Source organism: Wyeomyia smithii, chromosome 2, assembly GCF_029784165.1.
Source record: "Wyeomyia smithii strain HCP4-BCI-WySm-NY-G18 chromosome 2, ASM2978416v1, whole genome shotgun sequence".
Lineage (NCBI taxonomy): Eukaryota > Metazoa > Arthropoda > Insecta > Diptera > Culicidae > Wyeomyia > Wyeomyia smithii.
In genome coordinates this window covers 30,980,533-31,121,343 of record NC_073695.1, presented here as the reverse complement: position 1 = coordinate 31,121,343, position 140,811 = coordinate 30,980,533, and the positions used below count along the sequence as shown (strand labels likewise).

Genomic DNA, 140,811 nt, shown 5'->3' with positions numbered 1-140,811 from the left:
AGTTTACACTCTTTATGCCCGGGACAAATTGTATACGTCATTTCTTAATCAGTCACGATGTGTGTTTCAAAACACATGTTTCCAAGCAAATAACATATGTGTGTATCAATCTGTGTATTGAATGTATTTGATTTGAATGTTAATTATTACGTATGCTCAAAATGCAGCGCGTAGATTGTTTGAAAACTGATTAGGCACTACATGTGAATTTGAACATCGCACACCAAATTTAAATTATCGCATTGATACTCTTCAGAATTATAAGAAAAGTTCGTTAAAATGAAAAGTGCAGTTCTAAACCTAGCTTTTATTTTTAAAAGTTATCAAACAAATATTGGAATATAATTGTACCAAAAACATTTGAAATAAAATAAAACATAAACTTAAAACTACCTTACCAACTATGAGGTGAGCTCACCGTTGTGAGTGAGGATTATAAATATTTTTGTTGGAACTTACTGATAATTTGGTTTGATGAATTTTCCAATGTTTCCACATTAGTAAGCCTATGTAGTTCATCCGTGCTAAACCAGAGAGGACGCTATAAAATCATTTTACAAAATTTATTCCGAATCCTTTGTAGTTTCTTCTTCCTGATTGCACATTGACTTATTCAGATGGAGGCTGCGTATAAGATTGCTGGTCTGAATATTTGTTTATGAATTACAGTGTATTATTGAGACAATGTCTAGAATCCCTGTTGATAAGAGGATATCAACATTTTGTATACTTATTGCACTTTGATTGATTAATTAGATCAGGTCAATTTAAGACCCCACCGTTTATCTTAACACTTGCTTGTATCATCATCAAACAAAGATTTCTCACACTGGACAGTGGTTCGCCCATAGGCCAAAAATAAAAAATAAAGTTTTTTTGTTTTCTGCTTATTATCGATTTTATGAATCGGTTATGAACCTAAAAATGCAGAAAAGCTGTTTTTGTTGGCCTATTCTATGAACGGTTTACTTTTGAGCACGAGATAAGCAGTACGTGTTTTTTACATTGTGTATATATCCGCTTTGGAACAAATTCAATTGCTTCATCTGCTTATTTTCATCATTGCGGTGTTGTTTTGATGTGGTATGTGCTTAACTGTAATCAAAATTAGTCGTAAGAGGGAACGTAGTAATAAAGTCAAAGAGCACCACTCATGCTAGAATTCATGTAATCCTTTAAATGTGTTCCGCGCGAGATACTATCACCAAATTACCACTAAACGAAAGACTCAGGACTCAGGAAAGATTTGTTAAAGCATATATTTGCATCCATGTCGATGACAAGCGGTTTACTTTTTCGTTTGAATTTCATGTTTTCTGCATAGTTTCTTAGAAAGGGTTGTGGTACATTCAGCTCAAATTTACAAATTTGTACACAAACATTTGTCTATATTCGAAGTTTGATATCTACGGGAGGTTGCTGAAACGATATCAAATTTGTTTTAAGGTTTTTCCAATGATAGAAAAGTCAAACTTTGATCGCTTTGAGGGTTCACTTAACGAAACCCGATAGAGCTAAAATTTTGCATAGCGACTTTTTTCGAGAAGGCAAAACTTTTGAAAACTATTATGTATGTATGTTTGAAACTATTATGTATGCATGATAATGGGAATACCAGAAAATTGAAACAAGATGGATGATGTCAGTCCCAAAAAAGTTATAGTCAAAACACACTTAATTCTACTGATTTGAGAAGTTTCCAAAAACACTACTGTACAAAAATAATTTATGACCGCCCTTGCCATACAATTCGAACCACTGTGCACTGGTGATAAACCAGAAAGATCAGAAGTAAAAATTTTTAATACGGGTGGGCCTAAGATACTTCCTTGAGGTACACCAGCTCTAATAGTCAATCTATTAGATTAACCTGCACTATTCAAGTCGGTCAAATAACTTTGTATCACTTTTGTGATGCAAAAGGTAAACGAATATTGGACATTTTAGCTATTAAACCTTTATGCCAAACACTGTCGAATGCCATTTCTACGTCTAAAAGAACAGCTCTAGTGGAATAGCCTTCAAATTTTTTAGTTTAAATCATATTTGTTACTCTAAGTAACTGATGAGTAGTCGAATGCCCGTGGCGAAAACCAAACTGCTCATTTGCCAAAATTGGATTCTCATTAATATCAGAGGCGTCTCGTCCACCTGTTCAACCTGTTCATAGGACAGGTAGACAATCTCAGAAAAAAAGTGATTTTTTCACATTTGTAGAGTGGATGAAAAATCGTCGGAGTAACCTATTTGTTATTTCAATGTTATCCCGAACATACTTATTTCATTTTCTACATATTGGAAATGTATGCACCGTGAAGAATTTAACCTGATGGGCTACATTTCAGACTACGCCATACAACTCACACGCAACGCAACCCACACGCAATAATGACTACCGTTTGTTCATACCTTTCACCTGAACTAACCGTCGTTCAACACTTCTCTCCACCTTCAAGTGCGGCAGGGTAGACACAGACATTCATGCACACCACTACTAATGCGACGCCTCGCGTAAAAATGACATTTTTGGTTCAAACTTTCTGCTGAACAAAACCGATGTCAGCGAGAGAAAACATTCATTACACACCACCTCTCTTTATCTGTTTCGTTATGCCTTTCTGTTTCTTCTCGGTTATCTGTTTCGTTATGCCTTTCTGTTTCTTCTCTCGACGTCATTAAAATTTGAGAGAGACCACGTGGCCGCGAGAGTTCGCAGATCCATCTTCAGAGCTTTCGTAATGCAAATGAAAAACGAGCAAATTCATTCATTATTTCTGTCAATGTGGTGGAATTCCTCCGTCGATGTATAGTTTCATTCAAACCTCTACACCCATTTTGTTCATTCGAAAACTTGAACCTCGCATAGTCCGCATAGTATACGATTGTCTTCTTACGCGCTGCTTTCTTTTTAGTTTAAAATTTCAACATCGTCAAAAGAAACGCTTTAGCATTGAACAAAGATAGGTTTTTTACTCATGCGAAAAGTTTAGAGGCAAATAGAGCATAAACATGATTTCAATTATCGTTGGAAAAAACCTGAATGATACTGACATTGCATATCACAACGCCATACGTCGAGCGAACTTTTCTAGTTCTTCGACGGATCCAGAGTTATTTATGACTAAAACCGATCATTGAGAATCATGATGTGATAAATGTGATAAAGATTTCCTTATGAAATGATGCAGATATCATTATTCCACGAGAAAATTAACGGAAAACTCGCGGTCATAATAGATCGTAGAATTTCTTTGCCATATAGATAAATGAAGAGAGATAAGAGTTTTCGAAACTGTTATCACGATACTGTTGTTTTAGTGTTGCAAATGTTGATTGAACAGGAAGCCCACTTGGTCACGCGTCGCCTCTGATTAATATACGTATCATTTTATTAAGAATTATTCTTTCAAAAAGTTTTCTTTCAGAAGAGTAATCTAAATAATCGATAACATGAAGCTTCAGCTGTTTTCTTTCCAAGTTTAAAAATTGGAGTGACTTTAGGATTTTCACCTCCCATCACCTCATGTGCTTTCATGTTTTTGAAGTTCTTGGTAATAAATCGTACTTCATTCAAATTTGTTTCCAGAACCTCTTCAAAAAGATATTCTTGAGTGGTGGATCATACTTTTGTGATACATAGGGTATCGAACGTCTTCGTCAGTGGTTTTCTTCGGTACCCTTTTGCATAAGATTGCTGCAGAAAAACTGCCGAAGAAAACCACTGGCGAAGACGTTCGATACCCTACTTAATATTCAATAAGACTCATATTTTAGAATTAAAATTATGAACACTATCAAAAAAAAAATTTCGTCGTTTTCATTTATTCGTCAGAAAAATGTAATCGCCATCTCTGAAGAATGGTATGGGCTTTCAAGGTTTCTTGAGAATCTTCGAAATCTTCCGAAAGAGGTTTGAACATGGTTTTAGTTATGCAACTTCTCTCATGAAATTTTCAGTGCGCAAGAGAATGAATCTATGTTTGACTTGCATTCGTTATCCTTTAAAAATAGCTTTCAAAGCACGATCACGAGATATTTAATATTGATGCCTCTTTATTCAAATGTATAATAAGATGAAATTTATAGATAATAATAAATGTATTAAATTTCCCTCGAGCCTTTTTTCCAAGGTGGCGGGGAACTTGGAAGATAACTCAGGGAGTGGGGTTAAATTTAACCGAACCAACTGAAACCCCTTCCGGCCCTCAGCCTTATATACTTGGAAAGACGATTAAGTATTACGTTGGGAAGTGGCTTTTTGTGCTTCATGCGACATCTTTACTCTTATACCTCATAGCTGACCACCAGAAGAGACTAGCAATTAGCTACCAGCCACACACGATGTAGCTCCGGGACTATCTGAGAGGCCGCTGCACAGACCGCTCTGCAGATGTTCGGGGCTACACACATCTTCCGAACTAAGTTGTCTGGAGTATTGTCTGGTCCGGTCACTATCGTCATGTCACTCCTCGCACGCCCAAAACGGGGACGTACGAAGGAGACATGCTCAGTGGTCTCCTCCACATCCACGTTCTCGGGACACATGGGGGTTCACTTTTCCGTAGCGCCTCCCAACCCAATAAAATTTTCAATTAGACTGGAAGAATGCTGAAGAAAAAACTGAAAAAAATGAATTTCAAATGAATTTACAAAATAGCAAATATATATATATATATATATATATATATATATATATATATATATATATATATATATATATATATATATATATATATATATATATATATATATATATATATATATATATATATATATATATATATATATATATATATTCTCTGATTACTTGATCCAGTGTAACGAGAGGGAATATGAAATTCTCACACCACCATCGATTCCAGCTGAAGGTATTCCAGAGCTTCGGCAGACAGTTTTGATTAGCTTGGAAGTTTCGAGAATGAAAATTTTTGATAGAATCAGCAGATTCTCAATTATTCAACGAGCCATGGCGTACGTCGTGCGATTTGCGCATTATATCAAGAGCGGCAGAAGGCACATTACTAAAGGACTTGCCACAGTCGACGAAATGAGAAGCGGCTTGTTGTTGGCTGTACGATTGGTACAACAAGAATGTTTTTCAACCGAGATGAGGGTGATAAGGGAAGAAAAAGACTTTAAGCATTCATTACGATGCTTGAATCCATTTTTCGATGAAAGCGACGAAGTTTTTCGTGTTGGCGGGAGAATTAGGAATGCTCATCTTCCTTTCGAGGCTAAGCATCAACTTCTTTTACCGCATGGGCATCCGTTTACACTGGCTATTATTCGACATGTGCATCGCAGCAACTTACATGTTGGTCAACGTACTTCACGACAACAGTTTTGGCCTCTCAGAGCTAAAAGTATAGTCCGGAAAGTTGTTCATAGTTGCATTCCTTGTTATCGACAGAAGCCAAAACGAGCTACACAATTGATGGGAGATTTACCCAAGTATCGAGTACAGGAAAGCCACATTTTTTCAACAGTTGGAGTTGATTACGCGGGACCATTTTCATTTAGATCTTCAACTTCCATTAAGAAATCATTAATAACTAAAGGATATGTGTGCATTTTCGTCTGTATGGCCACAAGAGGCATTCATTTAGAGCCTGTTTCGAGTCTGACTACTGATGCATTCCTAGGAGTATTACAACGGTTTGTTAGTAGAAGAGGATTACCCCAGAAGATAATATCTGACAATGCTACAAATTTTGTGGGTGCTAATAACGAGCTCAAAAAATTGGCGGACCTATTTGAATCAGAAGTACACCAGAAGCGATTGAATGAGTTTTGTGTGCAGAGACTGGTCATTCATCCCTCCTCGCAGCCCCCATTTCGGAGGGATTTGGGAAGCAGGTGTGAAATCAGTCAAATTTCATTTGCGACCCATATTAGCAGAACACAAACTATCATACGAAGAATCTAATACTGTGCTTTGTCAGATTGAAGCGATATTAAATTCAAGACCGTTGACTCCATCATCAGACGATCCGAATGATTTTGCTGCTATTACACCAGGACACTTCATGATTGGTAGAGAATTTCAATCGATTGCGGAGCCTTCATACGGAAGTGTAAAATATGGCAGGCTTACTCGCTGGCAAATTCTATGTCCCTTAAGCTGGAAGTACAAAGTCAGCAGAACAAAGAGTTAATAGCATGAAAATTTAGTGCTCATTCGATGCTCATTTAATGCCATATCGCCGAATTTAATGCTCCATCATTTCTTTGAAAAATGCATTTGTTTGCTAGCTTAAGAAAATAGCTAGCAGACAATATACAAAAATTGCATTTTTAGCCACAAAACAGTTCTATAACGGTCAAAAACATTTAATGCTCAATTAATGCTCTTGAAAAAACCTGATTTTCATGATAATTTTATTGATTTTGTATAAATTTTTAAATAATATTATAATAATAAGATAATACATAAATAGCTTCAATTTTTTCAAACATTTTCCTCTGAAAACAATCAGAATCCTTTTGATACGATTAGATACCAATTAAATGCTCCCATATGCGAGCAGTTTCAATAACTTAGGTGCAGTTTTCATTAAATACGTTTTTTTTTTTTTCAAAAATATTGTTCTGCTAGCTTAAGAAAAAAGTTAGTAGAACATTCGCCAGAAACAGCATTTTCAAGCAATAAACTGTTGTAGAATGGTCATTATAATTCAATGCTCATTAAATGCTCTTGAAAAAACCTGATTTTCATGATAAATTTATTGATTTTGTATAAATTTTTCAAAAATATGATATATAAATAGCTTTAATTTTTACAAACATTTTCCTCTGAAAACAATCAGAATCCTTTTGATACGATTAGATACCAATTAAATGCTTCCGTATGCGAGCAGTTTCAATAACTTAGGTGCATTTTTCATTAAATGATAATTTTATTGATTTTTTCTAAATTTTCGAAAACATGATAAAAATATGATTTCCATCCTGTTTTTTGATTTTCAGATCAATTCTTTTGTTCTGAAAAAGTCGGAAAGATCGTTTATTTTTTTTTTTTTTCGATTTTTCAAAAAAATTATTTTTCAGCGTGCAGAACTTTTTTTTATGCAATTTTGAGTGATTGTCAGGTATCGTGTATCATTTCTAATGTTGTCTTATCGGCTTTTGAATGGTTGCGTGTGATTATGACATCATCATGCCTCCATATAGTCCATTCCATTCCTGCCCATAATGCAACTGGTAATGCACTAGCAGTAATGAAATAATCGGAGTACAACCAGATCGAACCAATCTCCAAAAACAAGATTTCGAGTCATCGGTGTTCAATGTTCTAGGGATTTTTTTATAATTGGGGCTAATTACAGAAAACGAGGCGAGCGGCGAGTTACTCGCCTGACCAATTTTGATATTGCAGATGGCTGGATTTTGGACATGTAGCTGGTCTGCGAAACTGTTCGACTCAACTGTCACCAAACATGTTTCACTCGCATTCTCTAATACAACATTTTGCTCGTCCGTCAGTGACTGGAGGTGAGGCGCTTATCATTATGAACTATTTAAATGATTTCTATTCTTCATGAATGATAGATTATTCATTCTCACGTACACCGGTGTTAATACCCAACTCAATTAAAAAAATGGCGCTTGGTTCAGTGAATTTCACAGCGCCTCAAAAAAAAATGCTTTGAAAGATCGATTCAACAGAGATAGATCCTGCAACTCCGATTTTTTAGGTGAATCGATCCTGGGACCGCTCTGCTGAATCGATCCTGAAGATTGATTTTTCCCTGTAGATCGCCCTATCCCTTATTCCGTATCCTTTTCATAACAATAACTTCTCTGGCTATTTTCTTACAACTGTTGGTCTCTTTTTTCGATTTTTTTTTTTTTTTTCTTCACATAACATTTATTTGACACGGCACAAATACAATTTAATGTTTAACGGCGCCAATTATATCTGATGACTTAAAAACTAAAGCAAATTTTTTATCCTCGCTGCCGACTACGAGCTGAAATTAAGTCTAACTTAAAACTAGCATGGGATTTCCAATCAGTGTTTTGTTGTTCAATGGTCGTCTGATAATCGTCGAATGGCATGTATGGATTCGTTCTGCTGAGCCACGATGTCGTGAGTTGGGACAGAGGCTCGTAGTCCTTGGGTCCTGGTTCTGTTGTGCGGGGTCTGGTTGCTGGTTTTGTGCTTAAGGTTCAAACGTGTTCTTGTCGTTTTGTTGGGTGTAGACGGAGGGGAACGGGACTAGACTGGGGCGTGGATGGATTTCAGGAAAACGTATATAAGGGACATGTAGGATAGGTCACGGCTCGCCAAGACATCACGAACAGGAACAGCCGGCTGTCTACCCTCGGCCTGCAGGGAAGCTATTAATTTAGACCTGGCGTCACGGTGTACAGGGCATGACCAAACCACATGCTCTATGTCGTGATAACCTTCACCACAGGCACAGATACCACCTTCCCCGAGCCCAACACGACGGAGGAGCGCGTCAAATCTATAGTGATTGGACATAAGCCGGGACATCACGCAAATGAAATCCCGACCTACATCCAACCCCTTGAACCACGGGTTCGTCGATACTTTGGGGATTATGGAATGTAACCACCTTCCCAATTCCCCTCTGGTCCAAGCATTTTGCCAACTGATGATCGTATTCTGACGTACAAGTGCGAAAAATTCATTAAAGGCAATTGGTCTTTCATAAATATCACCGTTTGTTGCGCCCACCTTAGCCAAAGAGTCCGCTTTCTCATTACCCGGTATCGAGCAGTGAGAAGGGACCCACGCTAAGGTAATCTGAGTAGATTTTTCGGATAAAGCACTCAGATGTTCCCGTATTTTCCCCAGGAAATACGGAGAGTGCTTAACATCTTTCATCGATCGGAGAGCCTCAATGGAACTGAGACTGTCCGTAAAGATGAAATAATGGTCCGTGGGCATTTTTTCGATAATCCCTAGGGTGTACTGAATTGCAGCTAATTCTGCGACGTAAACAGAAGCAGGATTATCGAGCTTATGGGAGACGGTTAAATTGTTATTGAAGATACCGAAGCCAGTGGACCCATCAAGAAGTGATCCGTCAGTGTAGTACATATTGTCGCAGTTGATGTTTCGATATTTATTGGAAAAAATTTTAGGGATCTGCTGCACGCGTAAATGATCCGGGATTCCACGAGTTTCTTCTATCATGGATGTATCGAAAAACACAGTAGAATCAGAAGTATTTGATAAGTCGACACGATTTGGAATATTCGAAGAAGGGTTAATATTTTGGGACATGTGATTGAAATACAATGTCATAAAACGGGTTTGAGAATTAAGTTCGATTAACCTTTCAAAATTTTCAATCACGGGACGGTTCAAGACCTCACATTTGATTAGAATACGAGAAGACAGGCTCCAGAAGCGGTTTTTCAATGGTAGTACTCCAGCTAAAACCTCCAAACTCATCGTATGGGTCGACTGCATGCAACCTAAGGCGATACGCAAACAACGATATTGTATTCGCTCCAGTTTGATCAAATGTGTGTTTGCTGCGGAGCGGAAGCAGAAACACCCGTATTCAATAACAGACAATATCGTTGTTTGGTAAAGCCTTATAAGGTCTCCTGGATGGGCTCCCCACCATTGTCCGGTTATTGTACGAAGAAAATTCACTCTTTGTTGACATTTTTTCATCAGATACCTCACGTGACAACCCCAGGTGCCTTTAGAGTCGAACCAGACACCAAGATATTTGTGTACCAAAACCTGAGAAATCGTTTTACCCATTAATTGTGTTTGAAGCTGAGCAGGTTCATGCTTCCTAGAAAAAACTACTATCTCAGTCTTCTCCGGAGAGAATTCGATACCTAGCTGTAAAGCCCAAGCAGACAAATTGTCCAAGGTATCTTGCAATGGTCCTTGCAAATCGGCAGCTTTGGCTCCTGTAACAGAGATTACACTGTCGTCTGCAAGTTGTCTTATCGTGCATGAATTTGCCAGACATTCGTCGATGTCATTTACATAAAAGTTGTAAAGAAGGGGGCTTAAACATGAGCCCTGGGGAAGACCCATGTAGCTCATGCGAAAAGTTGCCAAATCGCCATGCGTAAAATGCATGTGCTTTTCGGACAACAAGTTGTGCAAAAAATTGTTCAAAATTGGAGAAAATCCTTGTCGGTGAAGTTTACCCGAAAGAATGTCAATAGAAACGGAATCAAAAGCCCCCTTAATGTCCAAGAACGCAGACGCCATTTGTTCTTTACGAGCATACGCCAGCTGAATATCTGTTGAAAGCAACGCAAGACAATCATTCGTCCCTTTGGCACGGCGGAAGCCAAATTGAGTTTCTGATAGTAGACCATTTGATTCGACCCAGTGGTCTAAACGACGGAGTATCATTTTTTCCATCAATTTCCGGATACAGGATAGCATTGCAATCGGCCTATAAGAGTTGTGATTAGAAGCTGGTTTCCCTGGTTTTTGGATGGCGATCACCTTCACTTGCCTCCAATCCTGCGGTACAATGTTTTGCTCCAGGAACTTATTGAACAAGTTCAACAAGCGCCTCTTGGCATTGCCGGGTAGATTCTTCAACAAGTTGAATTTGATTCTATCTAATCCAGGCGCGTTATTGTTACAGGACAGGAGGGCAACTGAAAGTTCTGCCATCGTAAAAGGTGATTCTATCGCGTCGTGGCCCGGAGACGCATCGCGAACAATATTTTGCTCAGGAACAGAGTCCGGACATACTTTCCTGGCAAAATCAAATATCCACCTACTTGAAGACTCCTCGCTTTCGTTGACCGTTACGCGATTCCGCATTCTTCGGGCTGTGTTCCAAAGAGTGCTCATCGATGTCTCCCTCGACGTCTCGTTCACGAACCGACGCCAATATCCACGTTTCTTTGCTTTAGCCAAGCTTTTAAGCTTGGTATCAAGCTCCGAATACCGTAAATAGTCGCCAGGTATACCTCCCGTCTGGTAGGCCTTAAACGCGTCGGATCTTTGCGTGTAGACATCGGAGCACTCTTGGTCCCACCACGGAGTGGGAGGCCGTTCTTTGATCGTTACGCCGGGATATTTCTTCGTTTGGGCTTGCAACGCGGCGTCGAGAATCAAGCCCGCGAGGAGGTTGTATTCTTCAAGTGGTGAATGATGTTGAATCGACTCGACCGCTTTTGAAATCATTTCCTCGTATAGCTTCCAATCGACATTTCGTGTGAGGTCATACGGAATGTCAATTGGTCGCATGCGAGTTGACCCGTTAGTAATTGAAATAAGAATAGGCAGATGGTCGCTACCGTGAGGATCGAGGATTACCTTCCATGTGCAATCCAACCGTAGCGACGTCGAACATAAGGATAGATCCAAAGCGCTTGGGCGCGCTGGAGGTTTCGGGATACGTGTCATTTCACCGTTGTTTAAAATAGTCATGTCGAAGTCATCGCAAAGGTTATAGATTAAAGAGGAGCGGTTATCATTGTATGGGGAACCCCAAGCCACGCCATGAGAGTTGAAGTCTCCCAAAATCAAACGTGGCGAGGGAAGAAGTTCTATTAAATCAAAGAGCAGCCGTTGCCCAACCTGTGCTCTGGGGGGAATATATATTGAGGCAATACAAAGCTCTTTACCTTGTATTGTCATTTGACATGCGACAACTTCGATGCCTGGAATCGAGGGGAGGTTAATACGATAGAAAGAATAGCACTTTTTAATCCCTAAAAGTACTCCTCCATATGGGGTGTCTCGATCAAGGCGAATAATATTAAAATCATGGAAGTTGAGATCAATATTTGAAGTAAGCCAAGTTTCACAAAGGGAAAATGCATCGCATTTGTTTTTATTTATCAAAACTTTAAACGAATCAATTTTTGGTAAAATACTTCTACAATTCCACTGTAAGACAGAGATAGAATCCTTCATATACGCAGTTGAATTAGGCATCGAAGGATACAATCGCTGCAAGGAGAGGCCATTGGGCAGTCAACTGCTTCAAAAATGATCTAACTGTTGGGAGGAATGCTGTAAGAAAAATTTTAATTGGATCGGGTACATTGAAAGTTTCAAAAATCCAGTCCACAATGTCAGAAAATTTCACTAATCCAGAGTTTGTTTCATCAACTGGGAGTGTAAAAGGAGCAACTGGGGTTTTAGATGTTCCTGGCAGTGCTGGGAACTCCTTCTGGGACTTTAAATTTGCCAGCCCAGGAGGAGTTTGCTTCGGTTTTTCCGCAGCACTGTTTGGTTTGTTTGTAACCTTCATTTCACTTTGAGAAATCTTAGGACCTTTTCTGGGAAGTTTAGGAGAGGAAACACTTTTCCTCTTTCTAGACTCCCCAGGATTGGCGTAAGATGCTCCCGCTGGTGAATCGTCAGAATCGGTTTCCTCAGAGGGCAACAGATCGAAGGGGTTCGAAGTAACGGGAGAAGTGGTAACGGTCTTCTTCAGCATGTCAGCGTAGGAACGCTTTGAACGCTCTTTGAGAGACCGTTTTATTTTATCCCTGCGCTGCATGTACACCGCACATGTCGAGAGCTCATGCAGATTTTCTCCGCAGTGAATACACTTTTCAGCGTTAACACTGCAAGAATCTTCCGCATGAGACTCCCCACACTTGCCACAACGTGCCTTATTGCAGCAGTAGGCGGCTGTATGGCCTAACTGCTTGCAATTCAGGCAGTTCATGACGCGGGGCACGTAGAGCCTCACAGGGAGACGAACCCGGTGGATCGAGACGTGGCTTGGTAGTGCAGACCCGGCGAACGTACCTCGAAACGAGTCTGACGGAGTGTATACTGTTTTGCCACCGATGATCGATGCTGACCGCAATTGCTTGCAGTCGAGCACCTTTACTTCGGGACACGTTTTGTTCTTAAAGCACCCTTTGGCACTTTGCAGTATACACTCGACGGACAGACTCGAATCGGTTATGACACCGTCGATCTCCACGTCTCGTGCGGGTATGTAAACGCGATACTCGCGTGTGAAGAGCTCAGAGCAAGCTATATCGTTGGCCTCTTTCAGGTTACCGACCACGACACGGAGCTTGTTAGGCCGGACCTTGGAAATTTCGGTCACGCCCTTGTACTCCTTCGTCAGGTCTTTAGAAATCTGCAAGAGGTTCAACTTTTTCGATTTCGGTCCTGCCTTTGGCCGAAAATAAACAGTATAGCTGCCCTGGGCTCCGTCTGGGTAAAGCCTGGGGCGAGGGGGGACTGAAGAATGAACAGGGGAGGGGGTAACAGAAGGGTCAGGGTCAGAGGGGTTCGGGGATGGTGGCGCGGGAGGCGAGGGATCTACATCCATCGCGCTATGTTTAGCGCACTAGCGCTGACAAGAACACGTACCTTTTTATTTCTCCCTTCCAGTAAGGTTGGTTGTCCGATCGTTCGAAGTAGCAGCCGTTACAGCCAGCAGCACCAATACAGCAGCACCAAACAGCCACCAGCAGCGAGCCAGGTGTGAGATCACTCCACACAGCGATACGACTCGCTGACACTGATGGCTTCTTCTTTTTCCTCGTTTGTGTCTCGTCCACTGCTGTAGCACAATCCAGCCAGCAGCCAAATCGGCTTACGCACCAGCTGGCAGTCACGATGCGAAACAGTTGCACAAAGGAACGACCTTGAACCCGGATTTATTTCACTCGACCAGGCAAACAATGCCAACACTTGTTCACACGTCTTTTGTTTTATACTCTATCGGACCGATCACCAAACACGTCCAGTACTGATGCGTGTTCGGCACAGAATGTTTTTTTCGATTTGTTATGTACTATTTGGTCACTTGTTCCATCAACTGCTTATGCTTATTAGCGGCGAATGCTTATAAGCTGAGTCAATTAAAGGCCATAATCGTCTTTATTCAGTATTAAACTGATAAGATATACAAATTTTTAACCTATGACATCAAGAACGCCAAGCCGGACTTATCTCCCAGATGGTCTCGTCGTATGATGCTGACCTAACAAGTCAGTCATCGAAAGTTTGAGTCTCGGTTTGGGAGAGACTGTTAGTGGCTGTAGGATCGTAGCGCTAGCCCCACAACACTAGAACAGTCGGCTGCGAAGTCTTTGTTTAGTAAACAGAATGTCAAGTTCCGAATCGGAATGTAGCACCCAGGCTTTGCTTTGCTAACCGCACTGAGGTTAACAATTTGAAATTTTTTGACAAACTACATGCCATCCATAATGTTCAGGTAAAGTGGGAGTTATATAGTAAGTTTGGGGGAGGAGAAAAGCCCAATTGCGAATTTGCCAACTTTATTGCCATGGTTCAAAAATCTGTAACTTGGACCAAAAATGCCTCATTTGTGGAGACTCTTCTCACAAAAAGGCTATAGGTATGTTCTGTGAAAGAGAGTACAAATTTACGCTGTGCGAATTGTAACGGCAACCATATGGCAAATTTTTATTAATGCCCAGTCCGTCTAGCAATTGTTAAGGCAAGGAAAGGTAAACAAAATTCAATTTCCCAATCAAAACAAAATTCTCCAAGCAGTACCGCTATACCGACCATTTTTTTACTCTTTTGCACAGATAACAGGTTCGGAATAAAATTCTGAAAATGATTTTGAAGCGTCTTGGTTTGGTACACTCGAATAACATAGACCTACTGGTGTTGAAACATGAAGCTATGTCAAATAAAATTATCAACAATTTTCGACAAAAATCGTTGCAATCCTCAATTGCTACGATGAGCTCTCTTTTTAGTCAATAAGTTTTGAATTGAGTAAGTTGTAAGTTTATATTCTTTTTTTGATAAGTAGGTTTAACTCCCTACGAATGATAAGTCCTAATTGAGACAGCAAACAAATCTCAATAAATTAAATTACATTTTTTAAATTCAATTTTAATTTTAATTTTAATTTAATTTAATTTTTTTAGTTATTGAAACTGCTCGTATATAGGAGCATTTAATTGGTATCTAATCGTATCAAAAGGATTCTGATTGTTTTCAGAGAAAAATGTTTGTAAAAATTAAAGCTATTCATATATTATCATAAGCCGGCTGTTCCTGTTCGTGATGTCTTGGCGAGCCGTGACCTATCCTACATGTCCCTTATATACGTTTTCCTGAAATCCATCCACGCCCCAGTCTAGTCCCGTTCCCCTCCGTCTACACCCAACAAAACGACAAGAACACGTTTGAACCTTAAGCACAAAACCAGCAACCAGACCCCGCACAACAGAACCAGGACCCAAGGACTACGAGCCTCTGTCCCAACTCACGACATCGTGGCTCAGCAGAACGAATCCATACATGCCATTCGACGATTATCAGACGACCATTGAACAACAAAACACTGATTGGAAATCCCATGCTAGTTTTAAGTTAGACTTAATTTCAGCTCGTAGTCGGCAGCGAGGATAAAAAATTTGCTTTAGTTTTTAAGTCATCAGATATAATTGGCGCCGTTAAACATTAAATTGTATTTGTGCCGTGTCAAATAAATGTTATGTGAAGAAAAAAAAAAAAAATATATTATCATAGTTTTGAAAAATTTATACAAAATCTATAAAATTATCATGGAAATCAGGTTTTTTCAAGAACATTTAATGAGCATTGAATTATTATGACCATTCTACAACAGTTAATTGCTTGAAAATGCTGTTTCTGGCCAATGTTCTGCTAAATTTTTTCTTAAGCTAGCGGAACAATATTTTTGAAAAAAATATATTTGATGAAAAATGCACCTAAGTTATTGAAACTGCTCGCATATGGAAGCATTTAATTGGTATCTGATCCTATTAAAAGGATTCTGATTGTTTTCAGAGGAAAATGTTTGGAAAAATTGAAGCTATTTATGTATTATCATATTATTATAATATTATTGAAAAATCTATACAAAATCAATAAAATTATCATGAAAATCAGGTTTTTTCAAGAGCATTAAATGAGCATTAAATGTTTTTGACCGTTATAGAACTGTTTTGTGGCTAAAAATGCTATTTCCGTATATTGTCTGCTAGCTATTTTCTTAAGCTAGCAAACAAATGCATTTTTCAAAGAAATGATGGAGCATTAAATTCAGCGATACGGCATTAAATGAGCATCGAATGAGCACTAAATTTTCATGCTATTAACTCTTTGTTCTGCTGACTTTGTACTTCCAGCTTAAGGGACATGCAAATTCTTCAGGATTTGAAACAGAAATTTTGGCGTGTCTGGTCGAACGATTTTCTACAAGAGCTTCAGCAGCGACAGCGAGATTACAAGATTACAAAATTCAAGATTGGAGCACTGGTACTGGTGGTTGATGATAATCTTCCTCCATTACAATGGAGTCTGGCGAAAATAACTGACCTACATCCTGGAAAAGACGGCCATGTTCGTGTTGTAACACTACGGACCAAGGATTCGACCATTAAGCGGGCTATTAAAAATATATGCTTGCTTCCAGCGCCTATGTTTACAAATCTGAAGGCCAAACACGTACATTGTATAATTTCGCAAGCTATCTTAACCCTCTAATGCCCAGTGCCGCCTTTAGACGGTCTTCAGTGAAACTTCCAAAAAGCTTCAATTAATAATTAAAAAAATGTTGATAAATTGGTCGGTGTTAAGTCAGACCGGACCAAGTCGCAAAATTGAAAAAACGAGTTAACGATAGTATTGGATGAAGATTTTCTGAAGCTACATCACACAACAATCAGATTTTATTTATCTCTCAAACAGCAGAAATAACAGCATGATTTTTGGCTGCATGACCAAAGAAAAGCGATTACAGTGTTCAGTCAGAATGGACAAAGTGTTTATTTTCAAGGAAACTGCCTTCGGTCAGCTATTGATAAAAGCGAACGAACGGAAGAATTTTCAAGCGTTTTTCCAGATTTCTTTGTATCAGAGAACTCTTCCACTCACCCCCCATCGGAATCTGTAAAGTTTCACGCACTGCCGTGGTTTTGGATGTGTTTTTGGACCGTTTATTGCTGTCACTAACATGACCTGATATCATGCCTTATAGTGTGCAGACAAAGTGAACCATGTGTTAGGCAGAAAAAAGTTGAAATTATCGGAATTTACAGCATCGGTTTGAAGTCAACATAAATGAATTTCAACACTATCAGGCAACTTTTCGGAATGCTTCATTGCCCGTTAGTCAAAAAAGTATACTTTACCAGTAAATGAGGAAAATGTACATGGTCGACTCTGATTGAACACGTAAATGAGAAACGTTGGTCATTTGTGTGAGTGACACAACATTGCACAATTTCCAAACGTGACAGAAATTCCAGAACCAAAACACGAGGAAACCATCCAGTCCATCATCAATTCTACGGCAATTTTGGCCAAAGTTGCAGAGAAAGTGGATGATTACGAATAACTTAATTGAGTAAATTAACCATATTTTTGTTCCATTAAAACATTCCGCTTCTAGCATTGATTTGTTGAAACAAACACAGTTTCAAGTTTATTCAAACTATTCTCAATAATTGTTGATGTCACAGAAGCTAACCATGTAGATTAAAAACTTTTTGACTGTTCGACGATCAATGGACTAAAATTATTTGTTCAATTGTTCAGTCATAATGGACCAAGTCATTAATGATTCTTCTTTGATTCAATCAGAGTGGACCAAGTACAATTAATCAGTTACAAACCTGTGCTTTTTGAGCTCACGGCACTCCCTTTCTTCATTTGTCACATTGCATGATACAGTTAGAAGGTTACTCCAACTTATAACATCAAAACTGCGCAAAAATATTTAAAAAATTCAAAATTCCCAGAGCAACAAACTTCAAACTCGTTTTTCTCGAAATGATCAAAATGTCACTTGGTCCGGTCCGACTTAACACCGACCAATTGATAGTGATTTTTGCGAAGCCCGACTTGGTGGAATGACGCATTTTACAATTTTATATGACACGTTAAATTGCTTCATACATAACCTAAAATGCGTTTTATAGGATTTAAATTTTATACGACATAAACAAAATTAATCTTGCATGTTATATAATTTCAACTTGATATGCACAATTGAGCGAGTTAGAATTAACATCCTTACACGACCTCTAACCAGTTCGGCTTCCGGAAGTGCAGGTAAACTCTGGATGCTATTCTCTCCGTCACCAAGATGGCTAAGGCTATTGCGTAATCGTCAGGCTTCACGTGAAAAATGTGTTCAGTAGCGCTAGCTGGGACTCCATAGTACTGGCGCTCAGGAGCATCCATGTAACGGTGTCGCTGTACATGATTCTGTAAAACTATTTCCAGAATCGAGTACCAGTTTACAACACGGAGGAGGGTCAGAAGTGCGTCCCAATTACCACAAGGTTCCATCCTGTGTCCGGTGTTGTGAAATGTCATTCACGACGGAGTGTTGAAGCTAAAGTTCCATGCCGGGGTTTGTGCTTTGCGAATGACATAACGCTAGAAGTCTACGGTGAGTCACAAAGGTCACAAATCAGAGCAACATGCGGTGGTCAGAGTTGGAGTTTGCACCATTTCTCCAATGCAATTTTTCAAACTTTTGGGGGTTATGTTTGACGACAAGCTTACGTTCAAGAGCCATGTCAACTATGTCTGTAAGAGGTCCTCAACGGCCAGCACTATCTTGAATGATGTCGAATAGTTCAGCGGTGTACGGTAGCAAGCGGAAACTTTTTGCCAGCATGGTTTCGTCCATACTGAGGTGTGATGGGTTAGTGATGGTACTAGGTACTAATATTTAGTTATCGTGGTAAACTGGTAAGTACCTACAGGCTAATGTGCCTGAGGGTTGCGAATGCATATCGCACAATATCGTATGACGCAATCTGCATCTTGTCCGGCATGATGCCGATCAGCATCGTCATTGAGGAGGATGTAGAGTTTTCTAATCAACAAGGGGCAGATAGCAGCGGGAATGGTCCAATTTCGCGAAGGGTAAATCCCCGGATCAGAGTTACCAATGTTCTAGTTTAAACTGGATTTTTCCAGTTTTTTTCAGTAACCTAGTCAAACAGTTTGATCCCAACCTCTTCCAGCTTTATATATATCCAGCGGGGGCGAAATCCTAATCAAATTCCCTGGTTTTGCCTGATATTCCCTGAAATAGCACATTAATTTTCCAGATATTTTTTAGCATTCGGTACGAAAAAGTGCAACGTAAATGAACGCAACTTTTGAATCCCAGTGAAAAAAATATTCAATCGAATAAGAAAACGGACTGTAGAGGTATTAATCTTTTATGCTACAAAAATCAGTTTTTGTGCTAAACAGTCGTTAAAAAAAATCACGTTTCGGTTAAATTTTCTTCCTGAATATTTTCCAGTTTTCCCTTATATTCCCTAATATCTCTGATCGAAAAATAAAATCCCTGACGTCCCCTGATTCTCCAGGTTTACGCCACCCTGATATTTGCCAGTTTTATCCAGATTTTTTTTCTCACTCAAGCTCCGATAGGTTTTTAGAGTGTATTTTTTCAGATTAATAAATCATTATACAAAATTTGAACAGCATTTTTAGTATTCCAAATATTAAGATAAGTTGATTGCGCAGTTTAAAGTTTTTAGAAATTTGTTAGTCTATAATTTTAACAAAATGTAAGCCCGAAACAGAACGGTTCTGATAAAAATGAGTGTTTTTTTGCGAGTGGATATCTCCTAAGTTGCTGTATATAAAACTGACACACATATATATATATATATATATATATATATATATATATATATATATATATATATATATATATATATATATATATATATATATATATATATATATATATATATATATATATATATATATATATATATATATATATATATATATATATATATATATATATATATATATATATATATATATATATATATATATATATATATATATATATATATATATATATATATATATATATATATATATATATATATATATATATATATATATATATATATATATATATATATATATATATATATATATATATATAGATATCCACTCGCAAAAAAACACTCATTTTTATCAGAACCGTTCTGTTTCGGGCTTACATTTTGTTAAAATTATAGACTAACAAATTTCTGAAAACTTTGAACTGCGCAATCAACTTATCTTAATATTTGGAATACTAAAAATGCTGTTCAAATTTTGTATAATGATTCATTAATCTGAAAAAATACACTCTAAAAACCTATCGGAGCTTGAGTGGGAAAAAAACTGGATAAAACTGGCAAATATCAGGGTGGCGGTAACCTGGAGAATCAGGGGACGTCAGGGATTTTATTTTTCGATCAGGGATATTAGGGAATATAAGGGAAAACTGGAAAATATTCAGGAAAAAAATTTAACCGAAACGTGATTTTTTTTACGACTGTTTAGCACAAAAACTGATTTTTGTAGCATAAAAGATTAATACCTCTACAGTCCGTTTTCTTATTCGATCGAATATTTTTTTCACTGGGATTCAAAAGTTGCGTTCATTTACGTTGCACTTTTTCGTACCGAATGCTAAAAAATATCTGGAAAATTAATGTGCTATTTCAGGGAATATCAGGCAAAACCAGGGAATTTGATTAGGATTTCGCCCCCGCTGGATATATATAAAGCTGGAAGAGGTTGGGATCAAACTGTTTGACTAGGTTACTGAAAAAAACTGGAAAAATCCAGTTTAAACTAGAACATTGGTAACTCTGATCCGGGGATTTACCCTTCGCGAAATTGGACCATTCCCGCTGCTATCTGCCCCTTGTTGATTAGAAAACTCTACATCCTCCTCAATGACGATGCTGATCGGCATCATGCCGGACAAGATGCAGATTGCGTCATACGATATTGTGCGGTATGCATTCGCAACCCTCAGGCACATTAGCCTGTAGGTACTTACCAGTTTACCACGATAACTAAATATTAGTACCTAGTACCATCACTAACCCATCACACCTCAGTATGGACGAAACCATGCTGGCAAAAAGTTTCCGCTTGCTACCGTACACCGCTGAACTATTCGACATCATTCAAGATAGTGCTGGCCGTTGAGGACCTCTTACAGACATAGTTGACATGGCTCTTGAACGTAAGCTTGTCGTCAAACATAACCACCAAATGTTTGAAAAATTGCATTGGAGAAATGGTGCAAACTCCAACTCTGACCACCGCATGTTGCTCTGATTTGTGGCCTTTGTGACTCACCGTAGACTTCTAGCGTTATGTCGTTCGCAAAGCACAAACCCCGGCATGGAACTTTAGCTTCAACACTCCGTCGTGAATGACATTTCACAACACCGGACACAGGATGGAATCTTGTGGTGATTGGGACGCACTTCTGACCCTCCTCCGTGTTGTAAACTGGTACTCGATTCTGGAAATAGTTTTACAGAATCATGTACAGCGACACCGTTACATGGATGCTCCTGAGCGCCAGTACTATGGAGTCCCAGCTGGCGCTACTAAACACATTTTTCACGTGAAGCCTGACGATTACGCAATAGCCTTAGCCATCTTGGTGACGGAGAAAATCGCATCCAGAGTTTACCTGCACTTCCGGAAGCCGAACTGGTTAGAGGTCGTGTAAGGATGTTAATTCTAACTCGCTCAATTGTGCATATCAAGTTGAAATTATATAACATGCAAGATTAAATTTGTTTATGTCGTATAAAATTTAAAACCTATAAAACGCATTTTAGGTTATGTATGAAGCAATTTAACGTGTCATATAAAATTGTAAAATGCGTCATTCCACCAAGTCGTATAGAATGCAATTTATAGTTTTAAATGAGGCCATTTAACCCTCTAGTGCCCAAGTTAATTTTCAGACGGGCTCCGAAAAAATCACTATGAATTGGTCGGTGTTAAGTCAGACCGGACCAAGTGACATTTTGATCATTTCGAGAAAAACGAGTTTGAAGTTTGTTGCTCTGGGAATTTTGAAATTTTTTAATATTTTTGCGCAGTTTTGATGTTATAAGTTGGAGTAACCTTCTAACTGTATCATGCAATGTGACAAATGAAGAAAAGGAGTGCCGTGAGCTCAAAAAGCACAGGTTTTTTTTTTTTTTTTTTTTTTAAAGGTGGCGGGGAAATCTGCAAACAGACACCTGAGAAGAGAACTCAGGGTGTGGGGATGAGACTAGGGGAGAGATGCTGGGGTAGTTACACTCCCCCAGACACCTACTTATCCCTGTCCCGACCCACTAAAACCCCTCCAGTCTCCAGCCCTGGTCTTCCCGGAACGACGGTTAAGTATTACGTCGGGAAGTGGCTTTTGTGCGTGATGCACCCTCTTTACTCTTATAACCTCCTAGCTAACTACCTGGAGACTGGTAATTAGCTACCACTGGCGTGTTGGTGGTTGACCCGCCACACACGTTGCAGCTCCAGAACAATCTGAGAGGCGGCCGCACAGACCGCGTTCCAGATGTCCGGGTCGTCGCACATCCTCCGGACTAAATTGTCCGGAGTAGTGCCAGGCCCGCTCACAGCCATCATGTTGCTCCTCGCTCTTACGAAACGGGGGCATACGAAGAAGACGTGCTCAGCAGTCTCCTCCTCCTCCACGCACTCGGGACACATGGGGGACACCGCGTGTCCGAACCTGTGCAGATATTGCCTGAAACAACCATGGCCTGACAGGATTTGTGTCAGGTGGAAGTTCACTTCGCCATGTCGTCTCCCGACCCAGCCGGATATCTCCGGTATGAGTCGGTGCGTCCATCTGCCCTTTGTGGAATTAGACCATTCCCTCTGCCAACGGAGCATCGAGAATGACCTTCTGGTACCTCGTATGCCCCTTGTGTCACGTTGGTCGAAACACTCTCTGTCCTCCTTGATGGCGATGCTGATAGGCATCATGCCGGACAAGACACATATTGCATCGTATGACACCGTACGATACGCACTCGCAACTCTCAGGCACATGAGCCTGTAGGTACTTTCCAGTTTGCCACGGTAACTGTTAGTACCTAGCGCTCTGGACCACACTGGCCCACCATACCTAAGTATGGACGAAACCACGCTGGCAAGAAGTCTTCGCTTGCTGCCATAAACCGCTGAGCTATTGGACATCAAACGAGATAGTGCTGCAATAGCCGATGAGGCCCTCTTACAGGCATAGTCGACGTGACTCCCGAACGTGAGCTTGTCGTCCACCATAACCCCCAAGAGCTTCAGGGATCGCTTCGAGGTGATGGTGCAGTCTCCGACTCTGACCACCGCCTGTTGCTCCGATTTACGGTTGTTCACAACCATGACCTCCGTCTTATGATGCGCGAGCTCCAGTTTCCTGGAGCGCATCCAGTCCTCGACCTTGCGTATACAGTGCGCGGCCGTCAACTCGACCTCCTCGATAGACTCGCCGTAAACCTCCAGCGTTATGTCGTCTGCAAAGCCGACGATCACAACCCCTACAGGGAACTTGAGTTTTAACACTCCGTCATACATGACATTCCACAACACCGGGCCCAGGATAGAACCTTGCGGGACTCCTGCGGTAATTGGGACGCACTTCTGACCCTCCTCTGTGTCGTAAACAAGTACTCGATTCTGGAAATAATTTTCCAGAATCTTGTACAGCGACACCGGTACATGGATGCTCCTGAGCGCGAGCGCTATGGAGTCCCAACTGGCACTATTGAACGCATTCTTCACGTCGAGCGTGACGATTGCGCAGTAGCGTATTCCCCTTCTCTTGCGCTGGATTGCTACCTCCGCCGTCTTGATGACGGAAGAGATTGCGTCCAGCGTGGACCTGCCCTTCCGGAAGCCGAACTGGTTACTTGCCAGACCGTGTACACCCTCCGTGTACCTCACCAGTCTGTTGAGGATGATCCTCTCAAGCACCTTGCCCGCGGTGTCCAGCAGGCAGATAGGCCTATATGCCGATGGGTCCCCTGGCGGTTTCCCAGCCTTCGGCAATAAGACCAGTCTCTGCCGCTTCCACCTGTCCGGAAAGAGACAGTCATCCAGGCACCTCTGCATGACTGCCCTGAACAGCCCGGGGGCCGTTTTTATCGCCAGCCTGATCGCCAGGTTAGGGATACCATCCGGTCCCGGTGCCTTGCTCACCTTTGGGGATTTGGCGATCACGATGAGTTCCTCATTCGTAACCCTTGCCTCCTCCCCTGCCTCGACACGGCTGTCGTCGCTCACGGATTGGATGCTCGGCAGGTTGGCCGACCATCTCTGGTCTATGTCTGAGATACTGGAACGTCGGACGTGAGACTCGACCGCCGGAGGCCAAGGACTTGGCTCGTGGCGTGGAAAGAGTCCCTCGATGATACGCTCCAGCATCGCTGGTGATCGCTCTGCAGGCGCCAGCGCGCCTTTAGTCTTGGCCATTACGATCCTGTAGGCGTCACCCCACGGATTTGTATTGGCACTCGCACATAGCCTATCGAAGCAGGCCCTCTTGCTGGCCTTTATCGCACTCTTTAGCATCGATCTTGCCGAACTGAATGCTGCGCGGCGCTCTGTCCTCTCTTCTTCGTTTCGCGCACGCTGCATCCTCCGTCTTGCACGGAGGCACGCACTGCGAAGGTCGGCTATCGCGTCCGTCCACCAGTAGACCGGTGGCTTTCCATTCCTAGGTTGGCGAGTCCTAGGCATGGTGGCGTCGCACGCCCGCGATAGCATAGCAACTAGTTGGTCAGCAGTCGGGCGAAGCCAACTGCCCCCCTCGCGCTCCCTTCTCATTGCCTCTTCGAATACCTCGGCATCAAAGTGCGATGTCTTCCACCCGCGAACGGTCGGAGTGTTGGCTCTACCCGTCGCTTGCCCCCTCTCGTTGTTGTCTACACTAAAACAGACCGCCTGGTGGTCGCTATTAGTGTAGCCATCGTCTACCCTCCAGTTCTTGATCAGTCCTGGGCTGGAGAACGTCACGTCGATGATCGACTCCGCACCATTTCTGCTAAATGTGCTTTTGTTCCCAACGTTGGCCAGATCTAGGTTGAGCTTTGCAAAAGCCTCCAACAGGATCTGGCCCCTCTGGTTCGTGAAGCAACTTCCCCACTCAACAGCCCAAGCGTTGAAGTCGCCCGCCACCACCAACGGCGTTAGGCCCGTTAGCTCCATGGATAGGAGGTCGACCATCCGGATGAACCTTTCGGTAGACCAACGTGGCGGAGCATAGCAACTGCAGTAGAACACTCCGTTCACCTTAGCAACTACGTACCCTTCTTCTGAGGTTGAGACAACCTCCTGAACCGGGAACTTGCTCGTCGTACATATGGCCGCCAATCTGGACTTATCCGCAACCCAGTTACCGTTTCCGGGAGGGATGCGGTAGGGGTCCGATATGACGGCGATGTCCGACAACGACTCAGTGGCTGCTTGGTGTAGCAGCTGCTGAGCCGCGAAGCAATGGTTCAGGTTCAGTTGCGTCACCCTTACGCCCGTGGTTTCGCAGCCGAAAAGCACAGGTTTGTAACTGATTAAATGTACTTGGTCCACTCTGATTGAATCAAAGAAGAATCATTAATGACTTGGTCCATTATGACTGAACAATTGAACAAATAATTTTAGTCCATTGATCGTCGAACAGTCAAAAAGTTTTTAATCTACATGTTTAGCTTCTGTGACATCAACAATTATTGAAAATAGTTTGAATAAACTTGAAACTGTGTTTGTTTCAACAAATCAATGCTAGAAGCGGAATGTTTTAATGGAACAAAAATATGGTTAATTTACTCAATTAAGTTATTCGTAATCATCCACTTTCTCTGCAACTTTGGCCAAAATTGCCGTAAAATTGATGATGGACTGGATGGTTTCCTCGTGTTTTGGTTCTGGAATTTCTGTCACGTTTGGAAATTGTGCAATGTTGTGTCACTCACACAAATGACTAACGTTTCTCATTTACGTGTTCAATCAGAGTCGACCATGTACATTTTCCTCATTTACTAGTAAAGTATACTTTTTTGACTAACGGGCAATGAAGCATTCCGAAAAGTTGCCTGATAGTGTTGAAATTCATTTATGTTGACTTCAAACCGATGCTGTAAATTCCGATAATTTCAACTTTTTTCTGCCTAACACATGGTTCACTTTGTCTGCACACTATAAGGCATGATATCAGGTCATGTTAGTGACAGCAATAAACGGTCCAAAAACACATCCAAAACCACGGCAGTGCGTTAAACTTTACAGATTCCGATGGGGGGTGAGTGGAAGAGTTCTCTGATACAAAGAAATCTGGAAAAACGCTTGAAAATTCTTCCGTTCGTTCGCTTTTATCAATAGCTGACCGAAGGCAGTTTCCTTGAAAATAAACACTTGGTCCATTCTGACTGAACACTGTAATCGCTTTTCATTGGTCATGCAGACAAAAATCATGCTGTTATTTCTGCTGTTTGAGAGATAAATAACATCTGATTGTTGTGTGATGTAGCTTAAGACGATCCTCATCCAATACTATCGTTAACTCGTTTTTTCAATTTTGCGACTTGGTCCGGTCTGACTTAACACCGACCAATTTATCAACATTTTTTTAATTATTAATTGAAGCTTTTTGGAAGTTTCACTGAAGACCGTCTAAAGGCGGCACTGGGCATTAGAGGGTTAAGATAGCTTGCGAAATTATACAATGTACGTGTTTGGCCTTCAGATTTGTAAACATAGGCGCTGGAAGCAAGCATATATTTTTAATAGCCCGCTTAATGGTCGAATCCTTGGTCCGTAGTGTTACAACACGAACATGGGCGTCTTTTCCAGGATGTAGGTCAGTTATTTTCGCCAGACTCCATTGTAATGGAGGAAGATTATCATCAACCACCAGTACCAGTGCTCCAATCTTGAATTTTGTAATCTTGTAATCTCTCTGTCGCTGCTGAAGCTCTTGTAGAAAATCGTTCGACCAGACACGCCAAAATTTCTGTTTCAAATCCTGAAGAATTTGCCAGCGAGTAAGCCTGCCATAGTTTACACTTCCGTATGAAGGCTCCGCAATCGATTGGAATTCTCTACCAATCATGAAGTGTCCTGGTGTAATAGCAGCAAAATCATTCGGATCGTCTGATGATGGAGTCAACGGTCTTGAAATTAATATCGCTTCAATCTGACAAAGCACAGTATTAGATTCTTCGTATGATAGTTTGTGTTCTGCTAATATGGGTCGCAAATGAAATTTGACTGATTTCACACCTGCTTCCCAAATCCCTCCGAAATGGGGGCTGCGAGGAGGGATGAATGACCAGTCTCTGCACACAAAACTCATTCAATCGCTTCTGGTGTACTTCTGATTCAAATAGGTCCGCCAATTTTTTGAGCTCGTTATTAGCACCCACAAAATTTGTAGCATTGTCAGATATTATCTTCTGGGGTAATCCTCTTCTACTAACAAACCGTTGTAATACTCCTAGGAATGCATCAGTAGTCAGACTCGAAACAGGCTCTAAATGAATGCCTCTTGTGGCCATACAGACGAAAATGCACACATATCCTTTAGTTATTAATGATTTCTTAATGGAAGTTGAAGATCTAAATGAAAATGGTCCCGCGTAATCAACTCCAACTGTTTAAAAAAATGTGGCTTTCCTGTACTCGATACTTGGGTAAATCTCCCATCAATTGTGTAGCTCGTTTTGGCTTCTGTCGATAACAAGGAATGCAACTATGAACAACTTTCCGGACTATACTTTTAGCTCTGAGAGGCCAAGAGTCAACGCGCTATTGTTTTGCGGCAACGGGACTTAAGGTTTTTCTGTCTAAAAATCTATTGTTTTATTCGTGAATATACGTTCAACCGCTTGCCTGAATCTGTCTTCTTTCGGAAATATCGAAGGCCGTGAGTAATCTTGTAATTTTGACTACTTTTTCGATGGAATATGAAAATGTTCCACTGGGGGTAAAGTCGCCCACTATACATGGGGTAAAACCGCCACGTATACAAGTGCTTGTTGTTTTACTTCAAGACCCAAATGCCTCAACACTACAAAGGGAATATTTACAGGATCAGTAAAGCAATTTCAAGCCACATAAGACATCAATGTTAATCGACCATTTCCGAATTGGTAGAAGCTTTTCTAGAAATTTTTTTTAACGCGACTAATTTTTTGAAAAAAGTAAACTTGTGTAAAAATGGTATTAATGAACAAACAAAAATTTAGAGCCATGTTTGATCGATATGACTTCTCCGGCAGAGTTGAAAATAGCAGTTTTCTACTTCCGAAAAAAGAATACACTGTAAAAAAATTAAAGAATAGATATAAAAATAGAATTAATTTTTTTTTTTTATTTATTAAAAAAAAATGATGTTTCTGCCTGCAGAATCTACAAAAGGAAAGCTAAAATTTGATGGTTATTTGATCATGGAGTAATAGAAATATTTATAGCTCAAATTTTGTAAAGATTTTTTCTTGGGCGTCGTTGGTAATTTTGTTCGTCAAAAAACCATAAAAAAATTGAAAATATGAACAAAAAATCAATAATTATTATTATTACTCTATACATAATAAGTCTTCAAAAAAATCATACAGACAGGTATAATGAGTTTGTATTTTTAGCTTAAAGACAGGTTTATTATAAATTGAATATCTTGAAAAACTCCAATTCTGAAAAATCTATGTATTTTGAAAACAACAAAGAGTTACCTAAACATTGATTTAAACTTGGATAATCAAAAAACAAAAAAAGTTAAAACTTTGTCAAAGACACTATACCGATAAAATCAACCCAACTTGGCCCTAAAAATATTTGTTATTCTCAAAAAATGGTGGGCTATCTTACCCCGCGGGCTTACCCCGCATGAAAAAGATCTGCACATTTTCAATAAAATTTCAAAATTGAAAAAAAAGCTGGAAAATAAACAAAAAATTTTCAGTTCTTATTTTTTAAATGCGGGTATTGAATAGAAGAACCTCTTAGCGAAGAAAAAATGAAATTGCAGCCGCAACTTTTTTTTTATAAACAGAATTGCTTAAGGGGGCGGTCTTACCCCGCTCATGACGGGTATTTTTTTTTTTTTGTATTCAGTTCAGCTCGATGAAACTAAGTTGAGTTTAAAATGATATTTCGGAACGCAATAGATTAGCATTTAACGAATTCTTTTATTTAATCTAACAAATTGGAACTTTATTTTCTCCTATTAAGTTTTCTATGGTAGAAGTTGTTTATGGCCTTAGAAATCTTTATAAGCTTTAATAGTTTTATTAAATAAGCTAGTGCAATGATAAATATTAAATTTCACGAAACACGAATTTGTTGAGACTAGTAGAACCTTTTAATGTCATGCTGTAAGCAAAATTACTATTGGTTTTTGAATTAAATTAAGCTGTCTATGTGTAAAAACGATAACTAATTCATGAATACAACATTAACGCTTGTATTGCTTTTAGAATACTTTTCTTTTACTTTCTGGTAATCTCTTCAATCTGTTTGAACTATTATTTTATTAAAAGTACTATTTTTACAACTGTCAATGATATGTGAATAAACATTATTTATTGTTGGTGTTTGACCCTGCATAGTATTAACAAAGAATATTGTAGCCCTCAAAGAACGTTTTTGGGCAATTTGGTTAGTGCTTTCAATCCACGCTGTGAGCAGTTAACATTAAAAAGGTTTAAAAATTAACTTTCTATTCCACCTAACAACTTACGGTAAAGTATCGTGAGTAACTGATCATATTTAGTATAGACCTTCATGTACACAACGCGGATCAGTTCATTGTGTTGATTGATTTAAGTTCAAATTCAAATTTCTCGCTTCGCTAAAATTAATAACAAAGTTCTTTTTAAGAACATCCAACATTGGGTTAGTATTATAGGAAAAATAATCTTGTTTTTTTTAAATAACCTATAGCTATGTGCTTTAGAAGGCAACTTTTTGCATTGACTATCCGTTAAAGCTTCAGTAATTACTTGCTGTGAAACTGACGCAAGAAATTTGGCCTGAATCTAGACTGAACTATGATTATTGTTTGTTAATTCGGCTTCAAATACCATATTATTGTTCAAAATGATGAAACACCTAAAATCGTTGTTGAAGTTGGCTTATAAATTGTCTATGTTGGATTTGTGCTGTGAATATTATTTACAAACTTCACAACTACCTGTCGGAACAATTATGTTAATCGTTATCACAAATGTTGTTTGCAAATAATTGTGCTGGGGAATAAAACAATTACTATCCTCTTTACTATTAGAATGGAATGGATTTTTTTCGTATGGGACTGGACGATCCAGAAATCGGTGTAGTAGGCACCGAAGTTGACGTCTGTAAGTTGTGCTCCATCATGAGTTGCGATGTGCGATAGAACTCATTATTCGGATCAAATAAAGTTGCTGCAAAGAACTGACTGAACAGTCGGCCCATGTATTGTTCTTTGTTAGCTGGCCACCAACCCTCAAGGAAACCAATGTGGCCACCGCGAGCCGTGATCAGAATCGCAACGTGGGACGACTTCGCTGCAGCCTTGATAGGGATTGCATCTAGCGGCTGGAACGGATCATCGGCCGCGCTTAGACACAGCAAAGGCACTTTTATTTTGTGTAACTTATTGTGTAACGTGGCCTGAGCATAATAACTATCGACATCTTTATAGCCAAAGTGCTTCGACGTGAAATGGGAATCAAACTCTTTGATTGTTTTGCTCTGAAAATTTGAAGTATCATTCAGAACTAGTGATTCATTATACAAAAAAAAAACTTACCTGTAAAACTTGATCCATGTCCCAATCAAAATCCTCATGCCTAAGAATATCATATTTACGTACTGTGCGACATAAACTTCCTGCTAAGTGACGTCCGAGCATACTGTTAAGGTAAGGCTGTTCGATGCTATCAGATCCTGTAAATTTGAAATTGATTACTGTTCTTAAATCCTTGCTAATAGCAAGTGTGTTACACGTGTTACAGCAAGGTCTATTTACAATATCTACGATAACCTGCATCGAAGAAATTTTCAGGCCCTCAGCAGTCTAACAAATGTTTATAAGACTTATGAGGGTGTAGCAAGAGAGTTTAAGGTGTTTCCAAAACTAGAAGAATAAAAACAACAGAGAAATACAAACAAGCTAGAATGTTTAAGCCCAAGAGTCTCGTATGTGCGCGCCTTGTGTGAGGCAAATTCACGACTATAATTAGATGTAAAGACATCTTGCATCAAAACATTAATTAAATCTTTATATATTCTGGAAAGATTGCCGAAAAAAATTATCAAAATCGAATGTTCTCTTACAAAAATTTCTCAAACTTTGCGTTGTATGCGGTCAAATAAAAAAGCACCTTTCCTTAAACTTTTAGTTGCACGATAAGAGTTATCACCAACAGACGGTCAAATAATTCATACGTCCTTGACGTACGCTACTTATTGTTTTGCGTCACTTAGAAGGTATACTCCGAGCATAATGAACTTCATTATTTCAATTTTTGTTCCAAATGGGCATGAGAGTCCAGATAGTCAACTATCTTCCTGTTCGTCTTTTCACTTAAAATCTCGTCGTTTTGCAAATTGAATAAAATAATTCTCAGATGAAACTGTATGTGTACTTACCCTTATTAACATCCCATGGCACCGAGATTATCTTTGCGGCAGTGAGTATTTGCTTCGACTCTTCGCTATAGTTGGCCAAGTAATTCCCTAATATTAATCCACCCATTGATATTCCGGTGGCGCCAATTTTAACATGAGGATTTAATTTTCTTACATGGTTAACTACCTCCAACAGATCCTCACTGTTAGAAGCACAGTACAACCTAGGCGTTTTCAGTTCAACTCCCCCTAGGCCACGATTGTTGAACACCACTGTCCTGATACCAATACGATTAGCTGACGTCACCAAGCATTTTATGTACTCGGCTTGTGATTCGCCTGAACGTATCGAAAAGAATGACATTAAACAATCTGAATTTAAGTCTATTAAAGTATGCTGTACCTGTCAACCCTGGAAGGATGATAATAAGCGGCGACTCACTATCACAGTTCATATCTAACCAGTCCAACGCTACCTCACCCCCGTCTTTTAATGTTAGAACTTCACGACGGTAGTCTATGTCTGGAATCATATTGGAACGAATGATGCTAGCGAAGACAGTTTGGGCCCGACTTTCCACGCACCAGAAGGTGGGCCAAAATTTCATCTCTAGTATAGGGATATTTTTGCGAAGATATTTCTTAAACGGGCCATCTGCGATTGCAAGAATGGGTCGCTGAAAAAAAAGACAAAATTCAATTTAAATTTAAAATAAAAAAAATGGATTATAGTGCGATTTGTTTGGCATGCTGTCCTAGCAAAAATCGTTTGAGAGGATTCGAGAACCGTAAACAAAACTATCTTCTCTGTGAGTGCAATCAAAGGGCGCGTATTTTAAAATAATTTATAATAATCGTGAAGTAAAATTTTGTATCTTAAACTAACATTTCTTCTCACCTTAACAACCTCCATCAAATAGTACAGTAGATATCCAACAAGGAAAATTGCAAAAATATGCCATCGAGGTAAGTTAGTCAGATAAGCGTACAAATCTGCAATCATTCTGTCGCCCGTCAACTAGAATACTGTGAGTTGGTGTTTGTCTAAAATGTGATGCTGGAGCTAATTTAGTGCTGCATTGATAACCTCTATCCGAGAACGGTATGTGACGTCGCGCCAGCCAGTTTATACGCTGAAACGAATTAAAGAACGATCAAATATGCAGCTTTCAACACATAGTATTCAACGATTTAATGCAAACTCAAACATCAATGTTTGCACCTCTAATGGAAGTTGTTTGACTTAATTGTATGTAGGTACCATAAATAAAGTAGATCTACGCTATGCCGCACAAACATTACCCTTAATAATATGAAATAATTTGCACAGCTTGTACGTAAACGTATCATTGACATTGGATTTTCAATTTGAGCTTGTGATGGCTGAACTGGTTCCTGATATGGCCTGCATAGGCTGTGCAAATAACAATGCATTACATATCAACCAATTCTTTCTAAGCCTATTAAAATAAATACCACGAGACCCAATTATGTTCTAGAACAATCTTAGAAGTGGATATAATAACATCAGATGCAGTTTCCACTTATCTAAATGGTGTATTATACAGTCCAATCTGTTTTTGTGCGAGGGATAGGGAACGGACAAAAAATCACAGAAAAAAACAGGAGGGTTGTGTGCAAAGCCACGACCGAACGGTTGAAGTAGAATACTTTTACAAGAAAGATAACCCGGCTGCTTGCGTGTCAGTCATTTTTTCTAGTAAATAAACGTTGACTAATCAGATCAATCGAATTTTGCGCTTCAACAAGGATTGACCATTTTCAATGATATAGTAAGTTGCTTGTCATGGTTGGGGCTTGACAATTTTTAAATTTTGAGATGAAATTTATCCGGATGTCGATGTCGGAAAAGATAATTCAGTACGTTTTGAGACACGGAGATGAAGTAAAATTTATAACTTTTACAAATTTAAAAATGAGAATTAACTCATTAGAAAATATTAACTCTTCAATCAAGCTTCAATTTCATCCTGAAAAGGACAATTTGTTGTTTAGTATCGGATAAGATGCCGATCACATCTTTGCGTTATCACTGACAGAGCGAATAAAGTATTCCTTGTGATAAAGTAAACAATAAAATGCTGATATAACACTCAAAACTAGATGGCTCACGTGTTGTCAAAATGAGCCAACTTTTCATTGAATGCATTTACTAATGCCCACTATCGCACAGAGACTGCATTTCACTAAAGTGCCTCACTGCATCAGCCGCTATCGATGCGCGGCTTCGGCTGAAACAGGCTCTTATATAGGCCAAATATCATGTTTTAAATTGCAAGGTATATGATTCTGTCGACCGTGCTTGGGAAGCAATCGTATAACGACCAATCAGAGGTCGAATTTTTCGTTTTGACAAGGCTTGACTATTTTCAATAGTACAATAGTGTGATTAATAAAATTACAATTATCTGCTTTTGGGAAGAATCTTAGAAGATTTTCCAATCTATTGCTGCAAGAACGAAGGAAATCCATCGAATACTAACCGATTTATTAGCATTTGAAATTGGACATATTTTTCACTTTTTTCGGTTTTAGATTTTCATTTCACATCCCTATGTAGCCGAACTTCCTGTGAGAAGTATTCTACTTCAAAATATTATCTAAAACTAAGAAAAGCTTTAAAACAATGTTTTCGCTAGTCGGATATATTCGTTTCTTACATACCGCATAAGAAAGATCGCGCAAAAACAAATCATAAAAATTGAAAATTTGCTCATACAAAATCGCATAAAAATGGATTTGACTGTATAAGTGTATAAGTGAACCATGTTCCATATTAAGGCAGAATCGTATCCGCAAGATTACAGCGTTCGAATCGTAGTGAAATCAGGACATTCGAACCCTACAGATTTGAACATGTGTTTATTCTCAGGTCAGCCCACTAACTCTTCCTTAACATTGAATTCTACAAAACCACGATGACTTATTTTTGACAAGAATAAATCCTTCTTACAATAACTGACCAGATGGAGGTAAATGTTATATTTGACTTTCTGGACTACACTTTTTCTGTCTCTGGCTACCGAAACTAATTTTGTATGTGGAGGTTGTTGGGAGCATCAGATATTTAGTTGTTTCCTCACGCGCGGCACTCGCACAGATCGCGTAGTTTGTCGAGAAAAATAGTCATCGTTCGTCTCAAGGGGAGATCGAAGCAAGCTGTGATCAAAAACGGACGTGAAAATGTTTCTCGTCGGAATTTTTCATCGTTTTTTCAAGTTTTTATAAGTTATATATTTTCTATCTGGAAAAGGGATGTGTCTACATTTATTGAATGAAGGCCGCTGTTGTCTCGGTGTGAATTCCGAGTGTTTGATTCGAATCGCGATGAAGTGTTCCGAGGGTTGTCGTGTACGGTTGAGGATAGTGCAATAATGTCGACGTATTTTATTTAGCCTTCCCGTCGCGTAATCGTTATATTTTAGGTGCAAAGGGTGGAGTAAAAGTTAATACGAAATGTGGCGGTTTCGTATTATCGGTGTGACGTCGATGTTGAAATCCGTTAAAGATTCGTGCAATTTTGTGGCTAATTTGTGAGAGCTGCATTTCTTTTTCGGTGGCGGAGCACGTTTCCCGCTAGCCCTTGCCTTGCCATAAGTGTGTGTGAGTAAGTGCAAGGTGAACAAGGAAAAGTGCGAGAAGTGCAAGTGCAGGATGACCGTTGCTCTTGCGTGCGGCACGTTCTCGCACTAGCATGATGATTCACAGAGGACGCGGGAATTAAAGGATAAGTATTAGTGTTGGTAACGTTTTGCCTGTGTTTTTTGTTTGATTTGCATGGCAAAAGGGAACCACTGTTTTTTTCTGCTTTTCACGACGCTGTTAGCTTCGTATCCTCTCCGGTATGGCATCGGCCTTGCAGTGCGTGCTGAGACTTGAGGGGTGCAGACTGTAGGATTGTCGTGAGTTTGTGATTTCTTTTGTTTTTGTGCAGTTTATATGAGGATGATATATATGTGTGAGGTATAGTTTTTTTTTCGCGTTCATCGAGCTGTCTCGTTATTTGTGTGCGCAGTGGACTGACGTCGGTAGGGATACTATACATACCCTGCTTGCGTTGTCAGCCGTTTCTGAATCAATTGGGTTATTTATTTATTTATTTTTATTTTGGAAGATACATATCTGGTTGCATTGCTCTCAGTATATGGAGATTTGTTAAAGCGTGATTTCATGGAGTCGCTTTGTTTGCCAAAGTCTATACTCAATAGACAGAATTGCTCCAATAGGAGGGATGTTTTAAACCTTTGAACACGCTGGTTTTTACATGACGGAATGAGTAGCAGTACAACATAATTTAGAAATTTATCTTTCGCGCTCCGACTGGACGGTTACGAATATTTTGAGCAGTTTTATGCCCTTGTTTTATGATTTTTCTAGCTTTTGAGTAAATACTGAAACACATAGACAACTTTTAATTTAATTAAGTAGAAATCTTGTCGGTGAGCATGGCAAATAAATTTTAACTGCAATTGTTTTGGCATTTTGTTAAATCTAATTAGTACTCGGTCTTGTTAAATATGCATATTTGTATTTTAAAAAATTTTCTAGCTATGAATGCATGGAACTTTGCCAGTTTTTTCATACTCAGTAGGTATCTTCGCTTTATTATTCAAGAAGTAAGTGGTAATCAACGCTAAATACCGTGTCTCCGCGCGTATGCGTCGGTAAGAGAGAATAGAGCGGTCGCGCATAACTTTCCGAAGTAAACGTGTTTTCGGCCCAGGTGAGCTTTGCTCAACTATGGATTTTCGGTGTGTTGTGACTTTCGATGTGTACCAAACCATTTATTCGCAGACTGTCCACCCGTAGGTTCTTTTCCAGCACGCAGTGATTCGGAATAGGTTCCGTTCGTTCGATAAATATCGTAAATAAATAATCGCGACAAAACATCGTAATTAATCGCCACCAAATATCGCAATTATTTGCAATTAATATCAGGATTATACGCGACTCGTCTGTCGAACGGCGATGGCCAAGCAAATAGGCCGTTTTTGAAGTTCTCTTGCTGACCGCTTGCAGTATGTGTTGAGGGCCTATATATTTACTTTTCTCTTATTTTTGGGTAATGCATATCTGGTTGCTTCGTAACATTGTGTAGTCAGCTGAGATAAATCAATGAGAGATACGTTTCGGTAGTTGCATAATGACTTCATAAACAGATTTTCGAATATTTGAGTGTGTCTTGATTAGGTTGTAGGTCCGGTATCCTCGCGTGCGCTTTATTTTTGCGGTGTTACATCATCAACCGGAATGAGTTCGGATCGCGTTATGATTTCCGTAAAAGATATAATGAACTCGTACGCGCGATATTTGGTATTATGAACCTGGTATTAGAACTCAGCGCATCGTTTACCAAAACGAAATCTGCTGCAAACCTTACCCTTTTCTCCAACATCCCAGTGATTTCTCGTGGAAGTGCAGAGGTGTTCTCGGCTTCCAATAAAGCGAGTATCACGTCAACATATTCCTATACACACTCCTTCTTTGACCTGCATTCGGATGCGGCCGGCGCTGGTATTGCCTAATATAAAGATTAAGGTCACCAGTTTTTACACATTGAGGATGAATATTAATCCCAAGCATCATCCATTGGTTCTCTGTGTAATTACAGATGATCTGGCAATAACGGAGTAGCAACCGCGGGCGGTCAATCATGCTCATCATGCTCATGCTCATGCTATACTTTTAGCTCTGAGAGGCCAAAACTGTTGTCGTATAATCGTCAGCAAAGTACGTTGACCAACATGTAAGTTGCTTCGATGCACATGTCGAATAATAGCCAGTGTAAACGGATGCCCATGCGGTAAAAGTAGTTGATGCTTAGCCTCGTAAGGAAGATGAGTATTCCTAATTCTCCCGCCAACACGAAGAACTTCGTCGCTTTCATCGAAAAATGGATTCAAGCATCGTAATGAATGCTTAAAGTCTTTTTCTTCCCTTATCATCTTTATCTCGGTTGAAAAACATTCTTGTTGTACCAAGCGTACAGCCAACAACAAGCCGCTTCTCATTTCGTCGACTGTGGCAAGTCCTTTAGTAATGTGCCTTCTGCCGCTCTTGATATAATGCGCAAATCGCACGACGTACGCCATGGCTCGTTGAATAATTGAGAATCTGCTGATTCTATCAAAAATTTTCATTCTCGAAACTTCCAAGCTAATCAAAACTGTCTGCCGAAGCTCTGGAATACCTTCAGCTGGAATTGATGGTGGTGTGCGAATTTCATATTCACTCTCGTTCAACGCAGCTGGACCGTGCCACCAGAGATTTTGGTGAAGTAGCAGATTAGGTTGTTTTATACCCCTCGAAATCAAATCTGCAGGATTCGATTTTGACGGCATATAACGCCAAGCACAATCACTCGTTAGTGCTTGTATTTCCTTCACCCAATTTCCAACGAAGATCTGAAGCGTTTCGGGTGACCTCTGTATCCAACAGAGCACAATTTGAGAATCGCTCCAAAGAACAACTGACGAAAAGTTGATGCTCATTGATTTGGTAATTCTGTCCGTTAATCGTGAAAGTAGCAAAGCTGCCTGAAGCTCTGCTCTCGGAGTTGTTATTTCTTTCTTCGTACCTTGCTTTTTCGGTAATATTCTCGACTTGCTACAGATCAATCTCATTTCAGCCCTACCATCATCAAAAATCGATCGTGCATAGAGGCATGCACCATATGCAAGGTCAGATGCATCGGAAAATCCATGCAGCTCTATGCTAACGTAGCCTACGGAGGAAACCCATCTCGGAATTTTTATACCATCTAATTGTTGCAGTTGAGATCGAAAGTTCACCCAGAACCTTACGAAATCTGTTGGAAGGGGTGTATCCCAATGCAATTGAAGCAACCAGAGTTCTCTCATGGAGAGCTTAGCTGTCATTAACACTGGGCCAAGAAAACCAAGTGGATCAAAAACTCTTGAGATTTCACTCAGCAGACATCTCGTGGTCAGTGGTACATCACAGTTCGGTGATTTAGGGAGACAAAACGTGAACATATCGCAGATTGGATCCCATGCTATTCCGAGAGTTTTCATCAAATGGTTCACATTAGGGTTTCCTACCTGTCCAAGTTTTTCTATTTTCTCTTCCGGTATTGCTTTCAGTAGAGCCTTCGAATTCGAACAGACTTTGTGAATGTCAAAACCCCCTGATTTCTGTAACGCAGTCACTTGGCTGATTAGCTCCTGCGCTTCTTCGAGAGTGTTGCCACCTGACAGCATGTCGTCGATGTAAAACGAATTCCTTATAGCGTTCGCCGCTAACGGATACTGTTCCTCACCAGTTGTGGCCAGCTGTCGAAGCGCCATTGTCGCAAGAAACGGCGAAGAAGCAAGCCCGTAGGTAACGGTTTTCAAAGCATAAAACTTCAGCGGTTGCGAACTATCTTCTCTCCAAACGATTCTTTGAAAACGGATGTCATCTTCATGTACTTCCACTTGCCTGTACATTTTCGGAATGTCCGCGCTCACCGCAAAACGAAATGATCGAAAATTTATCAAAATTGAGATCAAGTCATTTTGTACTGTTGGACCCACGATTTGGGCGTCGTTTATCGAAATTCCGCTGGATGACTCAGCCGACCCATCAAACACAACTCTTAGCTTCGTAGTAGTGCTCGATGGTTTCAGCACATAATGATGAGGTAGGTAGAATGCATCTCCTTATCCTTCACTTGGCTGCGGTAAAATGCTTATCATGTGGTTCAAGTTCTCATACTCTCGCATAAATTGTACGTATTGCCCTTTTAGCTCTGGATCTCGATCTAGTCTCCGTTCAACTGCTAGAAACCGCTTTTTGGCCATCTGTAACGAATCACCCAATAATCGTCGCTTTTCGTTAAACGGCAATCGTACAACAAATCTGCCATCTTTTTTACGTTGATGTGTCTGCAAAAAATGAGTCACACAATAATCATCTGAAAAGTTATCTTGCTCTGCTGTGCCGTCATAGGAATCAAAATGCCAAAACCGTTCTAACAATTTACCGACATCATCTTCACTGGCCATGGTGTAAAATGCATGCCCCATGTTGACATGCCGTTCGGTATAAATCCACTCACTATCCATCCCAGATGAGTTTCTTGGATCGTTGGTGAATCATCATCCAGGTTAAGCTGTCCTTGTTTCATCAATTTGAAGAAAAGCCCCGAGCCAATAAGAACGTCTATTGGCCCAGGAATGTTGATCTTTGGATCTGCCAACTCAATTTTATCCATAGATGTCCATATGGTCAACTGAAAATCTGCATCGGAAGCTCGCCGGTAATCTTTTTGACAACAAGAAATTCCATGCAAGGTGATTCGTATTCGCTTACTCGAGATCTTATTCGCGTGTGTACTTCAAATTGCATCCCCATCGGGTTGCCTCCAATCCCAACCACTGTACAACTTGCTCGCTTCTGTTCCAGCCCAAGTTTCGTTACTAACTCTTCTGTAATGAAGTTTTTGTGCGAAGCTGAATCCAGAACAGCTCGACATTCAGTAACACGGTTACCCGAACCACAGATAATAACAGTCGCTGTAGCTAAAAGGGTGTCCTGTTCAAAATTAACGTTAGCACAGAGAGCAGATCCACTATCGGAAGTCGATGCACTCGCGCAGCTTACAGCTTCCTCGGGAAGGTCCTTTTTCGATACTGTATTAGATATCGATACTTTACTCTCAGAAGGCTGTGCATTTTCGAAATGCAGATATGTGTGGTGTCGTTTCCCACATCGCTTGCAAGAATGTTCAGATTACATCTTGCCGTCATGTGACCCCTTTCCAGACAGTTGAAACAAGAGCCACTTTTACGAAGTGTCGCGTATTTTTCACTGAAGTTCGTTGTTTTAAAAAAATCGCATTTCCATAGTTCGTGATCACCCTTACAATGTTGACATTTTTCATTAGTCGATACAAGACTATGGAATTTTGATTCCGTCTTATCAGACAGACGCGACTGTCTGTTCAATTCCATCGTAGGTTTTGCAGTGCGACTGATTTTTTCGTATACGCGACATCTTTCCTTCAAAAATTCCATGATTGAAGAGTACTTAGGTAGCCCATCACGTTGATTCAGCTCCCAAGCCTTACGAGTTTTCACATCAAGTTTCTTCGCAAGGACATTTGGCAATATCATTTCTCCCAACCCATCTACCGGTAACTTTAGATTTCTTAGAGCATCAACATGTTTAGAACAAGTATCGATCAACTTACGTAATCCGATTCCACTGTCCTTCGTCATGGTGGGTATATTGAAGATCGCATCAATGTGCTTGTCGATGATAACTCGTTTATCTTCATACCGTTCTCGCAAAGTAGCCAAGGTCGCATCATAATCGCCATTATTAATGATGTCCTGGTCTATCACTCCTGCTGCACTGCCTACCAAAGCATTGCGCAAATGGTACAGCTTAATAGCAGGAGACTCGGTTTGATATCGGGCCATAACATTCTCGAACATGTTCTTAAAGGCGTACCAGTTCTCGTAGTTTCCATCAAACGTTGGCAGTGGAGCTTTCAGTGGAGGGATATTCGGTTGATTATTCACTGGTTGCACTGATACTACTGGTACTAACTCATTCTTCACCGTAGCTTCCATTAAACTGGTCAATTTCACATAAAGATTCGAATATAACCCCTCAAACTCAATAAACTTTAACTCCTCTGCATAACGCACTTCGTCATCAACGTTCAAATTATATATTTCATCTTGCAACTCATTGCATTCACTGTACGCACTTTCCACAAGTTTCATTTGTAGCTGCAGGAAGTGTTTGTTCTTCGATTCATCCGATTTCCGAATCGCTCCTTGAACACGCCTCAATTTTCTTTCCACGGCTTCCCTTTTCATTTGTAGCACTTTTAATTCACTCTTAATTTTTCTTCTCGATTCCTTTTCTTTTTGCAGCTTCAGTTGCTCACTGATAGTCAGGGCCGGATTTACGATTGTGGGGGCCCGGGGCCCAGTTATAGTGGGGGCCCCGAAATAAAACAAAACCTTTTTTTTATCGTACGAGTTAAAAATATTTATTTGCTATTGAAAAGTTATCAAAAATTTGTTAATTTTTTTTCTTTCGTGTTGTTTTGCAGAAAACTTATTAATTAAATAATCAACATTTAACTCCTTCAGTATACTCGTACTCGAAACTTAATAATGCTAAGACTGCCTTTCATTCTCCACAGTCGTACGCAACCTATTTTTAATTAGTTTCATCTTCGATTTTTTTTTCTTGACACCTGAAAAAAAAACCTAATTTGAAAAAATTGCTATCCACAGGCAAAAATTTGCACACAATTTGAGAAAGACTGCGCAAATATAAGACGACTCTGACAATAATCTACAGAAACTAGGAAAAAACTACACACATCTGCAGGTCAATAAAATCTGCACACGAACTCAGAAAATCTGCATTTTGCAAAGCACATCTGATGTTCCTGATTCGGACAAGTTAGCAAAAGCAATGCATTAAAAAAATTGTGGGTTTTCTTTCTCTGCTTTATCTCCCATGCGCGCTGGTTCGATTCAAATGGTGTGTTAATGTGTGTCATTCCAAGAGAATACAAGGCAGGGATGCCACATATACAGATTTTTCTGTATTTTACAGATTTTTGAACTAAAAGGCAATACAGAATCTGTATTACAGAATGTTGTCAAAAATACAGATTTTACAGAATCTTTTGCTATTCGTAATGAAATCAATTTTTTGGAAGGTTAAATTCAATTCAACGACTTTCAAACTTTTGTGAAAAAACCTGATGCTGTTTATGTTAGTATCGTTGCAGAAGAAGAGGGATGAGGCTTGGACGAAGGCGGAAAATAACGTTTCGAAATATTTGACGGGATTTCTATTTAAAATTTGTGAAACAAATTGCAAAGCTGTTCGATTTTATCGATTCTGTTGTAAAAACGGTAGCTTTATTCAATTCTAAACATTCGTGAAATTGGAAAATTTAAATGATTTGATTTCCAAAATTCGTAACAGTAACTGATCGACAAGACATGAATAACGAGTTTTACTAGCTAAGAACAAACTTTTTGACCGGAAGATTCGATGAAACAGATGACTTAACTTGGTCTGAGTAGTTGGACGCCACAATGCCAATGGTAAATTCATGTTTCCGTTACTGAGATAATTTGTGCGAATTTTTTCAATAATTCCACATTCTTCGGCTTTTGTAGAACGCATATTTTCAATATATAATTGCAGCAAGTCTAAAGCCAGAAATCTCATGGCCCCTAAGCTTATGAGCTCAATTTTAAAAGCTAAAAGCTACGTTGCTAACCAAGCAGAAGCTACTAGAATTAAATTACCAAAAACATGCATGAACATCACGTCAAGATAAATAAACAATATCGTGTTCAGTTACTACATTTGATTAACTCGCCTAATTATAAGTTTGGAACCAATAAAAAATTAGGCCAAAGCAAAAAATGGTGATTTGTTTCAATATATTCTTTAAGGAAGAAGATTTTCATGCAACATTTATAGTTTGCTGGATACAGATACAGCAAAAATACAGAAATAAATGTGGCAACCCTGATCCAAGGTGAGCTCTTATGGATGTAGTTGTGATATTGGCGCTAGCGAAAAAATAACACTGAAAGAAAGTGTCAGATTGAAATGGTCTGATCAAATTTTCTTACTGTAAATCGAACTTTTGATTAAATCTCATTTTTTAAAGAGAAAAAATCTTTTTATCAATTTGTGGGGGCCTCAAAAATGTGGGGGCCCGGGGCCCGGGCCCCCTGGGCCCCCCCATAAATCCGGCTCTGCTGATAGTCAAAGGGTCCGTGTCACTAGGATTATCACCAATACCCACCACTTTCTTCTTATCTGGTGTGCGAGTAGTAGCCATCTTCTACTTTCAAGTAACAAACACTTTCACTTTTGAAATCGCCTCGATTGGCTTTCTACTATTCACTTTCACTTCGAATTCACCCTCACACAAGGTGATCAGTTTATTTCTTCTCACGAATAACTACACAATCCGGTTCGAAGGACCAAAAAATCATGTAGTTTTAATAGTGGACTGTAATTTCCACCGAAAGAAAACGCAACTGTTAACGTTTACTTCTAACTTGTATTTCGCGATTCGTCTTTCACAAAAGATAAACAATTAAACACTGAATGAATTATGCGCGACGCACCCCTGTATTTATAGCACATTCTTTCTTATGTCGTTTTCTTTTTCGCTGTGCTTCTCGAACAATGTGGAGCATATCGCAACTCAGTTACCAGAAGGGATACCAAATGTGCAGATTTGTCTGCAAAACGCAGATTTTTGGAGTCCGTGTGCAGATTTTTAGTGATTTGCAGATATTTGCAGTTTTTTCACGATTTCTGCAGATTTTTGTCAGAGTCTCCTTATATTTGCGCAGATTTTCTTAAAATGTGTGCAGATTTTACAGACTTTTGCCCGCGTGAGCGAAATTTTTTCGAATCACGGGTAGATTTTTTTCAGATTTCGAGCACATTTTTCCGGTTTTTCGAGCAGTTGCAGACTAGTGATGGGAAATATCGCCCAAAACGGACATCGATAACAATCGATAATTCCGGGGCTTTTATCGATATTATCGATAAGTATCGATAATTTGATAGCTAAAGTTTGCGTTAAAATTTTTTTTTTCAGATGGTGATAAAAAAAAAAATTCAGATGGTGATGAAAAAAAAACTAAGACAGATAATTGAGTTGGATAAATTTCCCATGGAAGGTAATCATGTTAGCTTCCTCGAAAAAAAATATTACGTCCTTGCGTGCGGCCTTCCGGCAGTTAACCGGAACATTCGCCATGGCGGACGAAAACATGCGTGTAGGCATGTGTTTAAGCTCTTTCTTCGTTTTTTTTATTAATTCCTCCTCCGTTTTGCGACAAAATTGATGGAATAGATCTTGCGCTTCAAGTTTTCCCAGAAATTCTCGATGGGACGCAACTGGGGGACGCTGGGCGGATTCGCCGACTTTGGTACCACATCGATATTCAGCCGCTCCATCTCCTCCAACGATCGCTTCGAGTAGTGGGCCGACGCCAAATCTGGCCAGCAACCGTGTCTTCGTCCTTATGGTATTTCCTGATGAACGACGCAATTTCTGGCAGGCACTTCGTACTATAAATTTCCCCGTTCACGGCCAGCCCGGAGCGAAAAAAGAGCAACTTTGACATCCCTTTTTCGCTGATTGTCAGCCACAGCCGCACCTTCTTGGGGACATTTTTCAAAAACATCTGGCATCTCTGGTTACCAGAAAAACGTAGAACGTGTAGCAACTCACTTATAGAAAAGTGTAGAATATTCGAACAGACGCATTTCATGCATCTTCTATGGTCATTTTTTACCAAGAAAGGGTTCACATAACAGAGTTGAGCGCGAGTTATATGAACCAATTTGTTTGCTGGGAGACCGCGTTCACCCTCCATGTACTTCAGCGGTTTCCTAGCCATCGGCAGTAGGACCAATTTCTGTCGCTTCCCTCTCGGCAGTCTGACTGTCTGGAACAGCCCGGGGGCACTTTTAAAGTCATTCTAATAAACAGTTTCGGGATTCCATCCAGTCGTAGGCTAAGGACTTGGTTCGTGGCGTGGAAAAATCTCTCGATGATGCGCTCCAGCATCGCTGGCGCGTGCAGAGCGCCAACACGCTCTTGTTCTTGGCCATAACGAACTTTTATTCGTTAGGCCACGGATTTGTATTGGTATTCGCGTATAGCCTATCACAACAAGTCCTCTTGCTTGCCTTATTTGCACTTTTTAGCGCCGATCTTGCAGACTCGAATGCTGCATGGCGCTCTACCCTAAGTTCTTTGGTTCGCGCGTGGTACATCCTCCGTCTATTCGGCAACCGCGTGAGTCCACCAGTAAACCGGTGGCTTTCCATTCCTAGATGGACGAGTCCACTTGAGCGGAGCCAATTACAACCCGTCGAGCTCTCTTAATTGCCTCCTCAAATATCTCGGTATCGAAATGTGACATTTGCGATCAGTCATTGGCTGGAGAATGTCACTTCGATGATCGACTCCGCACAATTTCTCCTGAAACTCTTGTGAAACGGTAGAACAGCTTTATTACTTTGTGATTTGGCAGGTACTTTTTGAAACAGATGCCTGTTGAAAGCGGAAAACTCTCAATATCTCTCGCTAGACTAAGCCGCGAACTGTTGCTAAAATGCGACCGGAGTGTTCTCGCAGATTACTATACGGGTATGGGTATCTTCGATCCTGCGGCAATTCCTAATTTCTTTTCTCACTGTCCAATCGCGAGATTCGATCAGTGAATAAAACAATTATGCTGAACGAAATAATGCCCTTTCCCGGCACTGTGAAAAAGCAGTTTGAGAAACAGTTTGCATTGATTTAATAATGAAAATAAAACAACTTCACATTCGAAACATATCAGTTGAATAATTATTCTGCTTTCTCTTCGCAGGTACCTCGCCGGTCGGCTAAACATTATCTCCAACACTGAGGCCAAAGGTCTCAACACATTTGTCGGCACGTTTGCCCTCCCTTCGGTCATTTTTCTGTCGCTAGCGGAGCTGAACTGGAGCACGGTTAATTGGAACTTTTTGCTAGCGATTTTGATTTCCAAGACTGTAGTCTTTCTCGCGGTGGCGGTCATCTCTCTGCTGGTGGCACGACCTACCAACTATGGCCGGGCTGGATTGCTGGCCATCTTTTGCACCCAGAGCAATGACTTCGCGATTGGATTTCCCATCGGTAAGTTTCCTATTCGCTTCCATTGCAGTACGTGTTCGATATTTATTGTCTTGTTCTGTTTGCAGTGACGGCGTTGTACTCGAAAATTCATCCGGAGTATGCATCGTACATTTATCTGCTGGCTCCAATCTCACTGGCGGTTTTAAACCCGATCGGATATGTGTTGATGGAAATTTCCAAAATTAAAGCGAAATCGACAGAAAATGAGGTAAGATTAAGATAAGGCACCGCATACGTAACCATCATTAGACACCATGTGGGAACTCTAAACCAACATCGCGTGCCTCATTAGTACTATAATTTGACATTAAACTTGAATCCCCCTAACGACTATAATATCTCCATTCTATCTTTGGGAAAATTTCTCAAATAATCATCTCCTTTCATGTCAATGTTCATTTCAGGCACTTGCTACCCGTCGTTCCTCGTTGCCGCCCTGCTCACAGCTATCGGATTCCAATGGTTCCAGCCGCAGCCTGCTGAAAGGCAAAGTTCTAGTCATCATAAAAACCATTGAATCCGTATTTTTTAACCCGGTGCTACTGATGACCGTTCTGGGAGTAGTTGGCGGACAAATATTTCGCAACGGTCTTCCAGTTGTACTCTCCAGCATCTTGCAGGTGTTGGGGAATTCTTTCTCCGCCACGGCTCTTTTTCTACTGGGACTACGCATGGTTGGCAATGCATCCACGCTACAAGGTCCCGGTTTCATTCTGCCGGGAATTCTAATTATAGTAAAACTACTCGTGCTACCGTTGGTAACGCGCCAAACAGTGAACATTATGAACGCTGGAGCTAATTTCTCCGAAACAACTGACCTCAGCACTTTTGGATTTCTATACGGAACATTCCCTGCTGCGCCGGGAGTGTTTGTTATCGCCTCACAGTACAATCAGGATGTGGACCTGATCGCTTGCAGTATGGTTGCCTCGACCTTCATTAGCGCTCCGCTGATGTTTATATCGGCTAAGATGATCACCATCACCAACCTGAAGCCGTCCGATTACCTAAACGAGCTGGACAAGTTTTCCTTTGACATCAGTATCGTGGCCATTTGCTGCTCGGTGTGGATGCTGCTGCTGTTTGCGTTTACCCGTCGCATTCGCAAAATGCCACATCGGGTGACAAGCTGTTTGATCATATCACAGCTGATCTGCAACGTCGGTGTGATCATGTGGTCCTCGTTCGAACAGAACAGCGGCTGGAAGATGTACTTGCAGTTCTATTTTTTCACAATCGGATGTTACAGCAGTCGCCTCTGGACCGCCTTTCTGGCAATTACGATTTTGTTTCTGCAGTGTCGCAGTCTGTGTTTCGTACTTAAGTTGTGGCCTCTGTTTGTGAGTATAACACACTTGATAACATTTACGATTTCATCTATTTTGAGTCTATTTTTCTAACAGATCGCCGCAGCCTGGGGCTTACCGACGTTAATAGTATCTTTACTATTTTTATTAGACACCAAGAACATTACCCCAACCGAAAAACGCAATCCGAGCTTTCAGTACGGTAACGCACAGGCTGCGATCGCCGTGTTTCTGCTAGTCATGTGTTTCATCGTCACAGTTGGTTGTTTGATTTTACATCAGCGCTTTAAGAAGCGACACGAGAAGTATCTAACCCTGTCCAGGGAAGTCTCCTCACCGGACACGGACAGCAGTACAATGGGTTCAAGCTCGGTAGCAAATCTGATTCAGGAGGAATTGAGCAACGGCTGCGCGGGTGGAGTTTCGGGAACAACGGTGCACCGACGCAGGCCTTCGTTGACATCAAGTGATGATGAGATTTTACGGGGAGGAAATGCTCAATCGGGCAATTGCGGAGGAAGTAGCGGTTGCTGCACTAACCAAAATACCATTCGAACTGTGGTCGATATTGAAGATTTGATTACACAACAAAGCGTAAACGATGATGTTGATAAGTGAGTACAATTTGTCTGAGTGGATAACAGTTTATTTCACCTTAATTGTGTGTGTCTTTTTAGCGACGAAGTAACCCCTGCCAATGGAATGTGCTCGGCTCAGTTCAATTGCCCGTCGGCTTCTAAACAGCAATGCCAATCACTAATTGATCGGTATCGCGAACACGCCAGTGACGGATTAGAGCCGCTGGAAGTGGATAATGCTGCCGATGCGCATCAAACTCTCAAACACATGGTCTTGCTGATCCTGTTGCTTTGCTCCATGTTCGTAGGTCTCGCCCTTTCGGTGTGGACTTTGATCATGGAGGGAATGTCCGGCATCTACGTTGAGCTAACGTTCCTAGATGCGTTCCTCAACTTCGGACAAAGCATCATCGTCCTAGCGGTGTTTATAACTGACACGGGAGAACTGCTGCTGCCGTTGATGAAATTCTGGCGTAAGATTTGGTATGGAGCCAACATGCTGCAGCTGCCGATTTGGAGCGATATAAGTGCTGAGACGCGACACATTTGTGACCAATTCACGACGCATCATTTGGACAATTGCCGAAGGACTATTGCCAAGGATAAAAGGTTATTTCTAACAATTACTTGTGAAACACACCTTTTTAATTTTATCGTTTTTCTTTTTCGATAGATGGCGTATTAAAATCTACAAGAAAGTTTTCTACGGCAGTGCTTTCGTCGACTGGCTATTAGAGTTGGGCTTGGCCAAAGATCGTTTGGACGCGACCCATTACGCACGCCGACTGGTGGACGGTCGCGTCCTGCGGCATATCAATAATGTTTACCATTTCCACGACCGCAATCTGCTGTACACGTTCTGCGATCGTTTATAAATTTACTGGATTTTATTACCTTGATTTCGTAGTTTGTAAAAACTATCCTTTGCACTCGATCTGAAGTGCTCTGCTTGCTATCGCACCGGCAGCCAGTATTTCTAGAAAGTTTTCGAATATGAGAGTGCTACTCCCAAAACTTTCTAGATGTAATTTGTGTGGATAGTGTGCCGAGCACTGTGGAAGTACTGTTATACCAAAAACAATCGACGAAGCTGGAAAATATTGTGATTACTAGTTTTTGTATGAAATTTAACCTTATATAAGTTAGTCCTGTTTCGGGTTAGTATTTGTTATTTTAAAGTATTTATTGCCCAAAGCTGAATTACTTCATGAAGAAGAAAAAAAGCAACAACTGTAAATGTGACAAAGTTACAATTTGTCCAATAAGTGTGTGATGCGATGTAAAAATTTAACAGCAGCCTTCAAAAAGAGCGTATCTACTAGTTAAGTAAAGCTTGCCTAAAGGTTCTCAAGACAAATAAAATACCTGCAATGTTTTTAGTCATTCTATCATCAAAACTTTATATTAGAGAAGTTATAAATGAATATATTTTAAGGCAATTGATTGTTGTTTTTTTTTTATGTACATTGATGACATCTTGAAAAGCTTGTATTTTACGCTTCCGCACAATTTATTTTTAAAGATTGTTATACCTATATTTTTATTCTTTACAATGTGGGCTCTGGTATGGCCCATATCAGTACTGACCAAACGTACCATTTTGAATGGTCCCGTCTTCTAACCTTTTCGTGCCGTTTCTGGATGTAGGTACTCTGGAAAACTTTCAACAAAGCGCTGTATTAAAATTATCAATAAAGACTCATAGTGATTTTACCGAAGTCCGTCTAAAAATTAACTTGGGCACTAGAAGGTTAATGAAGCAGAACTATGGAACACAGAGCCCGTGATGGTTGCAAATCATTGGATTCAAATATTTTCCGAAAAGGAAAATAGTTTTCTGGGATACTAAGAATTTGTTCTCTTCGTAAAGTACCTACATAGGCTAGCGAAAATTCGCGCAAGTTTAGGCCATGAAGGCCATAATAAATGTTAGGCAACAGTTCGATCTTCCATTAAAGTTCCACCTAATTTTTTAAAAATATATTCACCAACTGTTATCGCCAGCTAAGTATATTTTTTTTTGTTCAGAATGAGGTAGGTCGATTAAAGCAAAGAATAATGGTTTGCATATTTTATTTTGGTTTATAAAACACTTCTAAAATCAATCTTCCCAAGTGTCCCATTTTTTTAATTCTTCCGTCCCGTTCTACCGGTTCTACCCCCGAGAAAATTTGGTCATTCTACCCGTATTAAAAAAAGCCTAGAATATGAACTATAACCTAAAGAATAGAAGCATATTAAGGACGACGCTGCTGAAATGGTTTAGATTTTGTGACTTTTAATATGATTTTGTGAGTTGTTCATTTTCATTGAAATTCACCTGATATCAGTAAAAAAGAATATACCACTTCAAAGCGACATCTATTTTTCAGATTTAGAAAAAATAGTATGATTCGGGCTCTCGGACTCTTGATTACTTGTCTTGTCATCCTCATGTTTAGTTTGTTTTCAATATTCACATCGTAAAGTCAACAAATCAGTTGTCGTCGAAACTTGCGTAGTTTTGTGGCTTTTTATACAAAATGAATCGACTTTTCGGTAAATCGAAACCCAAAGAACCTGGCCCAAGCATCAGTGATTGTGTCCAAGGGGTAAGATATGATGAAAGTGCCTTTCAGCTTGTCGCCCTGAACAGGTCGAAAATTTGTTTTGAATGACTCATTCTCAGAACGTTTCCGAAGAATAAATGCTAATCAGCTTCCAAAATTTATCATTACGATGTAAGCATCATTGCATCTCTGCTTTTAGGTCGATGCCAGGGCGGAAACTATCGATCAAAAGATCAAAACACTAGATGCCGAGTTACGAAAATATAAGGATCAAATGGCCAAAATGCGCGAGGGTCCGGCGAAAAATGCCGTCAAACAGAAAGCGTTGCGTGTGTTGAAACAACGTAAACAGTGAGTTTCTAAATTTCTACCGTATTCCCATTAAAACCAAATTACTTGTATCGATGCTTTTCAGATATGAAAACCAGGTCGAAAATCTTCGCAATCAGTCCTTCAACATGGAGCAGGCGAACTTCGCCGCGCAAACTCTCAAGGACACTCACACGACGGTGGCCGCAATGAAGGACGGCATGAAGTCGATGAAGAAGGAATTCAAAAAGATTAACATAGAAGAAATCGAAGACATTCAGGACGATATGGCCGACATGCTGGAACAGGCGGACGAAGTGCAGGAAGCGATGGGCCGTGCCTACGGAATGCCAGAGATTGACGACGATGAACTGCAGGCGGAGCTGGATGCGCTTGGTGATGAAATTGCGCTGGACGATGACGCCAGCTATCTGGATGACGTGGTGAAAGCTCCGGCGGCACCAGACAAGGAACCTGGCGCGGACAGTGTCACCAATAAAGATGGCATTCTGGTGGATGAGTTTGGCTTACCACAGATTCCAACACAAGTTAAAACCACTTAAGTTGGGGGATGCTTGTGTCTGTGTGTTGAAACTTATATATAATTATTTTGCTGTATTTTGTTGCTTGAGATGGCTTTCTTTTTATGTGAAAAGAGAAACTGCACGCGAAATTTAGTCATTTATCTTATGTTTTAATAAACTCACATTATGTGAAAATAATGTTGGAGGTTTGCAGATGAAAGAAGAAAATAAGAGTGAACACTTTCATGAACAAAACAGGATGAAACGAAAATTATGTGGCAGTTTACAACAGTTTCAAGAAAAAGCAGAAAACTCTTTCACTCGCTGATCTCGTCGATAACAGGTACGTTTTGTAAATCTGAACATTTTCTTTTCAGCAGCGCAATTTGATCCTTCAAATGACGTTCTTTGGCGGCAGCTCGTGTTAGTAGTATTTTAGCCTTTTCCAATAGTTGTGCTTTCTTTTCAAGACTTTCCTTCAACTCTTCACTTCTAGATTTTTCCTCTTCACTGATTTCAACAGCGTCTTGCTCTTGTCTATCTTTTCGCGGGTGGCATCGGGGACAGTTTGCGCTGGAAAGTAGTTCCACCTCTACCTGTAAAGCGGCTACCCGATTGAGCGCTTCGGTGTAATTTTGTTGGAGTTTTTCATGCTCCTTTTTTAATCGGTCGTAATTTTCCATAATCTGTGACACCGATGATGATTTGCTTTCCACTTTGAGGTTCGTTGCAACACTTTTAGCATCCCTCAGTTGCTTGTTTTCTACTTTGAGTTTTTCAATAATCCTTCGTAGGGCGATTACGGTTTGTTCCAATTTGGAATTGTAACTCGCTAACTCACTGTTGGCTGGTGTTGACCCATTTGCACCAGAGCAACGTTGGCACAGATTTTCGAAGTTTATTGTTTCCGGACAACCAGCCGTCGCTTTGGTTAGTTCTTCTTTTAGTACAATGATATAGCTAGTATGAGATTCAAGATTAGTAACACTATGTTAACACATAGAGCTAAAATGCTACTCACTCTTCCAGATGCCTAATTTGACTTCGTAGTCGCTCAGATTCGTCCCTCTGGCGCAACATGTCATTATCCAGCTGACACTGGAGCGCTTTCGCTTCTAGGCGAATGTTCTTTGCTTCTAAGCTGGATATCTTTTTCTGCATTCTTTCCAGCTCGCTGGTCATCGAATTGGAACCCTATCGAGAACAATTGATTGATTTAATTATAATTATTCAACTATATTTGGGATATTCGTCAAGGTCTCTATGATACACCCAATAACTTTTGGATCAACTTAAATGTTCGAACATTTTTTGGCTTCTATAGGATAAATCATGACGGCCATGGAATGACATGACCACAATTCTCAGACAAAATAAGCGCCAGCAAGAGGATCGTGAACATGAGGAGTTGGAGCAGCTGTACGGTGCCAGTGATACGCGAAAGTTCTGTTAGAAGGTAAACCAGTCTCACTGAGGCTGTGCCGCATGTGCAACGACACGGATGAGAACCTTCACGGAGCAGGAACTGACCTAGGAGCACCAGCACCAGATGATCGAGTACCAGCCCCGATGTTCATGAAGTACTTTGTGAGATCGGGAAGCTGAAGAACAACAAAACCGCACGCAAAGACGAACTGCCGAGAGAGCTCTTTAACCATGGGAGAAAGGCGCTGACTAGAGCGCTGCAATGAGTCAGTCCCCGGATTTGAGAGGAGGAAAGAGAGGAGTGGATGGAGGGAGTCGTTTGCCCCATCTACAAGAAGAGCGACAAGCTGGAGTGCCGCAACTACCACGGTATCTCGCCAATCAATGCCGCCTGCAAAATATTCTCACAGATCCTGTTCCGTCGTGTTTCACCTTCAACTAGGAGGTTCGTGAGCCAGTAACAAGCGGGTTTCATGGGAGCCCGTGCTATCACGGACCAGATCCCCGCATTCCGACAGATCTTACAAAAATTCAAAGCCCCTTTGAATCGCGCAGAGGGTTCAGACAAGGTGATGGACATTCTTGTTCACTTTTTAACATTAACGATTTCCACAAGGTCTGTTCAGCTTTTGGACTTCGCGGACACTTCCATCGAGTCAAGTGCGACGACGCACGAAGTTGACGCTGTACAAAACCCTGATAAGACCGGTAGTCCTCTACGGAATCGAGACAACAACGTTTCTCGCGCAGAACCTTAATTTTCTTGGAGTTTTCGAACGGAAGATGCTGCGAACTATCTACGGTGGAGTACAGACGGACGACAGAGAATGGCGACGGCGCATGAACTACGAGCGGAATTCAATAGGTTGCGGTGGGCCGGTCGTGGGGATGTCATCAGGCAACGCTGTTAAATCACTTCTCAACAACCCTGCCGGCATCAAAAATAGAGGCGCGCAGCGTGCATGATGGCTCGACCAGATCGAAGAAGACTTGCGGGAGATGAGACGCCTGGGGAACTGGCGAAACACAGCCCAAAACCGAGCAACATGGCGACAACTTCTTGATACACCACAAGCCACCACGGCTTCCATCTGATTGGTAAGTTAGTATGGATGAATCAAGAAATGTCCCTACACTGATCTAGCCGAATAAACGCTTTCTAAGGAAAAAATGCGAAAAAGGTTCCCAACCTTCACTAATTTCACATTTGGCTCAGAATTGCTGCCAAGAACACAATAAGCAAAATAAGGTATGCTCAGAATCGCAGAAAATCTCTACGCGCATTTTGAAAATAATAAAAAGATAGTGGAAATTTCACCATCCATCCAACTCACCTTGCGTTCCAACTCCATGGCGATAATTCTCCTCTGCTGAGATTCGATCCGATTTTTCAGTGCTTCGATAATTTCTTTACTATTCTGGGCAAACGTTTTCAAATCATCGCTAGCCTCTTCGGAACCCGTACTTTCGGTGGTCGTGCAACAGTCCGGTGATTCAGCAATGGTGTACTTACCATCTAGTCCAGCGGAAAATTTCCCCCCAATAAGCGAACCTGCACTGTGGCCTCGAACACCTACCGAACGACCCTCCAAGATTGCCTTTTCTCGCTCCAGCCGTGCGATCGCTGTTTTCGCCGAATTGAAGTGAACTTTTAGTTTTTCTAACTCAGTCTCTCGCTCTTTAAGCTGCACCTTGAGCTTATCGGCAGTCTGCTGCCAACGCTTCTGCTTGTTCCACAAATCGAGTTCAGCAGCATTCTTCGCTCGACGATTCTCGTTGATGTTCACTTGTTTTCGCAAGTCATCCTTTGTGTCTAGCAGTTCTGTTTCTAGCTGCTGAACCTTTCGCGCTAATTGATCCTCTCTAGGGGTGGTTGTCCGTTCCGGTTTCATAGCAATCACAGGCCGCTTGATGAGCTGATTTTTTAGAGTTTTCACCAAATCTCGTGATTGTTTTTCGCGTTGCTGAATACTAAGTACTTGCCGCTTTAGTGCATCGATTTGAGTTTTAAGAATGCGGTTGGAGGCTTCACTCCGATTCAGGTCTGCACTAAGCTGTGAGACCTGTTCTGCCAAATGTAGCGAAGTATCGTTCATGAATCGTTGTTGATCATCCTGAAACAACAGTAAGCAGCTCAGTTAATGAAAAAAAAAAACTATCACCATACTACGTACATGGAATTGACTTAACGTCTCCGTGAGATCCTGTATGTGCCGATCTTTATCTTCCAGCATTTCTTTCAGTTGTTCCACTTCTTGAGCAGTGGCTACACTATCGGTAAATTCTTTCAAATTATCGTGTTCACTGCAAAGCTTTTCATTCAGTGTTATGATTTCCGCCTCGTTCTCCCGTAGTGTCTTCTCGAGACGTTTCTCTTTGGCAGTCGTATCTCGTAATTGATCTTGCAACCTTCTTGCTTCGTCCGTCGCATCACGGAGTTTGTTCTCTTGTACCTTCAGTTGTATTCGCAGCGATTCGATTTCTTCCTCTTTCTTTTGATCCATTTCATAAATGTTCTCGATTATCTTGTCGGTGTAAATCATTTCGGGCTCGTTAGTGCGTTTATCATTCGACTTAGTATCTAAAACCGCCTGCATTTCCCGTTGCGCTTGCTGTTGGTTTCTATCCATGAGTTGGGTCGTTAAATTATCTATCTCTTTCTGTTTGTCGTACTGCTTCTGTTCCAGCTCATCAACCGTTCTTTTCAATATTCGAATCTGACCGATATTTTCATCGTACTTCTTCGAATGCTCCTCTCGCTCATTGCGTAACAGCTCCTGATATTTGGATAAAGTCGTATCCTTCTGCAGTAGTAGGTTCTGAAGTGATCCAATAGTTGACTGTGAAAAAAAAATCATTGAAAGCTGATCTAATCAAACCATAGAAAACATACGCCTAGAACACCCTCGTTCAACTTCTCCTCGCCGCTTACTGTAGCGTTAGCTTTTTCCTTCTTCAGCAGTTGTTCTTTATCCTCGAGCGATTTCTCTAGTAGTTTAATACGGCCATGGCATTCGGTAAGTCGATTTTCGGTTTCCAACAGAAGGGCACTCCTGGTAGAGGCCAGCATCATGGCCTGTTTGAGTTGTGATTCGAGTGATTTCTGCATCACGCTGGACGCTGCTGGTGTCGCTTCACTGTAGTCATCCATTGTTGTTTGGCTAGTCGTATTCGCGAGCGTTTGTTTAACTGGTGTTGAAGGCTGTGTTCCCATTCGTGGCTTCTCTGCGAGGCTATCATCGATGATCGGAATAGTGTTGATGCACTTGTGATTGACTTCTGCGTGAGGTCAAGGGTTGATTCGTTATCTTTGCTGTGTACAACATATAGAGGCTGGGAAACTTACCTACAGCAACTTGAATTGCTTTGTCGAAGAACTGGTCTTTTGTTATACTAGCCTTTGTGCCATCGTTAAAAATCAGCTCGATTGTGTTCCAGTGTCTTGCGCTTTCTACTTCCCTGAGTTTCAGTTCAGAGTTCTCTTGCTGTAGTTGCTCTAACTCCTTTTGACACAAGATCAACTGCTTCGTGAGAAACTCGCACTGGCTTTCAAATTTGATCAACTGTAATTAAAGCTAAATAAATTTACTTTTCAAAACTTTGAAACTGTCGCTTCTTTACATTGATTTTATCCTGCACTTGACTACTGTCAAGATTTTCTTTCAGCTTAGCGAACAGTTGCTCATACTCACGCTCACGGACTTGCTTCTGATGGAGCAGCGTGTCTTGTTTGAGACTTACTTTTTGTTCCAAAAGCTTTGCATACTGTTTTACAAAGTCCGTTACCGCGTACGTAGGCGTAAATGAGTTGTAATCGTCGTGCAACATTTTGACGCTTTTCATCAGAAAGCTGAAATATAAATAAATGAGTGGAACGAGTCGTACCAGCTTCGTTTCCTGGTTCAACCTGATTTTGATCGTTGAGTCCTTTTGCCGATCGATGAAATCTAACTCTTGCTGCGCCAGTTGTTGCTTCAATTTTTCCAGTTTCTCAGTTGCATCGAGCAATGATTGTTTGAGTTTGACATTGTCTAATTTTAAAAGCTCCTCTTGCTCTCGAACTGATATGGATTTCAGGATGAGAAAAATCTTTAGATAAGAGTAACTAGAAGAATAATCTATTACCCAGCACAAAACTTACCAGAATCAAGTTCCTTCTGCGTCTTAACTAGCTGATATTTTTCATTGGAAGAACTCTGCAGATCCGCTACCAGATGCCGCAGGCTTATTTCCTCATCCGAAAACTTCGAAATCAACATCTGCTGAGACCGTATTTGCTCCTGTGACACCGTCAACAGTTCTTCCAAGTGGCCACACTTTATAGTTTGTTCTCGCAGCTCCTCCTCAGCCGTTCTCAACTGGAGTTTTAACTTTTTATACTCACTCTTTGGCATAAAGTCTACAGTCAGATTGGAGTCAACCAAACCGAACCGAGTCAGATAGTCATATTCTAGATCCAGCAGATTTTCTTTGTCCACTTCCTGGATATTTTTTAGAAAGATTGTATAAAAATTAGTAGTTTCCAGTTTCATTCTAGCAATCTCCTTCTCCAATCGTTCGATTGTCTCCGAATCGATGCTAGCGTCATTGGCAACATTGCTTTCTAGAGATTGTTCAGCTCTTTTTAGCGCTGCCTTATTTCGAGCAAGATCAGATTTCAATCCATGAAGGACATTCAAATGTTCTTGCTTGATAGTACGCAATGTGTTGTGCATGTTATCGTTATCAGCTTTCAAGTATTCAACTTTCCGCTGAAAAGTACATATATTTGATTCAATCTGTTTCATCCGATCTAGCGTTTGTACTAGAAGAAGATCTTTGTCGTTATCCGTTGATTTGATGTAGTAGAGTAACTCATCGTACATCTTTTTCATTGTCTGTAGTTCATCATTCGACTTGAGTAGCTGTTCGCGTTCTTCTTTCAGTGAATCTATTTGTTCGGTCAATTTATCAATTTCAACTGCTTTTAGTAGAACTTGCTCACTGAAATCTGGTTGTTCTACAGCAATCTGATCGATGTCACCCAAGTTCTCTTCGTCATCACATACATTCCCTGAATCATCCCGACTTCCAAGAGATATCGTACTTTGTTTACTTTTAAGATTCATTCGTTCTTTGAACAATATTTCTCGTTCACCGCGAGCCATGAACTGTTGCTGAAAATTTATACCAGACGGATAATCACCGCTTCTTGCATCTAATGCCTGCAATAACTTTTCCAGGGTTGACGTATCAATAGTTAAATTATTAGATATTGCGTCGTATTCTCGTACTTTTTGAAGGATCTCATGCATTCCTATCCGCAAATTTTCGTTCTCCTCTACTACAGCTGCATATTTACGTTCTAGTTCAACAATTTGCTGATCATAAATACTACTAGGCATCTCACTTGCAATGAAATTACCTTTCAATTTGTTTATGCAGCCATCGCAATAGTTGAAACTTTGACGAAATATGCATGCTTTGCAGTATTTCATACTATCGGCTACATTATACTGCTTCATGCATTTCTCACAAAACTTTATTGCCGCAAGATCACTAATTTTGGACACTTCGTCCGCGTCTACGGATATTTGATCATTGCTCTCAGCAGCTTCCGAGTTCGCAGGAATTGTTTCAATGTCTGTCTCTTTTTTATCATTCCTCTGATGATTACTTAGAGAGTTGGAAAGTTGAAAACATTTTCTTCTAGAATTTGAAAAAAAAATCATATAATGTTATCTTTTATTATCCCTTGCCTTACTTTAAATCATTCTTCTCCAGCTTAAGTTGCAGTCGCATTTCCTCCGAGGCACGTAACTTCAGTGCAAGCCGTTCGTTAACTTTCTCAATCTTTCTTTGTTTAGAAAGTACAGAATGGATGGGAACGGCCTCGTCGTCACTAATTCCCAAGCGCTTCCTATTGACAAAGCTATTATTTTAACAATTTTTTTGGGTAATTATAATTCATCTAACCTTAATACTGCATTCTCCATCGCAATCTCATTTGCGAGATTTATCTCGGCTACCAGTTCGCGGATTTGCTTGTCCCTCACGTTGACCTTCTCGTGCAACCTGTTGATTTTCTTCAGCGCATTCGCCAACCCTTCCTCACCACTTTCGTACCTCCTCAGGGCCTCAATAGCTTCGACAGCCTGTTTTGCTTTCAACATGTTGTCTTCCTCGGCGTTCGAGAGAATCTCCTGCATCTCCTCGCATCGTTTAGTAGCTTTTTCCAGAGATATTCTGCTTTCCTCGCAACATTGGCTTACTTTGGTGGAAGTTTTTCCCACCGATTCCTTCTCCTGGGAAATTCTATTCATCAATTCCGTCGAAGTAAGTATTTCCTGCGAAAGCATTGTGATTTTCCTTTCCAACTCGTCAATCAACTCATCCTTCTCGCGCAGCCTTGTAGCCATTTTCTTGTACTCCTTTCGCTCAGCTTCGACATCGTAGCCCGGAAATTGCTGCAGCAAATCCGAATACTTACCCTGCACTTCGTCCAACTGCGATTGTTTCACACCTAGTACTTCCTTCCAGCGGTTTGTTGTTGCTTCCAACTGTTTAGCAAAATCCTCCAAATCATCTTCACATCTATTTTTCTCTTCCACCACCTCCTTGAAATCCTCCTCTAGTTTTTTGACTTGTTCATTGGCGCTGTGTATGACACGTTCCTGGTCCTTCATTACAGTTTTCGCTTCCTCGTATTGTTGGGTCAGTGCGGTCAAATTCATGGTAGCATCATTCAAATTTACTTGCAAACTATTAATCGTGTCGATTTGTACATTGTTTCGCTTTTCCAGGTCGTCAATATCTCGCAGCAATCGTTTGATATGTTTGTTTTTCATGCTGATGTTGTTATACAGCTCCTGTTGGCGGTCGATCTCAGACAGCGCATCAGGAGAATCTTCCGCATCGCTCCCGAAGTGACTTGATTCGGCCTGTTTTCGCTGTATCGAAACAATTTCCTCCGACAGCTCTTTGATTTTGGCACGATTCGCAACTTTCTCCGCTTCTAACTTCTCGACGGTTTGCTTCAATTCTTGCATTTGTTCACGGATCAGTGATTCCGTTGATGTTTCTAAAATGGCAACCAGTGAGTAAGAATCTCATCTTGCTTTCACGGTTTACTCACCTTGCAGCGCACGTTGCTCTTGTTGTTCAATTAGCCGATCGATTTCTATACGAAGTTGACCAACCTAGAAGTACACAAGCAAAATCAAGGGCAAGGAAATGCAAATCTTCTTTTCCTCCATGCTGATTTACCTGTTCATTGCGGAAGCGTAGCAGCACCTGAGCAAGCCGGAAAAGTTTTTTGCTACTCTTGCTGTCTAATTTTTGATCCGTAGGAACGGAAGCAACGGCTACGGACAATTCGTCCTTTCTGTCATCGGCCACATTATGTGGCGAGACGGACAGCAAAAAGCGCCAGTCCATTTTTAGTATAGAAAATGGTAATCTTAAAATAAATAACTAGGTGGATATTAATCGAAACAAATGTTAACTGATTCGAAATCGTGAACACCTTTGCGTAGACTGTGTTTGTTATTGTTCAACCGTTTCCAAGGTAGGACGGCGTTGCTAAGGGTGCGCGTCACGCCGTATCCTTGTTCTGTGGGGTAGGTAGGGTTATTCCATATCCACACGATGCGATCGATGCGATGTGTGAATTCAATCTCTCAGTGCATAGCCCTGTGCATGGGGTGGAAGTGGGATGTGGGGTACTGACCCCTCGAGGCAGTATGAAATACCTTCTTGCCCTGGGAGTTTAAAAAACAAAAGGGTCCGAAAAGTCCGGCCAAAAGGCAGCTCATATTTAATGAATGCCCTAAAAAATTACCATGATTTCGTTTAGAAATATAGTGAAATGTTTTAAAGTAGTTTTTGGTGTAGTTTATAATGCTTTTTTTTACACGGATTTCCAGGAAAAGTCGGATTTTCCTCTGATTATTTAGAATGATATTTTTTGTTGTTTATTCAAAGTTTCGGTTGAATTTTTTCACGAACCTGGGGAAATTTTTCGTATATTCCATTGACTCTAGCTCGAGAATTTTGTTAGTCCCAGGATGTCGAAGTTTTTCGAAAAAAAAATTCCGACAATTTCATGTGCTGTTTTTGTTGGTCAGAAAAGTTAAACTTGATTGCTTTGAAGCTCTTCTTTCCGAAGTCCAATTGAACCCTAACGCAAAACGAAGTTCGATGGTTAAATCACCCCAATACAGATGCAGCCTAAGAGCAGGTTGATGGCGAGAAAAAGCAAAGGAAAGCAAGAAAATTTCTGGAAGGCAAGCTCAAGCTAGCTCAAGAAAATAGTTTGTATGGCAACATACGAAAATAACATTTTAAGTTAACAAACAATTCTAAAACGCTCAAAACATTTTAATGCTAATTGAAAAACCTGGTTTACATTACTTTTTCGAAAATATGGTTTAGCATACATATATAGCTTACATTTTTCAGATTTTGAAACCATCAGATACCTTTTGTAGAGCCTCCCCAGCTGGTCTCGAGGTTCGATGCTGGCCTAACAAGCCAGTTGTCGTAGGTTCGAGTCTCGGCTCAGGAGAGACTGTTAGTGTCAGTAGGATCGTAGCGCTAGCCCCGCAATTGTCCTGTACACTCAACAGTTGGCTGTGAAGTCTGTGTATAGTAAACAGAAGGTCAAGTTCAAAATCGGAATGTAGCACCAAGGCTTTGCTTTGCTTTGCTTTTGATACCTTTTGATACAAGTAGATGCCAACTAAATGCTTCCATGCGCAGGTAGTTTAGATAAATTAGAGGCGTTCTCCATTAAGAAATATTTTTTCAGAAAAAAATGTGCTGAGCTTAAGAAAAACAGTTGACAGAACAGTTGTTAAAAGCAGCTTTTCCAACCAATATACTACTGTAGAATGGTCGAAATAATTTAATATTAATTGAATGCTCTTGAAAAAAACTTGTTACGCATAATTTTCGTCTTCGCCTTTATGGTATTTTTTGATGCACGACGCAACTTCCGGCAGGCACTTCGTACTATAAATTTCCCCGTCCACGGCCAGTCAGGAGCGAAAAAAAACCACAGCAACACCTTCTTGGGGAAGTTGGTGTGTGAAATGAACTTCTCCTCGGAGCTTCCTCCAGGAAGAAGTGAAAGTGCCCTGCCATTCCAGGGAGAGATAGGTCTCGCCGTCCATCACCACCGCCACGACGCAACTCAGATCATAGGCAAATTCTCTTCAACTATGAAGTTGGAGAAATCCAACCGGAAACGTACAGGGATGCCAGAAAAACCTACTGGAACCTGTTCTACAGTAAGTTATCAACAGAAGGACTTTTGAAAAAACAAAACATCAAGACTATTCAAGAACTAGAGTCCTCATCTGAGCTAATAACAAGCAAACTTCTTTCTGCTTATACTGAAAGCTGTCCGCTTAAAACGAAGTCATCCAACAAAAGTACGCCTTGGTGGAACAGCACTTTAGAAAAGCTAAGAAAGTCCACTAGGAAACTTTTTAATAAAGCAAAAAACACGGGAAATTGGGAATTTTATAAAAATTCTCTGACTGAATACTACAGGGAAATCAGAAAATCAAGAAGAAATAGCTGGAGACACATGTGCCAAAATATTGAAAACACTACGACTTTGGCTAGGTTACAGAAGGTCCTATCTAAAGATCATTCCAACGGGTTAGGTAGGCTGAGGAAGGGTGATGGTACTTTTACCAACGACGCTCAGGAAACACTTAGTGTTATGATGGAAAGTCACTTCCCAGGGTCATGCGCTATCAACACTGATGAGGTGCGGGATCGTACTGAAATATCTCCTTGTCATAGCATAGCATAGGATAGAAGCTCAGGAATTGGCCGGCACCATATTCAGTGAGTCGAAGATCGAATGGGCAATTGATTCATTTCAGCCTTACAAATCCCCTGGGATGGATGGAATATTGCCAATTATGCTCCAAAAGAGTAAACCGCTAACTATTCCACTCATTACCGAGATTTGTCGCGCTAGTCTAACACTAAATTACATACCTACGAGCTGGAGGCAAACCAAAGTTATATTTATTCTAAAGGCTGGAAGACGCGATAAAACACTTCCAAAAGCCTGCAGACCAATCAGTTTAACATCCATATTTTTGAAAATTATGGAAAACTGATTGATTATCAAATAAAAATCGTTCACTTGACGGTTAATCCCTTGAATAAACTTCAATTTGCTTATCAAAACAACAAATCTACCATAGACGCGTTACATTTGCTGGTTAGCAAAATCGAGAAGACTATCGAAACAAAAGAAATTGCACTGGCTACATTTCTTGACGTCGAAGGAGCATTTGATAATGCCTCCCATCTCTCAATGCGAAAAGCTATGAGCAAGCACGGCATCGATAACATTTTAGTAAATTGGATTCATGCTATGCTCAAACATCGGGAAATCATCGCCCACTTAGGGGGTGTATGCCAAAAGAGAAAAACAACTAAAGGATGTCCGCAAGGGGGTATTCTCTCACCTTTGCTTTGGTCATTAGTTGTTGACGACCTTTTGATAAACCTCACTGAAAGAGGCTTTGAGGTGATTGGTTTTGCTGACGATATAGTAATTATTGTCAGAGGAAAATTCGATTGCGTTATATCCAACCGTATGCAATCGGCCTTAAATTTCGCACTGAAATGGTGCAGGACAGAGGGTTTATCTATAAATCCTTCGAGAACAACTATTATTCCCTTATCACGAAGGAGGAAATACACAATAAAGAAATTACGGCTCGATGGCACTGATCTGAACACATCTACTGAAACTAAGTTTCTAGGAATATGGTTTGATCATAAATTAAACTGGAATACACACATTGAAAATGCAATCAAAAAGGCAACTAGCGCTCTGTGGGTGTGTAGCAGAACCATTGGTTAAAACTGGGGTTTAAAACCCAGGATGATACACTGGTTATATCAAAAAATAATTATACCAAGACTCACCTATGCCTCGCTAGTGTGGTGGCCAAAAACTAATGAAACGGCCGCTCAAACAAAATTAGGCAAACTACAAAGGCTAGCTTGCGTATCAATTTGCGGAGCTATGAGAAGTACTCCGACGAAATCTTTGGAAGCAATTTGTCATTTCCTTCCACTTCATCAAACGGTGCAACTGGAGGCGGTAAAGAGTGCCCTAAGGCTGAACCGTCACAAAAACTTTCTAGACGTAAATCTAACAGGTCACATCGAAATACTGAAAAATTTTCATATAAACGAACTTGTAGTGAGAAACGAAGACTGGCTGGAAAATAAGCCAAATTTCGACACTCCCTATAAAATCATTGAGACCGAACGGGAATCTTGGGAAACAGGAGGTCTAGCAGTTCGACAGGGCTCAATAATCTTTTACACCGATGGTTCAAAAATGAATAAAGCCACCGGAGCTGGCATCACCGGGCCAGGAATAAATGAATATATCTCTATTGGAAACTGGCCAACAGTTTTTCAAGCTGAAATATACGCAATCATGGAATGTGCAAACATCTGTCTAAAAAGAAATTACAGACACGCAAATATCTGTATCTTCTCCGACAGTCAGGCAGCACTCAAAGCGCTTAGAGCACCCATTTGCAAATCAAAACTAGTGTGGGAATGCATTCTTTCACTTCGGCAGCTAGCACAAAAAACCAGGTTTCACCATACTGGGTACCAGGACACTGCGGAATTGAAGGCAATGAAAAAGCCGACTCACTAGCAAGACAAGGCTCTTCTGAAATTTTTATAGGACCAGAACCCTTCTGTGGCGTCTCATTAAGAGCTTTAAAAATAGAACTAGATGAGTGGGAGAGGATGGTCATAAGTAAAATTGGAATGCTGTATCTGGTTTACGGCAATCAAAAATATTTATAAAACCAAACTACGCAAAAACCATGACGCTACTTAGGCTCAAAAAAAAAGACCTAAGTACGATAACAGGACTTTTCACTGGTCACTGTCCGAGTAAGTACCATCTGAAAAAGATGGGCAAACTCAATGACGAGAAATGCCGCTTCTGCGGACTTGAGAATGAAACCTCTGAACACCTACGTTGCGAATGCATAGTATTAATACAACGCAGACTGCGTATTCTCGGTAAAGGATTCCTAAGTCCGTCCGAAATCTGGAACGAAAGCCCTTCTCAGATATTACACTTCATTCGAATTGTGATACCTGACTGGGATACACGTGCAAATCAAAATTGGACATCAACTCAATAATAGTTATGCGCCGAAATTGAATGCACCTAGATTAAGGCGGAGCATACCACAATAGATCTACTACCAATGGTCGCAGTGGTTCAGTCTTATACAAGAAAAAAAAATCTTATTCAGCCGCTGCCCCTGTGTCATTGCCTGCAGCTCCGAGACCAGTGGATGGGACTGCCACTTCCTGACATGTATGTCCATGTTCGCCAGCTACTTTTTCACTGTTAGGCCAAGCGCACCCAGCGATGCAGCCATTTTTCCCTCGGTCTTTCTCCTCAGCATCCTTTGGATCTTCTTGTACTAAGCTGCGAGAAAAATGTGGCCGCCGTGCCTCCACTTACTCCTTTTTGGGTTCACAAAAGTGTCGGGAAAAAAGCTAAAATATGCAAAACTCTGTATGAAAAAATTCTGGAGATGTGTGATCTTTGGCAAAAACGTGTGTTTTGTATGTCCCAATAATCCCTTAGAAAAAAGGTTTCTTGTAAAATGTAAGTAGAAAAAACTGAATTTTAAGTTATTTGCACATAAAATACTCCAAACCTCTGTACTCAATGAAGATAGAAATTTTGTTTATTCAGCACAGAGTAATATTTTTACATTTTCTAAACCTTTGCCAAACAAGCTATTCCTTTTCTTCTCAACTTAAAAAAGTTATTTTTTTTTAGTTGAAGCTTATTAAACTTCCGAGTCTGACACATTAAAATTGTCAGTGGCCATTCATACAAACCAGCGGTTCTCAACCTGGGGTACGCGAAAGAAATTCAGTAATGGCGGAATAAGCAATATTTCTGTACAGTATTTGTTGTTCAAACTTGCTTTTGAAACATGACTGTAGCAAATAAACAAATCATAGTTCAATTTGAAGCCTGAGCTAGACTCCCACTCAGCGTGAATATTTCAACCCAAGGAGTACAATTGATTTAAAAAATATCGCCAAGGGGTACAATTGATTTGAAAAATAAGTCGCTATACAAAGTGTGAGAGCGGCAGTCTCTCAGTTACAAGGTTGATCGAGGATTGCTTGGAACAAGGTACAATAGTTAAGGGTGATCGATATTAGTCTTAGGGACAAACTACCTCCCCAGTAGCTTAATTGACCAAAACACCATGCCAGAGACATCGGAGAATGCGGATTCGAGTCCCGTCTAGACGAGGGAAATTTTTTCTAAGTCTAAATCACACCCTCAGTCCTTGTTCTTTTTTTGCATCCTCGAAAAAAATACACACCTACATTATCTACTTTACTAAAACTGTTTCGAAGACACCATTGTGCTAGGAAAACTGCGAAAGCCGCTATTTACCTCCTGTGTGGACTCAACACTGCGACCAGAAATAACGGATCTATTGTGGTATCGTCCGGGTGTTCGCTGTATTCCGCAGAGTAAGTGACTTTGGTGCTTGTGTGTATGCCCTTCCTTTTTACGCTTATTATTGCTCGCTACCACCGGCCAATATTATCGCCAATTACAATTCCCTTAAGAGGTTCAAATTGAGTGCCCCCCTGACCAGTTTAATTGTGAGAGGGATTTTGTTTTGTCAAGACGTATTCGTCGAGGTTTTGTTTAATTCAACGTGAGGGAAGGATTAATCGGGAGCAGAAAATTAAGTTCGACTTTCGAGTTCATCTGACACGGTATTTGTCTTAATGAGTAACTTAATACCTACAAACACAAAATCAATAAACAATCACATAAATCTATCAACGAACACGAGGTCAGTTTTTGAAAGCTGTTCCTAACATTGAAATCAAACGAATCTGCAACCATCTTAAAACTGACCGACGTGAACTGATCATATTGTACATTGCGTAAGGGCAGGCTCAGCATATATATATATATATATATATATATATATATATATATATATATATATATATATATATATATATATATATATATATATATATATATATATATATATATATATATATATATATATATATATATATATATATATATATATATATATATATATATATATATATATATATATATATATATATATATATATATATATATATCCAGGTGGTCGAGATTTTTCGGAGCATCAGTTTCACCTAGAAGCACTTCGCCTATGAATAAAGCCTGAGCCTCAACACGTCTTTGATCTAGGGTGTGCGTTTCTAAAAGCCGACAACGTTCAGGGAAGAAATGTCAGAGCGTATCGTACAAATTTTCGTTGTACGGATTCAATTCTAGTAATCCAGGAGTTGTAGAATTGACACCGTACAACGGAGCAGAATTCCAAGATAGATCGCACTAAAGAGTAGTACAGCGATCTAAAGGATCTAAAGCAGATCATGGAACTTGTTGGCTATCTAAAACATAAACCCGAGTTGTCGATTAGCTTTAGAGGTGATCAAATTTGTGAAACCCAATATTTCTGTATGCTTACTGAAAAAAAGTTTCTGAAAACATTCACTGGTCGCTGAAGCTGAACGCATACTTACTTTACCAAACAGTCCCAAGCCGAATCGTCTCCATTCCACTCGGTCCATGGCTGCAGCTCGCCAGGGTCCGTAGGTCGTCTTTCATCTAATCTATCCACCTTGCCCGCTGAGCACCTCTCCGTCTCGTCCCTGACGGATTGGTTTCAAGGACCATCTTAAGCGTGCTGTCATCCGACATCCTTACGCTCAGCCCACCGCTACCTGCCAATCTTAGCGGTGTGGACGATAGATGGCTCCCCAAGCAGCTCCTGCAGTTCATGGTTCATTCTGATCAGTGTTTTGTAGATGGTCAACTTGGTGCGGCAGCGAATTGTACATTCCTGCCATAAGGGGCCATCCACATACCACGTGGACAGGTTTTTAACGATTTTGATATAAAATAAAAATAAAAAGTCTGTAGATGTGTGGTCTTTGGTTCACATGCTTTTTTTCACGCATTTTTCACGCAGTCTTCAACCGGTAAAGTGTCCTGTGATACTTAAAATAAAACAAATTGTTTGCTTTAATTTGCTTTTTTGGAAATTTAAACTCTATTTGGTCAACGACTCAGGCAACAAGAAATTGAACAATTCAACAGTCCGAGGCGGATATGCAATGCACTTTTTGATTCTTTTTATGTATCATAAAACCTCACTTATTGCAATTAATTCACAATTTGAATTAAGTAACAAGTAATATCTCAGTGTAAGTAGTAAATTAAAGGCATAGTAAATTTCAATATGCTAAATACAACTTATATTCACAGGTTGCTTTAATACTTTGATTTAAGTTTGGTAAAGTTATAATCTCACACCATCGTGCGCATAAAGTCAAATATATTTTTATCGCTCATTGGCGCTTCAAACTTCTCCCGAAGGGTGTTTTATCATTGGTCTTCAAGAAATAGTTTCCCTTAGCCGTTCTCGGGCAGGCAAAGCCGAGCGGAATCGGATCGCTGGGACAAGCGCCCGTATCCAGTGACAGGATCGAGTTACACTTCACGGCCATCAAGTTTTCCTCGTTGCCGGGATAAACAGTCTCAGCGTAAAGTTCCCAAGCGCGGGCATGAGAGCAGGATGGATTCAAGCAGCCTGGCTGTACGGAGACCACTCTGCAAATATGAAGACATTGATATTACTCAAAATACAAACGGATTTTCAATCACGGCAACGATAATATTACCCATTTGGATAAAAATCCACATCTCCAAGTGGATCACGCTTGCCAAGCACTTTAGCATTACTGTGGATAATATCCACAAAATCAGCATCGCCCCGAGATATTCCGCTCAAAGCTTCACCTTCGTTGAAACATGGATTCGCTGGATCCAAACCGGTTATCCTTGGAATAGACCGTCCGGTTCTGTACTGAAACTCACGCCCAGCAGTACCAACAATGTGGGCCCCCAAACTATGACCGATAAGATGTATAGATGGCAGCTGTACATAGTTGATTAATTCCTCTAAACCTGCTGCTAATCCTTTCCCGAGATCATTCGTGTTAAAAGCCGACCAAGTGTACAAAGTGTCGACGTAGTCGGAAGTATCAATAACGACAAAATTATACCCTCCTCGTGCTTGATAGGCACTGAAAATGGTATCGATCGCTCTGTTGGATCCGTTTATATTGGAAGTCCAACCAGTCACCAATATCACGGTGTCGCATGAATCATTAAAAAGGTCGTGACTCCACAGATCATCGGACTCAAGTAACGGAATAGTGACGTTCTCCTTTTCTGTCATCAATACGTAATTCATTTCCGTGATATTGACCGAGTTCTCCGATTCGGTGGCGTTCGCCGACACCGCTATGGAACCTGCAATGATGAGAAAACTGCTATCTGTCTGTAGTCGATCGATTGTTTGTGATGCTGAGAAGGTATTTACAAATCTTGTTGATAGTAGCGGCCAGTGCCTCTAGTGGAACCCCAGCGATTGATTGCTTGCCAAAGTCAAGCAACTGTTCCGGCGAGAAAATCTGAGGAGTTTTCTCCACGAGACTCTTGGTGGCCTTTCCAACTACCTTCGCGGCATCGTTCGCCTTTTTTGCCAAATCGTTGAAGTCGAAAGCCGTCGCTAAGAAAATGGATGATAGTAGCACTATCAGCAACGCCCCAGCTTTATTCATTGTTCCTGCAAAGTGAACAGATGACGTCAGGTTGTAGTTAATTGTATCTAGTTGTCGTACTAAATCATTGCTAGTTATCGGAAAGAACGCAATGCTGTTGTTACATTCAATCACATTCAGTCACAACATATTCTGAACATTTGAGCTTGAGCCGGCGCGTGTTCAACGCTTGTTAACAACAACGGTGTCAGTGAAGATGATTCATCATACGCACTTCAATGAGCGGAAAAAGTTTCCACGTCGATTCGTGTTCGTCGTTTGAAAGCATTGCAATTTTCATTGCTTTCATAACATAGAAAACAAATATAATGGATTTCGCGCCAACTCATCCGAATGGGCGGGTAGCACTCTCTCAGCATTTAATAAAACTTTAAGGGTTTGTAGACGCTACTAAACTAAGCAAATTTTCATATATTTTTTCGATAATTTATCATTCAAAGAGATCTGAAGTTTTGAAGCCCAACACAAAAAAATTTCATGTCCAACACTGTTTCACGTTGGAAAAGTTTCATGGACCTGGAAAATGAATAAATTTAACGATGCTCAAGCCGGTATTAATATTTTTAAGAGCTCATTTTTTCAGAATTTATTGCGACTCCAACAGATATAAAGATTATGAACTGAAAAACTACCGAGGCAACAACAGCACAAACTAAAAATATCGGGACACTGAAAATACAAATATTATTTCAAATTACTCAAACAATTTCGATTTCGAAATAACTGAAAAAATGAATGATTTTAAACATGGCGGCAACAATAAAAAAAGTTATAACTTTTCAGAGTACCAGCAGCTAAAATATTTTTTTCTCTAATTCACAAGCCAATTTTTAGTGAGGTGTCTTTGAAGAACTATGAAAATTGTAACCGATGTTCAAACATCGTTGTACTTCTATATCGTTATAACACTGTTTCAAACTACTTTTCAAATAATTTGTGTTTAGGTGTTTTAGACAACCAAGGATTTGTAACTCTTAGTTTCTAAAAAAACTGAATAAAAATGTGGGACTCAAATTTTCAATTCTTAGATTGTTTTTGATGAAATAAATGTCAATAGTGCAAGTTCTACAAAAAAATCAGACAAAAAACTACATAAATGTATTCCGGAGCATAAATGTATTCCGGAGCATTAATCCGGAGTATTAATAAAAACTGTCCAGGCTTGCTCATCCATTTGCTAATGGCCCAGAATACGAAAAAAACTTAACATCAGAAAACGTCTCCTCTTCTTTGATGATATGGTTTATTTTCACACTCGAATAATAAAAATCTCTCAAGAATCCAGCGCAAGGTTATGCGAAAAAAAAAATACTTCCGTTGCACTTATTAACATTGCAGATTTTAATTTGAATGTTCTCAATTACATTCAATGATATGCATTACACTATACCTATTTCGAAACTTCAAGTTATTATGTTGTATATCAATATTGTGTAGATAGTATTTCATTAAACTGAACTTAACCTTCTGTTACTCATCGAGCTTCAAGACGCGCATAAATACGCATTAATAAAAACCGAGCTTCTCAACATACGTAACTATCTGACAATCACTGAAATTGATTGTTGTCGCTAATCACTAGCGCATCCACTAAGCATCATGTTTCTCGACTGCGGGGCTGAAGCAAACTAACAATAAAATGGTAATTAAATAATTTGATGCTAAGCTCAGCGAGCGTTGTTTTTTACTGTTTCACTGGTTTCGATTCATCACATCCAATTTCTTCTTAAAAAAGTTATAATTTAGAATTGTATCAATGCTCAAAATGATCCTTATGTCCTGTCTTTAATGATTCAGATCGCTTCCTTAAATATTATAATGTGCCTAGTTGACTCCAGCGCACCTGTATTTTCAATCGTACCAAAACTACTAACGAAATTCCCGTCTCGGATACGCCGCACAGCCTGAACTATTCACCGTTAATATCCTGCGACACGCTTCACCAGCTTGTTGATCGTCTGGATCATCGAATCAGACTATTCTAACGTCTGAGAAAATATTAAATTTTATACCCATTATTCTACAATGAAATTTTCACGTCGCTCTACTCGAATTAGAATAGAATGCAAGTTGTGACAGCGATGTCGACGCTGCTTGGCGTCGTCGTTTATCTTCATCGTCTGGTAAACATATCGATGCTTAAACGCGCCAATAGCGGGAGGGAACAAAAAACACTTATATACTTTCACGTGGCTTGTTTTTCCCACGTTGATTTACTTTGAGTCATTAAAAGTAAAACTGTGCACTGGAGATCTGAAAAAATAATACTCTCATATTAGGTCAACCCTACTGTCCCCATGGCGACTTACGGCTGAGATAAACGATAGGTGGAGCTCCTATTGGAATTTTGAATCGATTGCTTACAGAATTCATAAGTTGCCTTCGCACGACGGGTAATACAGTTCTCGATTTGATTGAAAAAGCGCTCAAAGCGGTATGTACCACATAGAGCTACAGCAAAGTGTCACGTTGTCATTAAATTCACTCGGCAATACATTATTCCTTTGCACGAGATCGCCAGTTGCAATGCTAACCAGTTATCTCAAAGTGCACCTGCTGTTAATGGTTTACAGGAAACGTTCCTCTTACAGTAACAACACAGCCGACTTTACTCCGATTGAATTATTGTTATTTCCGAAATAGTATTATCGTTCGAATGTCTTAACTGACAACAAGTTGGTTGGTTGGACGTTGATCTCATTATCAAATTCCTTATATGATTATCAATCTATGCACTGCCCTAATGTCTTCATAATTAAACGTGAGAACTAGCATACGGATTATATTCATAATTTAACTTACTCATAACAACTTTTTTCGACTGCAAGTGGTGACATAATCCAAGTAGTCTTAGACAGAAATAACACTTTCAGGAACCAGTTTTTTTGGAACCCTACATACTCACGAAACATCTAATTGTAGCAATTAGTTAAAATTTACTATACTCTAATCTTCCTGATGCAAACGCATTGTGCACCACAATATAGAAGCGGTTCCCCGTTTAACTTTGAGTATCAGTCATAATTCATTACGTATTCACTGGAGACACAACCGAACTGAAATGAAATGCTAATTCGGTTCCGATTTATCATGTATTCCGAGCTTGACTTGACTTCTCCATGTGGATAGCAGCATGTTTCGAGAGGAATCCCATTCTTCAAGTTTGATATACGTAAGTAGTTACCTGCAGATGAACTGTTTAATACTGCAGCTGAACTATGAATAAATAGTCCGGAGAAGTGTTAGGGTAGGGTACTTTGCACCACTACATCAATAAGATTCAAAGGACTATATTATAACCTAAGACAGTTTCCCTGATATTAACTATAGAATTTGAAATTACTTTCTAATGTTCAAAGAAAAAAGGGGTTTTCTTGATTATTCCTGATAGGAAACCCTCTACTCTCTTCATGGTAATCATGTTAATAAACATGAACTAAAGCAGCTGCTATATCAAGTCCTTCTTAGTAATGTACCATCTAGTACATATTGACTTTGTAAACCGGGTTAAGCATGCCGTTTCTTGACTTGTATTTAATTTATATAAAAGGATTTCCAAGAAAGCTTTAGCAATCACTGTCAAAACGGAAGTTTCAAAAGTGCAAAGTGGTCCAACGGGCCGGATTCCACTTAGTACAACGAAGTAAACACATTTTGTATGCTTGTGTATTGTATTTCAATCTCAACAATCTTCACCTTTCTCAAAGATAACTTAACCGAATTTCAGCGTCGAATACTACCTATTCATTAGAATTGTACTTTTTGTTTAAACACTATTTATAATAATGTGAAAATAACAAATCTGTTATCTCACATGTATTATGACCGATTTGAACCAAGATATTGTCAAAAAACGGGCTTTTGCGTCCGATATTGCACTCTACCTCTGATTTATCGGTTATCAGGTGTGAAACCATCCAGGGTGGCACGAATCAGTCTAATTAGTTTTGTAGGAAAACCATGCTGGCGCATGATCTGCCATAACTCATTTATCTTAACTGAGTCGTACGCTGCCCTGAAGTCTATGAACACATGATGAGTCTGCAACCTATATTCTCGAAATTTATCGAGGATTTGTCGCAATGCAAACAAGAGTTATTCCTCGATATATTCTCAATATCAATCCTACTCATTTTGACACTTCTGTCTTTCTTGCCGTTCAGCAGCACACTAATAGCGAATTTCTTTTTTCCACCAGCTCACCTCGTTTGGCCTGGAAGCAACAACTGCTTCTTTATTCGCTCGATTATGACCCAGTATGGTCCTCCGGCGAGACAGGGGGTTGGTGCAGGCCTTACAAGCCAGCCGTAAAAATCATCAGTACAGAAAGCAAACAATGTAAATTCGGACCTGAACAATCGGCATAGACCCAGGTAACGAAAACGGACTAACGATTGATCATGAAACTGCAAGTCCCTTAATTTTTTTGGAAGAACACACACGAGCTGGGCACAGCTTTTATGGGTGAAATGCAGAAGCGCGTGATTGGGTGGTGCCAATCGACAACAGAATGTGCAAGTTGAGGATTAGAGGCCGTTTCTTTAATGTGAGCATAGTTAACGTGCACAGCCCTCACCTAGGAAGTAACGACGACGATAAGAACGCCTTTTCCGCGCAGCTGGAGCGTTCATACGATAGCTGCCCAATACATGACGCCAAAATCGTTACCGGAGATCTTAACGCTTAGGTAGGCCAGAAGGAGGAATTCAGACCGCTTATTGGATATTATGGATGTCCGAACCTACCGTGGTGCAAACGTCGATTCTGCCCACTATCTTTTGATGGTCAAAATGCGCCAAGGACTTTCGATTGTCAACAACATCCGCAACCGTTGCCCGCCACGGTATGACCTGGAGCGACTCAAATTCTCCGAAGTCGTTACTGAATACGTGCAAAGCCTTGAGGCAGCACTGCCGGAAGAGGGTGAACTCATCGAAGCCCCTCTAGAGGGCTGCTGGAGTAATGTAAAAGCAGCCATTAACAGCGCAGCGGAAGGTGCTATAGGGTCCGTCGAGAGGAATCGACGCAACGGCTGGTTCGACAAGGAGTGTCAGACTATTCTAAACGAGAAGAATGCAATGCGGGCATTGATGGGCCTGCAGACCCACCTGCTCCGGGACAAGAAGTGCCACCTGGAAAAAGAGGAGTGTGAGGAAATGGAGCAGCTGTATCGTTCGCAAAAAACACGTAAGTAACGCATCCCGCGCCGGCTATGTGCCGCAAGCCGAAATGTGTCGGGATAAGGATAGAGGAATCGTGAGGTGATCAACAGGTGGAAGCAGCACTACAATGAACACCTGAATGGCTCAGAGCCAGATGACCAAGACGGCAGGAGAAACGACTTCGTCAGCACAGCGGATGAGGGAGACATTCCGACCCCTACGATAGGTGAAGTTAAGGATGTCATCAAGCAGCTCAAGAACAACAAATCAGCTGGAAAAGATGGAATCGCAGCGGAGCTTATCAAACTGGGCTCGGATAGGTTGGCTTCCTGTCCGCACCAGCTGATAGTCAGGATCTGGGATACAGAACTGCTACTGGAGGAGTGGAAGGAGGGAGTAATATGCCCAACATGCAAGAAGGGCGACAAGTTGGAACGTGAGAACTATCGAGCGATCACGATTCTCAACGCAGCCTACAAAGTGCTCTCCCAGATCGTCTTTCGCCGTCTCTCGCCGCTAGCAGGGAGGTTTGTTGGAAGTTATCAAACCGGTTTTGTGGGTGGGCAATCGACAACGGACCAAATATTCACGCTGCAGCAGATCCTCCAAAAGTCTCGCGAATACCAAGTCCCTACGCACCAGCTATTCATCGATTTCAAGACCGCCTACGATACTATCGACCGTGTAGAGCTATGGAGAATCATGGACGAAAATGGTTTCCTTGCAAAACAAAGAAGACTGATCAAGGCCACGATGGATGGTGTACAGTGCTGTGTGAAGATTTCGGGTGCGTTATCAAGCCCGTTTGAAACACGCAAGGGACTTCGACAAGGCTACGGTCTTTCTTGTCTCCTGTTCAACATTGCGCTTGAAGGTGTTATTGAACGTGCGGCCTTCAACATGCGGGGCACGATCTTCAATAAATCCAGCCAGTTAATCTGCTTCGCTGACGACGTGGACCTTGTTGGAAGGACCTTCCAAGCGGTTGCTGAACAGTACACCAAACTGAAACGTGGAGCAGAAAAGGTTGGATTGAAAGTGAATACGTCAAAGACTAAGTATCTGCTAGCGGAAGGAACCGAGCGCGATAGAGCTCGCAAAGACAGTAGCGTAATAATTGACAGAGACGAGTTCGAGGTGTTTGACGAATTTGTATACCTCGTATCTTTGGTAACGTCAGACAACAACTGCAGTAGAGAAATCCGGAGCTTGTAGTATTGTAGATGGAATTCGTGCCACGAGCTGGAGCAACTCTACGGCGAACCCAGCATACAGAAAATTGCGAAAGCTGGAAGGGTACAATGGGCGGGACATGTTGTAAGAATGCCAGACAACAATCCCGCAAAAATGGTGTTCGTCTCGAATCCGGCCGGTACAAGACGTAGAGGTGCACAACGAGCTAGGTGGTTAGACCAAGTGGAGCAAGATCTTGGAAGTGTGGGACTCTCAAGAAACTGGAGACAAGCTGCTATGGACCGAGGACGTTGGCGTAACATTGTGACGCAGGTGAAATCCTGAGGGATGTTTCACCAGGAAAGTAAGTAGTATGACCCAGTATTGACCTGGCGTGCTGCCCGAAGCGCACTGTTAAATTTGTCAGCATCAACCCGCCACCGCACGTGCGTAGTCCGTAAACAATTATCTGGCATCTCTTTCTCACTTGCGTCGTAAATTGCGATGTCGTTTCTTCATCATCATCATCATTTCACATGACAGTGGCATACACACTTAGATTTTATTGCCGAGAACTCAACAGCTGATAAATACAGCGAAATATTTTACAAGCTTTCGGCACAATTTTCAAGAATTTCGGCAAACAAAATGTCAATACATGCTGATTTACGGTAGATCGATATATTTGCTTAATGTTCGTCGAAATATATCGCTGAGATTTGTTGAAAACTTCGTCGCGCTCGATCACCTGTTGGGAAGTTTGCCGAGATAAATTATGGGTGTAGACACGTTTGTATAAGCTCCTCACATCGTGCCTGGAGAAAAAGCCCTCCGTCTCCACAAGAATCCGCTCCCAATTCTGACGTTTCTTACGGCGATGTAGTCTCTTTTCAGTGGTTCTAGCAGCTCGATATCTCCCTACGTTCTGCCGTGTCACAGCCGTAGCTAACATTGGACATCTGGCTTATCGGTGACATAGGTGACATCTTCTTCTCATCCGTCGTTCGCTGGCACCCAGCGTCAAACCACTCGTTGGGCGTGGTTGTCGTAGCTGTATCCAGGGTCGGATTTAGACGCTGGAGGCCCGGGGCGAATTTGTCTGTGAGGCCCTCTTTTCTTAAAACATTTATAGGTAACGTTCTGGAAGGTGACGAGCAAAAAAAAGGTCGCCTGAGGACTAGGGGGGCCCCTTGATCAGTACTGCTGATCGTGCTTTAGATATGTCTCCACCGTTCGTTCAGGTTTCATCTACTCATCAATACGTTGGACAACCAGAAAAGATTTTGGATACACGAGATAAAGCTAAAGCACAATGGATACGTTGCGGCTGTGTTTGCAGCAATTTTACAGCCCATATGTTAATGATTAAATGTATGCAAATCATTGATCTATTTTCTATGATAATATTTAGAAAATTACTATTCAATTTCAATCGTGCCTATACCATTCTCAAGCTATCGCAAAAAATTAAAAAAAATATTTTCAATTGTTTTGAAAATAAAATTATTATTTGATTATTTCCATACAACACCCCTAGATGAATAATTGTCCTCTTGAAGATAGTTTTCTACTATGTTCTTGTATAAGCTTTGCTAGTGTCTAGAATTGGAAGAATCCTTTCCGCTTGGCGTGAACTGCATCCCTTTTGAAACTAAAATATTCGTTTTCGCTTCAGAAAAGTTTGGTAGAGTTTTCTGTTCTGACAGTCGAGTTAACCTTTTAGGTGGATTCTTGGTTATTCAGACAACATCGGTAAAAAAGACCGTTAAATTCTCAAGACGCTAAACGCTAATTACCAGAAGCTGATAAATGTCTGGATGCTCAGATAAAACGAGTTCAGTATTGGGAGCGAAAATCAGGTAATAAAAAAATGTGTTATTTCTGGGCATTTATTAATTGTGTTTACTCAGTACTGCGCTACTCAGTACTAAGCCATCTCTACTTCGTTGCTCTGAAACTTAAGCTTGATCAAAATTGCATTCGGATTGGTAACATCTGCCACCGTCAGCTCCTGGCCATCCTTCAAACCGAGCTCACCAAGGGACATAGTGAGATTCGCTCTGGTCGCTTCTTCGATACTTTTCACCGCCGCCATGTAAAGCGTTTTGTTTTTCCCGTTGATAGTCGCCGTCAGACCTGGACTTTTCATCTGAAAATCAACACTATCACACAAATGCTGAATCAAATCCTGCAAAGTCATTGTATTTGGATCAACCACATCGATGGGACGAGGCACTTGGCTGCAGGCAAGACAATCCGATTTTTTCTCCGCCTCGTAGGTGTATGAATAGATGCCATCACTGTCATTGAAGACCATGTAGTTGTTCAAGATCTCGCAACAGCTGGATGCCACTTTGAACACCTCAGTAGCGCAAGCTGCTGCGATTACGGCGTTGGTGCTTGCCACCGCTGGGATAATATTCTTCAGGACACCCTGTACCAATCGATACGACAGTCCAGTAATATTATAGGTGTTCGCTCGTTCTTGCGCTTTCTCGTAAACCCAGGTAATATGTTGCGGATCGTCGCCGTCTAACGCAATGTCTGTACCGAAGGGGTTTTCTTTGGGCCATTGTATAATCTTCACATATTCGATGCAATGTTCCGGCAATCTTGGAGTATTTGCAATCGTACATAACGGGTAGCTGATTTGCGGTGGAAACAAGTCCAGTGTGCAATCGATGCATGCCGTCATCCCGGGTAAAATAACCCTGGCGTTTCCCTTAAAGCCTTCGGTTCCCCCATCGACTAGTGGTATAATAGACGTCTCATCCACCGAACCATCCTCTTCATACTCCAGCACCGAAATCAGCATACCGTTAATCCAACGACGAGCCACAATCGAATCCAAGCCGCAAACGATAATATGAAACTGCCTGTAAAAACTCGAATCAAAATCCTGAATCTTGCAGAAATGTGGTGTAACAGTGCAGCCTGGTACGCGTCCATTGATAAAAGCTGCTGCACATTCCGCTTTCGACTTTCCTATGTCCGCTCTGCGAAACAAAAACTGCCGGTTCAAGTTGGACAGTTCAATCGTATCCATATCAATAACGTGGATGTCTCGAAAGCCCATCAGCGCTAAATCCTTCAGCAACTCACACCCCAAACCACCAGCTCCTGCAATCGAAAAGCGTTAATTCCTCTCTACACCCGAGAATCACAACTACCTACCGACAACCAAAATTTTGCAAGTATCTAGCAAAAACTCCAGCGTCTCCGTTGAGGCAGCGAAATTAGGCGGACAGAAGGGTCCGGAACGTTCAAGAATCTTGCGCAAATGACTCCATCTCTTATTATGCACTCCACTAGACTGGCAGGATGAATCCATTTTTTTCAGTAAACTATTTAAAATCTAATTAGCTAAAAAAGACTTTCCTTTGCGCTCCTCAAAGTAGGATCTGTCTGTGATAATAACAAACCGGTATTTTGACAGCTGATATAGTGATATGATTGAAGTGAATGAAAGAGAACGAAGAGAACTGATAACTTTTCTAAAGATCGTAACTAAAGAGATTGGCGAAAAAGGCTGTACACGGAAAAAGTGAAACTTGAGAGCACAAAGCTAGAACCAAATTTTTTTTGTTCTATTTGTGGCCTAAAACAATCTTAAATTTTAGGAAGTCGAATGTTTTTGTTTCCGCCTGGAGCACTGTATTATAAATTTGTATTCAGCTTTTTACGCACCATAATGGCGGATGCTATCACGCGTGTTCGTAATTTGCAAACCTCTCTGCTTACGTCAGTTTTGTGATTTCTGAAATTTTGGCAACACTAATAGCGAATTTCTTTATTCCACAGAGTCAGTGGAAATTTACGCAGGAATTCGCTCTGACTGAGTTACGGTGTTGCCACCTTCAATTTGTTTACTCTATGAGTGCAGAAGATAGGAATTTTTTCAAGGGAGAATGTGACAGCAACTATTTTGGTAATTCTCCCTAAAATTCGCTTACGGACAGTTCAATGTGTGTGAAGGAGATGATTTAATTCCGTCAGGGCGAATAGAGAAGCGATATTGCGATTTACAATGCAAGAAAGAGATGTCAGATAGCCCCAGGTGGGCTCTGCGAATAAAGAAATTCGCTATAAGGTGGCCAGATTTATTATTTTCCTTGCGAAATACATGAAGAGTAGGCTCTCCCAAAAAAAATCGATGTTGAAAAAGTCAAGGTGCTCAGCCCTAAATTGAAAGATAATGTTATGTCGTTTTGGTTTTCGCGGTGTAGCTACACTTTTTCCGTGCTATACTTTGCAGCTTCAAATAAAACATTTTCAGTGTCATTGCATTGGTATGCGTTATAATGGGATTCGTTTTGTTTTGGTCATTATTGCATTCGTCATTTTGTCTCGTTTCCATTTCTGCTGAGAAAAAATTTACCTGACACTTTACCACGTGGAACGAAAACCAAAACAAACCAGTTTTGACACACATGTGAATATGTTGGTAACTTCCTACAGTACACTCTGCTTTTTCGGGTGTCGTCAGGGAGAGAAAAAGTGTAGGGAGAGACAGAAAAAGGGTAGTCCGAAAAGTCAATAAAACATTTTCGGTGTCAAAAGTGTCGTTTGAGTGTAGCTACACCGCGAAAACGAAAACGACATTATTTATAGCATTTTTTTAGAACATTTCGACTTTCTAAAAAATCGTTTTCAGGTTGCCCAAACGTGATTTGTTGTCGTTCTCGTTTTCGCGGTGTAGCTACCCTTTATCCGTGCTATACTTTGCAGCTTCAAATAAAACATTTTCAGTGTCATTGCATTGGTATGCGTAATAATGGGATAGCTGTCAATTCGTTTTGTTTTGGTCATTATCGCATTCGTCATTTTGTCTCGTTTCCATTTCATATGTCCATCTCGCAAATGTGCTGAGAAAAAATTTACCTGACACTTTACCACGTGGAACGAAAACCAAAACAAACCAGTTTTGACACACATGTGAATATGTTGGTAACTTCCTACAGTACACTCTGCTGTTTTCGGGTGTCATCAGTGACAGAAAAAGTGGAGAGACAGAAAAAGGGTAGCACGAAAAATCAAATAAAACATTTTCGGTGTAAAAGTGACGTTTGAGTGTAGCTACACCGCGAAAACGAAAACGACATACGAAAAAATGACTTTTTCAAGCTACAAAACCACTCTTCTGCACTTTTTTCAAATCTGTTCGATTCCTAAATTTTTCCATATATTTTTTTATTTTTGTGGGGTTATTTTTGAATATTTTGCATGGTTTGGTTCAGCATCACATTCAATTATTTGACTCACAGAGCCCATTGAACATCACAAAAAAGTGAATTTTTCTCATAATTTTCAGATAAAACACCTCAAAACACATATAAAATTTTTTTTTGATCAAGAATTCAAATTTTAACTGCAAAGCGGGATTCATGACGAAAATTTGCATGAAAAAAGATCCTTGATATCTTATCGGCGGGCTGAGATATTGGCGTTTTTACATGTGATGAAAAACTATGCATTTTGTCAAAAATGCCACTAAAGCTCAATATATTTATTGCACAATGTTTTATTTTGCTATTTGTGCGTATAATTTCCTAAATGGTGATTCAAATGTTGATTATAGCCATAAGGAATGTTTGGAGATGTTTCAGGATTTTCAAAAATGCATCTTTTATTGCAAAAAAATGGGTGATCAATCCACCAATGAGTGTGATAAAAAATTTACTCTTCGACCAGAATAAGATAGACGCAAGGTGTCTTCGACAAAGATTTAGGTTATCTTAAAATTAGAAAATTTACCGAAGACGTCATGTTTCTATCTCTTACATATTACGAGCAACATTGAGTTTTCTATTAGAAGGCACTAAAAATCACAATTTTCCTTCTAACTTTTTTCGCAGGTTTTCCGAATTTTTAAACCTTCTACTAAGTTATCATCCATCCAAAAATGCATTTATTTTCTGAACATCGTTATTTGTTATCTCCCAAAATAAAACAGTTATTAAATATATTTGTTAAAATGCATAGTTTTCCATCACATATAAAAATAATATAAAAAAATATATGAAAAAATTTAGGAATCGAACAGATTTGAAAAAAGTGCAGAAAAGTGGGCTTTTTTAAGCTTAATTACTTTGCTGAAGACACTGAAGAGCTAAAATGCTACAGCTGTTTAAAGTTGAGTTTGAATTAAATGCAAAATGAATTTTGTCAATAGGATCAGAAGTTACCTCGGCAAAATGTTGTAGATCCTGCCTGCGCCTAGAATATTGACTTGCATTTGTTTGCTTGATCCAGCCAACGCCGGTACACTGGTATTGTTGGCAGAAAAATTATTTTTTACTATCAAACTCGACCAGAGTTCGGAAAAAATGACAGAACTGTGTGAAGGCGAATAATAAGAACATTCAGAGTACCATATTTCCACATATTGCATTCTATTCTATTCCTCATACAGCATGCTCTGACAAAAACTTTATACCGTGCCGATAGCGGTGTGAATCTCTCATTCGTTATGTTCTGACGGAACCGATAACTATTTTTTTGAAGCAGCCTTTTATTAGTGAAGCTCAAACTGTAAAGATTTTTATATAGTGATTTGCATAATTCGTAGTTCAATGAATCAATGAATCTTACAACAATTAGTTTCCCTTCCTGGTCTTCCTGCACACTATAGATCCCTTCCACTTGAACCTTCGTTTCCTTTCCCTGCCTTTCTCTTCCTTTCCTTTTCCTGATAAATGTAATAATTAATCTTTATACACCTTCAGTTTTTTTCTACTAACAACTATTTCACTGTATTTTTCAGGTTAAGCTGTAAAATATATTTGCACCGCGCTGATTTCGTATACTGTAAGCAAACTTACGGCTAGATTTTTTTTTAATGTTATCCAATTCGCACATACCTTTCTTACGATTTATAAGCTGCTATGTTCAGTATAATATCTTCTATGAATTTTAAGCAACATTTTTACTATTAATAAACCACGCTCGCTATCGTTAATCTTTTATTATTTTTTTTATTTATCCCCTCTGACATCGGCTGTCGCCTCGCTATCCCTCTGGTTGGCTGACACTCGCTGTCACTCCGGTTATCCCTGTGGCTGAGTTTGGCTGGCCCACGATTAATGCCCAGCGGTGTTAACATGCCCCAGCCCGTAACATCCGGTAACTTTTCCGGAAGTTTCGGATTTACAGTCTCTTATCTCCAGCACCGCTAAGTTGGCTACAGCACGTCTCAGTACGCCTCCAGCTGTTCTCACATTTGCTTGCCTGATTCGCCCGTCCGGTCCCTGAAACACTTGTTCTACTATACCTCTAGTCCAGCACTTCCTGTTCTTTCCGTCGACAATGAATACTAGGTCGTTTACTTCTAATGGTTTCTGGTCTCCATACCATTTGGCTCGCCTGTTTATAGTTGGTAAATATTCTTTAGACCAGCGCTCCCACATTCGGTTCGGAACAACTTGCGATCGCTTGTAAGCGTCTCGTAGAGCGCCTGCAACATTAACTTTCCCGTCTACCTTCATGTCCGCAATCGTCATATTTCCACGAAGGAAATGATGCGGGGTGATTGCTTCTTCTTCAGCTAACTCTTGTGGTATGTACGTTAGGGGACGCGCATTGATCATATCCTCTGCTTCCGCAAGGACCGTTAGCAAAACTTCATCGGTTAGGATTCTTCCATCATCACGCGTTTTCATACATTCCTTCACGGATCTTACCATTCTCTCCCAGATGCCACCCATGTGCGGCGCTGCTGGAGGATTGAAATGCCACGCTGTCGTTGCGCTCGCTACTGTATTCACACACTCACTGTAGATTCTACGCATCTCGCGGTCTGCGCCCTTGAAACAAGTTGCGTTGTCCGAAAAAATTTCTGTTGGTATGCCATGCTCCTTATTAAATCTCCGTATGGCCATTAAACATGATTGTGTTGAGAGGCTATGTACAACCTCGAGATGTACGGCACGAATCGCAAGACAAGTGAATACGCAGACCCACCTTTTCTCTTTCCTTCTGTTGACCGCCACTTCAATGGGACCGAGATAGTCGATGCCTATCGAGCTAAATGGTCGAAGATGGGGGGTCACTCTCTGAACGGGTAGTGGAGCTATCATCGGAGCCAATGGATGACAACGATTCACCTTACACCATATACATTGGCGCATGACCTGTATAATCGCTACTCGAATATTTGGAATCCAAAAACGTTGGCGAAGCTCATTCACCACAGTTTCGCGGTTAGCGTGACCAAACTTTTCGTGGTAAAATTGAATTATTTTTCTTGTCAAGCCGTGCTTCCGCGGCAGAATAATCGGAAATCGTTTGTCAAACGAAATATCGGTTGATGTTTCCATTCGACCGCCAACGCGCAGTACCCCGTTTTCGTCGAGGACCGGTGTTAGTTTGTAAATACAACTGGATTTCGTAATCCTCTCGGGTTCTTGTCCTGGTTTGAGCGTCATGTTGGTCATCAGCGCGCTCATCTCGTCTGGAAACCCATCAAACTGTGCTTGTTTCCAAAGAACACTTTCTGCCTTCTAGAACTCTTCTTTGCTTAGTGGCAGCTGAATCGTCTCATGTTTCGCTTTGATCAACTTCCGCTGAGTTTCCGTGGCTTTCATAGTGATGATGGGAAGTTTGTTTTTCTTTCGCTTGCAGTTGTTCAGGAACCTTAACACGTATGCTGTACCTCGAAGTAATGTGGTCCATCGCGAGCACCTATTATCAACGATGACCTCATGATACAGTACGTGAGCTCTAGTTTCTTCGTCGGCATCTTCAACTGGTATACTCGTAGACGGCCATTGGTTTTCCGAATTGTAAAGAAAAGATGCACCTTTGAACCATTCTCCGTCGCTGTGCAAAAACGGAGTTCGACCCCATTTAGTTAGTAAGTCAGCCACGTTCAACTTTGTCGGAATCCATCGCCAATCTGTTACACGAGTTAGCTCCAGAATTTCCCCAACTTTGAAAGCCACGTACTGCTTAAATTTGTGCTGGTCAGAGCTTATCCAGCTGCACACTGTCCTGGAATCTGTCCACAGAATACAACGGTCAATCTTCAACGTATGTTTTGCTAGTATGGTCTGGCTCATTCGAGCCCCTAGAACAGCAGCCATCAATTCCAATCGAGGTATCGATTGGCGTTTCAGCGGAGCTACTTTCGCTCGAGACATAACCAGGCAGCACCGCACCTCGCCTTTGAAAACCGCCCGGAGATATGCAACGCTTCCATAGGCGTTTTCACTGGCGTCGGTGAAAATGTGGATCTCTATTGACTCTGCGTTCGCCGCTACTGAATCGCCTAAGTAGCATCGTGGGACGCGTACGTTTTCTACGTCCACCAGTAAACCGATCCATCGTTTCCACATCTCCCAGCAGCTGTCGAAAATTACATCATCCCAGTCGCAACCGCTACGCCAAAGATGCTGAACGATAATTTTCCCGTGTATTGTGAAAGGTGCCAGCAGGCCCTAGGGGTCAAAAAAACCAATTACACAACTCAACACTATTCGTTTTGTTGGCCGTTTGTCCCCCCGAAGGTATGGAAGAGTTGCTTCTCGATGCTGTGTGGAGAAGGAAAACTCGTCATGTTCTGGATTCCATATCAAACCCAACACACGCTCTTGTAACGTAATCTTGTCCTGATTGAAATGGACCTTTGTAGCTGAAATTTCCTCTCCCAAGCTCTGCAGTACTTCAGACGAGTTCGATACCCAATTGCGAATCTCGAATCCGGCGCATTTATGAATGAACTTTACTTGATTCGTTCTGGTAATTGCTTCCTTAACGGTATCGACACTATCAAAATAATCGTCGACGTAGTGGCGATTTATAATTGCTTCCACTGCTTCTGGATATTGTCCGGCATACTCCAGTGCATTACAGTTTTTCACGTATTGAGCTGAGCAGGGAGAACATGTGGATCCAAATGTGGCAACATCCATAACGAAAATATTTGGCGGGTCTTGGGGTTTTTTTCGGAAAAGAAAACGTTGGGCCTGCTTGTCATCGTCGATTATTTTTACTTGGTGATACATTTCACGCAGATCGCCTCCAAAGGCAATTTTGCGCTCTCGGAATCCGATTATTACTGTAACCAACGGAACAAGCATGTCAGGACCCGTTAATAACTGAGAGTTGAGTGATACGTTCTGCACGGCAGCTGCAGCATCCCAGATGAGCCGTACTTTTCCTGGTTTCCTGGGATTCAAGACGACATTTAAAGGGAGGTACCATATTTTTCTTGGTTCTGTATTAGCAAGCTCTTCAGGAGTTGCTAAATGCGCGTACCCCTTCTCCTGGTACTCATCGATTTGTCGGCATACGCTCTCGTACAACTCTGGATTCTTCTCCAGTTTTTTCTCCAACTGCTTCAGTCTTTTCACGGCTAACGGATAACTATCCGGGAAATGCGGATCGTTATTTTTCCACAGAAGCCCGGTTTCAAAGCGGTCTCCAATTCGTTTAGTAGTGCGCTGGAGGATTTCGCGAGCCCTTTTATCTTCTGCAGATTCCCTTGGCACGCAAACCACTGATTCCTCTAATGCATAGTGGGTCTTCAGCAAATCGTACAGTTGTTCATTGCTGACCTCTTGATGAACTTTAAACATGCGCCTTCTCCAAATTGGTTTGCTCGGGTTGGTCCATATACTGTCCACCCGAGCTTACAGCGCACTGCAATAGGTTCTGTCTCCGTCCCAACCTTTATTTCCGTCGGTGCGAACGAATGGATGTTATTCAAACCTATGAGTAATTCCGGTCGTCCATCATACGATGTTATCGATAGTCCCTGCATGTAAGCGTACTGTGCCGCAATCTCCTTTGATTTTAGCGCTTGCTGGGGTAGCATTAATTTTTCCAACGTGCGAACTGACTTCAGCAACAATTTGTCATCCGCACTGACGGCGGATACCCAAAGATTCATCCTACGCGACTCCTTTTCTACTCGTGTTATATCGGCCGTCCACCTAATCGTAAGCTTTTCCTGGACGCCACACACACCTAAACGATCTGCTATATTTTTTTCTACCAGCGTCACGGAAGCACCTTCATCCAAAAACGCAAGAGCTGTGATTGTACGATCTCCCCAGTGGAGATTAACTGGAATCATTCGGAACAATGTCACGTTGTTGGTTCGAATATGGGCACTCGTACCAACGACGTCTGTAAAGGGGTGTAGTAAAGGATTATGAGGTTCTCTGCATTCGCCAACATTGCATCGCAATTTGAATTTACATTGAGCCATACCGTGTTCGTTCAGGCACACTGAGCACAAACCCCACTGATCTACTATTTCCATTCGATCTGCGTACGAGAGGTTTCTAAAATCCTGGCAGTAACGCAGTCGATGATCAGTGCGCTGACATGCTCTGCAAGGTTTTTGCCTCTTCCGTTCTTCATTGCTAGCTCTCGTGTTCTCGCTGATGCTATGGTTAAACAATCCGCCTTTCTCCTTCTGTCGGTCTTTGCCCGTTCGAAACTCGGTAACGGGCTTATACTCTAGCGTCACATTTGCCTCGCAAGCTTCTTCTACTATTTCGGAAATAAAATCGGTGAATGTCCGTAGCGTGACTCGCTTCTTTTCACGTTTGTAGCGGACCCACTCACGCTTATCGTTATCCGGAAGCTTTCCAACTAGATCTTGTATTAGGAGTGGATTAATAAGATGTGATTTTTAACCAGCAGCCTCTAAATGCTCACAGAGCTGTTCAACTACAGTCCCGAAGGGACAGCTTTTGGTGGCTCAAGTTTTCTGACTTTTTCTAAGTAGCTTTGTAGCAACTGTTCCGGGCGACCATATAAGCTGCGCAGTTTTTCAATTACCTTCGGTACGGATTTAGGTAAAAGAAGTTGCCCTCGTACCATTTCTAGCGCTGGACCTTTAATACATTCTTGCAGTCGAACTAAATTTTCAACAGCGGAGAAACCACATGCTTCATTCGAGGCCTGATATGCTCCGTAGAATAAGGGCCATTCCTCCGGCCTCCCAGAGAAATTAGGAAGTTTCTTCGATATACCACTTCTCGCAGCCAGTTGTGCCTTAGTTGGCTTCAATTGCAGCTGCCCGCAGCCCTTCGCGGCCAATGCTACCGTTGTTCCCATCTTCCTTCACTTTTGTATTTTTCGAATCGTAATCAATGTCACTAGAATCAGTATTTTCTTCGCCAGAAGAATGCTCCTCTTCGCTTTCATAGTCGTCTTCTTCTGAGGATTCATCTCCAGCAAATCGGTGCAGTTTTTTCGGATTCTGTCGCCCTTTAACCTCCGGATTGCGAAGCGGTGTGTTTTTATTCTCCAGAGGGTGTACATCTGATCCACCTACGTTCGAATCGACCTTCGCTATCGATTTTGCACCAGCCCTTTCGAGTTTCGACATTTGAGAGTCCAAATTTGCCATCTCGATTTGGAACGACTGCTGCCTTGCCTGTAGTCGATCTAATTGCATTTTTCTCTCTCGTAGAATCTGCTCTTGCAGCGCGAGCTCTTTTCTTCTTCTTCGCGCATTTGTTGCTCTAACAGCATTCGCTTTTTCTCCAGTGTCCGCTTAAACTCTCGTTCTCTTTTTTTCAGCATCAATTCTGCTTCCATAGCCTCTTCCAATTGTTTTTGGTTTTCTTCCATCTCCTTTAGTCTCTGCTGAACGGCCCGTTCGGAATCGCTAGCAATTTTCTTGCTAGTATTTTTTCTTTTAGCACCCTTCTCTTTTTCATTCTTGTAAGCCAGGGCTTTGCAGGTTTCTCTGTCGCAAACCACTTTTCTTCCAGCCTCATTTCGGCGGTTATTCCGACACAACGACAGTGGTACCAGCTTTCGCATCCATCACAGCCAATCATACTCTCATTAGTAGTTGAAATTTGTTCGCAGGCTGCGCAAGGAGTTTGCGTGAAATTCAGTTCGGTATTCTCAGCCATAGCGTTTTGAAGCAGAATCCTATTTCTCGATAATTGTTTTTGAGAATGTTCTGACGGAACCGATAACTATTTTTTTGAAGCAGCCTTTTATTAGTGAAGCTCAAACTGTAAAGATTTTTATATAGTGATTTGCATAATTCGTAGTTCAATGAATCAATGAATCTTACAACAATTAGTTTCCCTTCCTGGTCTTCCTGCACACTACAGATCCCTTCCACTTGAACCTTCGTTTCTTTTCCCTGCCTTTCTCTTCCTTTCCTTTTCCTGATAAACGTAATAATTAATCTTTATACACCTTCAGTTTTCTACTAACAACTATTTCACTGTATTTTTCAGGTTATGCGGTAATATATATTTGCACCGCGCTGATTTCGTTTACTGTAAGCAAACTTACGGCTAGATTTTTTTTTAATGTTATCCAATTCGCACATACCTTTCTTACGATTTATAAGCTGCTATGATCAGTATAATATCTTTTATGAATTTTAAGCAATATTTTTACTATTAATAAACCACGCTCGCTATCGTTAATCTTTTATTATTTTTTTTATTTATTCCCTCTGACATCGGCTGTCGCCTCGCTATCCCTCTGGTTGGCTGCCACTCGCTGTCACTCCGGTTATCCCTGTGGCTGAGTTTGGCTGGCCCACGATTAATGCCCAGCGGTGTTAACACGTTAAAATATCAACTACTTTGCGCTTGCTTGACTGTAGTCTCTGTTCTATCAATTCGCTGGATTGATCGTTATTTTCCAGCTCCTGGTGCTGAAATAACTATTAGCCATTGGTTTCTTGTAAAATGGTTCTATAGTAACACTTATTTAAAGAATCAAGTTTCATCCTGAAGAGCACCCAATGCTTGCTGTAGCCTGACGAAACTAAATAGGCGCTATAAGTTTGATATCATTCATTACTTTCTTAAACGAATGAATGGAAAAGCACGACAAAAAGTAACACCAGCCGAATCAGTAAAACGTTAAATTTGGGGTAAAGGTAACGCTTCCTGGACCCTTATTTCCTCATTTTCTACACTTTTTTCATTGTCTTTTTTCTATTTTAACCAAAACCAATAAAAAAATACTAATATATCAATATTTCCGCTCGAAAAAATAAAGCGAATACATTTCTTTTAGATAACATTTGTAACGACGGTCAGACGTCGGCAGAATGTTTACGCTGCTCACCTTTGCGTGAATTTCTTCTTATTTTGTGGATATAAAAATATTTACTGTTTAAAAATGTTAAAAGTGGAATCCTGCACTGTTCCCAACAAAAAATTTGTGTTATGTAACAGCCTTTTAGGCTGTAGTTCAGGCCAAATAGCAGTTTTACAAGCTATAAGACAACAAAAGTGTTTGTTGGGTCTCTGCAAAAGCGGCTCAAAGCTCTGTTATTATCATTACTATCCCTCCAAAAAAAAAACATTTAATACCTGTCAAACTAGAAAAAGGCCCTCGTTTTCACACGCAAAGTGGCCAGTAGTTTTTGCAGTGAATTTTGGCATATGATTCAACAAAATATTATGGAATTTAAAAATCTTTTGCGCTATAACTCTGAGTTATGAAGTCTACAGTTGGTAAAGTTGGTAACTTTTAGCAAAAACTTTGAAATTTTTACGAGCTTGTCTGTGAGCTCAAAATTTCATTATTTTTGGCTTATTAGCATGGCATATTGGCAACCTTGCATGTAAGTGCGGGCCTGCTGCCGCTCTGGCGTTTTCGCGTTTTTCATCCGTGTGTGAACAAAGTCTGCCGCATCAAAGCGCACTTTCTTTGTTTTCTGGCACTGTAAAACACCTTCTTTCCTCGAACTTCCGGAGCATTCAATCGGTAGAGTGTAATATTTGTGCAGAACTACGGTGGACACGGCCTGTGGGACTTTATTTGGATCGTTCAGAGGTTTTTGTGACCCTCTAAAATGGTTAATACCGACAAGCAGCAGCCGCAGGAGGACGAGAATACTATTGCCGATAATACGGTTGTGCAAAAGTACAAAACAGCTGGGGCAATCGTGAACAGTAAGTATTATCCCTAATTCTAGACCTGATCCGGGTAGTAATTTTCCGCCACTCGAGCGAGGTCGGGTAATTCCTCCAGCAGGAGGCTGTTTTCATAGCTCGGTCGTTTTCCCTTTCTAATTTCGTTAATGAGATGCATGTGAAAGAGTGAAATAGCAATATGATTTCGAAAGGAGCCACGTTTTCGGAAGATTTTGTAAATGCTGCACTCTGTTGTTTTTGTAATAAATCAAAAATATTTTAAAATTATTTTTCTGTGAAATTTTGAGTTTGTGTTCAAAGTTATTATTTAACTGAGGCTGTTCAAAGCAAATACGAAAGAAATCAAAGAATCGTAAACGCCTGCCTATGTATAACCTAAAAAATCTACGGGCTGGTATCAAAAGCATTCGTTTACATGTTTAGAAGCGTTGGTTGTTGAATCCATCGAGCTTCCGTTCCAGATAGTATATTAATTTTTAACGTTTTTAATTTCAGAGACCCTCCAAAACCTGATTCAGTCATGTAAAGTAGGAGCATCGGCAAAAGCACTCTGCCAGAAGGGCGACAATCTGCTGGAACAGGAAGCGAACAAGGTAAACTTTAGCCGGGTTTCTGGATGGGTGAAGTGTCGAAGGCAAATCTCCCTTATAGAAAAAAATTGGATCTCAGTTTAGTGGCTAAGCCATTTGCCAGTGAGCGATTCGTCTGTAGTTCGAATCTTCAAATGTGTTTAGGTTTTGCCCTTTCTCCTTTACTCTCTCACTGCTAATGGTACCTTTAGCCACCACTCTCTTAATGGGGGAAGAGATGAGCAAAAATTGTCCAATGATTAAAATCCCAATGGAAGAGCTAGATTGTATTTGATTCACCGTGATTATCCACAATGATATATGAGGACAATTAATTATTTTCCCCGTTGGTGGTAAACAGCGTTTCAAATTTTACTATCATGAATATTTTTTTCGTTATAGAAATATAAAAATGAGGATGACATGAAAAAAGGAATCGCGTTTCCGACCTGTCTTTCGGTAAACAATTGTATCTGCCATTTCTCGCCATCGAAGAACGATCCGGATTATACGCTTAAGGCGGGTGATGTAGTGAAGATGTAAGTATACCATGAGGCATTTGGCTAAACCGCCGAATTTTGTGCCACGCAGTTAACATTATCTTGTTTTTTTTTTTTAGCGATCTTGGAGCGCACATTGACGGTTTCATTGCTGTGGCAGCGCACACAATTGTAGTGGGAGCGAATGCGGAAAACAAATGCAAGGGACGTGCCGCCGACGTCGTGTTAGCCGCGTACAATGCCAGCCAAGCGGCACTCCGTCTGCTGAAGGACGGCACTAGTAACTATGCCGTGACAGATGCCGTCCAAAAGATTGCCAACGAGTACAAATGCAAACCGATCGAAGGCATGCTGAGCCATCAGCTGAAGCAGTTCAAGATCGACGGTGAGAAGACGATCATCCAGAATCCGACTATTGCACAGAAAAAAGAACACGAAAAGTGTCAGTTCGAGAAGTACGAGGTGTACGCGATGGATGTGCTTGTCAGCACCGGAGAGGGTTTGGGCAAGGAACTGGGCACTAAGGTTTCAATCTATAAGAAAACCGAAGAGAATTATTTGCTCAAACTGAAGGCATCTCGTGCGTTCTATGCTGAGGTAAGTCAAATTTCAGCACCACATAAGTGTCTAAACGAGAGGACTTTACACTACAGTTAACGTGGCACAGGCGGGTAAGCATACCCTTGCTTTACTATGTCGTTTTTCGTGTATGAGTTCGATTCTCTACGATATAGGATTGTGTCCTGTGGTGTATAGAGTCGATAAAGAAGATTTCGTTTGGTATTTTTAGAAGTATATTTGCCCGATGATTAAAAACTAGCGCTCGAGGGGAAGTGTGCTCGTTTCCTGTGGTTAAAGGAGCAGAAGGTTGCTTGGACAATCTTTGATTAAAGAAGGAAACTGTGTGTGGTGGCGGGTGTCTGTTTCGAGAAATAGGACAATTCCCCTATAAGCTTTTCTCTATACACTTGTGTAAGGAAAAAGCTTGCAGTGTTACGCACAAAAGTTTCAAAATAAAAGCTTGTCTTCGCACTCTGGACGCTTTGAGACTGCGGGTTAACTTGCGCCCCCCAATGAGTGGTAAGATTATGAGAGCTGAGGGCAATTTTCTCCTCTTTTTTCATGATAAACATCTTTGATCAATACAATCATCATCAAGTGAATATATTCTCCGCAGGTTAAGAAAAAGTACGGCACAATGCCGTTCAACTTGCGTAATTTCGAGGAAGAAGCCAAGGCCAAAATGGGAGCTAATGAGTGCGTAACCCACAAGCTGGTCGAGCCATTCCAAGTATTATATGAAAAACATAGTAAGTATCTGTTTAGTGATAGGTTAGGTTAGGATATAGTGCAAGGAGAATTACGGACTTCCGTGTTTATTTTGGATTTACGACCAGACACCTTGCGAAATCAATATCGATTTCAGTCCTTCCAAATCAACGTATTTTTTCTCGATTGACCTTCAGTCAGTCAGAGTTTAAATTGTTATTTGGATTAATCAATCATGGTTCTTATGTCATGACTGCTGAAGGACAACCGAACAATATTCAATTGTAATTTATTTACTCAGAAAAACCTCATTTTAATTTCTTATAGATGAAATCGTCGCCCAGTTCAAGAACACCGTATTGATTTTGCCAAACGGCTTGCAAATCGTGACGAGCAATCCGTTCGATTCGGCCTGCTTCGAGAGCGAATATAGCGTACAGGACGAAGAAATGAAGAAGCTGCTGGAAAGTGACCTGGTACTGGCTGACGCTAAAAAGTCTGCTCTGGCTAAAGCGGCATTGGCAGCTGGTAGCGCATCAGCAGCGGCTAATGCTGGTAGTGCCCCTCCAGCCGATGGCACCCAGCAGGGAAGTGGAGCTGCAAAGGATAAGAAGAAAAAGAAGAAGAAGAATAAGGCTGCCACAGCAACCGCAGAGTCTGGAGCTGGAGATGCTGCGGCCACCGATGTCAGTTCGAAAAAACCGACGCAGGCCAATAAAGAGAATACCGCAGGCACCAAGCCATAGTAATACCACAGCTGAGTTTCCTTTCCTATCCCGTTCATTTTGCTGATGCTCTTGATATCCTTAAAGTTTGTTTTTGTTTTCTACCCGAACCGGCCCATCCTTTCCTATTTTTCCCTTTCCAAAAATCATTCTGCACTGGAGAATTCTGATTCACGAATACTGCCGATTCGGGGCGGTTTAGAACTAAGTCTTGGATTCTCCTGCTGTGACTGACTTGCGTAGTGTTTGTTGATGCGAGCAAATGCTGTGAAGAGTTTCTCAGCGAAAAAATAAGGAAGATGTTACATTCTTTAGAATAAGCCTGATTCGATGGTTTTTGAGTCCAGTCTAGAGGTGACTGTTGCTCACCGGAAGCAGTAGCAATAATTGCGTTGAAAATTGGGTTTTGTGCTACAAAACGAAAAGTTTAGGCATTGAGTGGATAGTATCTAAAAAATATATATATTTGGAAATCCACAGTAAGTCAAATCCCTCGTACTAGCATCGTTCATACTTTAGAAATGGAAAAGTATTTAGGTGACAGCTTGTGAAATAGCATGCTACTTTAGAAACTTGGTAAAGCCGTGTTGAAAATAACAGAATAAAAATCCCATTCATTCATATTGTATAAAAGAGTCATAACCGATTTGGAATCGTTTCGAAGAATGTAATTTCGTTTTTTTTTCTGAAATAAATATGACAAAACCCGTTGAATATTTTTTTACAATTCACAAACAAGATGACAAACGTTCAACCTAAGGCTTCTGTATCGAGATTCTACAAAAACCAAGCGTGGATTCAATAATTTTTATTGTTCGCTAAATTTGAAGATTAAATTCTACTTCTTAGCTCCGCTGGCTGTGCCTGCTGCCGCGGTGGAATCCGTCGCGGTCGTGGCTGGTGGATCCAGTGCTTTTTTCACTGCATCGGTAGCCTTCTTAGTCCATTGGCCTAGGTAGCAGGGAATACGATGGATGAAGTAGATTGTGTTTTTCACACCCTGATTGTAATAGTGAGTCGTCAAAAAACACAATTCACCCGATTTTGGAAGGGCTGGAACCTGTGAACAAAACTTCGGTTGTCTTAAATCTGCCTAAGAACCAGATAAAAATAGTCTCACCTCAAAGGGAAGCCTCTGCTTTACCGACGCCATATGTGGCTGCAGTGCATTTGAGTATCGTTCGTAAACTTGATCGGTATTTTCATTCCAAATTCCTTCCTGGCGGGAGTAATAAACAGCACCGCCAGCTAGGCCAGTTTTAATCGCGAATCTTCAGATAATAAATTAAACCATGAATATTGTAAATGCACTGGAAATCAATACTTTAAAATACTCACTTGAACATTTGTGAGCCAGTTTGTGGAGGAGTTGTCAAATAAAAAAACGAAACCGTGACAAAACTCTGTTTCCTTACGTAATTTTCGCCAGAAACAGGAGAAGAAGAGTTGTCAATAAACCAGAGCTGCCAGTATTTTTTGTGCAACTAAAGATTGAATTGTTGAAGAGAAAAATTGGGAGATTTAAAACATAAAAAATAAGTAAAAGTTTAGACAAAGTTTGATCTTTCCTACTAACCATTTTTGGCTTCGTGTGGACAACCACTTTTACTCTGCGGTGGAGTTCCACATAAGTGAGGACAAGAGAATAATATTATAGGTTGCCAGAAGCTTATTTCAAATGTAACTCAAAAATTTATAGGCTAATTTTCAATGTTTTGGTTATAATAAATCAAAACCAGTACAGCATTATTTGTATAACATAAAAAAAAAATAATAGTAAAGTTGGTTCTCGCTCTATAATTACTAAGATTAAGATAAAAGAATAATCTGACGAAACTTAACTTTTTAAACGGAATCACACATCTAATATTATCAGATTTCAAAGCTAATGTTTCCACGTGGGAATCATAAGTGATAGTACCATTTTAATTCGACTCGTGTTGAATTCGAATATTGGTAAGAGGGGACGATCACTAATCACTATAAACACTAGAGGATAATGGGTCAATCGAAAAAAATTATGCTAAATATATGATAATATAAGCGTTACTGTAGAGTAGTTTATTGTTTCCAAGTACCTACGCAACAACACTGATCTTAATAGCCATTTGATGACCTACAGTTTAAAAGTTTCCGTTTGCGTCGTAGTTCCGTCGTAAACAAACGTATTGTCGAATGGCTTGTATTGCTTCGTGATCAACTTGATCAGTTCGTGGGCGATGCATCCACCGAAGAAAGCCGAAATGCTGTGAATTTCTGCTCCCCCGTAACGGCAAACTTCATGAGCCAAGTCGTCACTGATAGGCGTGCTAATACCCCACTCGCTGACCATTTTCGTAACCAAACTCTTGACCCGAGATGTATCCACCTCCACCTGGCATTCTCCTGGCAAGTAGCCGTACTCCGCCTGAAACTTGTCTACGGCTCGCAACGTTATGTAATGACCCATTAGAGAGCTGGGCATTTCTAAACTAACCGATATCTGCGTTGCTTTATAGCCTTTATCGTACTCGTCAGCAATTTTAGATCCACGTATGATCGCGATGTTCGCTGCTTCCTTGCAAAAAAGTCGCACGTCCTTCTCGCTAATTAGGTCGTTCGGTTTGTTCAACTCTTTTAACAACTGCCTAGCTCGGCGATAAACAATCTCCGCATCGTAAACAGCCTGGGAACGATAAACATTTTGCAAATTGATATACGATGCCGTGTCTGCTGTCATGTCGGGTAGAACACCAGGTAACGGCAACAACCCATTACCTTCATTCTCGACAAAATCTTTCAATGCTCGCGCCAAAATCCAAAAAGCGTTGCTCTAAAATAAGCATAACGTATACAGATTCTAAAAACCAGCAATCACAAAAACTCCAACTAACCTCCTTATTAACATTAACACAACAATCATCGGCCAAAATTTCCTTTATCCCCGAGCTGGGTCTTCCGGCTCCAAAACTCGAGTTTACTGCCTTGATCGCCTCTTCATAATTTTCCTCATCCGCAGTCATTTTCGATCGAATGAGATCTCTCAGTTCCGATTTCTCCTTATAATTGCTCGGATAGCGTCCTTCATGCATCCCAACCCACTCCTGTAGGCACTTGTACATCACCACCAACCAGGGCACCTTCGGGGTAAGCTCCGTTACGGCCATATGCTGCTTAAGTGCTTCGAAAGGATGCTCCAAGCGAAGATCGCTCTGTCTACTGTCCGGATGAGATTCCACTATACAATGTTCTTTAATTTGCAGCCGAGCTACTCCATAAAATCCCAGTGAGCGACAGACGATGAAGGGAATATGTTGGTCCCAAAGTAAATTCGACAGCCGAACAGTGGTACGCTCGTTAACCGCCGTAGCAACGACCACATCGAAATTTTTGAAAAACTCCGGCTGACTGTCTATTAGTTGGTCAATATTCTCCTCAACGTGGTCCCCGTTTACATCCGGATTTAGTTCTTGCAACAGTTGGGTGGCACTTTTAGCTCTCGGTTGTCCGACTGAAGCTGAATCCAGGAAAAAATTACAACCGATGTCTTCCTCGGTGACGACCCCATTATCAACAATAGTAAAGCCTCCGATTCCTGGAAGGACGACTCCTTTTAAAATTTCCGTTCCCAAGGCCGTAGCGTTGATCAAACAAATCTGAGCATTCTCCAGCACCGTCTGTCCGTGCTCACCCCAGAGGCTAGAAACGATAGCGATTGCTCTGAAGATAATTCTTAGTACTAAGCGATGAAATGATTTCTACATACCGGATTTGTCGATCGTATTTTCGGCTCTTGTCCGACAGTTCTGGAGATTTAGGTGCTGGTGAAGACATTTGAATCGAAGTAAGTTGTATTGCTGATTGCACGAAGAAGCGCTTATTTTTCTCAGAACGACGGGACCGGCTATTTGGATAGCTTGCAAATCATAATCGTATTTATCGTTTGCGTAAACTTTCTTCGTGGTCAGAGCTGCCAGATTGTAGTGTGCAATTCTTGCTTAACGTGTGAAGAGGGTCTAAGTATGACAGTTTTATTGTCTTCGAAACACTAAACCGCAGACAGACGTCCAAGCAGAGTTCCAAACTTGTGTAAAGTTTTTTGTAGTAGCAATCCGTAACCAGATAGCAATACCAGTACCGCCAGCCTCGTACAGCAGCGAAAATAAATGTATTGCAGCGATAAGGTCACCAGGCGGCGCTAGTGTACAAGTGATTTATAACGCAATGTACTTTGAAAATTTACACGGAAATTTTGATCAATGTTGTTCTTGCTTGGACGTCTGTCTGTGACTAAACCAAAGTCACAGCTTTTACGAGCGATGCGATGTTTCACTGGCGAACTAACTGTCAGAGAAGGTGAACTGCGAGAATAAAAAAACATAAACAAAACAAAAATTTGACCTAGACTCCACCACTTGAACATTTTTTTTAATTTTATTTCTTGTATCTGTGATCATGTTTCTATCGAATTTTGTGTATTTGGGTCCTAAAGTTTTACACGGTTTCCTGATTTTCATGTATCAGCTGAAATATTATAATTTTCTGAGCAAAACATGATTTTCAAAAAATATTCATCGTTGGCCTCCGATTTTAAAATAAAGAATAAAAAACTACTCAAAACGGCGAACTGTCATTTAACACATTTCGAGCAGTTTTTATTTTCATTTAAAAATCGTCAAACTGACGTAAGCAGAGTTGTCAAAAGGGTAGGCAACATGTTACGAAATTTTCATTATAGCGTCCGCCATTATGGCGCGTAAAAAGCTGGATAAGATAGAGATGCCAGCTAGCTACTGTATGTGTTTCGCAAGGAAAACAATAAATCTGGCATCATTATTGTTGCCAAAACTCCAGAAATCACGAAACTGATTATTTTCGTTTAAAATTACGAACACGCATTATGGTGCGTAAAAGCACCCTTTTAGCAACTCTGCTCACGTCAATTTGAAGGATTGGAAGGGTTTGAAATCTTCATATATTTTACGTATTTTATCAGGTGAAAAATATATCTGGTATCATTTGTGTTGCCAAATCTTCGGAAATCCCAAAACTGACGTTAGCAGAGAGATCAGGCCTATGAAAAGACGCCATTTTTCTATGACCGAAAAATAACAAGCAAAATATTGGAACCACAGTGGGTTCGAAATGGAAATGGAGCCACAAAAAAAGTCACATACAACCCAGTGCGAAAGCATAGGCGCGTCTAAGGCCTGAGAGAGATTGACATACAGTCAGTTTTTTTACGCAGTTTTTTTCGAGCCATTGGCATCCCTATACCGAGTAACAGTGAATGACAAGGGACTCATGTCTTGCGGCTCAAATTAATTTGTGCCCGCTGTCAGCAGTAATATAAATATGTATGAAAAGAGGCGGTGATATGCTATCTCGTTTACTCATATGTTGAATTGTTAGCCCTTGAAACATGGCACGATGCCATAGGGGTGGTTTTTATACGCGGATTTTTTTACGCGGACTTTTGAATTAACGAGTTTTTTTTTCACGCGGATTTTTGAATTACGGCGGATTTTTTAAGCGCTAATTCAAAAATTTTTTTCGCGAATTTTCCAATTAACGTGGGTTTGGAACCAGAAACATTTAAATTTTTATCTAGTTTAAGACTTAGTCCAAAAAATGCCCTTCGCCCTCCGAAAGATACGGATTGACCGTCGCCCTTTTTGCTGGTTTACTTTACGCGGATTTTTGGATTACAGCGTTTTTACGCGGATTTTTGAATTAAGGCGTTTTTACGCAGAATTTTGAATTAGCGCGGTTTTTTTACGCGGTTTTTCGAATTAATGCGGTTTTTCACGAGGTACGTAACACGCATTATAGCGTGTGTAATTCAACCGCTATTAATCTTTAACTATAAATTTTTGAATTAAAAAAAAACAAATTTCAAAGAATATGGTTGGACGAAAAAACCTCTATTGCTAAATTCATCGAATTAAAATAAGTTTCAAAGTATTTTGCACGTTCTGCACATTTAAATCTATAGAAAAGATGAAATGATCAACTTTCTGTTTTGTTCTTTGGTGGTAAATTTTTCGCTTTGACCTTTATTAAAAATCGTTCTCGATTTGTCGTTTTTGCCGAGATGCCAGGTCATTTTTCCAAATGTCTTCACGTTCCAATAAAAAATGTCTTCACATGTCTTCCAACCCGAACTGGCTCGTTCTTAGGACCGACCAAAGACTGAAAAAGTTACCGGCAAATCGAAAACTGTCGAGCAAAAAAAAAGGGTCACTACGTTTACGAAATGCGGGTCATATCACATACTTTTCTTATGTTTTCACATATTTTAGAATGTCTTCCATTTGTCTTCACAAACAAACTTGTCTTCACCGCAGGGTAAATGTCTTCCATTTGAAGACATGTCTTCCAATTTGGCATCGCTGGTTTTTGCTGTCATTCTCCTTCTTGCCTGCACGTCAAGAAGTTTGGGCAGTTTGGGTTTTTGGATGTTATCGGGTGTCGGGGAAGACTGAGGGAAATCAGTGGTTATTTTTATTTTGCAACTGCGTGTTTTCCTCCCCGTTACGCGTATCGCGCAAGTAGAGGATGAAAATTTCGATAAAAAGGTGGCAGAAAGTTTATAGTTTATGGTTTTAATTAAAGTGTGCATATTTACGAAGAAACTTTTCCTGTTTTATTTCGTGAATGATCGGCTGAGAAATTGTGCTGCAATTTTATGCCCAATCTAGTATTTATCGGTGGAGAATCAACAGTTGAGAGAAGCCTGCAAAATGTCGTACCGAATTCTTCGCAAGCTGCAGGGAAACGAGCTCGAGATTAAAGAGCAGATCGATGAGGTTTCAGATGGGGCCGATGCTGACTCGATAGAGACCAACAGCATCGGTAGTCAGAGTCGTAATAAGATCAATATCAATCGGTTTGATCTGGTGAGTTTGTAGTAATAGCAGCTTGTAGCTTAGTTTACATTTTTATTTTGTAACATGAAAAATGATTAATTTTTCTTTTGGATTAAGTTAAACCAACAGCAGTCACTTTCGGAAAGTGAAGTCAAGGAGGATGACAATGACGAAACTGAACGCGACGGAGCCGGCGGAACGCAAAATAGCAATCTTGTAGAGTCTAAGAAGAAGAAGAAAAAGAAGAAGAAGCGTACCGGCAAATACGTGGCTAGTTCGGCTCGGCGAAGCAGCGAAGACAACGCGGATGCTGAAGACGATTTCACGAAAACCGTCAAAGAGGTGGATAAATTGTTTGCTGATCGATATGGAAAATCTGAAAACAGTCCGGCTGCGGCAAACAACCTCAGTCATGCAGGTACAACAGGATCTGGGTCGACGAGAGCGCTACTGACGATCCAGCATAAGAACCTCAATCCGCAGTATGAAATGAAGCGGATGTTTGGAAGCAAAGTCGTGGCTGATCAACAGTGAGTTGTTTTTTTTTTGGTTTTAATTGTACGTAAGTGAAAACTTTTATTTCGCAGAAACAAAAGACGGAATAATCGCGGTACTCAGCGTATTTTGAAATCTACGTATTTGGTTAATCCCAAAGATAATTGGCCTCCGGTTGGTAAGTCGGGAATCTATATGAATTTGGTACAAGCTCCGGAGCAGCAAGCTGGCAGTACTGGGTTAAACAATTCAAGAGGAACGTCGGATAAAAGTATAATTTATTTCGCTTTCGAGCACAGTCCATCATATCGCCAAATTCAGCAAAAGTTTTTAAATGCAGTTGAAAGCATGGACTCGGATAACATTATCAAAATTATTAATCAGCATCCTTATCATGTGGATTCCTTGATTCAGCTGAGTGAGTTGTGCAAAATGTCCGAAGACCACGCCATGGCGTCAGAGTTGATCGAACATGCACTGCTCCCGTTAGAATCCTCGTTCCATACAATGTTTAGTTTGACTCAGGGAAACTGTCGATTGGATTATCGTCGTCAAGAGAATCGAGCCTTGTTCATCACACTGTTCAAGCACTCCCAGTATCTGGAATCCCGTGCATGCTCTCGAACCGCACTAGAGGTGGCCAAATTGATTCTGTCCTTCGATCCGATAAACGACCCTCTAGCGATCATTCTGATAATCGATTATTATGCGATTCGTGCCAAGCAGTATGAATGGCTAGTTCAGTTGTACGAGGAGTGGGAAGTGACGAATAATCTGTCACAGTTGCCAAACATGGCATACTCGTACGCGTTGGCACTGTTCCATCTGAAGCAGACGGAAGCGGCCGATCGTGCGTTGCAATACGCGTTGCTGATGTTCCCTGCGGTGCTGCGAATGCTGCTGGAAGAGCTCTCCATTCAGTCGGATTCGCGCGTCAACAGTCACAGCTATTTTGCGGCCTACTCTTACGATAAAGCTACCGTTGCCCTGCAACAGCTCATTTCAATGTACGTCTGCCGGTCGAAGCTGATCTGGAGAGATACCGAACTTTTACCGTGGTTGGAGCGGAACGTTGGCGTCGTACTGGATCGGGTGGATGCTAAGGATGAAGTTGTGGCCGAATATACCGCCAAGCGGAATCAGAGGTATAATTTAGTGCAAATGATAGTTTTTTTCCAATTTCAAATATCTCACAATGCCTACAGGTACATGAATCCACCTCGCGCAATATTGCGGCACATTGTATTGTCAGATTTCAAAGAGAAAGTACCTTTGGCACAATTTATAAAAAAAGAAACGGAGCCAGTTTTGATGTACGACCCACTGCCTCCACTGGATTCGATCAACATTTACAATAGGTTATTTTTCAATTCGGCCTTTTAGAAGTAAATGAACATAACGTTATTTGCGTTTTTCAGGCCCAGCATAAGTCCCACAACTCGTAACGTGATAAATGCATCACCATTCTCCATGTTTTTCCAATCGCTACTACCGAGTTTCAGTCTGCAGCAGCAACAGCAGCCAGGGCAGCTGCCAATCCGTAACCGAGAGCTAGGAGAAGGTCCTGCAGGTGCTCTAGCGGCAGCTGGAGCAGGTGGTGGCGAGGGCGCGATTGCAGGTCTTCAAGCGTACACGAACTCGCTCAATTCGATCGTCGATGCCATGCGGGACTTCTTGTCGGATATCCGCGTGCTAGAGCGACCGAACGATGCCGACGTGGATGATGACGAGAGCACGGATGAGAACGAGCAGAACAACTATCTGACGTAAATTGTTGTGTTGGCTAACTATAACTTTTATGTTTCTAGAGCTACTTTTTTTTTTCAAAATTTAGAAGCTAAAAAAGTGTACATGTGATTTCGAAATTTGATGAAGTCAAATTTTTAAAAAGCAGGATAAGTTTTTTCGCCCATTTATTTTGATATGAAATTATTGTTTGTTAGTTTTAGTCTCAGAAAGGATGATATATCATTGTTGATTTGGAACGCCATTAAATAACAGAAAAAAAACTAGGAAATCATTTTTTATAAACTAATATGTTTAAAAAAAAAAGGTTGAAATGTTAATTCTCTCTGCACATGAAAAAAAATCACCATTTGTCGATTCATGACCGGTAATGGTCAACACTACCGCTTATTATGTATAACCAATGGCTAAAAATATGTAATATGTAACATAATCAAGTCAGGTTCTGTGTATTGTGCACTGAAATGAGTTTAAGGATAAAATTTCCAAATTATATTAAAGAATATTAAAAAATCAAAAAAAATCAGAATAAAGCTTTTTCAAATGTTCATTGCATTACACGCGATCAAACAGTTTGGATCGTATTTATCAAAAAGGAAAAAAAATCAAATCAGTTGATGGTATATATATTTACATACTCTTCATGGCGAAATCAAGCAGCCACAAGTATATTGTCTGAACGTAAAAGTTATAAAAAAATATAGACGTTTTTTTTTAGCTTCATTAGTACTTGCTCCAGTATAGAACAAAGCATAATCCGTATTTACCAAAATGATTCAGCACACAGATGGTAATGTTTAATCTTTACCGAAAGATGGCAAAATAATCTTATCAATATTTTGAGATATAAGAACAATAAATTCAATCAATTCGTGAACGTTTCGTTTTTTTTTCTCTCTTTATCCCTCAAGCAATCTCCTATCTGATACAAATGTGTTTAAAAAGGTCTAGGTTTTCTCTTTTTCCGTCGAAAGACAAAAAAGAAGAAGCATTTCTCCTTTTAAATTGAACTTTATTATCTAATTCAAGTGTACACATCTGATCCACAGCTCTTCATTGATCAGCGATTGGCGAATTGTTCCACTTAAGGTAAGCTATAATGAAGTAGAAAAATTCTTCGTCCTATTTGTTTTGTTCGTCTGTAACTGGACTATAATAGCGTAGAATAAACATTTCAAATCACTCAACTAACAGACAAATAAAAAAGAACAGTGAAAAGTAGACAATTTCTAATGCTGTTACTATCGAAAATGCTATGATTGATGTTGCACGCTTCAAATGGAATTAGCTTTCGCTTTGACTGCACGCACAGCTTGTTTTGACACGCCAGTAAAAGACGAAAATGCATTTCAATCTATTTCGTATCGCTAGAACCGCGACAAATACACATAAATTTTAAAAATACAATGGAACAATAAACAAAATTCATGTTATAAATGCGAAACTGTTTCAATGCTGTTCACAATAATTTTCTTCAAGAGGAATGAACGTTTGTTCTCGTTTTGTTTGTTGCGCCAAAGATTCAACTCTAGCCGAATGTGTGAAAAGGGGCCATAGGGGCACGAGCAATATGAGGACGTTGGAGAAATCCTCAACCTCAGCAAAAGTTGATTTAAGTCCTAATATTGGTCGACACAGGGCTCATGGGCCCTCTGAAATTATAATAATAGTAATACTTATTTTTGATAACGGAATCAACAGCAACACAAATAAAAAGGATCCTAAATAAGAGTAGAATTTAAAAATATTTTTCAATCAAATAATATGATGTGTAGGAGTAAATTAGACGTATTATTTTATACCGCCGCTAAGGCCCTTTCGCATGACTGGCTAGAATCGCGTGTTTCATCCAATTCATCTTTTTCTTTTTTTTTTCTTTGTTTGAAACACTACAAGTGGTATTTGTAGTAGTAATATTAGCAGCCGTAGCTGGCACGAAAGTAGATTAATCCATAGAACTACGTCATGGTTCCGAATACTGGATTGTGACGGCAGATGCCAGGTCCATACTCTTCGTAGGCCGCTTTCGTGTGGCAAACCTGGTAGAATTCCGGCTGTGTTCCGAGAAATTTCAAACCGTTAATGTGAGATAATTAATTTGAACGTTTCGAATTGTACCCACCGTTGATGCCAGCATGCTTCCGCCGAACCAAACCGCGTATCTTTGCATGTGATGAGAGATAACCGAAACATCGATAGGTTTTGGCTAAAAATGTTTGATAAATTTACGTTCCCAATGAATAAATGCTGTTTAACCTACCTTTATACGTCCCTCACTTAGGTTTTCACTTATTCTTAAACGAGCGTCCACACTACGTTTAATGTCTCGTTGCAGCCGACGACCTGCCAAAGGCAAAAAAAAAACCAAAATGTATTCAAATTAAATCAACAACAACTGAGATCAAGCTAACCAAAATCCCTGAACATTGTCGATCCTCCACTGAGAACGATGTTGTTGTAAAGTGGCCTTCGCACATCGATGGGACAGTTCTGGATAACCGTATCGACTATCTCGGACAGTGGTGTCGTGAAATCCGGATTGGAGAACTCAGGGTGAAAGAAAATCTCCGGCCCCAGGAATCGCTCGTACCCGACATCGACGCCGAACGGTTGCTTCGTAATGGCGTTGATTCCCTCGTAGTGACGCATCCATTTCGCTGGCTCAGAATCGTATTTAGCAAATTCTTTGGCAATATCCGGACATATATAGCTGAACCGTTCCTTGATAGCCTTAGCAGTTTCCAGACTTTGTTCAGGTGGAATGCCGACCTCACGCTCTCGCAGCAGACTTTGGATGAACGAAGTAATGTTTCGACCAGCGATTGGGATGTGTTTAATACATGAACCAATAACGTATCCCTCGGCAACTGGGATAACGTGAGTCACACCATCACCACTGTCTACAACTATACCGGTCAGGGTGCGCTCCTCAACAGGACGCGAAGCCCAGCTGGCGGCCAGTGCTAGCACTGCCTGTACCGCAATGTACAAACCGGGAACGTTGAACGTCTCGAACATAATTTCCGCCGTGTACTCCCGATTCTCCGGGGTGTTAAGCGGTGGTTCCGTCAGCAGAAAATGGTGATCCTCAGGTTCGGCTCGCAGGTACTTAAAAATGCACTGCTCTAGGAATCGCTCCATAAGGTCCCAGTCCTCAACAAGGCCATGCCGAACAGGATACTGGAATTTATGTTAAAATATTATCCGATATAAGTTTACAAATTCTTTCTCATTGCACGATGAGCTAAAAGCTGTTGGTATCTTTGTGCTTGGATGACTCATACTCGTTCACAAACTAATCTTCTGTAACCTACCTTCACTGAGTATCCCGTTGCATCGAAGGCTTCATCCCCAATGAAGAAGTCCAAATCTTCGACCCCCTTTGTAACACGGCGGGCGCTTTGGTCACCAACTTTTGCCGTTTCCTTAATGGCAATCGCCGACGGAATAATGAATTGGGGCTCCTTGTTTGCTGCGAAACCAAGCTTCGTGTAGCTATAAAATACGAGAGTCACAATTATTGACAAGCATTACTGATAAGAAAATTATCAGATAAAAAAATTCATCGCAGAAGGATATGCTGCTGCCCTAGCATTCACCTCACAAGTCAATCGGTGAAGAAAAAAGTTCAACACTCACCCCGTTCCGACGTCGATAACGCAAGCTGGTAGCCTTCCGGACATTTTCAGCAATTTCCTAAGAGCACTCTTACTACACTGAATTGGACACGGGCAACAAACTGCGAATTACAGTTTTCACAGCAAACACAAACCAATTAAATGCTAATTTTGGTAAAAACTTTAACCACACCTTGGAATTCGATAAGAAATTTCCAAAATTTGTCACCGAACCGACCCGACGATGCAGTTTTCCAGCGCTCGCTGACAGGCGTTTGACAGGTGAACTGAAGCCGCCCGTCAAACGGTACAGTATGACTCCGATAGTTCAAATTGCGTGGACGATTCGAGCACTTTCTTGTTATCATATCGAGTTTGAATGTAGATTTTATTAGGTTTGTTTGAAATTTTATTTGATATACCCCAAGGATAAGTGAGAGTGAAAAGTTAATCCTGTAACCATTTCAAGTTAAATGGAATTTTTACTGGACTTTATCCTTATCTGTCAGGGGAACCGCGGATCATTAAGATGTTGGATACGCAGCAAATAAGATTTGACGACGATAGCATAGTCCTGATATACCTCGATGAGACGATGCGAAAGTCAAGAAGAGACAATCGATAGTGTTTACACATACATAAGACATACGTAACACTGGCGTTTTTTCTGGTATACGTTATCCTAGAGTGCCTGTAAATATATAGAGTGGCGACACTGTCAAAATTGGAATGAAAATTATCTGTCAGTGTCATTCCAATTGAGCAAACAACCTATTAAACACGTGTGGGAAAAAGAGAAAGGATTTTCAGTGTTATCAGCGTTACTTTGGATGACACGGCGCCACTCTAGTTATATATAGGCACTCTACGTTACCCCATAGTACTCCGTACCTCGTCCTGTCCAACTGCTCGACAAATAATGAACAAAATGAATTTTCTTTTTCTCCGCTTTATCGAGCTTCAAAGAAAATACCACTGCTCGACAAATAATAAAAAAAAAATGAATTTTCTTTTATTTGGCTTTATTGAGCCCCAAAGAAAAAAGTTATTTACAAAATCAATGCAGCATTTTTCGAGTAGGAACGAGACAAATGCAGGGCTGCGCGGGTGCACTGCCTTCAAAAACAACTCAAACAGTGATTTCATTCAGAGGGTGATACCACATACTTAAGACATACGTAATACTGGCGTTTTTTTCTGGTACACGTTGCCCCATAGTACTCCGTACCTCGCCCTGTCGAACTGCTCGATAAATAATGAACCAAATGAATTTTCTTTTTCTCGGCCTTATCGAACCCCAAAAAAAATCCCATAAGGAACTGTCAAAAAGTTATTTACAAAATCAATGCAGGGTTTTTCGAGTAGGAACGAGACAAATGCAGGGCTGCGCAGGTACACTGCCTTCAAAAACAACTCAAACAGTAATTTTATTCAGGGTGTGGTACCATTCAAGTAGTTCATTTTGTACCAACTTTTTTGGAAGATTTCTTCCTGAGTGTTACGTGTGTCTTATGTATGTGGTGATACTATTCGAGTAGTTCATTTTGTACCAATTATTTTGGAAGATTTCTTCCTGAGTGTTACGTATGTCTTATGTATGTGTATCTACTCATTTGGGAAGCGTATAAAAAAAATGAATAATTTTTGAGCGTTTTCGTTTTATTGTTTATTTAAAAGAATAGTTGATAAACAATAATTTTCAAAGTAATTTTATCTTGAAAAATTTATCTTTATATGTATACTACCAGTTTAATGTTCAGTCGGTTTGGAACCATGAAAGAGCAGAAAATTGGGTTGTTTAGCTACTCACGGATTTCTGATTTTTACATATCAGGTGAAAGAGTGTAATTTTCTGAGCAAAACGTGATTTTTAAAATTTCATATCATTTTCTTTCGATTTTTAAATGAAAAATAAAAATCGCTCCAAATCGCTACAATGACTGTTGGGAGAGTGCCTATATATAACTAGAGTGGCGCCGTGTCATCCAAAGTAACGCTGGTAACACAGGTAACACTGAACATCCTTTCCCTTTTCCCCACACGTGTTTAATAGGTTGTTTGCTCAATTGGAATGACACTGACAGATATTTTTTATTTCAATTTTGACAGTGTCGCCACTCTATATATTTACAGGCACTCCTAACTGTTGGTATATGGAAGAACTGTTATTGTAGCCCTTTCGTGAAGATTTCGAGCAGTTTTAATCCGTGATTTGAAAATTCAATGACAACGAAAGAAAATTTTTGAAAAGCTCGTTTTGCGTTTTGCAGCTCTTTCAGATGACCTAAAAACTGATAAAGCTAAACAATCCAATACGCAAAACCTGTGCAACATATCAACGAAAATTTTAGCTTGATAGCTTCAGTGGTCTTTTTGATAGTTTCAATCTTATGTGGATTCCCGAAAAAAATAACAATCAACACCTTAAAAGTTGTGGAAAAAGGCGGGTTTTTATGTATCTGACCAGCAATTTTCCACTCACAAGTCACTGACAATGCATTTCATGGTAAAATTATTGTCAGTGGTAGATTAAACAACAAAAAAGTAGAAGGTTATATCTGACACACAACCGCATTATTGACGTAGGACTACTCCGAGTAATCGTTCATTGACACACAACACAGTGAGCAAGAGGAAAGAAAACTAGAATTACCACATCTTTGATTTTTACATGCTCAAATCATTGATTTTAATTTCTTCACAGCTCTATTTTTATTAGGTTCATTGCAACGACATATCCAGCACAAAGCTTCTCCCTACCCTCACCCAGCGAATGACAATACTGGCTCGTTCTTGTCTTGTTAAAAAAATATAACTCTCCATTGAAAACGGTGGTGGCTCTGAAAAGGGCCGTTTAAATTTATGATGTGGCTCTGAAAAGTTAATTTAATTTTACTCAACGATGGGAATTTCGAGCCCAGTGAATGGACAGTGAATAATAACAGGTTCGTTTTGCTTCAGAAACGGTGCGCTAGCTTGTTTCAACCGGCAGCAATACTGTTGTAATGTAAGATCAAAATCGAATTTCATGGCTATTAGTGTTTTAAAATCGTTTCTGGGGGTTCTGACGAGCAGTGGCAAGCCGTCGTAAATCAAAACTTAAATTGAATTCATTTGTCCTGCCGCAGATTGCTTGAGATAATTTCTCATTGCGTGTGATTGCGGGAACATATGCAGCTAAGGAAATGAAAGAAAAATTAAACCAGGCGGAGCTTATCAGTTGCCAGTGTGCGAGTATAAAAGGAAAAGAACCGTCCGCGCGTTCAGTCATTTCGCATTTTGAGCTAGACCTGTGCGCGTCGCGGTCGCAGCATTTCTGTTTGCAGTTAGCGGACTCCCGATGTTCCTGTTTGGACAACTTTAACACGCAGTTTACAAACAGTCTTTCAAGACTTTAATTAAATTTATAAAGAAAGTTAATTCAATTTTACTCAACGATGGGAATTTCGAGCCCAGTGAATGGACAGTGAATAATAACAGGTTCGTTTTGCTTCAGAAACGGTGCGCCAGCTTGTTTCAACCGGCAGCAATACTGTTGTAATGCTAGACCAAAATCGAATTCCAAGGCGGTCGCAGCATTTCTGTTTGCAGTTAGCGGACTCCCGATGTTCCTGTTTGCACAACTTTAACACGCAGTTCACAAACAGTCTTTTTCAAGACTTTTATTAAATTTATAAAGAAAGTTAATTCAATTTTACTCAACGATGGGAATTTCGAGCCCAGTGAATGGACAGTGAATAATAACAGGTTCGTTTTGCTTCAGAAACGGTGCGCTAGCTTGTTTCAACCGGCAGCAATACTGTTGTAATGTAAGATCAAAATCGAATTTCATGGCTATTAGTGTTTTAAAATCGTTTCTGGGGGTTCTGACGAGCAGTGGCAAGCCGTCATAAATCAAAACTTAAATTGAATTCATTTGTCCCGCCGCAGATTGCTTGAGATAATTTCTCATTGCGTGTGATTGCGGGAACATATGCAGCTAAGGAAATGAAAGAAAAATTAAACCAGGCGGAGCTTATCAGTTGCCAGTGTGCGAGTATAAAAGGAAAAGAACCGTCCGCGCGTTCAGTCATTTCGCATTTTGAGCTAGACCTGTGCGCGTCGCGGTCGCAGCATTTCTGTTTGCAGTTAGCGGACTCCCGATGTTCCTGTTTGCACAACTTTAACACGCAGTTCACAAACAGTCTTTTTCAAGACTTTTATTAAATTTATAAAGAAAGTTAATTCAATTTTACTCAACGATGGGAATTTCGAGCCCAGTGAATGGACAGTGAATAATAACAGGTTCGTTTTGCTTCAGAAACGGTGCGCCAGCTTGTTTCAACCGGCAGCAATACTGTTGTAATGCTAGACCAAAATCGAATTCCAAGGCGGTCGCAGCATTTCTGTTTGCAGTTAGCGGACTCCCGATGTTCCTGTTTGCACAACTTTAACACGCAGTTCACAAACAGTCTTTTTCAAGACTTTTATTAAGTTTATAAAGAAAGTTAATTAAATTTTACTCAACGATGGGAATTTCGAGCCCAGTGAATGGACAGTGAATAATAACAGGTTCGTTTTGCTTCAGAAACGGTGCGCTAGCTTGTTTTAACGGGCAGCATTACTATTGTAATGTAAGACCAAAATCGAATTCCATGGCGGTCGCAGCATTTCTGTTTCCAGTTAGCGGACTCCCGATGTTCCTGTTTGCACAACTTTAACACGCAGTTCACAAACAGTCTTTTTCAAGACTTTTATTAAATTTATAAAGAAAGTTAATTCAATTTTATTTCAAGACTTTTATTAAATTTATAAAGAAAGTTAATTTAATTTTACTCAACGATGGGAATTTCGAGCCCAGTGAATGGACAGTGAATAATAACAGGTTCGTTTTGCTTCAGAAACGGTGCGCTAGCTTGTTTCAACCGGCAGCAATACTGTTGTAATGTAAGATCAAAATCGAATTTCATGGCTATTAGTGTTTTAAAATCGTTTCTGGGGGTTCTGACGAGCAGTGGCAAGCCGTCGTAAATCAAAACTTAAATTGAATTCATTTGTCCTGCCGCAGATTGCTTGAGATAATTTCTCATTGCGTGTGATTGCGGGTACATATGCAGCTAAGGAAATGAAAGAAAAATTAAACCGGGTGGACCTTATCAGTTGCCAGTGTGCGAGTATAAAAGGAAAAGAACCGTCCACGCGTTCAGTCATTTCGCATTTTGAGCTAGACCTGTGCGCGTCGCGGTCGCAGCATTTCTGTTTGGAGCTAGTGGAACGCTGGATGTTCCTGTTCGGATTAGACAACGAACTCTAATCATTTGACTGATTCTAGCGCTAACACTGGAGACGGAGAAAAATAGTTGTGATGAAAGTGATGGGCTGTCGAAAGGCTACTCTGCCGTTCCAATCATAGTAGTCCCATGTTCTACACAAAACTTATGCACGCTGGGACAACTATGCTTGGAAGGGCAGTACTTGTAGTAAACAAATTTGCTGCAGCGAAGGAATCTGCCGAAGCCCAGCACACAACTTTATCAAGCAGTTCAGAAACAGTCTTTTTCAAGACTTTTGAAAAATGTATAAGAATAGTTAATTCAATTTCATCCAACCAAGGATATTCATACTTTTTCGAAGCTGTATTTTAAATGGAATAGTTGTTTAAAATGTCCGAAAGCGTAACAAAAAATCAATCACGACGTGGCATTTCAAGAATCAATTTTACGTTTACATGCGCCATGGTTTGTGTCTACTCATGAAGTCTGTGCCAGGCATGCGCGCACGTGATTGGTTCATTGTAGGGGAAATTCGATCTTGAAAGTTTTCACTAATTTTCACTGTTGAACAATTAAGTAATAATGATCACTGAAGTATCACAAAAATGTCCATCATTTTATCAATCCAACGACATATTGATCATTGTAATCCATCATGTGGTTACACAAGTATTACCGTTTGAAATCTTTCATTCCGGCGTTACACCTTGGTTTCTAGTTTTCTCAGAATGTATCTCAATATAGTGCGGTTAGACGTAGTCCTACGTCAAAACGGTGTCAAAACGGGTAAAACACGGTAATGAGAAAAGCCGCTTACAGCTCACAGTAAAAATACCACGTTTTTAATGCTTGTAATAAAAACCATTTTCACTATTCTTACCGCAAAATACATCGTATTTTTTCGGTTATATTAAGACCATTGCACACGAAAAATAACCTCACTTTTCTGACACTTCCCACGGGTTTGTTTGCAAGGTGTTCTATTCACTTTTTATGTGATCGGAGTGAAAATGAATGATACGAGTATGAAAAAGATGGGAAAACTCTCCGCCTATGCGAATTCGTTACTGTGATCTTTTGGTTTATTCTTGAAAACGCAATTTTCAACAAGAAACTTCCGCTTTTCTATTCGAGCCGAAAATTTTTCTATGTAAACAAACCCGCGATAACTGTCAAATCTCTTTCTTCGTCTTGTTTTGTGACGTCATCGTGCAATGATCTATACTTCGAATGTGTTCGACGTTGGAAATTACTTCGTGATCGGCTCAGGAGTCTGTCTAATGTTTCGAGCAGTTGTGTGTTCGTCGTTTGACGTTTCGATGATGATGCGCAGTGCTGATCCAATGAGCATAAAAGAGAGGTGAGGAGGAGAGTGAATTTTTCTAGTATTAGTAAATGCTTCAAATGTAAACAACTAGACGAACTCAATGGGAAAGCCAAATAGCTACGTCACTATTTGGCATCAACTATGGGTGGAGGGGGGCGAGCAGAGGAACAAGTGCAAGTGTTAGTAAGTTTCCTCCTCACCTCTCTTTTATACTCATTGGTGCTGATCCTCCTCACCTCTCCTTTATGCTCATTGGTGCTGATCAATGACTGCTGAATGATTACTTTACTGCTTGCTGGTTAGTCTGTGTGCATAGGAGCGACTAAATAATTAGATTTTACGTGTTTCAAGCTGCGAACAAGAAAAAAAACCTACGATAAAATTGTTGTCTAGTGGATGGTGGTTTATCTGTTCTTATCACATAATATGATGTTGATTCAGTTAGCGTTATTCTAGTGTAAATATAATTTGCCTTTTTGAAGTCGGTGGTGCAAAGAAGCCTTTGCAATAACAAAGAATCGCGAAATTCCTTTTCCATTGCGCGAGTTCTTCAGTACAGTACAAGTAGTAATTGGTAAATCACATCGATTGTAGCCTTCGTTTGGGTATTTGCTCATAACAGCTGGTGAATCTAAAGGGAAATCTATCGGCATTGTGTTGTGAGCAGTGGAGTATTTCAAAAGTGGGAGTAGGGTCGTGGATTGAACGACATTAAACGTATTCAGGAAAGCAATTCGTCACCCATCTTTCAGCAATTGAGAACGGAGGAAAGGTACGTAGATAACTTCGATGAATCATTGTTTCACTGATATAGTGGTCCGATTGATCGCGTCAAAATTATTACTTGTGATTCTTGAGCAAATTTTATATCGTTCAGGTTCAAGGACATTGTCAAGCCATTGTTCTGGTGATTTCCGTCTAATTAGATTAAATGCCTTCTGGTAAAAACAAGTAAAAACATATGCTTTTCTGTTTTGTTTTAGATGAGTTATTCTTCGTTCGAAAATAATGGAAGCGGAACTGGTACAGTCACCAGTGAAGCCGATTTTCAAAAGTTAGCTCAGACCATCGCCACTAGCATCCAAAAGATCCTCCAAAATGGTGAGTCACTTATATCTCACAAACAGAAAGATCTTATCCTCTACTTCTTCACTGCTTTGCAGTTTCTTCTATGCAGCGAATGGTTAATCAATTTGGTACGGCGCAAGATTCACCGGAGCTTAAACAGCAGCTGTAAGCACTGCATCTTGCAAGAATCCTTCACAATACTAACTTCAAACTCCTATATTTTTCTAGCCATCAGATTCGAACCTATACCCAAAGGTTGATTACCGATACCACTAATCTACTGAACGATTTGGTTAACTGCAAGGAGCGCCACCTGAAAATTCAGCGAGATCGACTAGTGGACGAGTTCACGGCAGCTTTGACGGCATTCCAGTCGGTTCAGCGGAAAACCGTTGATCTGGAAAAGAATGCAGTTCGGCAGGCTAGGGGAGCACATGTTGTGCTCAGCAAACCGCCCGGATCGAATAATTCCAGCATGGGAAGCTATAACAATTCATCGATGTTTGAAGATAATTTTGTGACTGGCCAGCGAGGCCAGGCTCAGGAACAACTGCAGGAGGAGATTGATCTGCAGGCATTGGAAAACCAGGAGCGGACCATCCGAGAGTTAGAGGTTTGCCACATAACCCACAAAACATTGGCGATTTAGACGATTAAAACTGTTTGGTTTTCAGGACAATATTCTCAGTGTTAACGAGATCTACAAGAAGTTGGGCGCCCTGGTGCATGAACAGGGCCATCAAGTGGACTCAATCGAAGCTTCCGTCGAACATACGAGTGTCTATGTAGCCCAGGGTGTGCAGGAGTTGAGAAAAGCTAGCAATTATCAGGTAACTGTTGTAGGCTAGGACTGTATGACGTTGTCATCTTGATTATAAACGGTTAAATGCGTGCTTTGAACATTTTTCGTACTACTCTAGCATTACAAATAATGTTGGTGTTAATCAAATTTATGTTGGCCTCGAACATATACTGTTTAGATATTTTTAAAGATTCTGTACCAGATAAAATTTTGCCAGTGTCCATGAAAAAAAAAAAACTGCAATTTAACTCACAAGCCCGTTTATTCTAGTTGTAAACTTTCGGAAGATCAGCCAACCACCGCGGCTCTACTTTTGCCAAAATACTGAAAAATTTCGACCTCGTTGTCCTTAAAGACGGTTTCACGACATTCGTTCGTGGACAAACCGAAACAGCGATCAATGTATCTGCCGTCAGCTCTTTCATTGTTAGCAAGTTCATGTAAAAAATGTTGGAAGACCCGGCAGGTAGCGATCATACTTCAAACATCGTCTCTATGAGAAACAATATAAACATATCGTCGCCCTATGGTTCAGCTTACAAAAGACGGTCCATTGGTAAACATGGAGAAATTGGAGAAGCGCATTCTTATAGCGGCCAATTCTATCCCTAAATCAACTCCACACCCTGGTAGACAATCGCTTCATTGGTGGTCTTCCGATACAAAAGTAGCAGTGAAAGCCAGAAGGAAGGCGCTTTGAGCTGCCAAACGACTTCCCGTTGGTTGGATGGCGTCATTGAGCTATATCGAGTTAGACGAAACGAATGCCGCCAGATCAGTAGATCAGCAAAACAAATAGCTGGAACGATTTCTTAGAAAGCATTAACGCTAGTCAATCGGCATGCGATATATGGAGTAAAATGCTCTTAACAGTAAAGGGAAAGACGTTCGCTAGATGATATCACACGTGATCTCATAATTGTCGCTGACACACTTCATCTCTCAACAGCCATCGACAGATACGACAATGATTTCAAACGACGAAACCATGTTACCACACTATCGTCGAATGACATTATCATCCCGAAAGATAATCCTGCCTAGCTATCAACGCTCCTTTTCGCGTGGAGGAACTTGACCTCACCCTGAGTCGCTGTAAAAGGAACTCCGCCGGCTCTGACAACCTTGGCTACCTCATATTCAAATATCTCCTAGTCGAACTTAAACTAGCGTTCCTGAACCTTCTAAATAGTTGACCTGGAACCACAGCCTAGTAGTCCCTATCACTAAACAACCTCTATTAACCTCTAACCTCTATTTCAAGCAACTATCGTCCTATCTCGTTGACGTTCTGTGCCAGTAAAATAGAACGAATGGTCAACCGTAGCCTGACTAAACACATTGAGGACAGCAATCCTAGACCACCACCAACACACTTTTCGTCTCTGGATTTGGCAAAAGCATAAAATCGCGCGTGAGCTACATGTGAGCTACAAAAATTCAAGCCGCCGTATCAGCTGCTACTAAAATGGTATTTAAGGCCGGCTTCGTTCTATCAGCGGAAAAAAGTGTGATGTCCCATCTATGCAGATCTCCTCATCACCCACTACTAAAGGCTGTTACTTTAAACGCAATCTGCCTGTGTCAAACTTGGCATCCTACCCTTCCAATATCAATTCAGGAAATATTAAACTGCAGAACCCTAAGGTATTTAGAGAAAACCTATGGAAAGGTCTTTGACCAGCACGGATACATTCCAGGGAGAATAAACAACGAATTTGATGAAATTCACATCGGAATGTATAACGAATATGGAGAGAAAAGCGCTAGTTGATGCAATTTATACAGACCCGAAGGTAGCATTCAATGAAATTGACCATCAAATACTGCTACACAAGTTATCTCGGCTTGGAATTTTTACTTAATTAATGTCCTGGTTGGAATCATACTTACCGGATCATGAACTTCGGGTAAGGATTGATGGGTGAGTATCACGGCCATTTACAAACAAGTCCGGTGTCCCACAAGGTAGCAATATTGGACAGCTACTATTTATCCTATTCTTCGATGATGCTGCTTTGATTCTGGACTTTGATGTATGCTGACGATTTAAAGCTTTATGCTGTTATACAAACGCAGGAGGATTGTTGGCGTTCACAAACCTGTCTAAGTTTGTTTGCTAATTGGTGCCATAGAAACAAATCGATTGCTAGCGTGGAAAAATGTCAGGTTACTTCGTTCCGTCGTATTATAAGCCTTGGTGCTACATTCCGTACCGGAACTCGACCTTCTATTTATTATACACAGACTTCGCAGCCAACTGTTAAGTGTACAGGACAATTGCGGGGCTAAGCGCTACGATCCTACTGACACAAACCTACGACGACTGGCTTGTTAGGCCAGCATCGTACCTCGAGATCAGCTGGGAAATTTCCGTCGTATCATATTGACGGCATTATGCTTACTAGAGTTACCGAAGTGACTGACTTAGGCATCCTGTTGGACTCAAAATGACGTTTGATTTGCATCGTTCAGGATTGATATCTAAAGCAACAAGACAATTGAGTTTTGTATCCAGGGTGGCTAAAGACTTTTCCGACCAGCATTGCTGGAAAGCATTGTATTGTGAAATTGTACAACCAATTTTAGAAAATACTTGTATTGAAGGAACCCATACCAGCTTACATGGAACGGATTCAAAAACGGTTTATTCGATTGGCACTACAGAACTTACTCTGGAGAAACCCCAATAACTTACCTTCGTATCCTGATAGATACCAAATGCTGGGCTCAGACACTCTGGAAGGCGAAGGAAAATGCAACAATGTTTGTTCATCGCTAAGCTATTAAATGGAGAATCAGATGCCCCTGGACTACTCCGAATGTTAAATGTTCGCATCCCGAATAGAAATCTCCGAAACGCAACAGTACGGCAACCTGTTTTTTAGCGTACATTGTTTGGAAATATTATTATATTCGTTGCTCTACTGCTGTTAGACACGGCAGAATGAATAGACTCGAAACTGTGATTAGTTATTTATTTTTTATTTATTAAGACTATTTATTGTCAGATGGATTACTAAAATATAAATACAAATACAAATTTGTGCTTAAAGAATTAATCCATGTACCATGTAAATCATGGAAAAAAACACGGTACACGGAGGCAAGAACCTATTCAAAGTATTACACGTTGGTGACATTTTTAGCATTCAGTATGCAAAACTTCTGCTTTTTGTAACAAAAGAAGGTCGTTTATTTTTTGAAAAAGATAATTTGGTTGAAATTAACCCAAATAGCCCAGGGGTATTAACAATAAACCATTTTTATTGTAAACGTGTATCTCGATTTTTCTCTAGTGGAATCGTAAAAAAAGCGTAAATATTGGAAATATAAAGTAAAAACCGTTTGAAATAATGTATGAAAAATGTAATTGTCATATCTTAAAAAAGTTTATTAGACATTACGAAGTTGATTTTCCGTTCGTTAAAATTCATCTTGTAAGTCATGTTCATTGTCCCAACGCATCTGAAGGATCATAATTGATTATAAAATAGTTCTTTTTCAAGAATACTGTCTACTTTTTTATCAAAGCGGCTCCAGTAAATTTCAAAACCATCCTTGAGAACTCAAATTTCGAGGAAGTGAAATTTCACGGGCCTTGTTATTGTTGACTTTGGTATCTAATAGTGATAATTTTGTTTAGCTGCATCAATTTCACCGAACAAATAGCTGAGAACATGATTGAAGCACCCAATTCTTGCACTAAGGTTCAATGAACCGCCGCACTTCTTGGTGCTAAATCTAAATCCATTCAATTTAGTTGTTTATTTCATTGTTTCATTTTCGTTCTCTCGCGTTTCGTTCCAGAACAAAGCCCGCAAGAAGAAATTGATTCTGGCACTGATAGCGGCGGCTATCGTGGCAGTTATCATTCTGCTTATCATTATACGAAACTAGGCCGGAATCTGGAAGCAGAATCTGTGTGAAGACGCCATACTTACGACGGGAGAACCGAACGTGTAAGTGTCGACGAAAATTTTATATATGTTCGCGTCAGAGAAGATCTGTGTAATTTTCTGCTTTCCTCTATAGTGAACAATTGTTTCTATGGTATGAAGATTTTTTTTCTCATAGCACTGGAAGATTTAAATTCTTTTCGATAACGATATTGACCTACTAAAATGTATAGTAAGTAGTGAAAGAACTGTGGATTGGCGGAGCCGTCCTGGGGAAAAACGTGATATAAATGTGTTGCTGCAAACCGTGCACTGCTGCAAGCACATTTAGCAGACTAATGTTATTGGTGCAAAATAAAAAGAAATACAGAAGTAGCTTACTTACAGCAATTTTTAAGTTTATTGCACCACACCGTGTGCTTATCGGGCAAATTGTTTGAGCATTCTGCCACAAACGTCGGCCGTTTACATTTATTTATAAACACTTACCAAAACATTCTTTGATAACATTATGAAACATGTAGTTATATACCCCCTTATTCCCTTGTTCGGCTAGGTATGTATATTGCAAATAGTACACATATGTAACGGAAAAAATAATTAATGAACGTTTACCGCTAGAAGATTATATGAATAAAAACTGTCACCTCAGAGGCTACCAACTAAAACAGAACGCGATCCGAAATTCATTATGTGAGTTTATAACCACAAAGGAATTTAAGCGAGTGGGAGAGCAATCCGAACCCACTTGAGCCACAAATAGTTTGTTTATATCGCGTTTGATTTTGTATATTTTTCTACAAATCATTTTCTCATAACAATCCCGCTCTGGCGCGGTCATCGGTATCATTCATGCTTTCGAGTCATTCATCCGGTTGGCCAGTCCGTCAGTTACTGAGTCGAGTTTCGAAACATATGTGCAATGGGCCACGAGTGTAAACATGTGCAACCGTCCGCATGTATGGCGGGCACAGCAGCAGCATAAGAAGGCTCCGTACGTACGCGACCTCCGAGTGGTTTGTGATGGCAATGTATACAGAGCAATAAAAATCTGGTGGGTATCATTTAGTTAATAAAAACCCTTTTTGCTGAAGTGATTTCCCTGTGGGAATCGATCATCGATGTTGTTGATGTAAACAGGCAAAGTACAGCTACGCTTTCCGGGTATGACTGTGTAGAGTTCCTTAAAAAACGATTTGGGTGGCCAAAATTTGAGAAATGTTCTGATCGGGTTGTGTTTTGATTTCAATATGCCATCGATACAATTAGCTGTCTTCGAAGTACTATAAACATGTATCCTTTTTTACATAGTTAAGGTTTCATAAAACTAAAAACAATGTTTTTTTTTCATGGACACAAAGCAACGACAAACGGATCCACTCAAGAGATGCAGACCTGTGTCTCGTGAACAGCAACCAGTTACCGGCTAGACCAAACACCCGAGGCGTACAGCTATCGCACCACACAAATTAAAATGCTATCAAGTAAATATTTACCGTGCCATAAAACTTAACCACAAAGAGGTTTTGAAAAGGGGCAACGCAGCGAACGTACGCAACCGATTGTTCCCCGGAGGGGGTCATTATTCCGTCGTATTGCATCGGGAGATTCCGCGAGCAAATTATCTGACGGGTAAGCGGACACAGTCCTGCTTCGTCATTCAACCAGCCAGTCAGCTAGAATTGGCAGGGTTAATTGATTTTAAACAGATGCGGACACCGATGCGATAGGTGGCGTTGGTGCGCGAAGAAATGGACAGCAGACGAGAGTGCTTTTGCCCCATCCGAATCATCCAGCTTACCCGCGCTGAAAGTCGCCTCCTCCAACTGGCACCCAGTGGATCGGCAGATTGTTTGTTTGTTTTGGAGTGTTTCGCCAGACTGTTGGACGCGTTTTATTTCCTCCTTCCATGTGGTTTGTTGAGTTGACCGTTTCCGAAACAAAACCCATTTACAGTTTTCTTCGCGGTAGGTGTGGGGAGCGATTTTCAAATTTCGAAATTGAAGTATTGATGGGGATTATTTTCTATAAGCTTATAACGTTTTTTTTTAAATTTAGAAGTTGAAAAAAAACCTTACAAACCTACCGAAAGTACGCCGCCCCAATGTCGAATAAACAGTTTCATTAATCATAAAGCAGGCCATGAAGTACAAGTGTTGCGTCTATGTTCGTGTAGTGTTTATGGAACAAGTCTGTATCAAAATATTTGTTGAAAAAATATCAATATTTATTTGTTTTAAGCCTAAGCTCGGATCGCGCGTTTGGTTTTCAAAAATAACAATATTAATAGGCAAGTATGCTTCTTCGTCGTTCTGTGTCGAAAACTCCGTTTGTATACTTCGTCCGTGTGTTAGGGTTATCGTCCTAATTCCCGTCACAATAAGCAAAATGATTTTTTTGTTGAGTTAAGCTACTCTTCTCCTAAATTTTCATCATTGTGAAACTCCAGTTCATTTTTAGCTTTACAGAAGAAAAAAAAACATTCGTGGTTTTCGTTCGATTGCCATCTGCATGCTGTTGTCACACACCATTTATTCGGATATTACCAGGGTGTAATTGAAAGGATTGAGTAATTCTAGAAATCATGGTTTCTATCCCATTCAAGGTATTTAAATAATGAAATAACTATTAAGTTAATCATCATTCATATTCCTAAAAACGTATAAAATAAAAGAGTATGTTCATGATTACCTTGGTAGCTCGCGATTATTAAAATATGCAGGAGGGCTTGGTTATTAAAAACTCGTGCTGTGACTGTGTATTTCTAAGTTTTACTTGCTAAAAATATTTTTTTTTTAGCAACTGTTAATGAGAAGGGTTGTTTCCTTTCCACCGAGAATCTGGGGTGGCATTGTGCAGCTCGATTCGAACGATTTTCGCTATTTTCGAGTACGTCACATACTGCCAGTTTTGCTTTGAGCTCAAAAGGAGCTGTAATTGTCATTTGTCCTTTGGCTCATCTAACCCGCTAAGTCGAAAAAAAAAAAATACGAAAAACGAAACATAACGCCCACCAGCGATCATTTAGTTCTGTTCGAGTTACTCGAAACGAAATGCGCAATGTCACCCCTGGATTAAGGTTATATATTGAGCAATCTGAATGAATTGGCTGTAAGTTCAGAAGTTAGACTAAGTTTCTGAGAAAAATGTCATGAAAAGATAACAGTTATCTTCTGAGTTATCACTTACTTGTTTGTCCGAAGCCATTTTTGGTGGATATCTTTTTCATACAAGATATGATTTCGTTTTTAGTCTTTATGTCAAACACAGTTAAAATTATGTTTTTCTAATAGGTATTTTAAGTAGACATTTGTCTCATCTGCAATTTTATTTAAGAGCTTTCGCTTTTCATTCTTATAGAGCAATTCGATTATAGAACATTCTTCAAAACTCGACACAGCAGACTTCATGTCGCCACACCGGCCAAAAAGGGAATGAATCGCTAAATTAAATTCCCAATGAATTTTCTTTTCTCCACACTCACCGTCTGTCATTTTTTTTTGCTGATCCACGCCAAAAAGCGTTATTAGAAATAACAACTTAAAGAAATGAAGAGCATCCTATCACAATATTTTCTTTCACTTACAAGTGGTCGCCCCTTACAAAAATAGACTCGCAGGGCACAAAGAACCCAATGTAGTGCAGGGAAAGTACCATCGGAGATGATTTCTCATTAGTCAGCTTCCGACGGTTAGCTGGACATCCTGCACTGGTATGAAGCCTGAATTAATTTTGCTCCTTCATTGTCCTGCACAGAAAGTTCAGTTATTCAGTATCTATCCAGCAGATAGATAGCAATGAGAGGAAATTCTTCTGGGTTTCTTGTTTTGCTAGCCAACTAAGCTTCCCTTGAACCTGGACCGTCACGAACATGTAGCTATGCTGCTGTGGGTGGTTGGTATTAAACGTTCCGATTGAGTCATTACCATATTTTCACCTTTCACCCGTACGGTGATGTGTGGATTTTTCACTTTCTCTCTCTCTCGCTCTTTCTCTTGATCCTGAAATCCATCCATCCCACAGTGCGTGTATAAACAAATCACACGCATATTTTGTCGAGTCAATGTTTTTCTTTCATTTTCCCACCTGACGCATTCGAGCGATCGAGAGAGAATAAATCGTCATAGAAAAGGGGAAAATGTGGATGCGAGATAACGAAGTGAAGGTGTTTGAAAGTTATTTGAGCCTGATGGTGATCATTTTTTCAGTTTTGAATAATTTTTATGCCTCTATCACCGAGAACAGCATGAAAAATAATCAATACAGTTGTTTCGCTATTCCACAGCAACCCAAAGTTTCCCTATAAATTGGTGAAATTAAAAAGTTCTGCAAATACTATTAATCCTCGCAATCATGTACGCTTTTTTGTCCACTTTTTACCACCATGCGCTGACCACGACAGTGTAGCAGCTAAAAAGATTTGGAAGTTAATTCCTTGAGCTGCTGGCTGACTGAAAGAAGATAAAAAGAATTAACTTCTACAGCCTGTCAGGTTGACTGGTAGGCGAATGTCCTAATCCCAATTACGGGCTATCGTATGGGATTTTCTTAGCCCTTTCTCACAAACGGTGGCCACAATCGCCAGAACAGAAGGCAATGACTGAGACAATGATGTGTAATTTTTCCTCCCTATGACGAGAATAAAAGTTGCCTCAAGTGTTTACACAAGAATTTCCATTTATGAAAAGAAAACAGTACCCGTAAGAAATGTGTGCTGAAAGAAAGCGCTAATGAATAACGTGCGGGAAGCAATGATGGACACTTGAAAGGTACCAAGAATAACAGAAGGTAAAATTGATGTCACCTTCCGATTCATGGAAAGTGACAATTGCTGGGTCGCTCTGGAATTTCAATGAACCTATTAAATAAGGCTTCGGGCACCTTGAACATTTATAAAATTTAAAAGTATAAAATCACATTTTTCTTTCGTTATACTTTTAAAGGATTTAACTAGATATTGATAGCTGTCTTATTTCTTAGTTTGTGTAAAATTTTATTATGAACAAACCCTAGAGCATTTCTTGTTTTTTTTTTAGTTTTGATTAGGTATAACTTCGATGATAAGTTTGTTGGAAAGGCGAATTCGAAAATTGACTTGTTTTTGCAGATAGCGTCATAATTTAAAAACTACGAACCCGAGAAAAATACCGATTGAGAATAATTTTATTAATTTTCTATTAAACACTGGCTGTATCCGGCAAACGTTGTATTACCTCAAACGAAATTTTGTGTTATCAATAATAAATGTTGATACTTTTGAAATACCCATATCGAATGGTATTCAATTATTTAAGGTTATTTTCCAGAAACCGAAGTCGGAAGTCGTCATCATGAATTTCAAAATGGCATGTGGCCTCTAAAAATCATTTTGGTTCGGGAAACACCCATATTTGAGCTGTTTTTCGAAAAAATTGGTTGAAATATGTGGTGCTTATTACGGGAGTCACTTCACGGTGAAATATATTTCACTCTCACGCTCACTTCACTTTTTGAGACCTATTCCCGATTCCACCTCAAGTGAAGTGACAAAAATCACCTCCGTGAAGTGAGATTGCCAGTGAAGTGAAATAGAGAATAGGGCAAGTGAAATAAGCGAGTTTCCTAGCTCAAAAATTTCAAGTCCCGGAAAGTCGATTGAGCTGAAACTTTGTATGAGCATATTTTTCGACAAGAGGAAACTTTTGAGCCCTACCACTAAACGAAATTCGAAGGTAAATTTTTTCCTTACGTTCCACCGGCCGCAGTTCAAAAATTTGTAAGTCCCAGAAAGTCGAGTTTTTCGAGGGAAAAAAGATTAGCCTTGTTACTGGAAAGTAAATCCCATATATATATTATCACTAGATTACAAATTAATCGATTTTTAAACTTCCCTATCTTCGTGAAATCATTTCACCGTTCAAAATGGTCGTGAAATAATTCCACGCGAAACGTCGCTTTTTTCCTTTCCACTTCACTCATATGACACTCATAATAACCCAGATTTCACGGCAGATGTCACCTTGCGACGTTTTTCGTCGACGTTTCTGCGACGTGAGTTCCGTAATAGGACTTCATTCACTTCACTTTGATTTCACCGTGAAGTGACTCCCGTAATAAGCACCTGTGTTTCATTTATGTGGAATTCCCACCCACCTTCCAGAGTAGGGAGGGGTGTCAAATCATCATGAACACAATTTTTGAATTAAAAAGTCCTCATATACCAGATTTGGTTCTACCTGCTTGTTTTATTCTAAAGTTATGTAGAAATTCGTGTTTCATTTGTACGAGAGCCCTCCGCTTCCAGAGGTCGCACCACCATAGGAATATTTTCCGCTCTTAAAAACTTTTACATGCCAGATTTGGTTCCATTTGCTTGATTAGTTCTCGAGTTACGCAAAAATTTGCGTTTCATTTGTATGGGAGTCCTTCCTTCCAGAGAGGGGAGGGGTCTCAAACCAGCATAATAACCTTCTCCAGTCCTAAAAACTCTGCTTTCAAATTTTTTAACACCAATCCACTGATCCGTTCTTGAGTTTAATCGTCACATACGGACAGCGTTTTATTTTTATTACATAGATCATATATTAGCTTAGCTTAGCTTAGCTTGACTGACTGCACATATCAATGGTTGCACTCCGTGATTGATCCGAATCAGTAAAATTGCACAGTGAATCAACTGAATGGGGTTGGGAGTGACCGAACATTCTCATTGTACAAGTTTTAGTGACTCAATGCTTTGAAGGATCAATAACGACGCCGGCCACGTCCTTGCAATCAGGTGGGAAGAGAAAAGGAATGTTAGTGTGACCTTTGCTATTTGGAGACCGTGTTTACCTCTGCATCTCCACAAAGGTCACAGGAAGGAGGTTTTTGTTAGTAGGGGAGGGGTCGTTGAATCAGGATTCACTTTGATGAGTGATGCGATCATACATATAACTCCTACCCGTCTTAGCCCGTCTGTTTAGCTATTTTCGGTTTATTCTATATTCAGCCGGCTGACTTGAGAAGCACAATTAGCTTATTTATATTTGATACCGGTTTAGAACAAGAAACATTAACAATGCCTTTGGGGCCACGCACAGGTGTGCATGGTTTTATTTCAATAGGAAACAACATTGTTTAAATTTGCTGATTTGAGACTGATATACACAATACAATGCTATTGAAGCCACGCACATTATACTACACGATGTTGATTTGATTTAAACCAATTAAGCATAACAAGGGGACACACACACAAGTGTGTGTGATTTACTTGAATGAAATACAAAGGTTAATGTTCTAATTTTTTGGAAGCGCGTTAACCCAACACAAAATAAGAATGTGGTTTGTATAGTAAATATTAAAATGCGTGAATTTTACGTCTTTATACACATAATATTTTCATAGGTGATTTTAAGGAAACGAAGCAAAAATACTATTTGAATTGTATATATAAAAACCCATACGGAGCGGTATAATGTAGAATTAAAACGATGAATCCGCGCGCAGTTATTTTTTCCATAAAAAAAGGTTGCTTATCTTGCGTAGCATTCGAGCTATTTTCTCCATTCCTTCCACTCAAATCCTGAAGCCCTACTAGTTTTTTTATTGTCAACGTTTTTGTTGATATACGGCGTACGAAATGCGGGCACCGAGTCACAAAATGTGCTAGTCCGACCAAGAATCCAAATATTTGTCTATTACTAATCCAGAATATCCTCGAGAAAGCGAACGCGGTTCTTTGAAAGGCATATATCGCGTAGTCATTCGAATAAACACGATATTTATCGACTGAACGAAATCTACTCCGATTTGCGATGTATTAATATAGTTTGCGCGAGCAGATTCCGGCTAAACGGTGATGATGATGAGACAGATATTATCAAATATCTGGGTTCATTTCGCGAAATCGTTACACTCCAAAAATCTATATATCAGCAAAACTCACCCGGGTTGAATACGCGTTTGCAACGAAACGTAACGAACGACCGCTTCAATCTTCCTGGCCGACACAGACGTGCATGAACCCGGCGTTTATGTCGATTTTCTCTTCTCGACGTACGAATCGCCTATTAAATATGAAAATTGGCAGAGTTCCATGCATCCAAAGCCTCAAAAATTTAAATAAAAGCAGATATACATATTATACAGAACATAGTCTTAAATTTGTTGACAAAGCCATAAATAGAATATATAAAAAATTACATAAAACAACTGCTCAAAAGCTAGTAAAATCAAAAAATCAAAGCATATGATTATGGTAAAACTAACATTTTCTAGACGAAAACAATGCTTGTCAATGAAACCCTGCGAACTAGACCGCGCATAACCGTGGTAATCGGGTGAATTGAATAATGTTACACGCTTAGTTCATTACTAATACTAGCACCTTTATAGAGAAACAAAAAACTGTGTACTTATCTGTAGATAGCCCCTAGACTCACATCGCCCAACAGAATTTCACCGGGGAAGCAGCACATCCAGAGCGATGATCCTGCTTCACGACCTAACTGTCGGTTTCACCAAGAACTTGGACTTTGGAAGCGGATTGTGAGCTACGCATAGTGCGCTCCGCTTTCCGGAAATGGCAACAATTCAAAATATAATAGTAACTGCACGCCTATGCACAACACAACACCTTCCAGCAAGCAGTGCACGCTGACCGATGATTCTTCTGCACTTTCGACCTCCTCAACCTCGTTGTAGTGAGTATCCACCGGAGCCGGTCCTCTGTAAAGCACAGCACTCCAGCGTCGAATCGATGCGGCAACTGTCAGCGATGAACAGCAACAAAAGACCTTGAGCGCAGGTTGATTGAACCCAAGCCAGCAAAAACGGGATCAGTTAACCAATAAACTAGTTCCAGTCGTCCAAATATCTGTATATCTTTACAAAAAGCACAATCGAAACTTTTCATTACATAGATCATATATATAACATTTACTCGAAATTACTCGAATTCACTACTTCTCTCTCAATTTTTTCATCAGAATAGAGAAGATTTGTTCTCATGGTTTTTCTATAAATTGTCATGAACGTCAAAAAAGATTTCTTTGAACATTTTTTTTTTTTTGGTTTTATCAAAAAAAATTAAAGAGTTTTTTTCTTTCAAAATATCGATTTCATAAAACAGTTACAACAGTCAGGCATGTGCAATTTTTTTGCTAAGTGCAAGTATTATAACTGGACAATCTGAAATATGTTAAAAGTTTTAAAATATTGGATTCTCATAGATATCGCCCTTCTATTCCTCTTATTATAATGCAAGAAAGATAAAAAAAAGATAAAGCGTTTGTAAAACAGGGCTTTTCGATTTTATCAACAGTGGTTCTCCCTCGGCAAATTCATGCTTGATTTTCTCATGTTTCTCTGTTTTTTCACACTTTTTCAACACAGTGGAGCAAATTTGTCTGTTGGTGCGACAGTGTTTATGTCTTTGGCAATGTTGTTCAGCATAAAAATATCTTTATGAAAAATGCATTCAAGTAGCTTTATTTTCTTCCTACAGATGGCGCAGACATCTATCTTCTGAATAAATGTTGCTAGCCATTTTGTTTCTTCGGAAAAGTTGTTGATATCATCGATTGACATTAAGTTTTCGAAAACATCAAAATTGTAGGATAAACCGTTAACAAGATATAACTATTTTTATTATTCACAAAACAAAACCCCATAACTCCTCAAATTCAAGTCATGGAATATTGGTGTCTTCGACAAAGTTGTTCGAATGTTTGTGATCTATCTTCAATGTTTGGTCTAGATTAGTTTATACTTATTTAAATCACTTTGTTCCAAAAAATAAGTTAAATAACGTTTTTGGTTCGTGTTATAGAGGTCTCTAGTGTCACGCGAAGTTGATCAACTATATACAATTTACCATTTTGCACATCATGTTTCGATATAGAGGACTTTTTTAACCTGGGTTTCTTTATTTTAATGCAATATAATTTCTAACTTCTCGACGTCGAAACAAGGAGGTTTGGCATTTTTTTGGCAGGATTTCTAGTACATTCATGTACAACATGCACAGATTACTATTTGATCGAGAACGCCCAATTTTGAAAATGAAATTCTTTAAATAAAATTTTGCCGTTGGAATTATTTCAAGAATTATTCCATGATCGGTGTTTAGCGATAGAATCACCGATTATAATTTTTTTAGCGGATCCAGGTGAGTTTTTGCAATTTATTGGTGTGTATTATATGCGTTGTTTCAATTATCTTTCCTGCGTTGAAGGTTAATATTGCCTTGAAACATAAAATGATGGCTAGGTTTCTAGGAGGGCCCCACTCTCATACGGTACTGCAATAGATTAAAATCCGTGATTTACTAGGAAGAATGCCAAATTTACCGTTACAGTTCTTTTGAATTTCAATTTGCAGTTTTTCGCTTGAAAAATATCAGCCATGAATATAAGGCCGCAGACAAACAGACGTGCCTCTTCGAATAAAAATCCTGGAAAATCTTCATCCTCATTAGAAACGTTACACCCATACGCCATCATGTGAGCTTATTGTCTACTAACTTATTTTCGTAAAACGGTTTTTGTCTTTGCTAATGGGTGTGCACTAGACTGGGACACGGTTATATGGAAATAGAGCGATGGTGCTATTTTTTCGCTCCCATGCACTTTTCGTGTTCCTTATGGGTCCTATAACAACTGTGTAACTTTTCAGATCGATCGGTGAAACGCCCGATTTACGCCCGATTTTTAAAGCTTCCGTACGATTTTATATGGGAAAAACCACTTTTTCAAACTTTTTCTATAGAGATGTCCAGTTGGCTCCTAAAAATATATCAATACATGATATTTATAAGAAATTTTCCTGGGAAAAACTCTTCTGTAGATCGCAAGGCGCTACCTTGCTTGTGGAAAAAGATATTCACCCCAGACTGATTGAATATCTGACGAACGGGTCACCATTTAATTTTACTAGCAATACTGCTGCAGCATGCTGCTGTTGCAAATTCAACCATGTGATGAGAAATGATATCGCTTAAATTTATCTTGGAGGCTTCCCCGAAGATACTATGAGCAAAAATCACACTTTGAAAATTAATTCCACGCGAAATTATTTCTCATCCTTAAGCAACTTTGCAATAGCAGCATGCTATAGGAGTGTTGCTGGAAAATTTCAATGGTGAGCCGTACGTCAGACATTCAATCAGTTTGGGGTTAATTTCTACAAGCATCGTAGCGCCTTACGGTCTTCAGAAGAGTTTTTCCCAGAAAAATTTGCTACAAATATGTATTGATATTATTTTAAGAGCCAACTTGACATCTCTAGAGAATAAGCATTGAAAAAGTGGGTTTTTCCATATGAAATCGTATGGAAACTTTAAAAATTGGGCGCAATCGGGCGTTTTAGCGATCGATCTGAAAAGTTACACAGTTGTTATGGGACCCATAAGGAACACGAAAAGTTCCCATGCACATAACATTTATTTTTTGTCCCACCCTAGTGTGCACGCTTGCTTAAATAAACACAAGCGGCATTACTGATGGTTTTTGTCTTTGATAATGAAATAGAACACTTGCTTATAGCGACACTAGCGGCATTATTGCCTACTAAGCAAAATTTCAAAATTATCATTATTTTTCTGGTCGATGAAATCGTTATCGAGTGGCACGTCTGTTTGTTTGTGATATGGCTATAATTTAACCGGAAACAAATTTAGATTATAGATCGAAGCAAGGCCTGTTTTTTCAAATTGAAAATCGTTAGCCAATAGTGACGCTGTAAACCTTCCCTTTCAATTGAAAAACATTTATTTCATTCTCAATTTGCTCTAAATTTGTTAATTTGTTTCAAAGAAAATTGGCACACACAGTTGAACTGAAACTAAAAAAAAAAACAAAAAAACAAATAACCAAGATTCCGCGACTTGTTGCACTTTTGAGGTAAGCTTCAGCCCGTTTCGATCGATTTTTCGCGAAAACTAGTCGTGCTCGGGATATTTTTGGTGTAAAAAGAAAAGTAATCACTCAAATTACGTGACTCGTAAGTACCGGTCTTTGTGAATTACATTTCTGAAAAAGGGTATTTCTAAATGTGTCAGTAGCGTGAAGAGGCCGTCCTTTTTAAGAATTCTGTTCTGAATCATGTTAATCTAGCTTGGGGCAAATTTGACAGTGCGAGGTCTCTGGACACTCGGCTACTAGGAAATGATTCACACCTTTATCAATTTAAATAGTCTGGTTTATCCCGTTGGAAAAAAATATCGAAATTAATCATAATGCCTTTTCTCTTAAGTTTTTGTGTGTAATTTTATAAACTAGCAATACATGTAATTAGAAAATTGTCTTAGGCTTACATTCTACATATTCAGCGTATACATGTCGGATTAGATTTGGTAGAAAGAATATTGGCTCAATTAACGAATTGGCATCAATGGAAACTGTTCCACCATACGTCTAAAGATAACATTGAAAAAATGGCATATTGTTCCAAATGATTTTCCTCCAGCTTTAATCTACTTACACGGTATCCATTCGTTGTCTATATACGCTTCACATGTGTCCCTACATACAATGGAAGTCGGAACGAAAAACAGCTTTTCCGGCAGTGGTGTAAAGCTGAATGAAACGTAGGGCGATTACCTCTACTAGTAGCCTAGCCTAGCCTAGTTGGCTTCCATCGTGCCACTTCTGGTAAACTAGACCGGTGGGGTGAGACGGTGAGAACAGACGCGCATGCATTTTCAATTTTCCCGTTCCCCCTATCCTGCACGGTTACACAGAAAACCCAGCTTAGAGACACTATCGCAAAAGTACCCTCTTTTCCTCGAGAACCGTGCACTGGTAAGGGCTAGGCTGAAATGTGGATTCCCCTTGAACAGGTATATAAGGCTAATAATTTGAGCGAGAAGGATGAGAGAGAACGCTCAAGAATTGGTTGTCTCAGAAACGCCCTCCTGAATTGTAGAGAACTCTAGTTGTCTCTTTTACGCGTGGTACTTACTTGTCTGGCAAGCGTTCTACTTCCGATTCGTGATGGCTTTGAGGAATGGGTTTGTGTGCTGTTGATTATCAACTGCAGGGCAGACATTGGAACGAAAGGACGCAGATCGGATGTGGAACTATTAACGGCGAAGACTCAGAATTTCTTTTCTCTACAAAATCCTAGAGACGCTGGAACGGTGAAAAAACTGTGAACGCGAGCGTGCAAGCGAGTTAACTTTTATGGTTCTTCACGCGTATGGATTGGAAATAGTAACAGTGCACCTTTCAAATGTATTGTGTACAAATTTCAAATTTCAAGTGTTGTTCAAAATATTGTTCAGAACAAAGCGTAATATTTCGATTCGAATTCATTTTTGGTTTAAAAAATTTATAGATAATTATATACTAAATCATTTTTGCAAGATAAATAAAGCAAACTTAAGGACTTTTTGAACGCTGGTATACTATCATTTTTCTGGTTAATTTTTTTTAAATATATTTTGTGGTGAATTAACCCGCTACTATAACGTGGCAAAAATGTTATATCACTAAGCGTACTAATTGGCACTTAAGATGAATTGACTAAAAATATTAACTAACTAAACTTAATTTACTAACTAATTAACTAAACTTGCTACTAACTAAACTTAATTTTATTCGCGGTATTTTTGGGATTAATTTCGAAAAAAGATAATTAAGATTCCAAGCTCCTAATAAATCTAAATCAATATCGATATTTTGCGACGCGGAACATTTTTTTAGCGACGGCTAGTAACTCTTTCTTGGTTGTTTATAGATACACTTAAGAAGCTTAGCGCTTATTTCCGATTTTATCAATAAATTACAAATGGTAGTTCTTACAAACAATGCACAGCTTTTTTTTCGGATTCGTAAGATTTTATTCTCGTTTCTTCAATTTTTACGAATCTCTGTGGAAATTTCTAAATCATCTGCATTTTGCACAAATAATATTCATAACTGTTCAAATTTCGGCGAAAGCGATTCCTCTCGTTTCAACGCTGAAATCTTAAGTTATTTTCTGGAAACTGTTTAAATAATAACGGAGCTATCAAGAGCAAACTGTGTACCATTATATTTGCTAGAATTCTTGATCAGAAATATTCAACGAAATGTTTTACAGATAATGTATCTGTATTCATTAGATTAATACCAATTTTCTTAAAGTTTTGTTGTTAAATATTAAAAGCGTGTACGTAAGCATTTTACAACAAATTTTTTTTTTGTTTCATAGTTTTACCTTTGTTATACTAAACAAAGGTTATAAAATCGGTCCAAAAACGCAAAATAGATCCAAGATCCGGAGGGCCGGATCGTATATACCATTCGACTCAGCTCGACGAACTGAGCAATGTCTGTTCGTGTGTATGTGTGTGTGTATGTATGTATGTGTGTGTGTATTAGGGTGGGGAATCGTTATATAGAAAAAACAAAACTTGATAGCAGAAAGCCAGAACCAAGTTTTTTTTGTTCTATTTGGGGCCCCCTAAACCCTAAATTTATCGGAAGTCGATTGGTTTAGTCTCCGCTTGGCGCATTGCATTTCAAATTTATATGGAGATTTGTATGGAAAAACCAACGTTTTTGCATTTTCCATTCTAAAAAGCTCAAAGTGGCTCAAACCATAGGTTTCATGACTTCAAATGGTAGGTTTTTTGATGCCCAACAACTTGGCCGAAGACATCAAAGAGCTAGGGTGAGCCAAAAAAATAGAGCTATTCAAAGTTGAGTATGTCGAAATTTATGTTGCAAATCATTTTTTCTGCCAACACTGCCAGTATACCGGCGTTAGTCAGATTTCCATCAGAAGTTACCTCTGAAACACGTTGTAGACTCTACCTACGCCCAAAATATTGACCTGAACTCGTTTGTTTGATCCAGCTGAGTGTATAAACTCGTTACGACAAGTTATTTCTGATGGAAATCCTACTGACGCCGGTACATTGGTAATGTTGACAGAAAACAAGATTTTTTGCATTCAAATCGACATACTCAACTTTGAACAGCTATAGCTCTGCTTAGGGCCATCCTAGCTCTTCAGAACCTTCTGCAAAGTTGTTAGGATTCTAAAACACTATACTTTTACATAATGTAGTGCATTATTAGATCATTATTGAGCTCTCTAGAAAGGTAAATGCAAAAAAGTAGGTTTTCCCATATAAATTCCCATACGAATTTGAATAGCAATGCGCCAAGCGGAGACAAAACCCATCGACTACCGGTAAGTTTAGGATTGTTTGGGGCCCCAAAAGGAACCAAAAAAACTTGGTTCTGGAAAATCGATCATTTTTCCCCATCCTAGTGTGTATGTATGTTGTCTGTATGTATGTGCCGCAAAAAACTAACGCACCTTTCTTACAGAACGCAATATCCGATTTTGATGATCTTATACGCAAACGAAAGTTACTGTTCTCCCTCAGAATGCTACCGAGTGGATTTTCGATTAGTGGCTTAGATTTTGAATTATTGAACAAAGAGTATTTTTTATTTTAGACATTTAACTTTCAAGGCAAAATGAATGGCACGGCCCTCCGTGTGTTGTATACCAATCGACTCAGATCGACGAAATAAACAATTTCTGTATGTATGTGAATGTGTGCCTGTATGTATAAATGTGTAAATATGTTGTTTATATGTGTAGTATATAAAAATCGAACAAAAAAAAACAAAAAAAAACACCCTTTTTACAGTACGCATATTCCGGTTTTGATGTTCGCATGCTCAAATGAAAGCCCCGGAGCTCTTTGAAAATCATACTGAGTGCGATTTTTTATTGGTTGCTTGAACTGTAGAGTTTTGACCAAAGTATATTTTAGACATGGGATATTTTACTTTCTGGATAATTTATCTCTCTCTCCACGCTTTTCCTTCTTCTCTATCCCTCTTTTTTCGTATCGCTATTTATTTCTCAAAGGAAAGCAACAATCATCGACAACTTTGCATAATTTTTACATTTTTCGTAGTGCGTCTTAACTGGTGTAAATAAATTAATTTTAGAGCAAATTGCAATGCTTACTTAGCTTCTTTTCTTGCTTGCGAAGCTTCCGTCCACACTTTTTTTAAAATATATAATCAATTCTATGTTGAACCCAGATTTGCAATTTTTCAGTTGAACTTTTATTTGATGTTTAATATTAGGTTCTAAATATACTTTTAACTCGTGACCAAGAATATAAAAAATTGTGAACATCGAGATGCGATCATTTGTAGTTTGGATGAAACTGAAGCAACTTTACATGGCTATACACGTTTACTAGTGTGCGCAGGTGGAAAGTCACTTATTCCTATGATATGATACCATATACAACAATATCGCACGCTCAGTCTTGGGGCTAATAGCGGTCTCGATCAACTAGATTAGTTGAGAGAATTCGTTATCGATATTGTTTTTGGCACATTTTGCATGTGTAGGATAAGTACAACGATACACCGTGCCCCACCGTGCTGAGTCGAGAAAATTTCCAGCTCGAAAAGATCCTCGACTCGATTGGGAATAAAACCCGATATCACAACCGTGTGGGAGAGCTAGCTGACCGACATCGCTAACCACAGAGCCACGGGGACCACATGATACACATTATATGATACACTACGCTCATATAAGATATAAATACAGGCAAACTTCGATATAAGGTACATTTCGATTTTCAAGTTGTACATTATATCGAATTGTACCTTATATCGAATCATGAAACATTTCCAACAATAGGGCTTCAAATACTTCATTTTGTTGCTATTTGTCTACGTATAGTTTATTTTGGAAATAAAATCCAACTATAAGTGTGAACCAACTTGTTGTTGAAACACATAGTATTTTTGGCTTTCTAGGAGACCTTTAGCCGCGTGTGAAAATTTCTTCCCAAAACGTATATCATCCAGAGAAAAAGAAAAAAATCGAGCCGTTACGTTATTATCACTAATTTAACCTGCTTTTTTTTTCCTTCTCGTTGTTATATATTTTTTGGTCCGATGTATAAAAACCAAGAATATCTGCTTACAGATTAACGACTTTTTGAATAATTTTCTCGTCCTTCAGGATTTCGGAATCTGCATTTTCTTCATTGCATTTAAATATTACCGTTTGAACTAACTTTCTACACATAAGGGTGGCCTAAAGTTGCACTTTGCACACTGGTTTAAAACGTGAAAAAAGTGATCGTCAACCTTTTGACCATGAAAATGCTTCTGAAATGCTATAGTGTATTCGACAAAGTTTCTGTTTATCTAGGGAAAACTTTTAATGCAAATAGATTTTTGATTAATCCGCCTTAAAGTGAAATATTTTTTTTTATTACTTATCAAATCAAAGTGAAGTTTTTAGCAAAGTTGTAGGTAATCTTATGCAGAAAAGCTGAAGACGCTTTGGTTCTATCTCTTGAATATTGACCACATACAGGTAGTTCTATAAACACATTCAAAATTTAAAAAATACCAATCAGTGATTTCAGAGGTTTACTATATTGTGAATATTTTTTCATATTTGAGAAAAACACCATTCTGCCGAACATACCTTGAGGCGTCGTACACAAATTACGTAATGCTAAAAATCTAGATTTCAGACACCCTCCCTCCCCCATATGTAACGATAGGTAACGTTCGGCATGACTCCCCCCCCCCTAAAATTACGTAGCGCTGATCTGCTTGACCCCTCTCCGAAATTTTCAGCAAATATCACAGTTACGTAACTGTCTCTAAATTTCAAACAAATCATCAGGGATCAAACTTTAAGTTAATTTTTTTATCAGCTTCTCCGTTCCCATCCATGTTAAACCACGCTATATCATGTTTTTTCAGCAACAATAAATTATTCTGACGGGTTTTCAAACTTCCGCTGAGTGTGGAGTATTTAATGGGCACTCTCCAAATGATCATTAGTAATCAGAGACGTTGACGAGATAACCAATCTGTTATTTATAGAAGTTTCCATACCAATTTCGGAGTTATTTGCCACATAATAAAAATATGTACCTTATATCGAGGTAAAATGTACCTTATATCGAGTGACGCTATATCGAAGGTACTTTATATCGGGGGTTCCTTATATCGAAGTTCCCCTGTGTTGGTTTCTAATTTAAGACAAAGTGCAAATATGTTATTCCATTTCTCGTTATCGCAGGAAGTTTCATAAAATCTTTATTTCGGATTTTTTCGAACAGCCTAGGCCTTCGAAAAGAATAATGTTCTTGTCTACACTCCAAAAATCCAAATCTCTCAAATGTCGCAAAAACCTTCATTTTCAGATTATGCATTTGAAATAGAATTGAATTGACAACTTTCGTCAATGGTTATATTATTTTCTTTGTAATGCTGATCTGAGGTTAGTAGAAGTTTGCTTCAATTCGTAAGAAATACTTGATGCTGATTCATAATTCTAGGTCCTGCGATTTCTGAAAATAATGCGAATGTGGTATTCAAACCTGGATTATGAGGAATTAAAAAATTAGAACTGCCACGAACTAACATACATATTTGCTGTTCTAGTATGAAATCAGCATCTTTGTTAACTATCACTATTTACTACTTACTGTTTCTGTTTATTTAAAAAAATATGTTGCTTCTATCCAGCATCTAAAAATTTGTTCTCGATTGAAAAAATAAGACTCATATACTCCAGTGATAACATCCATAATATTTGCGAAAACCACGTCAAGCTATAGTTCAAAGATCGTCTTTGGTTCACCTTCTGAAAATTATCTTTTGAATTCATTTTATTCATAATTGAAATTGGATTTACGTTGCTATACGATTTGTGATTTACTGGCCTACTGCCTATAATCGCATACCAGTCCCACGTGCATTCTTGTCGTTCTTATATAAAAGTTATGGTAAATGTCTATCTCATTACATTATGTCGAAAATAGGGGAATAAACCAAGCTCAAAAGTTTAAATAACTTAAGCACGAAAAATACCTTTACGTGCTGTTTTCTCAACTCGATGAAAATGAAGATGGGACTGATATGCGATAATAGGCATGGGACTGATATTGCGATTATAAGTAAACAATTATAGTTAGTATAATAAAGGTTTCTGCACCACTAGGTGGATTAATTTAGGTTTTTTCAGCTGATTTTTCTCATTTTATAGAAAAAATAATGCAAAAGGCTACCATTTTTTGAAACTTCTATAAATTATTTATTCTAAGACAAAAATAAACCCAAATGATGTGGCACGCAATCCGCAACAAAACACGGAAATTAATTTACCTAGTTTATTTTGGTATAAAATCACTGAATGTTTAGTTGCAAAGCCAAAGCCTTGGGTGCTACATTCCGATGCGAAACTTGACCTTCTGTTTACTATACACAGACTTCGCAGCCAACCGTTAAGTGTACAGGTAGGCTGACCAGACGTACCGTTTTGAACGGGACAGTACCGGTTTTTCAACTATTTTTAACCGTCCCGTCTTTTTGATATTTTGTACCGTTTTCGGATACTCCTTGAAAAATTCTTAAATAAAGCTTTGCATTGAAATTTTCCTGAATTGAGAATAAGTTTACAAGCAGCCAGGATTTTTTTTTAATATTCCTCCTAAGTACATTTTGTGCCTTCCTGACGGTAAACGAACGAAAAAGTCGCGATTGAAGATGAGACGATGATAATTATTAGTCGAAATCTCGATCAGACAAGTGACAAACTTTAGGAACCTATTGTAAAAAATCACACTCTTCTACGCAAATTTCATCAGAGCAACGAATAATTGTTTGCATACTTTTGTTAGTAAAAGTTTCTAAAAATCAATTGTAGGTATCATGTGTCCCGTTTTTTGAACCCATTTGTCCCGTTTTTATCCCGAGAAAATCTGGTCAGCCTATGTACAGGACAATTGCGGGGTTAGCGCATCGATCCTACTGACACTAACAGTCTCTCCCGAGTCAGGACTCGAACCTACGACGACTGGCTTGTTAGGCCAGCATCGTACCTCGAGACCAGCTGGGGTGGCACGATATATGAATATTTAGTTATAAACGACAAAAATCGATCGGTAGTATAGAAAAAACATGGAAATTCCCTTACAAGTAGCCTTTCAAAGCCGCATTTTTCCATACACTCTTTTATTTGTTGTGGATTTCTCGAGACTTAGGTAATTATTATGGGAGTCACTTCATTGTAAAACATTTTTCACTTTTACGCTTTTTGGCACTTTCCACCTAAAGTAAAGTGAAATTAGCTTCGTGACATTGACATTGAAGTGAAAATGATAATAGGACGAGTGAACGAAGGAGTTTCCCAGCTCAAAAATTTCTATGTCTCACAAAATCGTATTTTCCCGGAATTTTTTTCTACACAACGATATCGACGTTCAATGCATTTCTAAGACATTTGACATCAAAACTTCCTACTTCTTCAAGTTCGATTGAGCTGGAATTTTGTATGAGTAATTCGAAGGTCATTTTTCCCATACGCTCGACTCTTGGATATCATAAACTGTTACCTGTGCATTGTTTTCATCGGTCAAAAAGGTGAAATATTGGGGCACGTGTTCCTGAAGTCCGATTGAGTCGAAATTTTGCATTATGACTTTTTTCAAAAAGACGAAACTTTCAACCCTACCGCTGAACGAAATAAGAAAAATCAATTTTCATCGGCACCCTACTGGGTTTAAATTGGATGTGTTTCCCGACAAAGTAATATTTTTGTTCGAGATTCAAGCTAGCAAAAGAGAAACTAAACTGTTTCAATTACTGGTGGGAATTTTAGCAGGAACCAGTTTAAGTCTGATCCTTTATAGTTTTGTGATTTAGATGTGAGAACTTATGAAAGTTGTTAACTAAATCAATTTAGAACAAATTTAAATAGTCAAGGAAAAAATTTGAAACATCAGTGAATTTATTTTTGGAAATCGAGTCGTCACCCTATCAATTTTTTTTAATAGAGGGGGGGGGGGGGTAATGTTTGTAATGATTGATTTATGTACTAATATCTATTCAGAATTAATATTGTGTGTTCTGCCACAAATAGTGACATAACAACACTATTATATATATTTGTACGGTTTTTTTATATTATTGAATGTTATTAGCTTTCGCAGTTGAATTATTGTAATTGTAGGAAAATTATTAAACCTACTTGTTAAGGAAAAATAAGGAATAAAACAAAACTTAAAATAAACTTAAAACTATCTTACTGACTGTAAAGTGAGCTAATCGTGCAATTGTGGATTGCAACGATTTTTATCGGAATTTGTTGATAATTTGGCTTGACATATTTTCTAATGTTTCAACATTGGTGAGCCTATGTAGCTCGTTCGTACTAAACCAGTAAGGACGGTTCAAAATCATTTTCAAAAGTTTATTCTGAATCCTTTGAAGTGTCTTCTTCCTGGTTGCACAACAGCTTGTCCAGATGGGAACTACATATAACATTGCTGGCCTAAAAATTTGTTTGTAAATTTACAGTTTATTTTTGAGACAAAGTCTAGAATTCGTGTTTATAAGAGGATATAAACATTTGATATACTTATTACACTTTGACTGGATATTTTCAATGTCTTCTTGAAAGTAAGATTCTTATCATAAATTAGCCCTAAGTATTTAACTTGTTCAGACCAATTTAAGACCACACCGTTCATCTTAATAACGTGGTTATTGGTGGGTTTGAGAAATGAAACTCTTGGCTTATGAGGAAAAATAATTAACTGTGTTTTAGAAGCATTAGGGGAAATCTTCCATTTCTGCAAGTATGAAGGAAATATATCTAAAATTTTGGAGCCGACTGCATATAACACGAAGGCTTCTTCCTTTTGCGGAAATGCTTGTATCGTCACAAAACAGAGATTTCTCACAACCTGGTGGTAAATCAGGAAGATCAGAAGTAAAAATGTTATATAAGATTGGGCCCAAGATACTCCCCTGAGGCACACCAGCTCTAACAGGCAATCTATTAGATTTACCATTTAGATAGTTAACCTGAAGATTTAGATAGTTAACACTAACGAATGCCTTTTCTATATCTAGAAGAGCAGCTCCAGTCGAATAGCCTTCAGATTTATTAGTTCGAATCATATTTGTTACTCTAAGTAACTGATGAGTGGTGGAATGCCCATGGCGAAAACCAAACTGCTCATTTGCAAAAATT

The 140,811-nt window shown here is 39.9% G+C and overlaps 14 protein-coding genes across 23 annotated transcripts in view; 5 read left to right on the top strand and 9 right to left on the bottom strand.

The window, feature by feature from the left end:
• LOC129721568 (integral membrane protein GPR155) overlaps positions 1-49,389 on the top strand; it is a 52,480-nt gene extending 3,091 nt beyond the window's left edge. For all 7 annotated transcript variants that reach the window (XM_055674295.1, XM_055674298.1, XM_055674299.1 and 4 more), the window contains exons 3-8: positions 45,772-46,061; positions 46,127-46,269; positions 46,466-47,401; positions 47,465-47,982; positions 48,046-48,555; positions 48,620-49,389. In XM_055674295.1, the coding sequence (XP_055530270.1) occupies positions 45,772-46,061; positions 46,127-46,269; positions 46,466-47,401; positions 47,465-47,982; positions 48,046-48,555; positions 48,620-48,821 (2,599 nt within the window). In that variant the 3' untranslated portion in view covers positions 48,822-49,389. The remainder of the gene's footprint in view (positions 1-45,771; positions 46,062-46,126; positions 46,270-46,465; positions 47,402-47,464; positions 47,983-48,045; positions 48,556-48,619) is intronic.
• Positions 28,922-32,540, bottom strand: LOC129721576 (phospholipase ABHD3-like). Its single transcript, XM_055674308.1, has 5 exons — positions 32,250-32,540; positions 31,755-32,028; positions 31,373-31,690; positions 30,531-30,667; positions 28,922-30,472 (listed from the first exon to the last, which is right to left on the bottom strand). The coding sequence occupies exons 1-5, from the start codon at positions 32,352-32,354 to the stop codon at positions 30,020-30,022; spliced, it is 1,287 nt and encodes a 428-aa protein (XP_055530283.1). The 5' UTR covers positions 32,355-32,540; the 3' UTR covers positions 28,922-30,019.
• A 989-nt stretch (positions 49,390-50,378) lies between the features above and the next one.
• Positions 50,379-51,526, top strand: LOC129721581 (charged multivesicular body protein 5). The gene is made up of 3 exons (XM_055674317.1): positions 50,379-50,537; positions 50,695-50,846; positions 50,911-51,526. Exons 1-3 carry the CDS (start codon positions 50,469-50,471, stop codon positions 51,365-51,367), a joined length of 678 nt encoding a protein of 225 aa, XP_055530292.1. The 5' UTR covers positions 50,379-50,468; the 3' UTR covers positions 51,368-51,526.
• LOC129721566 (centrosomal protein cep290) lies at positions 51,490-60,253 on the bottom strand. Its single transcript, XM_055674290.1, has 13 exons — positions 59,999-60,253; positions 59,868-59,931; positions 58,709-59,813; positions 58,497-58,652; positions 56,895-58,441; positions 56,661-56,814; positions 56,375-56,603; positions 56,100-56,316; positions 55,647-56,032; positions 54,928-55,593; positions 54,088-54,867; positions 52,350-52,522; positions 51,490-52,288 (listed from the first exon to the last, which is right to left on the bottom strand). Exons 1-13 carry the CDS (start codon positions 60,167-60,169, stop codon positions 51,646-51,648), a joined length of 6,291 nt encoding a protein of 2,096 aa, XP_055530265.1. The 5' UTR covers positions 60,170-60,253; the 3' UTR covers positions 51,490-51,645.
• A 7,840-nt stretch (positions 60,254-68,093) lies between these two features.
• On the bottom strand, positions 68,094-72,411 carry LOC129721578 (vitellogenin-1-like). Of its 3 annotated transcripts, none has more exons than XM_055674312.1 (4): positions 72,290-72,411; positions 69,247-69,492; positions 68,543-69,176; positions 68,094-68,471 (listed from the first exon to the last, which is right to left on the bottom strand). In XM_055674312.1, the coding sequence occupies exons 1-4, from the start codon at positions 72,291-72,293 to the stop codon at positions 68,210-68,212; spliced, it is 1,146 nt and encodes a 381-aa protein (XP_055530287.1). In that variant the 5' UTR covers positions 72,294-72,411; the 3' UTR covers positions 68,094-68,209. The 3 variants fall into 3 exon arrangements, with proteins under 3 accessions (XP_055530287.1, XP_055530288.1, XP_055530289.1); XM_055674313.1 differs by lacking the exon at positions 72,290-72,411 and adding an exon at positions 71,331-71,486; XM_055674314.1 differs by lacking the exon at positions 72,290-72,411 and adding an exon at positions 71,349-71,476.
• Positions 72,412-77,710: 5,299 nt separating this feature from the next.
• On the bottom strand, positions 77,711-79,265 carry LOC129721575 (nedd8-activating enzyme E1 catalytic subunit). Its single transcript, XM_055674307.1, has 2 exons — positions 78,997-79,265; positions 77,711-78,942 (listed from the first exon to the last, which is right to left on the bottom strand). The coding sequence occupies exons 1-2, from the start codon at positions 79,151-79,153 to the stop codon at positions 77,750-77,752; spliced, it is 1,350 nt and encodes a 449-aa protein (XP_055530282.1). The 5' UTR covers positions 79,154-79,265; the 3' UTR covers positions 77,711-77,749.
• Positions 79,266-82,901: 3,636 nt separating this feature from the next.
• Positions 82,902-84,266, bottom strand: LOC129719544 (uncharacterized). Its single transcript, XM_055670939.1, has one exon. The coding sequence runs from the start codon at positions 84,264-84,266 to the stop codon at positions 82,902-82,904; it is 1,365 nt and encodes a 454-aa protein (XP_055526914.1).
• A 54-nt stretch (positions 84,267-84,320) lies between these two features.
• Positions 84,321-88,183, bottom strand: LOC129719543 (uncharacterized). The gene is made up of 5 exons (XM_055670938.1): positions 87,877-88,183; positions 87,022-87,426; positions 86,455-86,949; positions 85,281-86,386; positions 84,321-85,211 (listed from the first exon to the last, which is right to left on the bottom strand). The coding sequence occupies exons 1-5, from the start codon at positions 88,181-88,183 to the stop codon at positions 84,321-84,323; spliced, it is 3,204 nt and encodes a 1,067-aa protein (XP_055526913.1).
• A 2,172-nt stretch (positions 88,184-90,355) lies between these two features.
• Positions 90,356-94,472, top strand: LOC129721573 (proliferation-associated protein 2G4). Its single transcript, XM_055674306.1, has 6 exons — positions 90,356-90,713; positions 91,191-91,288; positions 91,667-91,803; positions 91,884-92,361; positions 92,942-93,074; positions 93,361-94,472. The coding sequence occupies exons 1-6, from the start codon at positions 90,614-90,616 to the stop codon at positions 93,777-93,779; spliced, it is 1,365 nt and encodes a 454-aa protein (XP_055530281.1). The 5' UTR covers positions 90,356-90,613; the 3' UTR covers positions 93,780-94,472.
• Positions 94,473-94,551: 79 nt separating this feature from the next.
• LOC129721585 (MICOS complex subunit MIC13 homolog QIL1) lies at positions 94,552-95,228 on the bottom strand. Its single transcript, XM_055674334.1, has 3 exons — positions 95,097-95,228; positions 94,879-95,029; positions 94,552-94,818 (listed from the first exon to the last, which is right to left on the bottom strand). Exons 1-3 carry the CDS (start codon positions 95,102-95,104, stop codon positions 94,597-94,599), a joined length of 381 nt encoding a protein of 126 aa, XP_055530309.1. The 5' UTR covers positions 95,105-95,228; the 3' UTR covers positions 94,552-94,596.
• Positions 95,229-95,790: 562 nt separating this feature from the next.
• Positions 95,791-97,736, bottom strand: LOC129721571 (nedd8-activating enzyme E1 regulatory subunit). The gene is made up of 3 exons (XM_055674304.1): positions 97,504-97,736; positions 96,632-97,436; positions 95,791-96,570 (listed from the first exon to the last, which is right to left on the bottom strand). Exons 1-3 carry the CDS (start codon positions 97,569-97,571, stop codon positions 95,875-95,877), a joined length of 1,569 nt encoding a protein of 522 aa, XP_055530279.1. The 5' UTR covers positions 97,572-97,736; the 3' UTR covers positions 95,791-95,874.
• A 2,447-nt stretch (positions 97,737-100,183) lies between these two features.
• LOC129722712 (transcription factor 25) lies at positions 100,184-103,724 on the top strand. The gene is made up of 5 exons (XM_055676396.1): positions 100,184-100,636; positions 100,724-101,136; positions 101,194-102,246; positions 102,307-102,459; positions 102,520-103,724. Exons 1-5 carry the CDS (start codon positions 100,481-100,483, stop codon positions 102,869-102,871), a joined length of 2,127 nt encoding a protein of 708 aa, XP_055532371.1. The 5' UTR covers positions 100,184-100,480; the 3' UTR covers positions 102,872-103,724.
• Positions 103,725-103,838: 114 nt separating this feature from the next.
• LOC129722713 (actin-related protein 3) lies at positions 103,839-106,736 on the bottom strand. Its single transcript, XM_055676397.1, has 6 exons — positions 106,487-106,736; positions 106,162-106,342; positions 105,259-106,027; positions 105,108-105,190; positions 104,970-105,053; positions 103,839-104,901 (listed from the first exon to the last, which is right to left on the bottom strand). Exons 1-6 carry the CDS (start codon positions 106,528-106,530, stop codon positions 104,806-104,808), a joined length of 1,257 nt encoding a protein of 418 aa, XP_055532372.1. The 5' UTR covers positions 106,531-106,736; the 3' UTR covers positions 103,839-104,805.
• Positions 106,737-113,316: 6,580 nt separating this feature from the next.
• LOC129723255 (syntaxin-7) lies at positions 113,317-119,463 on the top strand. 2 transcript variants are annotated; one of them, XR_008727737.1, is made up of 7 exons: positions 113,317-113,815; positions 114,027-114,144; positions 114,207-114,276; positions 114,340-114,724; positions 114,786-114,941; positions 118,724-118,875; positions 118,949-119,463. XR_008727737.1 is itself a non-coding variant. In XM_055677359.1 (6 exons), exons 2-6 carry the CDS (start codon positions 114,027-114,029, stop codon positions 118,811-118,813), a joined length of 819 nt encoding a protein of 272 aa, XP_055533334.1. In that variant the 5' UTR covers positions 113,317-113,815; the 3' UTR covers positions 118,814-119,463. The 2 variants fall into 2 exon arrangements, 1 of the variants encoding a protein (XP_055533334.1); XM_055677359.1 differs by having other exon boundaries at positions 118,724-119,463.
• The last annotated feature ends 21,348 nt before the right edge of the window (positions 119,464-140,811 follow it).

Bases quoted from the DNA above. Each gene is read 5' to 3' on its own strand.
- LOC129721573 (XM_055674306.1), top strand. From the start codon at position 90,614: ATGGTTAATACCGACAAGCAGCAGCCGCAGGAGGACGAGAATACTATT. The intron at 90,714-91,190 runs GTAAGTATTATC...TTTTAATTTCAG, and splicing joins AGCTGGGGCAATCGTGAACA to AGACCCTCCAAAACCTGATT. The intron at 93,075-93,360 runs GTAAGTATCTGT...AATTTCTTATAG, and splicing joins AGTATTATATGAAAAACATA to ATGAAATCGTCGCCCAGTTC.
- LOC129723255 (XM_055677359.1), top strand. From the start codon at position 114,027: ATGAGTTATTCTTCGTTCGAAAATAATGGAAGCGGAACTGGTACAGTC. The intron at 114,145-114,206 runs GTGAGTCACTTA...ACTGCTTTGCAG, and splicing joins CCAAAAGATCCTCCAAAATG to TTTCTTCTATGCAGCGAATG. The intron at 114,725-114,785 runs GTTTGCCACATA...TTTGGTTTTCAG, and splicing joins GGACCATCCGAGAGTTAGAG to GACAATATTCTCAGTGTTAA.
- LOC129719544 (XM_055670939.1), bottom strand. From the start codon at position 84,266: ATGAGCGCGCTGATGACCAACATGACGCTCAAACCAGGACAAGAACCC.
- LOC129721566 (XM_055674290.1), bottom strand. From the start codon at position 60,169: ATGGACTGGCGCTTTTTGCTGTCCGTCTCGCCACATAATGTGGCCGAT. The intron at 59,814-59,867 runs GTGAGTAAACCG...TTGCCATTTTAG, and splicing joins AGAGCAACGTGCGCTGCAAG to AAACATCAACGGAATCACTG. The intron at 55,594-55,646 runs GTATGTTTTCTA...TTTTTTTCACAG, and splicing joins TGAACGAGGGTGTTCTAGGC to TCAACTATTGGATCACTTCA.
- LOC129721575 (XM_055674307.1), bottom strand. From the start codon at position 79,153: ATGGATTCATCCTGCCAGTCTAGTGGAGTGCATAATAAGAGATGGAGT. The intron at 78,943-78,996 runs GTAGGTAGTTGT...TTTCGATTGCAG, and splicing joins TTGCAAAATTTTGGTTGTCG to GAGCTGGTGGTTTGGGGTGT.
- LOC129719543 (XM_055670938.1), bottom strand. From the start codon at position 88,183: ATGGCAAATTTGGACTCTCAAATGTCGAAACTCGAAAGGGCTGGTGCA. The intron at 87,427-87,876 runs GTAGCATTGGCC...TCCTAATACAAG, and splicing joins GAAGGAAGATGGGAACAACG to ATCTAGTTGGAAAGCTTCCG. The intron at 86,387-86,454 runs GTAAGCTCGGGT...GCATGTTTAAAG, and splicing joins AGAACCTATTGCAGTGCGCT to TTCATCAAGAGGTCAGCAAT.
- LOC129721571 (XM_055674304.1), bottom strand. From the start codon at position 97,571: ATGTCTTCACCAGCACCTAAATCTCCAGAACTGTCGGACAAGAGCCGA. The intron at 97,437-97,503 runs GTATGTAGAAAT...TATCGTTTCTAG, and splicing joins AAATACGATCGACAAATCCG to CCTCTGGGGTGAGCACGGAC. The intron at 96,571-96,631 runs GTTAGTTGGAGT...TGCTTATTTTAG, and splicing joins GTGTTAATGTTAATAAGGAG to AGCAACGCTTTTTGGATTTT.
- LOC129722713 (XM_055676397.1), bottom strand. From the start codon at position 106,530: ATGTCCGGAAGGCTACCAGCTTGCGTTATCGACGTCGGAACGGG. The intron at 105,191-105,258 runs GTTAGCTTGATC...TGCCTTTGGCAG, and splicing joins GACAATGTTCAGGGATTTTG to GTCGTCGGCTGCAACGAGAC. The intron at 105,054-105,107 runs GTAGGTTAAACA...AAACATTTTTAG, and splicing joins TAAGTGAGGGACGTATAAAG to CCAAAACCTATCGATGTTTC.
- LOC129721581 (XM_055674317.1), top strand. From the start codon at position 50,469: ATGAATCGACTTTTCGGTAAATCGAAACCCAAAGAACCTGGCCCAAGC. The intron at 50,538-50,694 runs GTAAGATATGAT...CTCTGCTTTTAG, and splicing joins TCAGTGATTGTGTCCAAGGG to GTCGATGCCAGGGCGGAAAC. The intron at 50,847-50,910 runs GTGAGTTTCTAA...GATGCTTTTCAG, and splicing joins GTGTTGAAACAACGTAAACA to ATATGAAAACCAGGTCGAAA.
- LOC129721578 (XM_055674312.1), bottom strand. The intron at 69,177-69,246 runs GTAAATACCTTC...TCATCATTGCAG, and splicing joins CGCTACTATCAACAAGATTT to GTTCCATAGCGGTGTCGGCG. The intron at 68,472-68,542 runs GTAATATTATCG...TCATATTTGCAG, and splicing joins GTGGATTTTTATCCAAATGG to AGTGGTCTCCGTACAGCCAG.
- LOC129721585 (XM_055674334.1), bottom strand. The intron at 94,819-94,878 runs GTGAGACTATTT...TTTTGTTCACAG, and splicing joins AGCAGAGGCTTCCCTTTGAG to GTTCCAGCCCTTCCAAAATC.
- LOC129722712 (XM_055676396.1), top strand. From the start codon at position 100,481: ATGTCGTACCGAATTCTTCGCAAGCTGCAGGGAAACGAGCTCGAGATT. The intron at 101,137-101,193 runs GTGAGTTGTTTT...TTTATTTCGCAG, and splicing joins AAAGTCGTGGCTGATCAACA to AAACAAAAGACGGAATAATC. The intron at 102,247-102,306 runs GTATAATTTAGT...CAATGCCTACAG, and splicing joins ACCGCCAAGCGGAATCAGAG to GTACATGAATCCACCTCGCG.
- LOC129721576 (XM_055674308.1), bottom strand. From the start codon at position 32,354: ATGATTGCAGATTTGTACGCTTATCTGACTAACTTACCTCGATGGCAT. The intron at 32,029-32,249 runs GTGAGAAGAAAT...CTTTTTTTTCAG, and splicing joins ATTTGATGGAGGTTGTTAAG to CGACCCATTCTTGCAATCGC. The intron at 31,691-31,754 runs GTACAGCATACT...CGATACGTTCAG, and splicing joins CATCCTTCCAGGGTTGACAG to GCGAATCACAAGCCGAGTAC.